Source organism: Anastrepha obliqua, chromosome 1, assembly GCF_027943255.1.
Source record: "Anastrepha obliqua isolate idAnaObli1 chromosome 1, idAnaObli1_1.0, whole genome shotgun sequence".
Lineage (NCBI taxonomy): Eukaryota > Metazoa > Arthropoda > Insecta > Diptera > Tephritidae > Anastrepha > Anastrepha obliqua.
In genome coordinates, this window is record NC_072892.1 from 135,384,009 (window position 1) to 135,523,791 (window position 139,783).

At 36.6% G+C, this 139,783-nt stretch overlaps 8 protein-coding genes across 14 annotated transcripts in view; 5 read left to right on the forward strand and 3 right to left on the reverse strand.

Moving 5' to 3' along the window:
* Nucleotides 1-691: 691 nt before the first annotated feature.
* Nucleotides 692-6,536, forward strand: LOC129236234 (probable phosphoserine aminotransferase). Its single transcript, XM_054870495.1, has 3 exons — nt 692-918; nt 5,306-5,982; nt 6,047-6,536. The coding sequence occupies exons 1-3, from the start codon at nt 874-876 to the stop codon at nt 6,423-6,425; spliced, it is 1,101 nt and encodes a 366-aa protein (XP_054726470.1). The 5' UTR covers nt 692-873; the 3' UTR covers nt 6,426-6,536.
* A 6,045-nt stretch (nt 6,537-12,581) lies between these two features.
* On the forward strand, nt 12,582-29,127 carry LOC129236233 (pyruvate kinase). 5 transcript variants are annotated; one of them, XR_008581641.1, is made up of 5 exons: nt 12,582-12,755; nt 18,541-18,601; nt 26,671-28,066; nt 28,131-28,394; nt 28,843-29,127. XR_008581641.1 is itself a non-coding variant. In XM_054870494.1 (4 exons), exons 1-4 carry the CDS (start codon nt 22,087-22,089, stop codon nt 28,853-28,855), a joined length of 1,608 nt encoding a protein of 535 aa, XP_054726469.1. In that variant the 5' UTR covers nt 21,806-22,086; the 3' UTR covers nt 28,856-29,127. The 5 variants fall into 5 exon arrangements, 1 of the variants encoding a protein (XP_054726469.1); XR_008581640.1 differs by lacking the exons at nt 12,582-12,755; nt 18,541-18,601 and adding exons at nt 21,660-21,754; nt 21,964-22,128; XR_008581642.1 differs by lacking the exon at nt 18,541-18,601.
* A 15,946-nt stretch (nt 29,128-45,073) lies between these two features.
* LOC129251661 (uncharacterized) lies at nt 45,074-78,951 on the reverse strand. The gene is made up of 5 exons (XM_054890849.1): nt 78,868-78,951; nt 50,227-50,532; nt 45,731-45,929; nt 45,277-45,676; nt 45,074-45,215 (listed from the first exon to the last, which is right to left on the reverse strand). The coding sequence occupies exons 1-4, from the start codon at nt 78,903-78,905 to the stop codon at nt 45,302-45,304; spliced, it is 918 nt and encodes a 305-aa protein (XP_054746824.1). The 5' UTR covers nt 78,906-78,951; the 3' UTR covers nt 45,074-45,215; nt 45,277-45,301.
* A 14,479-nt stretch (nt 78,952-93,430) lies between these two features.
* On the forward strand, nt 93,431-94,969 carry LOC129236236 (HSPB1-associated protein 1). Its single transcript, XM_054870496.1, has 4 exons — nt 93,431-93,508; nt 93,588-94,091; nt 94,145-94,508; nt 94,572-94,969. Exons 2-4 carry the CDS (start codon nt 93,607-93,609, stop codon nt 94,944-94,946), a joined length of 1,224 nt encoding a protein of 407 aa, XP_054726471.1. The 5' UTR covers nt 93,431-93,508; nt 93,588-93,606; the 3' UTR covers nt 94,947-94,969.
* Nucleotides 94,970-95,147: 178 nt separating this feature from the next.
* Nucleotides 95,148-99,456, reverse strand: LOC129236237 (programmed cell death 6-interacting protein). Its single transcript, XM_054870497.1, has 7 exons — nt 99,114-99,456; nt 98,739-98,857; nt 98,386-98,667; nt 97,373-98,322; nt 95,716-96,355; nt 95,465-95,659; nt 95,148-95,390 (listed from the first exon to the last, which is right to left on the reverse strand). The coding sequence occupies exons 1-7, from the start codon at nt 99,323-99,325 to the stop codon at nt 95,272-95,274; spliced, it is 2,517 nt and encodes an 838-aa protein (XP_054726472.1). The 5' UTR covers nt 99,326-99,456; the 3' UTR covers nt 95,148-95,271.
* Nucleotides 99,457-102,166: 2,710 nt separating this feature from the next.
* Nucleotides 102,167-103,871, forward strand: LOC129251274 (protein suppressor of variegation 3-7-like). 2 transcript variants are annotated; one of them, XM_054890642.1, is made up of 3 exons: nt 102,167-102,355; nt 102,423-102,854; nt 102,928-103,871. In XM_054890642.1, the coding sequence occupies exons 1-3, from the start codon at nt 102,321-102,323 to the stop codon at nt 103,523-103,525; spliced, it is 1,065 nt and encodes a 354-aa protein (XP_054746617.1). In that variant the 5' UTR covers nt 102,167-102,320; the 3' UTR covers nt 103,526-103,871. The 2 variants fall into 2 exon arrangements, with proteins under 2 accessions (XP_054746617.1, XP_054746619.1); XM_054890644.1 differs by having other exon boundaries at nt 102,428-102,854.
* A 12,481-nt stretch (nt 103,872-116,352) lies between these two features.
* LOC129236240 (tubby-related protein 4) overlaps nt 116,353-139,783 on the forward strand; it is a 56,128-nt gene continuing 32,697 nt past the window's right edge. For both annotated transcript variants that reach the window (XM_054870499.1, XM_054870500.1), the window contains exons 1-2: nt 116,353-116,524; nt 139,155-139,319. In XM_054870499.1, coding sequence (XP_054726474.1) covers nt 116,426-116,524; nt 139,155-139,319 — 264 coding nt within the window. In that variant the 5' untranslated portion in view covers nt 116,353-116,425. The remainder of the gene's footprint in view (nt 116,525-139,154; nt 139,320-139,783) is intronic.
* On the reverse strand, nt 125,671-132,689 carry LOC129236241 (uncharacterized). The gene is made up of 4 exons (XM_054870501.1): nt 132,284-132,689; nt 127,887-128,265; nt 127,682-127,809; nt 125,671-126,270 (listed from the first exon to the last, which is right to left on the reverse strand). Exons 1-4 carry the CDS (start codon nt 132,515-132,517, stop codon nt 125,857-125,859), a joined length of 1,155 nt encoding a protein of 384 aa, XP_054726476.1. The 5' UTR covers nt 132,518-132,689; the 3' UTR covers nt 125,671-125,856.

Consider the following 139,783-nt stretch of genomic DNA (forward strand, 5'->3'; position numbering starts at 1 on the left):
TTAAGCAAACAAACACACCTATTAATAACACTGGTAGACAAGATTTTTGGTTATGGTCAGAATGTCAAAATTTGGTATATCTATTTTACGATACTAATTCTGCAAAAATAATATTTTGATTTTTTAGAAAACAAAATTTTTTTTTAGAAATATTAAGGAAAATTACGGATTGTTTTATAAATTATAATGCGGAGCATCGAAGTATTTTTAATTCAAAAAGACCGATGAATAATATATAGCATGAAAATATAAAACAATAAAAAGTTCTAGTCAAAAGAAAAATAAAAAAATTTCGACTTGCGGAATTATAACTAATACTGGAAATCAAATACAACAAACTGAAACATATATACATCATATTTTCAAATTTTCTTTAAAAACTATTAAAGAAATCGCTACTGCATAACACTAACAATTCACCCTTAATTTTTTTACATCCACAATCCAACATAAATACGAGTACATACATACATCGTAAGCATTTTTATCACTTTTGATCAGCAAAATTAGTGCGAGTTCATTGTCTGTCTCTCAGCCATAGAAAGCAACTCGAGCTGACAACGGGTTGTCATGTAAAGTTCCACATTCATCGTCCCAAAACAATATGCATACACATCCACATGTATGTATATACGCACTATACTTCTCTACTCTATCAACGTGAGCTTGCAAGTCTGTAAAGTCTGGTTTTAGTTATCGCTTCGCGATTAAGCATTCGTAACTGTCGTCGACGAGTGTTTGCATTCCAAATATTTCAGTCTCAAGCCAAAGTCGCTTCAACGTGGATTGTTTTATTAAATTTCTGTCTAGTTTAGTCGACGCGTAAATAAATAAATATACGTACATACACATTTCGTAGATCAATAAGTCAAAATGGTCATTAATTTTGCCGCTGGTCCAGCTAAATTACCGGAAGAGGTTAGTTTGAGCCGCTTTTGCTAAAAATATTGTTTTTCCTAATTAAATAGGTTTAAAAATAAAATAAAAGATCAATACACTATCTTATCAGCCACTGTTGGCAATATGAAATTTACCGCGAGATGTGAAAGGTTAGTATTGCCTTGTTTAGGCGAATTGTGGCTCTGCATAAGGAAATGAAAAATTGATGAAATGAAATTTATAAAAAAAGCTTCCTAGTATAAAGAATATTGGAAAAAAAATTCCAGGATAATAATACTGTGACCTTGTGGTAGTAGAAAGTTATAAGTAGTAAATATATGTACACAAAATTTTATTAAGATGGGTTCCCAAACTGAGCCTATAAGTGATTAATTAAATTTATTGATCAAAATATCTCATTTAATTAATTAAAAATTTGTAAAAAAATTAATTACTTTTATTTATTTAATTTTATTAATCAAATAAATTTTTAAATTTATTAGTTAAATAAATTTTTAATTTCATGCATTAAATTTATTTTTATAAATTAAAATTAATAAGTGTTTAATAGTTTAAAATATTGCATAAGAATTCAGTAAATTATTGCCAAACAAGAAGAAAGTACTGAGTCCAACTCTCAATGGGCCTCTCGAGTTCCACCTTGTAGAAGCAAGCTGTTTTCTGAACCTACTGACGACGACCTATAACATCACTGTGCTTTGCAGGGTTTTGTGAATTGCAACAACAACAGTAGCAAAGTGCTTAGTCAACTTCAGTTGTTTTGTCAATGGTTCATAAAATTAAAAAGCAATTTGGTATTTTTCTTCACTGTTTTATCGAATCGTTTCAAAATAGAAGCAAATATCAAAACACGAACGAGACTGACTGAAAAAATTAATCGCCTAAGAACAAATGGGAGTGTTAAACCTTCACAAATTTAAATATATGCTGAGGAGTATTGGTGATATAAAGAAGTATGTATGCATATAGTTTATTTTTCGTATGGTACCGCATTTTCTTTCCTAAACACAATGTCACCTCACACAACAGCCATTCGTTGTAAGCGGCAAAACCAATGTATTCGTATATATTTGCAACCAACTAACGTGCAGCGAGTGCAATAAAAAATAAAGATATGTAAATCAAAAATACACTTCCCTTTCACTTTGTATATTCATAAAGGAAACTAATTTATTTTGTAACAATATGAATGGCCATTTGGGTACTTCTACTCAAAAAATTTCTATGTGACAATATTTACATCTGAAGGTGCGTCAAAAACCTGCTGTATAATCAAAAAAATAGGCGGCCGCCGTAGCCGAATAGCCATTCAGAATTCGTAGTAGTTATGCTCGAATATCCGTGAAACACCAAAATGAAGGAAAACTTTTTTTCTAATAGCGGTCGTCCCTCGGCAGGCAAGGGCAAACCTCCGAGTGCATTTCTGCCATGAAAAAACTCCTCATAAAAAAATATCTGCCGCTCGGAGTCGGCTTGAAACTGTAGGTCGCTCCATTTGTAGAACAACATCAAGACACACACCACAAATAGGAGGAGGAGCTCGGTCAAACACCCAAAAAGGGTGTACGCGCCAATTATATATCTATACTAATATTATAAAGAGGAAAACTTTGTTTGTTTGTTTGGTTGTAATGAATAGGCTCAAAAACTACTGGACCGATTGTAAAAATTTTTTCACCTTTCGAAAGCTACATTATCCACGAGTAACATATTTTATTTTGGAAAAAAATAGGGTTCTGTAAGATATTTGGATTTTTCGGAAACAAACTGAAAAAAATCTTACATTGTAATATAAAATAAAGTCAACTTTTAGTGTGTGTTCGCTAACCGGCCGTGTCTTTGCACCGAATTAAACCAAACTTACACACATTGTTAAGAAGGTATTGAAGATGGTTTCCGTATAGTTTGGATACCTATTGGTGGATAGGGCTCGAGATATAGGTCAAAACGTGGACCCAGGTAACCTTCGGATGTGTTTGTACAATATGGGTATCAAATGAAAGCTGTTGATAAGTGCTTTAATACGGGGTAATTTTCATACCTATTGATGACTAGGGTCTCGAAATATATGCCAAAACGTGGACCCGCCGTGTCTTTGCACCGAATTAAACCAAACCTATGCACATTGTTAAGTAAGTATTGAAAATGGGTTTCGTAAAGTTTGGTTGTAATTCGGAGCACTGGCAACGGGTACAGCGTTCTTTTGAACCAGCCATAATGTCGCTTACTTTTTTAACGCTTGGGGCGGAACTGAACTGTCAAATTGACAGTGTGAGTTACAATGTGTCAATATTTCTTTCTGATTTGGATGCCATAAGGAAAAAACGTAAGTGCAACATGTAAAAATTGTTTGTGCATTTTTTTTGGAGTGGATTTTGGAACAGTGAATAATTTCTTACGAAATTTGAGAATTTAATGTGAAATCCGAATGAAATTATGTGTTCGTGCTCCAATGCTTAATAAAACATATAAATTGAAACGAAAAATTCATGGATGATCAGGAAAAAAGACGATTGTTTCTTAGTTATTCATATGCGTTGATTTGAAATTTAAAAGCAATCTTCTTTTTTCCTGATTTTCAATTTATATTTTATATTTACTCAAAAACAAATAGAAAAACAAAAAATATTATTTATGCCAAAGCGCTTGAATAAAGAAATAAATAATATGAAAACCATATATTTTCTGTTCTAAACCATATCTATTCTATTTTAGTGTGCCCAGCGAAGGGGGCCGGGTTTGCTAGTATGTATATATAATTTGTCCCAACAGCTCGAATTTGTTTACCAATTTCTGTATTGCGGTCCAACAAGGTGCTTCACGATGACCCAAAAATGTACGAGTTTTACGAACCGTCTCTGCCAAATTTTCACCATTTTTTATAGTGAATTTTAATAATTTCAATGCGTTTGCGTTGTTTAAGCGTGTATCGTTCCATTTTTATTAATGGCGTAGTTTCTAGTTGTCAAATATCAAAAAAATGACAGCTTCAAAAGTGGCATCTCCGAAATAGCGGGCTATTCAAAATAACACCTGTTATTGAAAAACCCTGTATTAGCTAACTTATTTGCCAGAATTAATTTAATTACTTAATTATACTGCTTAAAGAGTATTAGAAGTGTTTGGATTCCCCCAAATGTGTGGTTCATTCGCATTTCTACTGAATGATTTTCAATGATTCAATAAACCCTAAAGATTTCTCCATTTTCAATCCTTTCGAAAATCGACTTTTATATTTGCAATCAAGCAATAACATTTTTGAAGAATGAATCATGCATAAATATCCTCTGATTGAACATTCTACAGCTCTGTTCTCTATTTATTGATTTTGTCAATTTTTTTTTAACCTCTGTTCACCCTCTACCAACACAGCCCAACGTAACTGCAGTGGTTGCGCAGAATCTCGCCGTTATTTTTAGCAACCCTCCGGGTGGTCCAAGTTCAATTTATCGTCTCTGAAGATAACATTTTACCACTCTTCTCCCCCAAAATGCTATCTGCTATAGTTTATAGGATGCAAACGAGCTCCATTCTATTTACTTAGGTTATCTCTAGAAAAAACATGGCAAAGGTGCCTTGTGCGCTTCAAAAATGATAGATTACAAGATTGTGACAACGCGAAAGTATTTTTGGCTCTGCACTAACAATTTGACAAACAAAAGTGATAACGATGGAGTACGATAAACTCGATCGTTAATGCATTGCTTAAGCAATCGCTGTGTGGATTTGTTCATTACTTCCAACAATAAAATGAAAACAAATGCACAATTCTTAAGCCAGCAAATCAACTGAGTCTATCAAATTTACTGTTAGCGGGATAGCGGTTCTTGGAAAAAATGATAGAGTAGAAGATTACGCCAATCAGAGAGAATTTTTGTGAGAAATTTATTCATACCATCACACGGGTGCAGTTGCATGGGAGAAATGTGAAAAGACGCACAAGAATGAATGAAGAAGAAGAAATTACACAAATAACACAATCACCAATCAAATTCACTAAGAGCGGATGTGTGGAATGCAGAGATGTACCAACATCAGACCGTTATCGCGTTCTCAGCGAATTTGAAGAAGTGAGCTGCTTGGGTGACGTAAACGAGATTTGTTTACGAAAAAACTGAGGTTGTGTTGTTGTCGTCTGATTGGACGAGTGTGTGAATACGCATGAAATGAATGGGCAGAATTCTGCTGCCGAGTACCCGGTGACATGGCAGCCGAAGTTTCTCACACAATTTTGTTTGAGCTGGCCAATCCTGGTAATCTATCATACTTAGATTCTTTTAAACTCACTGAAAACGGAATAGCGTCACCTTCTGGATTCTCTCCATCGTGCTGTGCGCTTAATTGTTTTTGTATTAAACTCTTTGCTTTCGGTTCTAAAACTCTGTTCTCTCTCTTTCTCTTTCAGGTGTTGAAAGAAGCGCAAGCTAATTTAATAAACTGCAATGGAACTGGTATCTCGGTAATGGAAATGTCTCATCGTTCAGCAAATTATGCTGCGATTCATGAAAAAGCTTTAAATGATCTGCGAGAACTACTTAACATTCCATCAAATTATAAAATTCTTTTTATGCAAGGCGGCGGCACAGGACAATTCGCGGCCGTGTGTTACAATCTCATGGGACGCACAAGCGTAGCTGATTATGTTGTGACTGGGTCTTGGTCCGCCAAAGCTGCAAAGGAAGCTGAACAATATGGCAAGGTCAATTTGGTAGTACCGAAGGTGAAGAAATACACCACTGTGCCCACACAGGATACTTGGAAACTTGACCCGAATGCCTCATATCTTTACTACTGCGACAATGAGACGGTTGATGGAGTGGAGTTCGACTTTGTGCCAGTGCTAACAAATGATGTGCCAATAGTTTGCGATATGTCATCGAATTTTCTTTCACGTCCTGTTGATGTGACAAAATTTGGTGTCATCTTTGCCGGTGCACAAAAGAATATTGGACCAGCTGGTGTAACAGTAGTTATTATCAGAGAAGATCTCATTGGGCACCACATGAAGGAAACACCGTCCATTTTACACTTTGCACAAATGGCTAAAAATGATTCACTTCTCAATACACCACCAACTTTTTGGTAAGATCCGACTTTATTTTTGATCTATAAAAAGTATGTGTTATATATATATATATTTTTTCAGTATTTACATGATGGGATTGGTATTCAAGTGGATTAAGCGTAATGGTGGAGTTGCGGGTATGGCCAAAATGGCCGCTATAAAGTCAAAGACCATCTACGATGCAATCGAGAACTCAAATGGCTTCTATAGTTGTCCAGTAGAGAAACGCGTGCGCTCACGTATGAATGTACCATTCCGCATTGGAGGTGTCGAGGGTGTGGATGTGTTGGAAAAAGCATTTCTATCACAGGCGGAAAGTCAAGGGATGATTCAATTGAAGGGCCACCGTTCAGTAGGTGGTATAAGGGCATCACTGTATAATGCTATTACTGTGGCCGAAGCCGAGCAGTTGTCTGATGTTATGACAGACTTCTACCTAAGTAATAAGAATACAAATTAAGAAAAGACTGAACTGAAGAACGAATAAATTTTATAAAGAAAAATGTATAAATAGCAATAATATTGAATATGGGCTGGATTAGTAAACCATTTTATGAACACTTTTTGTTAAGTTACTTTATTTTGTTTTGCAAAATCGGAAATAATTCGAAAGGAAATCATTCGTATAGTCAAATTCAAAGATGGCGAACTAATGTGACGAAGTGAATTAAAAGCAGTCGTTAATTTGAAATTTAGTATTGAAATTGGCCAAAATAAAAGTAATGAATCTAATATAAGGAAAACAAGTAAATAATATTTAAATTCGCTCAATTTTAGTAAAATTTAATTTGTGCCAACTTTTAATTTTTGGAATCAAACAAACTCATGGACAATGAGCTTAACTTTTAGCATCAGGCGGGTGGACAGAAATTTTCTCCTAACATGTAAAAAAGTGGGTGTGGTGTTATTCAATTTTAATAATATTTATGTTAATCTGAATGAGGTGAGGAGCAAGGTACCAAGTTTTGATAAGATTTATTAAGTTGTTGTCGAGATATATGTGCCACGTTTTTCTGCCTAATGGAGCACATTCACAAAAAATGTGTTTTGAATTTTCAGTGTCTATTTCACAGAATCGACAGATGATGGTCTCATAGAGACCAATTTTGTTTAAGTGATATCTCAGGCTACAGTGGCTTGCACAGTAACCAGTTGAAAATCTTAAGTCTGCTCTGCTGAGAAAAAAAAAACTTCTCAGAAATTCCTCTGTCCGGTGATAGGAATTATTTTGCTTGTCGTTGACCGATAGAATTTCGCCAGTGTTCAACGAATTTCTTCTATAGGGTGATCAATTAAGAGGAATTTTTTTCATTTGCGTTTTTTTTACAGATCGCGCGCGAGTTGTGGCAAACTGTCATCGTGGATTTGTTGAACAGCGTTTGGCATTTCATCATGGAAAGACTCACACCGCAACAACGTCTACAAATTGTTCAACTGTATTATGAAAATCAGCGTTCTGTTGCCATACAGCTCGTGAAACAATGACTTTATTGAGAAGTCATTTCGGAGAGCAGCTGATTTCACGTTTAGGACCTGTGAGTTGGCCACCAAGATCTTGTGATATCACACCTTTGGACTTTTTTCTTTGGGGATTCGTGAAGTCCAAGGTCTATGCTGATAAACCAGCTACGATTGAAGCTCTGGAAGCCAACATTACGACATACCAGTCGAAATGCTCGAACGAGTGATTGAAAATTGGGCCTTCAGAATGGACCACCTTAAGCGTAGTTGCGGCCAACATTTGAATGAAGTCATATTCAAAAAGTAAATGTCAAAGAATGTCCTTTCAAATGATAAATAAAGGTTTTGAACATAATTTACATTTTTGTTTTTTTTTAACTATTGAAAAAAGCACCTCATGATTGATCACCCTATACTACCACTTTCTGATAAATTCTTTAATGTGGCCTTCTGTAACCTCACAGAAAGGCTCAATACCAATTAGAGGCATATTTGCCCCTCTTTTCAATCATTTCATTTCCCATGTGTCCAGAAACCCTAGCCAATAATACTCATTAAAGTAAATAGAACGGATTTCACAGTCGTGTTTGTGTACTTTCAAGCGCTCGATGAGTTGAGTAGATCACTTATCCAAGAGCAGACCACAGGTTGTCGCTGTAAACTACCTAACAGGTTCCCTGCCTAACTCGCTCATCCATCCCGCAGTTTCATACAACGCCACTGTGACCAAGTACCAGATGAGCCTAATATCAAACGATTTTCATGCTATCGAAAGTGAACCTGGGCATTCCCCGCCCAGTTTCGACTGCACTGTCATCGAACCCGTTGCTTTTTTGATGGCGGCTAAGTTTGCTTGGAACACACCCGTAGTATTGTAGCTTTAAATTGAGTCTGATAGGGAGTTCTTCACACAATACACCTTCGCCAACCCTTCCATTGTGGCACGTGCAGCGGCAGTTTTACATACGATACCGACAGGTATCTTCTTCTTCTTAATTGGCGCAATAACCGTACCACTTTTAGCAGCATTAAATTCAGACCTTTGAACTCCCTCCAAATTCTTCACCGACGTCAACATCTCCATCGAGTTCCCTCAGACAAAGGGAATTGGTTTTATAATACTATTATACCGCCCTTGCATCCACACTAACAACTACGTTAATACGCTATATAATTTCGTTGAAGCATAACAATGAATTTGGGTTGATGTTGACTGCGACTAATTTTAAACTTAAAGACCCGTGGTCATAGACCAACAATTCAACACATTTCAATTAAAGCCATATTCTAACATAAAATGAGTTTTAAAATTTTGTATAATGGTATATGCAGAGGACGTAAAATTGACGTTCTCTGGTATATGTGGCATATATTAAAATTAGTTTCTAGCTTAAATGTGAGAAAACAGAGCCCCTAATATGAAAACGAAAAATGTACTCGACGATATAAAGAAGTACGAATACTCGTACTTTAATTAGTTCACCCTGTGTCAGCTAAATATCAGGTCAGTCCATAAGTTCGTACGTATTTTACCCATAATTGCACTTTTGTACGATTTTTGCATACAAAAAATTATTCGCGGAATATAACGGAAATATTTATATTTTCTTTGATGTATGTATTGTGCTTTCAACAAGTGCTTTTAATCGCGGATAAAAGGCATATTTTTTTGTTTATAAAAGTGGTAAAAATGCAACAACTGCTGCTGCAGAAATAAACATTGTTCACGGAGAGGATACCGTGAGTGTAAGGACTGCGCAAAAGTGGTTTTCAAAATTCTAAAGTGGTAACTGCGACATGGAGGATGACCCGCGCGCTGATCGTCCTGAAGTCTTTAACTCCGACGCCTTACTCGAACTCGTGGAAGCTGAGCCAAATTTGACAGCCGATATTATAGCTCAGAGGTTAAATTCATCGCATGGAACAGTTCACAGGCACCTGGTTCAGTTGGGAAAGATTTCAAAGCTGGGAAAATGGGTTCCGCATAGAATTTCCGTCGCCAATCTTCAGCAGAGAGTGAATGTGTGTTCTCAGCTGCTGCAACAGCTTGAAAATGAAAATTTTTTGAACCGTATCGTTACTGGTGATGAAAAGTAGGTCCTTTATAATAATCCTGTTCACAAACGCCAAAGACGAAACACCAGAACCGACCACTAGAGATGGCCTTCACCCCAAGAAGAGTCTCCTGTCTATTTGGTGGGATATGGCCGGTATCGTTTATTATGAACTTCTGGAACCAAACCAGACGATAACTGCTGATTATTATTCCCATCTGCTATCAAACCTGAATGAGGCACTTAGCAAAAATCGACCGTCTTTAGTGAATAGACGCAAAGTTTTGTTTCACCACGACAACGCAAGACCTCATACCGCAAAGCAAACATTAGGCAAGTTGAACGAGCTCGGATGGGAGCTAATGCCGCATCCACCACACTCTCCGAATATTGCACCTTGTGATTATCACCTTTTCCGTAGTCTTCAATCCCATATGAGTAATAAGAACTACTCCTCAAAAAAAGCTATATTATAAAAAGGGATATCGAAGCGTATTTTGGCTCCAAGGACAAAAAATTTTTTGAGCAGGGAATTAAAAATTTGCCTTAACGTTGGGAAGACATTGTAAATACGGAAGAAAAATATATTATTGATTAATAAATACTTTAAACATATTTTCTATTAATTTTAAAACCACCTTTAAAAAACGCACGAACTTATGGACTGACCTGATATTTGCGGAGGTATGTAGGTGTATGATAATATATATGCGCGCTCCTTGTCTCATTGTTTTGGTCGGACTATATCATACAAAACTGCAAAATTTCATAATATTTTCTGATTAGAAGTCATAATATTTCACATATATTTTTGAATTTAAAAAATTTGTGTTAATTTCTTAAAATTTTTCACAAGAAAAAAAATATTTCGAGCTCGGCATCGCCTGGCCGGACAGGTATTCCTTGACGTTCTAAGATGCTATCCCTGCGGTCGATGTACTCATCGATAAATATAGTAATACCGATAATATAGATTTGTTGTGCCAATTTAAAAACAGCCGCATAACTCGCGACAAAACGATGGCTCCTCAACACTTTAACCAGTTTTGACCATTTTTCTTCTTTTTTTAATGTACAATAATTTTTTGTAGAAAAGTATAGCTCACTTTGCTTAAATATCTAACTTATTTCTGCATACGTGCATATAAACAGAATACAAAAATGTTTTTTTTATAAAAAACTAAATTTAAAACTATTAATGATTTCATTTGAGCACAAAATTGAACTTGACTACTAAATATGGCAAAACTTTCCTTTACTACCACGATATATTTGAATGGGGGGCGGAGAGGGAGGGGGCGTGGCACCACCCACCACACCCATTAGAAAGAGCAAGGTCATACCATTATAACTGTGAAAGTCCCAACCTCCTAGTGTCCCTATGGAACCCCCAGGAGAAGTTTAAAAATTAGGTTTTTTCCGACCGCATTTGCAGTTTGTACTGAAATACAGTTGAAGAGAAGAGTATACAGCAGTAGTCAACCCAGCAAGCATTTAAATTAGGTTTTATATTTCATAGCACTTATTAAAACGTGGTTTTATCGTAAAAGTTATGAGTGCCGATGGCGAAAATTCAGGTCAAAAATTGTCCGATTTTGCATTATTTCACTATTTATAAAAATTTTTTTTTTTGTAAAAATATTTCTTTTTGTAATATACCTATGTATATGTATATTTGAAATCAAAAAAGCGCCGCAGGCGAAAATTTGGACTAAAAATCGCGCGATTTTTATTCCAAATTTTGAGTATTTGTAAAAATATTTGTTTTTGTAATATATATGTATATTTGAAATCAAAAAAGCGCCGCAGGCGAAAATTTGGACTAAAAATCACGCGATTTTTATTCCAAATTTTCAGTATTTGTAAAAATATTTGTTTTTGTAATATATATGTATATTTGAAATCAAAAAAGCGCCGCAGGCGAAAATTTGGACTAAAAATCGCGCGATTTTTATTCCAAATTTTCAGTATTTGTAAAAATATTTGTTTTTGTAATATATATGTATATTTGAAATCAAAAAAGCGCCGCAGGCGAAAATTTGGACTAAAAATCACGCGATTTTTATTCCAAATTTTCAGTATTTGTAAAAATATTTGTTTTTGTAATATATATGTATATTTGAAATCAAAAAAGCGCCGCAGGCGAAAATTTGGACTAAAAATCGCGCGATTTTTATTCCAAATTTTCAGTATTTGAAAAAATATTTGTTTTTGTTATATATAAATATGTATATTTGAAATCAAAAAAGCGCCCCTATAAATAATAGAAATAACAATAAAAGAAGTGTTCCCTTTTGATTGACTGGGTTTTTCTTATTTCGCATTGTTCTTCTCTCTCTCATCGTTCGTTTGACAGTTCGCTCCTCAAATTTATTCTGCACGGTATTACAAACGGTTAGAAGAACATTTGTAATAATAGAATTTTAATAGAATTTGGACTATTATTTAGTAAAAATAGCTTTAAATCGAATCTTAATGTAATAAAGAATGTTTATAAGTGATTTTGTTACTTTTCTGTGTTTGTATTTAAGTGAAATAAGCGTCATAGGGCATTTTTTCAAGCTTATGCAAAAAAGACGTATTTTTAACGTTAAATATTGCTATTAATTCTTAATTTTAATTTATAAAAAGTAATACAAATCAAAAGGCTGATATAGTGACTACATTTGCGTGTTATAATTTTTAAATTCGGTCCACGCACTTAGACATTATAAGCAAATATATCGTGGTAGAAAAGGAAAGCACAGCCCTAAATATTTCTTATTCTACACACACAAAAGAAGTCTGTCACCCCGAACATTCGATCAATACTTTGAGTAACTGTACATGTGCGTATGGCTCCACCAAAATGCTGCAAATACTCCAAAATCTCTCAAAAATGTGCGTTTCTGAATGTTACACATACATACGCACAGTGCATAATACATGTGCACGCCAGTGGGATTTGTGTACATACGTACGCACATATATATACATTCGCATACAATGCATGATATCTGGTGAGCGTTTGTATGTGTAAACTGATTTTTTAGTACGTCATTTTTTAGCTGCTAACGTTTCCATGCGCCTCTGACTTCGGAAGCCTCCTGCTTCGCTTAATTTTTTCCATTCAGTGCTCAAGCAGCTTGTGATCAAAGTGGTTGATTTTGTCAGTGGGTCAGTTCCATAGTTTGCAATCACATTCCCGGTTTTAAATACGAATTTACCGGTCTCAACTGTGCACCATTTTGTTCTTCTTAACATAGCAAATTGCATTTATTACTAAATTAATTAAGGTAATTTCCATCGAGATATGAAATCATACATACTGAAGTTATTAAATATATTTTATTGGCTTACGTAATTCCAATTGAATAAGCAATTATTTCTACTTTTTATTTAATAATTTGTGATTTGAAAATATTGAAGAAGTTAAGCGTTGTTAAGTGATTGGAAAGTGGAACAATGTACTTAGCATCAGTAAGCCGGTAGTTGTAACGTCAATGCTGACATACGTGGAATTATCAAATTTATCAGACATTTCCCCTTGTACCTGAATTGTATATGTACACATACTTGTTTCGAAATATATATATATGTAAATTGTATATTATATATGTGTAAATGAGTACCTGAGTTGGTAAAGCGGCTAATAGAATGTGTGGAGAAAGAACCTGATGTTCAGTGTCGTACGTCTCTGTTAAGTAGAGAAATGTGTAGTTGTATGAACTGAGTGAGCGCACCTATGCGCAAAGGTTAAATCAAAGTCAAAGGCAGTACGCCGGAAAGCCAGAATATTTCAGCTGTGTGTGCACTGAGTTTCCAGCTGCTAATGAAAATAAAAAATATTAACTCAAAGTATTAGCAAATAATTTGTTGTGCCTTATATTTAAATTCTTAACAATTACTATAATTTATTGACTGCCTGCGCGTTTTCGCTATGCCAAATACTTAACAAAATAAAATATTGATATGTCGATATTGTAATACTAAAATTTTACATTTACATATTTACAAAGTTAACAGAAAAATTATACTTAAAACTAAAATATTAATGCAAATAAATCCACTTTTGTTTCTTTAATTTTTCCCCATAAAAATCAAAGCTATACTAATAACTTAAGTTATGACTTCTAATTTCTGCGATTTCGTTTATTTAATTTTAAATTCAGTTTTTTAAGTTTAATTTCATTTGGAAGACATAAATTTTAATTTTTTATTTAATTTAAATATCTCAATTTAAATAAAATTAAACATCTAAATTTATGTATCTTCCATCTGGAGATGATACATCAGAGGTGATTTGAGTAGTGACTAAATACAAGATTTTAAATCTTCAAAAAATCTAATATAAAAAAAACATTACTATTAATTACGGCAGGCGACCGCCGTAGCCGAATGGGTTGGAGCGTGACTACCATTCGGAATTCACAGAGAGAACCTTGGTTCGAATCTCGGTGCAAACACCAAAATTAAGAAAACCATTTTTCCAATAGCGGTCGCCCCTCGGCAGGCAATGTCAAACCTCCAAGTGTATTTCTGCCACGAAAAAGCTCCTCATAAAAAATATCTGCTGCTCGGAGTCGGCTTGAAACTGTAGGTCTCTCCATTTGTGGAACAAAATCAAAACGCACACCACAAATAAGAGGAGGAGCTCGGCCAAATTCATGAAGATAATTTAATTTACCATTATAAACTATTTTTCTTAACTTACATTAAAGCTTCCTCAGCCAAGTAAAAAAAAATACTATTTCCAAGTTTATTGCGTTTTGACCAGAAAAAACTTTTGACCTTAAAAACTTTTGGATGCGGTTTAATTTCCCAAACTTCCCAAACACAAATTGTTTTCAATATTTTGTAATCTTATGTATTTGTTTTCGAAAAACCCAAACATCAGATGTATTTGCGATGTAGATATGCATGTATGTACGTAAATATTTGCAAATGAACATATGGCTCGTACATATATTTTGAATTTATACATATGTACGTATGTTTGTGCTTTTCGAGACTGATGAAATCGGTGCTGCCAGCTATCGTAATATTGAAATCGTGCACGCCATTGAAACGAAATAGATTAGATTAGATTTGTAGGAGGTTGAAAAAGAACAATCACTCAGTCACACCCATTGTACTACACCCGGATAGATTACAGTAAAAATAGTAGAGAGGCGGGATACATACAGTATGGATGGTAAGACAGAAAAATTGGTTTGAGGTCACTCTTCCGCAAATTTTTTTTTTTTTTGATTCTTTGATGAAACTTAAGAGATCCGGAAAAGCAAGTGTATGACATTCTCCATACTCAGTGCATCACAACAAAACAGTCTAAGTCTTATTCTAGAAAAGACAATATGAAGAAACCCCAAATAGAAGCAATAGTTAAGGGATCCCGGTGGTGTAGAGCTCGAAAATTAAGGATTTTTTTTTACACTAAAAAAATGAAAAACGATATTTAAATTTTTTAAGCTTTTTATTCAACTTCTTTACATACAAAAATGAAAAAACAAAATTTTTTTTGATTAATTTTAATGATTTCAAAAATGGCACTGACCTCCCGAAAAATTGGACGTGGACGGTGTTGTCTATTTTGCCTTTTCTATTTATCTGAAACACAAAAATCAACAAAATGATTAATCAGTATGACTGTAGCTATGTCCCGTACTAGAATAAAAAAAAAACTTTGATAAAATGGCGCGGTTTTGAATTTGACACTCTACAAATCCTGTTTTTTTTAGTTTTTTAATAAAAAAATACAAAATAATTGAAATAAAAATATGATTCTAGCACGTTCGCTAGCCATTGATGTTGTGAACAGCATATTAAAATTATAGACGAGGAGCGCGCGAACCGCTCTACCTTATTTAATGGGGATGTAGAAGCTACAATTTTGGGAATTTCCGCAGGAAAGTTTTACAGTATATTCTTAAGATAGTTTACTCCCGAAATATCGAAACAACAAAAAATGGATTTTTTTGAAATTTCTAGACCACCGGGTCCCCTTAATTTAATTGCGCAATTTGCGATGTCTACTGAGTTTGCAAAAACATATAGCAGCATGACGCAAGCGACAACTATGCTGGCAACTATTTCATGTAGTTTTAACTCTTACGTTTCTCCTTACATTTGTAATAATAATTATCGATAACACAGAAAGCACAGAGTTGTAAAGCAAAAATATTATATGTATTATAATCTCGGATTTCGGGAGAAAAATCTCGCTTTTTAATTACAAATTGGGAATTAAGCTCGATAACCTATTTAAATGTCAACATACAATATTATAAGAAGAAGAGTAAAATAATCCGGTAATTCACCATTTATCTATTTAGAATTTTTTTCTAAAATTTATTTAACTAAAAAATCGATTGTTTTGGCTACTCATAAGTTTTGATTGATATTGAAAAGCATAACATAAATTACTGCATAAACTTATTAAGAATTGCAAAATATGTTGCCCGGATAAAATTAATTCAAAAGTCATGTGATTAATACAGATTTCAATATTTTCGACCTTCAGCGTAGATTCTGGAAATATTTAATATATAAAATAACAGTGTGACTTCGTTTTCAATTCAAAACTCAGTGATCATCCAGGACACAACTTCTGACCACTTCCATTTGAAATTTAAAGTTTACTTTTTATCTACTGAATTTTTGTTATCATGAATTAAATAAATAAATAAGTAAAGGGATTTGATAATGATTATCATTCTAAGTAAAATTAGTAATTTGATTTTCCTCTATTAACCCACTAATTTCCATTAAAAATCTAGCTTTGAGCAGCACAAACATACAAACGTATGTTTGTATTCACATAGGAGGCATATAAAAAGTCAACTTCTGGCAGCGCTGTGCCGAAAAGCTTTCAATAAGTTTATTTCTATAAGCTATGCCCACATTTCTCTCGTTGCGGCATGAGCATGCGTCATTCCCGTGTTCAAAACTTTCCACATAATTAAAAAAAAAAAAATTGCTTGATTCACCCATATCGACAACCCTCTCTGAAGAGCGCAATTTCCAAGGTCGTGCGTACATATGCGTAGTAGTATTAGTTATGTATTTAAATTTCATGTGTTCCCAATAAATATGTAGATGTATGTGTATACATAGAGTACACAATTATATGTATACGAGTATGTACATATGTAGGCCGATAGGAAGTACATAAAATTAAAAGAATCTGCATCGGCTAGCCGGTTATTCTTTATCAGCTAAATTGCTTATAATTAAAAATTAATGGGGCATTGACACACAGTGAACAGCTGATTCTGCATTAAAAAAGATAACATAAAAATACTTACTAAATATACAAATAATTTTAGTTTATTTTAATTGGATTTATTTATTTTTTTTTATGAAGCTAGTACGAAATGACCGCTGATGAGCTAATAGTTTTAAAACTTCCTAATACTTTAGAGATTATTTAGCAAAGAGGAAAAGTATTCCATATTCTTATGTATGTATTTGCCATTTTGTGATTGCTTTCTACAAGTTTAAACTAATAAAAGTTATAATTCTCCCGGTCTAATAAAAAAATTCTACTAAAAAGTAAAACAAACTATGAATAAAATAAAAAGAAATGAAATAAACGAGATGATTGAATAATTTCAAACCGAAATGTAAAGGGTTTTCCAATAAGAGGTGTTATTCAATGTTAAGATCAATGGTTTCGTTGCTTGTGTGGCATGTAGCGCCGTCTTGTTGAAAATAAACGTTGTCCAGATCAATATCATCCAATTCCGGCCATAAATTCAATTCCGCAATCCAATTCAAAATAACACCTGTTATTGGAAAACCCTTTATTATAAGTCGTACAATACAGTTTGTGAGAATCGAATTGGTCAAATGGTTTCGAGATTATGGCGTTCACGCTTCGATTAAACAGACTGTAAATATAATTTATAATTAACATTTATTAAAAATTTTATTAAAAATTAATTAAAAATTTAAAATTAATTAAAAATTTATAACTAAAAAAAAAATTAATTAAAAATAACTAAAAATTGTAAATTAAAATTAGTTAAAAATGTATAATTAAAAAAATAATAATTAAAATTAATTAAAACTTTTAAATTAAATTTAACTAAAAATTTTAAATCGAATTTCATTAAAAATTTTAAATTAAAATTAATTAAAAATTTTAAATTAAAATTAATTAAAAATTTTAAATTAAAATTAATTAAAAATTTTAAATTAATTAATTTTTAAATTTTAATTAATTTTAATATTGATTTTGATTGAGAAGTGGCGCTGGCCATCACTTGCGATTGCATATATCGATGTGCCCATGCAGTTATAATGTACCTCACTCGAGCACTCCCCAGAGCACTCATACACACATACACAGTTACTCACTTTGTTCTATGTGAATGCAGAGTTGAGTTGAATGCAGACGCGATTCAAAATAAACTTACTCAATAACTTTCTAAGAACCGTGCACATTGAGTAGTTTTTTCTTGATCTACGCGATAGTCTGTTCTATTGAAAATCCACGTGCTTTATAGCACAATAATTTTGCAGTAGTTTTCGTTATCTTTTGCACTTCAAAGAGTATTTATATGAGGTGAGTTTCAATTTTCAAGATAGCGATAAAGGTAGACAGGCGATTTATTTTCTACTCAACTTTGTTTACTTTCGTACAAATTATCAGAAGCTCCTAACAATTCACGCTTGTGAACTATTTTCCTGGCCCACGCCCCACGTTTCCTCCTCTCAGGCGGATTGAATAGCTTGCAAAATCGCCTCATATAAATGCTGCTTTACTAAAACAAATATTAATTTGGCAATAAAGTACGTTTCGCTGAAATTTAAAGAAATTAATTAATAATGAAATGGAATTTGTAACTGGTCAAACTTCCTACCATGAGCAAAAAGAGTTGTAGTTGATAGGTAGCAAATAACGATTGTTAAAAATAAGAATTGTTACGCTTGTTACACCTTTAGTTCCATTAATTTTTATTTATTTTTATTTCTATAAATATGTATGATTTAATTTATTTATATATAGATACATAATAAATGTGCTACTAAAAATACTAATCACTGCTTTTCTAACTTGCACACTTTCTTAACTTTCAGTTCTTGGACATTTGCACTCCACGCTTAACCAGAATTCCTCATTTGCTGTGTTCAAAAATAGGCAAGAACAAATTAATTAAAATATTTTTTATATAAAAATAAAACAATAATAGGGTACTTGAGAAAATGTATTCGCGAGTATAAAATATTTTGGGGTATTATCTATGAGAAGAGCTATGCGCGTAAAATGCTCAGCACTAATTAATTGTGAGGTAGTCACTTGGGAGCCACCGCAATCAAGCAACTATATATACACCAACATTTTTAAACTATTAAGTTAAACTTTTATTTGTAAATTCTTATTTATTTGTAAATCAAAATTGTCTCTTTATCAGTAGTTAAAAAAAAAAACTCTATCTTGGTAAAGCTCAGTGAGATCTAATAAAGCATAAAGCCGCGCTAAAAGTACGTTCACATATGTAGTGGCTAGCAATAAATCCACAAAAATTAATCTATCCACATATGGCAGATTAGCTGCAAAATTAACAATCAACGATCAAAACTGAAATATTTTTTTGAGAGAAATTGATGTAGTGGAATATTTTATTGTTTTTGGCTTGTTTATTTATTATTAACGATATGAAGAAAAGGCAAATAGAAGCAATAGTTAATTGCGCATTTTGCTGCCAGTAATAGACAGTTGGAGGAAATCGTAAACGACGTCTAGTCTACTGAGGTTGCGAAAAAAGTATGGTAGCAAGACGCAAGCGAAATTCGCTATTACATTTTATAATAATCAATAACAGGTCAAATCATCTATGGATCTATACAATTTTTTCTATAATATGAATGCTGAAATAATAATATCTAAGAAAAAGAAAAGCAGCCGCCGTAACCGAATGGGTTGGTGCGTTCACAGAGAGAACCTTGGTTCGAATCTCGGTGAAAACACCAAATTAAGAAAACCATTTTTCTAATAGCGGTCACCCCTCGGCAGGAGGAGGAATAGGAGGAGGAGCTCGGCCAAACACCAAAAAAAGGGTGTACGCGCCAATTACATACATATATATATAATATAAGAAAAATTTTATTAGAATTAAATTTACAAACCTCTTTGTCGGCATCCATTTTACTGAGTTTTTTTTTTCTTGTACGTGTCTCCTTTCATTTGTAATAATAATTATCGAAGGCACAGTTAAGCTCGAAAAAAAGGTAATCTAATTATATGTGAGACTTTTATAACGAACTGTACGGGTAATCAAGTTACGATACAGCCATCAAAGTTTTAAAAAGAAGAGCTCGTTTTGAAATTAGCTGGAAAGAAGCAAAGCAAAGTATATCTTATTTTATCTACTCACTCGATTTAGTTCAATACGTGAAGAATTTTAGAATTTTATTTTTAGAACCAGTTCCCACAGGCAACTAAATACATTTGTGTCTAAAAATTTATGTTGTTTTTAAAATCAACATACTAAAAAAGAAACAGCTGTCATCTCCAAATCTAACCTCAAAATCAAGTATTGCCGTCCTTGATCTCTACATGCACAAATTAATGTTTGCTTTTTAATTGATTAAGCTTTGATATTCATTAACATAACATAAAAAGACATTTTTTTAAGCTTTAATTTAGCATAACATTACCTAATTTAGCAGTAATGCAAAATTAACGTTTAGTATCATAAATGAAGCAGTAGACTAACATCAGCTGATTTTCGCTCGATTTCATTACGGGTATATGTAAGCTTAAAGCCTGCGCTCTAGCCGGCATTTACTCCAGTCAGTGAGAACACTTTTGCTATAAATGAGCATACACTTGCATACATATGTACATACATATCATGCTCCTGTGTACGCAAAAATAACAAATTCCCTAAAGACAAAATCTCCGCAACTGACAAAAAATGTCTGGTTCAACACCAGTGCCTTTATTGATTTGCAAACCACTTGGCTACCCATTTCCCCAAGTGGTGATATATGGCTTGAAATTGCGACAGTGTCAAGGGCGGAAAGCAAAAAGTAAGTGATACTCCACTAACGAAATTGGCTGGGTGGTTTTGTTATGGATTTTTATGCATTTTCTTCGTTTTTTGTTTGTTCCATTTAGTTATAAGTTACAGGGTGTTAACAATGTCAAAGTTTATGTTTAACAAAGTCAAATGTCAACAAAGAAAAAATTCGGTACTTCTGCAGTTTTTCTTTGATAAGGGCGAAAAAGTAGTACGGGCGTACCTGGCAGAAATTGTGAATGGTGTTTATGGTGCAGCTACTGTAACAGCTAATTTCGTTCAATTTTAGTTTCGTCGATCGCGTTCAGGCATTTTTGGATGTTAAATAAAATATGGATAGTGTCGATAAAATCACAGAGATAATCGAAGTTGACTGGCATGTTCGTAGTCGTAGCATCGTCCAAGAGCTAAAGATCGACCATAAAAAAGTTTTAAACCATTTGCGCAAAAATTTTACGCAAAAATAATGGATTTCTTTTTCCCAAAATAACGAATAGTAAAAAAAACTAGGTGCTCATAAGTAGTGTCACCACCAACACTACCTACAGCAATGTGTAAAATTCACTAGTTGCTGTTATGTGGAAAAGCGAAATAATCCGTGCGTACATAGTTCGGTACTGCCGGGTTCCTCTGCAGGGAATAAATAACTTTAGTGCATACGAAGTATCTAAAATACATTTCATATGTATGTACATGTGTATATATACATGTTAGTTTTGTAGGCATAAAATATCCACATAAGAACTTATCATCACAACAAAATATACATACAAATCGAAAAAAGCTCTTCAAGGAAGAGCTTCAAATTTAAGTTTCATCAGCCCTGAACCATTTAGGAAATTTCTAAATTGCATGCATTGTTATGTGTACACTATGTTTGTGTGTGCACATACACATTCATCTATGTACAATCTTTCTTAAATACTCACCTCACCACCACTTTACTAAGGGCGCAAAAAGTTTTCTCTATACAAAAGCGTCATCTGCTCTCTCTTAGCCGCGTTGTTATGCCGACAATGCCAACACAACAACAACAACATTGATATTAACAAGGCAATTTAGTCGAATATTGTTGTAATTTGTAGTGGTTGTTTGTGTATGCCTGAAACCCACTTTCCCAACGATTCATTACTCCCAACCCCAGTGCTTTGGTATCTCAATGAACTTTTCGTTGCCGCTGCTCATCACGCTCTTGTAATCATGGCTATATCGTAGTAGAGCGAAGCGAGTTAAACAGTTCACTTGTAAAACGAATTCGGTGTTCTACGGTAGCTACGATCTACACACTTCTTGTCATTCGTTATAATTGATTTTAATTCTTTTAATTTTCAAAAAATAAATATCGTACATTTATCTTTAAGTTTTATTTCTTAACTGTCATATCTATAAAGCGGAAAATAAAATAAACTGCAAGATTTCGGTTAAACATAAATTTAATAAATGTATTTTTTATACTTTTGCTACATATCTGCTAAAGGACGGAAATAAAAAGTATTGTCGCAACTATATACAAAGGCAAACGGTGACATCTGCTCCATTTCCGGTCAATCAAAAAGAACTTCAATACTCTAAGTTATTAACAAAAAGTTTGATAGTCAAAATGGTTCATACAACGATTTACGATGAAGCCCCAAAGCTAAAGGTATTTCCTATAAAAAGCAAAATTTAGAATTTTAAAGGAATGCATCAAATGCAAAAACAATAGAAACAAGAAAATCGACACGATTACACAACCATAATTCGTAACGTGAGTGGCGGTGGTGGTGATGAGAAAAAGATTCGTTCATTTTATATGCATACATACATATATACAAAAAAATATATGTATACTAACGTAGCGAGAATTGCAGTTCCGTTGACCTTGACTTGAGGTCATGTAATTTTGTGTCATAAGAATTATCACCTATTAAATGTCGTATGTTTACGAGAAAAAACAGCACAAATTTGCAAGTTATACATAGACATACACATATATATATATACAAACATATGTAATATGCAATATAGTGAAGTACGAAAATCCCCAAACAAATTTCTAGCAAAACAGCAGATGCTCGAATAAAATATATGTACGTAAATATAAAAAAAAAAACTATTTATAGATTACACAACTCGGTGCATTTGAGGCTGTATTTCAGTGAAAAAATGTAAAATGTGTTAAAGCCGGTGGGAAAGTCTCAAAATAGGTTAATATGTTAGAAATGTACATATGTATGTATGTATGTTTTACTCATTAGTTGCTTCGTTATCATCAATAGAAATTGTATAGTACAGTAAACCGGCTGGGGGGGATCGTATAGGAAATTTGCTTTGCTGTAGTATTACTAATTAATATAAAAATACTTGACATTTGCTAATCACTTTGTTCTGGATGACATTTTACTAATTGAGAGTATGTAACGCTAACTTGAACGACTTTCCTATGAGCTACATACAGTCACATACATATATTCTCATATCTATTATGTACTTATACTATAAAAATTCTCTCTGTCACTTCATTTGATCTTTAAAAACAGTCTTTCCTTCATAAAACTTCCCAAGGGGTACTAAAAAATGCCCATTCTTAAAATGCATACATACATGTTTTAAGGTATATTATTTATTGTTTCTTTATAAAAAAAACTCACTCTACGTAAATATTCATGAGTTTGCGCAAAAGAGCAAAAAGCCGGTAGAAGGGAGAAAAGCTTTGTTACATATATATATGTACATATGTATAAGTATATATCTATGCAAATGTCATGCAAGGAAAACTACTGCTTCAGAATTGATCTGCTGCCGAAGTATTAGGCGTCGTTACTAGTCGCCATTTCTGTTTTTGGCATAAATACTTTGACATACCAACAACTAAATTTTACAGGAATAGTCCTCCCACTAGTGTATCTCAATATTACGCGCAGTTCTAATTAATTACAAATTCATTAAATTGAGAGCGCGATTTACTCTCAGCTCCCATCTTTTTAACAGTTAATAACTACATTTTTGAAGTATTATCGGGAAGATTGCAAGTTTCTACTCATTTTTACGCTAGTAAAAGAGGCAAAGAGAGAATACGGGGATTATTACTCCTGTGATCGTGTCATTGAATAAATGAGCATGCAAATTGAATTTTTTTCATTTCCACGAAAATTCATAAATATTCACGAGAGCATTACCATACTGAATGTGTCTCTATAGTCACGGTTTTCAACTGACATCTATCAGAACTTGCAGCTTGTGCATTCATTAATTAGCATATGGATTTACATATTGCTTCATTTATGGGGGTGGTAGGGTTTAGCGCTAAAAAAAAACACTTTTTTTTTGAAATTAAGATACTTTAATAAAATCAGTTGCATGTTATTGTACATCTTTTCAATAAGTTTTTAAAAAATATTAATAATAAAATATTGACAAATAAGCCCATCAGAGTTTTTTTGGAGATATGTTTTTCGAGAGGTGCTCTGCGGTGCCAATCGGCATTCGTCGTAGAATCATCTGAAACTAAAAAAGTCGAATTTTTCAGTTAAAGTATGACGTAATGCTCAATTTGCTCAAATTTCGATTTTGTGACCCTACCCCCCCCCCCTTAACTGTTTTTTTTCACTTCTACAACTTTCGCTAAATACGAGGGTCGCTTGAAAAGTCCGTGCAAAAATAAAAAACTTGTTAATTGTTTGGAGTAAAACTTTTTCATTTTTCGACACACAGTCTCCTTTTATACTTATACACTTCGCCCAATGCTTTTCTAGTTTGCTGATCCATTCGAAGAATAGGATTTGTCCAAGTCTAAAAAATAGCCGTTCGTTTCTGCAATCACGTCCTCGTTTGAATAAAATCTTTTTCCTGCCAGAAATTTCTACCAATTGGGGGCGAATAGTAGTCCGAGGTATTCGAAGGAGTCAAGTCTGTAAAATATAGAGGATGTGAAACGACTTCGAACCCTATTGCCATTACCACAACTACTGAGGCTAAGTTGCTGCTATGGAAAAGGAAAATCACTCCACATCTTCGATTCAAACGAATGTCAAACACAAAGAAGTACACCGTTCTGGTTAAAATTTGGTGTGTGTTCTTCTAAGAGATGCTACAAACTAATCAGAAACTCTTGATACGTGCCAGTAGTAGCATCTTTTTGACTTTGCACGGACTTTTCGAACGACCCCCGTATAGTACACTATGCTGCAATATGAAAGTGCGCACTGACAAAATTTTTAAGTGGTTTTGATAGCTCGATTTTTAAAAGAAGAAAGGATGGCAAATTTGTGGTAAGCATAGGTAGGTTAGGTAGGTTGGGTGGCTGTCGCAATGACAAACATCAGTTAAAAATGCCGAATCAAGAGTGCGAAGCCTCTTTATAGCTAAGCTTTCACACTCACATAAAAGGTGTCTGACTGTTTCCTCTTCTTCTGTGTTAAGGCAGCTTCTACAGAAATCGTAGTACAGGAGTACTAACCTTCTAGCGTGGCGCCAATTAAACAATGACCAGTTAATACCCTTATCATGTTTCTTATAGCTTCTCTGTTAAATATTAACAAGCTTTTTCATCGACCGCTATTCCCTTTCGCCCATGTCTGTCTGCTTAGTTCGCATGCTGTGAGGTTTTGCCAACTTATGTTTACCTTGTTGATGGTTTCCCTATCTATAAGTAGCTTACAAGTGGCTATAGGCATGTACACATTCCAGCAATCTCATCTGCCTTGCAGCTCCCTGCTATATTCCTGTGGCCTGGCACCCAAATAAGGTGTACTTTGTAGTAAAGGGTGTTTTTTTAGAGGTTAGGTTTTCAAGATGAAATAAAACGTATATAATTTAATGTTATGGCCAAGAATTTAGCTTTATTATAAAGATAAGGGTTTGCCATTATGTTTTAAAAATGATTTCGGGCAAGTGGCCGCCGCGACTGGCTCGAATAAATTCCAGCCGAGAGGCCCAATTTTCGACCACTTTTTGCAGCAATTGGGGCCGTATGTCAGCAATAACGCGCCGAATATTCTCTTCCAAGACGTCAATCGTCTCGGGCTTATCTGCGTAGACAAGCGACTTCACGCCACAGGTCCACGGCGCGAGATAATGCGCTCACCAAAAGTTTCCTTCAATAAATCGGACCATTATTTTCGTAATAAATTTGCACGATTTGCAAACGTTGTTCAGGTGTAAGTCTATTCATTATGAAATGGCAAACCAAACTGAGCATAAATCAAGTGACAGCTGTCAAAAAGACCATCTACGAAAAAAGTAGTGCCAACTTGAAAACCTAACCTCTAAAAAAACACCCTTTACTTAGATACTACCCCTTATTATCATGAAGTAAATCATCTCAGGATTCTTTGGCAACAACCCCAGGATTTTTTTGCTAGACGTTTGCATATCCTGAGGGCCTTTGTTGATTGGGTGAGGTTGCGTCCGTATGCCTCTTTCAGTTAAGCTTGGCATCCAGGGCAAGCCCAGATACTTAACTTTGCTGATGAATCCAATAGCAACCCCGCCCACGCTAATCTCCCTCATTCCTGATTTCTTTATTTTAGTTTAACTATACTTTCCAGCTAAACTAAGTTTAAATGTCCAACTTCACAGTTAAATAATTAGGTGATGAAAACCGGTCTTTAGAAGGCATATTGGAGCAATGAACGCGTTTCGAGCGAGTATCAAGCTACTCCTACGTTCGATACCCGAGTACCTGGAGCTCTTCTCGGTACACATATCACTATAGGTATGGGATCGGTAACTAAAAAAAATACTCAAATTTAGTAAAATTGGTGATATCGAAAGATCAAAATTGATTATTACGAACTTTTAACTTAGGAGTGGCACAGCCCTTTCAGGTAAATATGTGTATCTCTAAACCCACATCACTAAACTCTACCAATCTTAATACAAGGGTTGGGCTTATTGTGAGCAAAAAAATTACCAATAGGACTAACTCGCACTAATCACAACGGACCTGTAAGGTCTAAGTGAGTTGGTCGTGCAGACCGACTACCACCGTAACCTAACCTAACTCGCACTAAAAAACTTGCCTCAGATTACTGCGAGGATTCGTGAAGGCTATACCATTTGATATGTTATACGCCTACGATAATTGAAAGTAAACTACACCGCAATCAAGTACCTACATACACACATATGCACATCTATATAACCACATTCTACAATAAGAGCATTTACTAAATTTCGTCTTTCCATTATTTCCCCAATACAGATGAACGAAGTTCCCCAAAAAATGGCTGCCGAAGCTGAAACTCACTTGGATCATATGTGCCGCTTGCAGTTCGACTCTCCCGTGCCACATGTTCGCCTTTCCGGCATTGTATGCACCATTGGACCTGTCTCGCGCAGTGTTGAGATGCTGGAGAAAATGATGGCAACCGGCATGAATGTGGCACGCATGAACTTCTCTCACGGTTCGCATGAGTACCATGCCGAAACTGTCGCCAATGTTCGCATTGCTGCTAAAAACTATTCAGCAAAGATTGGTTATGAATATCCAATTGCCGTTGCCTTGGATACCAAGGGACCCGAGATCCGTACTGGCCTTATTGAGGGCAGCGGCTCTGGTGAGGTTGAATTGAAAAAGAATGAACTCATTACGCTGTCCACCGATCCAGCTTTCCTCGAGAAGGGCAACAAGGACACCATCTTTGTGGACTATGCAAATATTGTCAAGGTAGTGAAACCAGGCAATCGCGTCTTCGTTGATGATGGTCTTATCTCGTTAATTGTAAAAGAAGTGAAAGCCGATGCCTTGGTGTGTCAAATTGAGAATGGTGGCGCCTTGGGCTCACGCAAGGGTGTTAACTTGCCCGGTGTACCCGTCGACTTGCCAGCTGTATCGGAGAAAGACAAATCTGATTTGAAATTCGGTGTAGAGCAGAAGGTCGATATGATTTTCGCTTCGTTTATTCGTAATGCGGCAGCACTCACGGAAATCCGTGGTGTTTTGGGTGAAGAGGGCAAGAACATCAAGATTATCTCAAAGATTGAAAACCAACAGGGTATGCATAACCTGGACGAAATTATCGAAGCATCAGATGGTATTATGGTGGCACGTGGTGATTTGGGTATTGAAATTCCACCAGAAAAGGTATTCTTGGCACAGAAGGCTATGATTGCACGCTGCAACAAAGCTGGCAAACCAGTGATTTGCGCCACACAAATGTTGGAATCGATGGTGAAGAAGCCGCGCCCAACACGTGCTGAAATCTCCGATGTGGCTAATGCCATTCTCGATGGCGCTGACTGTGTGATGTTGTCCGGTGAGACCGCCAAGGGTGAATATCCTCTGGAATGTGTGCTTACAATGGCAAAGACATGCAAAGAGGCTGAAGCCGCATTGTGGCATAGATTTTTGTTTGCCGATTTAGTACGTGCCACGCCCACTTCCACCCTGGATTCGGCACATGCCGTGGCCATTGCAGCCGTTGAAGCTGCCTCGAAATCATTGGCGGCCGCTATTGTGGTTATTACAACTTCTGGAAAGTCTGCTCATATGATTAGCAAGTATCGTCCACGTTGCCCAATCCTTGCAGTCACACGTTTCCCACAAACTGCTAGACAGGCGCATTTATACCGCGGCATCATACCACTCGTCTATACTGGTGAGTTACTGTTACTTTTGTGCACTTTTCCATAACTGAATTATATTTCCTTTTTGTTCACCAGAACCGGCACTATCTGACTGGTTGAAGGACGTCGATGTTCGTGTACAATTTGGCGTGCAAGTGGGCAAGAAGAATGGTTTCCTTAAATCTGGTGATCCAGTGGTCATTGTCACTGGCTGGAAGCAGGGATCTGGATTCACAAACACCATGCGTATTGTGTGCGTAGATCAAGAAGAATCTGAAGAGTGTGGATGTCCTGAATAAGTGGAGTGATTATGGCAAGAATGTTTGATGTTGAATGACTGAGTGCAATGTGAAGTTTTGAGTTGCGTGATTTTTGAAAGGAAATTTGAATGCAATTTTATATGTTGCACATTACTAGGGTTATCAGAGAAAGTTTATAGGGAAAGCTCCATAAATAGAATCGGCGCAAGGAAACATTAAAATGTGGGGCGAATCTAGAAATTTATATACATAAATAACAATTTTGTTTCTCCTTGTTCACCCCCCGCGGGAGCATAGTGCCTCGACAAGACTTAGTCTTGCGTTGGTTTCGTTAATCTATTTTGCTTTCAGGCAGGGTAGGTGATTAGCCTGCCGCTACCAAAATAACAACTATTTACACACAAAATTATATATAAAAAGTACTGAAAAATAAATTTTTGCATCGCTGGTAACCCTGGTAAAAGTATTGTGATTTCAAATGCACATTTTATTATTTTTTTTTTTACTATTGACACATTTTAACATTCATATTTTCTTTTTATCTTTAGCCACATTGAATAAAAACCGCCGTTGCTATGCTACGTCGGAGTCAGAAGAAAATTAGAAGCGCTCAAGGACAAGCGCACAACTTCATCATGTTGCAGCGAAATTCAAACACACATGCATATGTATATTAAATACAAATCTACCTATCCATCGGATATCCACATAATAATTCACTCAAACTGCGAATGTTATTAATTAAATGTTGGTATTAATACTCTGCACTAGTGAAGAGGACTATTAAATGTTATGAAATACAAATACAAATACACATATACAAGACAAACAAACATAGCAAATTTATATGCTTAGGAAGCTAGAAATTTTCATGATTTTGTTTTAATATTTCACCAAAGGAAACCTTATTAATTTAGGACTATTGCGTTTTCTACAATGCAAAATTTTTTTTTCAGAATTCCCGAATTCCCATCGAATTTAAGTACTCAAATGATTATTATTAGGTCTGTTCATGTAAAAATTATCCAGTAACTTAATTTCCTAGAATTCTTTCTCAAAGCGAAAAATATCAAAAAAAGTACATGAACGAAAAATCAGTAACAGTTTGCAAGTTTTACGAAGAGCTGATTAAATTGTTGGCAGGAAAAATCACAAAACTTAAAATTTTTTTCACTTGAGCTACCTTGTATTATTCATTATTTATTCATAGAGGTCGGTCTCCATCTGGTATCGCTAGGGACCAAAAGGTCTATGCGTGGCTTATTGCCAACCAGGCTAACCTAACCTACCTTGTATTAAATTAAAACAAAATAAAGCAAAGAAAATGCAAAATAACGAGCTTCGGAATCACATGATTTCATTGTGTCCACAATAATTTGTTCCATTGCATCATCGCTGTCAGATGAAGAACATTCCATTAGCAATTACTGTTCGCATATTTTAATTCGTGTTTATTTTTACTTTGCGATCAGCTGTTTTTCTTACTGGCAAATTCTTCCAAGTAAAAATGTATCCAGTAAAAACTTGCAACTTCCCCTCAAAATGAAATGTCATTTTGCTCTCTCACTTTCCCCTTCTTTGTAGATTTTTTGCGTACATGAACACCAAAACGTGGTAATTTGTAACAATTTCTACAAACTATTTGCTTCAGCAACAGACCTATTATTATTTGCTATCACGGCAGCTGGAGGCGCAAAGTGGCGATACAAATAAATTTCATAGGGGTACATTTGCAGCTTTTGGCTTTATCTGCGGCCAAGTGAGCGAGTTGTTGTTGTTGTTGTTATAGCAGCAACATTCGCAATACAATTGTACGGGGAATGCTGCTGAGTGAGCGACTCGTCAGATGTAATAAATTCGTCATACAGGCTTTGTCTCCATGTTCCTTTCGGTCGTCGTCTTCGCCGAAAGCTTTGCGAATTCCAGTCTAGAGGCATTATGCTGATATCAGTCGCAGATTTACGGATTGTATGGCCCATCCATTTCAACTTTCGTTGGCGTATTTCAATCTCAACCGGACTTTGTTCGCTTCAAGTAAGGAGCTCGTCATTAGAAATCCAGTTATCTGGCCTCCATACACCTCGCATATGGAGCTCTTAAACAGCGGTTCATAAAAGTTTGGAGCTTTTTTGTTGTTGTAGCCGCTACGAACCACGTTTCGCTGCCATACAGCAGTATAGACTTCACATTCGAAATGAAAATCTTTAGCTTTGTTCTGGTGGTTAGCTGCTTAGAGTACCATTTGCTTTTAAGCATAGCGAGGGAGGATTTGGCTTTCGTTATTCTGCACTCAATGTCAGTATTAGCGCCGCTGCCAGAGGTGATTTGGCTACCTAAGTAGACACATTTCTTTACACTTTCGATGGGTTGTCCGTTCACTGAGAAAGCGTCCGGTCGAGTGCCATTAATGGCCATTGACTTCGTTTTTTCACTGTTAATGCGGAACCCAATGTGATCTGCGTAGGTAGCCACATCGTCTGGTTTGCGTTGCATGTGTCGCCGTTGTTGTGATAGTAAAGCAATATCAGCATAATCGAGATCATCTAGATGTTCCATTCTAATTGCGTTCCAGAGGTTGCCTCTGCCAAGCTTAGCACATCATCGTTTAAGATTAGAAACAAGACTGGCGACAGAATGCAGACTTGCCTCACTCCTGCAACTGGTTCAATTGGGTCGCATAACGCACCATCACGCAACACTCTACTTTGAAAACCATGATATGAGACTTTATTAGGTTGACCAATTTATCCGGAACTCCTGTACGGTCGAAAGCTATTGAATTATCCAAAATCACAAGGATGATAGATTAGGTTTGGCCATCAACCGAAAAACGAACGGTTTACCGGTTAACGGTCTAATATTCGCCACACCTCTATAATTTCAAATTAAATCTCTACCAAACTTGTGTGATAAGTTGTTGTTGTAACAGCTTTATTCAAGGCGAATCCACAAAAAATGGCTTCGGTTGCTTATAGCAGCTGACAATTTTTTTTCTTGCGCTTCAATGGTTTCAATATAAAAGTGCTCTACTTTTTGAAGTGAAAACTTCTTTAGAATCGTTGGGAGTGATTTGAGACTCGATGAAACGAAAAAGCGACACTACGAAGCGTTATATGTTGATATACCTATATGTGTGTGACTGCGTACTGCTGAGTCACGCTAGTATAGTGAGTATTGTAGTATGTATAGTACACTGCCTATTACTTGCTTTGGTGTTTAGTTCAAGCGTCATACGTATGTATGTTTGTATGTATGCTAGTACATATGTGTGCGCGCCTGCGTATTACGGAGCCACGGTGAGCGAGAAGGCATTATGTATACCTATACTACACTACCTAATACTTGCTTAGACCAAGCTTCCTACGAATGTTTGTGTGTATGCTAGTACGTCTGTGTAATATACGCGTTACGACGCTCATAATAGCAACCGCGTGTGCTGTATTGCGTCCGTATTTTTATATTCGTAAATATTTTCATTTTTAAATATTTACCGCAATTGCAGGCGGTGTTGCAATATACCACAATCAAAATGACGGTGCTCGTATTGTAACTCCACAGATAGATCTGAATGCACAGCAACTAGAATCACTGTCTGTTCAGCTCTCTAAAGTGCGAGAAATATGTGCATGCGAAACTAGATTGAGCAATGGAAAATCAGTTTTAATTGTGGCAATTTATATTTCACCGAATCAATCAATAAATAGCATCACGGAATTCATTCACGAAAATTTAATAAAGTATACACCAGAAGTATCGCGGATACTTAGAAAAGATTACGATAAAGTTCCAATGATTTTAAGTGGCGATTTTAACGTAAATTTTGCATTGGACACAGCGGTTCCTTTAATTGACTTTCTCAATACAACATTCAATTTAAAAATGTGTAACAATCGCACTGAATCGACAACACGATGAAAAACAACAATTGACGCGGTATTTCAAAGATATCGAAACCAAAGCATTTGTATCATATTTTAGCTATCATAAGCCATTCGTATCATTTGTTGAAATTGAAAACATTGAGGATGAATAATAATAAAATGAAGAAAATAAAATATGAACTTTATAGCAATATTATAATGAACCTATAATTATCCCGCTCCTAATGCTGCTTTCGTCTCATTCTCTCTCAGTTTGTTTTACGGAAGGTTTCACTTCTATCGCATCTAACCGTTAGGCTTTTATTTTTTTGTTATTACCTTTGTTTGTATACATTCTTATTGGACATTCAAACCACCAAATGGCAAAAGCGAAATCCGTGGGCATAAAAGTTATTGTTGCTCTACCGAATTCTCCTATAAATTCGCATTAGTTTTATCTCAATTGGTGCTACAAACCGCGAAAAATATTGCACTTTGACATTTGACCAGTTTCGACTATTTTTCTTATAAAAATATAGCTCATTGTCAAAGCCTATATGCCAAATCCATTAAAATCCAAATTTCAACTTTATACAAAAATTATAAAATTTGCACAGACTTTTATCAAAATTTCCAACTTTTTATTCAGAATTAATTAAATTGCAAGTTTGAAGTTGCTAGAAAATCCCGTTGATATTTTATAATTTTTTTGGCGGTGTTGTGCTATTTCATCTACGCAATACTGTCAGAGAAAAAAATTATCAAAAATCAACGAGATATTTGCTGCACTTCAAAGTTGCTATTTATTATTGGGTAGGGGAATAAGTTTCCGCACTCCTAAAAGAGGTGTCGCTGCTGATACTATTTTTGTTTTCGCTCTAGTAATGTACTGGTGATTTGAAGCTGTATAGGTGGTGGTGCGGTATATGAGGCCTCGATCGCAGTAGTTGACATTCGTTTGAAGCGTAAAGATCCTTTTTTATCTGACGTCAAAAATGTTTACGAAAATGAAAAAACAACATTTGCAGGAAGTCACGCTTCATTATTAACTTTTGAAGAAAAGTGCAGCTGAAATGTGTCGTATATTGATCAATATTTACGGCAATCACGCTCCATCAAATACAACTTGTAAAGAGTAGCTTCGACGCTTCCAACTACAAAAATTATTGGATGAAGACGCATGCTGCGCCCTTGATGATATGTCTAAAGAGTTCGATGTTGGCAGATCAACTGTGGGTAAACGTTCGCACGCGATGGGAATGGTCCAGATAGCAGGTAACTGGGTGCCACATCAAGAAGGAGAGGGATATGGAGAGAGGTTTGGTGAGGTGTGACATGCTTCTTCAAGGGCAGAAAAGAAAAGATTTTCTGCATCGCATCGTCACTCGCGATGAAAAATGAATTTATATATAATATTATGATAAGGGGGAAACAAATATTCATGCTCCAAAGGTTATATTGTGCATCTGGTGGGATCAGAAGGGTTTCATCTATTATGAACTCCTTAAACCATCTGAAACCATCACTGGTGGGCGTTACCGACTGTAGCTAATGCGTTTGAATCGAGCTCTCACAGAAAAGCGGTCGGAATGGGACTGTAGACATGACAAACTGATTTTGCTGCATGACAACGCCAGGCCACACCTTGCTACATCGGTCCAGAAATATTTAGAAGGACTGAATTGGGAAATCTTACCCTACCCGCCGTATTCCCCAGACATTGCACCTTCATATTACCATCTGTTCCGATCAATGCAGTCAGCTCTTATTGAAGAGCGGTTCACTTCTTATGGGAGCAATATGTTAAAATTTATTAAAAAGTAAATAAATAAATAATTTACGCCTACTTTGCTGTTAGGCCGAGCTCCTCCTCCTATTTGTGGTGTGCGTGTTGATGTTGTTTCACAAATGGAGGGACCTACCATTTTAAGCCGATCACGAATGGCAAATGATTTTTTTATGAGCTTCTTTATGGCAGAAATAGACTCGTAGGTTTGCCATTGCATGCCGAGGGTCGACCGCTATTAGAAAGAACTTTCTACCGAGGACCGATTTCAACTACCTTCCTGCCCGTACGCTGTGTACGCTAGATAAACTATGTGATAGCTGCTTAACTGGCCAGCTGAGTGTTCTTTTCGCAATTTAGGTTAAGCACTCGAGCCGCACATGTGTACTTTTCAAGCTTTAAACGTTTTTTTTTTTTTTTTTCAAAATGGTGTTTTCAAAGTCGGTGACCAACATAACTCGAAAACGGCTAAACCGATTAGTCCCAAATTTTAACACGAGCTTCTTAAATATATTTTTTAGTAATAAGAAAAAATCAAAGAAAAATATTTTTTTTATAAACAATTGAAGCCGAAATTTTAGTAAAAAATCGCTGTTTTTTTGAGAAACCGCCATTTTGTCAAAAATTTTGTTTTTGCTTATTCCTTCGATTAATTACGATATTTAATATTACTTTAACGAAATCTGTGGGAGGTATATGGGTCACCGCAAAACGTCTTTTTTGAGAGGAGCTTCCGGAGATCAGTTGCAGCTTCTTTCCAAATAAAAGATATGTGTATAAATTTTTCTGGAAAATTCGCTTTATTTCGGCCTTCTAACTGTATATAACCCCTTAAACTCAGTTTGGTGGCCATAAGCTGAAGCTGCGAATTTGTGCGAGAATGCTGCTGCATGGTTGCCCAATTGTACAGAGTTGTGTATTTTAAATTAAATTTAGCTATATTTGGAAATCTATTAAAATATCAATTATAGTTAAACAAAACAATTTGAAGCTTTTCACATTTGTATTCATCGTATTCGAAAACAAACCAATGCACACCAGGTCAAATGACCGTCTTTGCTGTGCAAAAGCGATAAAAATGAAAGTGCCGTTTTAGTTTTGTTGCTGTTGTTTTGTAATTAGAAATACTTCAGAACAAAGTTGCTTGGTGAACTTTGAGTCTGCGTTTCTCGAATTGTTTTGAAAATAATTCATTAGTGTACATTCGAAAATAAAGAGATACAAAGGCCGCCCATGCGAAAAAAAGTTCTATGCATGAGGACCCGTTTGTAAAACTGATCGCAGCAATACAATACACTTATTAACCGTAATTTTTGGCTTTTAATTACTTTATTATTTTTTGTGATACGCTTAATACATTATTTTTAAGTTTCGATGAGTTCTATGTTTTTATTTTCAAAAATATTTCTCAATTTTAAATTACAGCAAAAAATACTGCAGCTTTACAGGGTGGGCCAAATAAGACCTACTAATGTTAAACACAAATAACTTTTGCAATAATCATTTCTTTTGATTAATTGTTTTTTTACATTGAATATATTTTATGGAAATTATGTATGAAATATTACTTCTGACAAATGTCCACCATTTTTCTCGATACAAGGATTGGCTCTTTTTAACGCGTTTTCCATTACACCACATAATGTTTCTGGTTGAAGGCTCAGTATTTCGTCTCGAATATTTTGCTTCAGCTGTCTAATAGTCTCTGGTTTATTAAGATACACTTTGTCTTTCAAATATCCCCATAAAAAGAAGTCGGGCGCAGTCAAATCTGGCGAACGAGGTGGCCAAGGGAACTATGAATTTTTGGGAATCAGACGCTCGCCAAAAATTTCACGCAGCAGGTCCATAGTTTGCCTAGCAGTATGCGCAGTTGCTCCATCTTGTTGAAACCACAAATTAGGATACTGCTCCGCCATTGGCCGCAAAAAGGGTTCAATCAATGTTCTGTAAGAAGCTCCTGAAACCGATTCCGGCGTTTTATCCTCATTTTCGAAGAAATATGGACCAATAACTCTAGTGGCCATAACACCGCACCAAACAGTACATTTAAATGGGTGCAACTGATGTTGGTGTGTTGCCCTTGGATTTTTGGAGCCCCACCATCTACAGTTTTGTTTGTTGACATAACCATTTAAATGGAAACGCGCTTCATCCGACATATGCCGATATTTACGCTGCGTTAAAACAATTGATCGTTGACAAGAATAGAAAAACTCGATAATTTTAACTCGTTGTGTTGTACTGTAGGGTTCCATAATAAATTTCCAACAATTCAATTATAACCTACAAAAAGAGAAAAATAAATATGTCAAAAAATAAAAAAATTATTTGTGCTTAACATTAGTAGGTCTTATTTGGCTCACCCTGTACAATCAACCTACCAATCCACTAGACATCTCTGCATACAAACTTCGTTTTTATTTCAGGTGTAGGTCACCAACTTTTCGCTAAATTACAGATCTTTAACATTAAATTACTTAAAAACTATAAGCCTCCGGAGGGTGCGGTTTTCAGTTTTAAGATGGGTATACACCCCTCTATCGCATCACTAACCCACCCCCCCTTTTAACCTTTTTTTTCACGGCAGTATACATTATACTAAATTTTAGCCAAGTTATCTTCCACATTGACTTTCTGGAAGCCCTATAAAATTTTAACCTCTTTCAAATTAGAAAAAATAGGTGGAATGTTATTTAATGAGCTATTGACATTTTATTTCAAATTGCGATTTTTTGCGTTTTAAGAGTAATTCCACTTTTTTTAGGCATCCTCGGTATTATATAAAAAAAAAGATATGTTTGAAATATGGCGAAAAAACGTTCCCAAAAAAAAAAACAATTGATGCCGTTTTTAATCATGTTCTTGGAAAAATTAGGCACATTAATATTTCTGATGAAATGAAGAAGGATTTAATGAAAAAAATACGTTTTTTACAGTAAAATTAACACAAAAGTGGAAAAAATGCCACAGAAAGATAAAAGCATTTAAGTGGTTGGTGGTAAATAGCATTCCCAAAAAAGCAACTAGTAGCATTGTTGGTCGTCCGCGTATGCCATTCAGCGAAAATACAGAATCTTCTTGTACGTGCAGCAGTAAGATCGGCTTGTAAGCAAGGAGATATCGATTTGGCTGCAATCGTGAAAGAAAGTGTGGAAAGCCCAACAAGCTCTCCAAGATGTGTATTCAAGCTACCAAATCGCCAATTCAACTTTCTGCAGATAAGGCTTTAGCTTTCCTTCTGAAAATAAGTTAAGAAACTGCGACATTTATCCAGACTATTCTAAAATTACAGCCGCCGTAGCCGAATGGGTTGGTGCGTGATTACCATTCGGAATTCACAGAGAGATCGTTGGTTCGAATCTCGATGAAAACACCAAAATTAAGGAAAACTATTTTTCTAATAGCGCTCACCCCTCAGCAGACAATGGCAAACCTCCGAGTGTATTTCTGCCATGAAAAAGCTCCTCATAAAAATATCCGCCGTTCGGAGTCGGCTTGAAACTGTAGGTCCCTCCATTTGTGGAACAACATCAAGGCGCACACCACAAATACGAGGAGGAGCTCGGCCAAACACCCAAAAAGGGTGTACGCGCCAATTATATATATACATATATATATATATAATAAGCACACAGCTCCTGATGGAAGAGATGTGAATATTGTATGCAACGAAAATTTATAACAGCTAACTGGAATATAACTTATAGTTTTTAACATTTAATTGTGCATTCTGTTCATTCGTTCAAAACATTTCACCGCATCAGATATCTCGGAGTTATGGCCCCAATTGTCCTCGCTTTCGGTGGATCGAGGATTTCTCAAATTTTATTGAATGCATTCGAGTTACTACTCGTACAATATTAAAATAGCTTTTATTTATTTTTACTTTACTTACTTTTCGTCCTCAATTCCAGGTGCGCAAATTGCAATTCTGTAGGAGAGTTCGAGCTCCAATAATTGCAGCAGTGTTATTTTTATGAGATATCATCAAGTTTTAAGCGAAAATTCAACCCAACAACATTGAATACTGCGAGTTTCAAATATGTTCATTATTATTATCAGTTTATTTTATTTATATAATTATTGATACTTAAGTATATGTATATTAGGGTGGGTCCATTTGTATGGAAATATTTTTCTTCACATCGTTCTTAGCAGATTCGGATTTAACATAGGATTCTAAGAAAAAAGCTGCACAAGAGTATAGCTCTAAAGTCAATTTCGAGCCACAAATTTTTTAAAGAAGATATCTTTAGTTATGGGGGTCGTTTGAAAAGTCAGTGTAAGTCGGAGAGATGGCACTACTGGCGCGTATTGAGATTATGTTTAGCTAGTAGCATCTCTTGGAGGAACACATACCAAGTTTCAGCAAATCGGTATATTTCTTTGTGTTTGGCATTCATTTGAATCGAGCAAGTCGAGTGATGTTCCTTTTCCATCACGAGAACGCGACAGATCACACCTTGGCAATTGTGGTCGCAAAATTTATCGAAATAGGACTCTCACTCGTTTTAGATCATTCTATTCTCCAGACTTGAGTTCCTCGAATATCTCAGACTACTATTTGTTCCCCAGTTTGAAGAACTGGCTAGGGGGGAAAATATTTTATTCCAACGATGAGGTGATTGTAGAAACGAATGGCTATTTTTGAGAGTTGGACAAATCCTATGAGTCTAAAAGGAGACTGTCTGTATGGAAAAGGTTTACTCCAAACAATTAAGTAATTTTATATTTGCATGACCCTTGTAATATGAAAATTCAGAGGGAGTTATGGCAATGACGACAGAAAGTACTAAAACTACCGCAGAAAGTAAAAAGGATCTAAAACCAAATAATTTTAAATGTGATGGTAATTGTAAAAATGAATTGAAAAAATTTTAGAAAGAAATTTTTGATTATAAAATTTAATTGTTTTTGGTTTTAATGCAAGTTTTAATTTGATTTGCATATAAAAAAATTACATACCGTAATTTTTCCTACTATAAACATATAATTGGCAGAAACCATCTCGGTTAGGTGTTTGACCAAGCTCCTCCCTAATTTTAGGTGGGCGTCTTGTTGTTCTTTTCGAAATGGAAGAACCTACAGTTTTTATGGGGTTATTTAAATAAAGAATAGATATCAAAAATATACATATTTTGCGAAGCGAAAATTCTCCAAGTATAAGTTTTTATTAAAAAAATTACATTCGTAATATTAATCTTCATATTAACTTCGTACTAATTAAATATCGTTTTTTTTTTAACCTCTTTCCAAAAGCCGGTGACTGTATCGGCTAAACCAAATTATAACGAGCTCTGCTCAGATGCTACACTACAAGCGGTATGCCATGAAGTAGCACAAACAGGTCTAAAAATTACCATAGCAAAGACGAAAGTAATGCGGATTAACACCACCGAAACGCAAGCCCTTCAAATTGCCGACACGTCGCTTGAAGATGTATATGAATTTTGCTAACTTGGGAGCATAATTTCAAAAAACGGCGGATAAACAACTGACATACGCAACCGAATATCTAAGGGGCGCGTTGCATTTGGCATGCTACAGAAGGTATGGAGATCAACCAACATCTCCAGGCACACAAAACTGAGAATATTTGATGCCAACGTGAAGTCGGTAGTTCTGTATGGATGTGAAACATGGAAATTAACCACAAACATATTACAATCATTGCTATCCTTCCTAAACCGTTGCCTACGAAAAATAATGCGGATATTCAGGCCTGATATTAGATATAAGCAACGATGATCTTTGGGCGGCTACCCGGGCTACCAGGCAAACACCAGTTCACAGAGAAATTATGCATCGCAAGTGGAAATGGATCGGACACACATTGTGCAAACCACGGGATGGCATCGCAAGGACAGCGTTAGACTGGAATCCACAAGGAAGCCGTTGGTGCGGGAGACCAGCCAACACATGGAGGCAGGCCGTTCCTGGAGTCAAATTAAACATGTAGCTTTAAACAAACGAAATTATAACTTGTTTATTGAGACCCTATGTTTCATCTAGGAACTATGGGGGAAAAAAATATATATATATTAGGGCGGGTCGATTTAAAAATCGCTCATTGCTCTGTGAAAATCGTATTCTAGGGATCAAAATAAGAAACTTTGCCGAAGGAACCATACCTCTAAAACGAATTCTGATGTCCTCCAATTTAAAAATATCACCATTTTTGGGCTTTACATGAAAAAATCAGCTAAATGGCTATGTTTTTTCTTTATTTTTATTTATTCATAATAATATTTATTATTTATTTATAATAATATCTATTTTTGCTCTTAAGAAATTTATTTAGTCAGAACATATGTAAATGAAAAAATTAATTTAAGTGAGTTATAGAAAAGAAACTAAAAAGTTCGACCCAAATTGGGGGTTTTAGAGGCATGGTTCCTTCGGCAAAATTTCTTATTTTGATCCCTAGAATATGATTTTCACAGAGCAATGGGCGATTTTTTTGCCTCCCCACAAATCGACCCGGCCTATTATATTATATATATATCTTGCTTGGAATAATTTCAATGCTCTTAGTTGAGTGTGTTTAACAGATGCATATATGTATTCACAATATTTGAATTAATATAAATAAAATTAATAATATTTCAAAAAATTTTATTAATAATTTTGTACAGTCTGATATATTTCAAATAATCAGAAATGTCCAGTGCAACAAAACATTTCTTACATTCCCATACCGTTTCACTGCATTTTTTCTTTTTCGCGCATACCTGACATCTTCGTTGCTACTTTTGTTTACTTTGTTTGGCAGGATGTTCCCACTTTCTTGCCCATCTAAAGAAGTCCTTCCGCGTTTTGGGTATTCAGGAATATGAACATTTTGTAAAATCTCTTCTGCAATGTCCAGCCAAGATTTTGAAAATTAATATTTCTTAGAATTTCGAATTTGTTTTGCTTTTTGAAATAAACAACACGTTTTTTTACCGTTAATTCAGCAGGTGTACATTTCACGTCATTGCCAGTCTCTAGAGTAGATTACAAGTCGATGTGCATTGCACGCCATTCCAGCGCAAGTGGTTAAAATTTGGAGCGCTTGAAATGAGCTTTAGAACTATTCCCTATTGTATTTTTTTCTTGGAATTTTATGCAAAATCCAAATCTGCTAGGAACGATGTCGAAAACAAAATTTACCCGCCCTAATGTACGTGGATATTAGTACGAATTTACATGTACCAATGCGTTGAAGTGAAATTGTGTAGGCTTAATTACATATCTGTGTAAACTTAATCGATTAAGATCTTCAGTAACATACCATACGTGTATGTGTGTAAGTGTATACCATTTATAATAAAGTTTACAAAAATAATTTCTCAAGCTTATACCTACAAGATTTAAATGCTATATCAAATTTGGATATTATTTCGTGGTATTAATGTAGTAGTTTGCCTTTTAACACGTTGACTGCCGCGCCGGCACCCATTGCCCGGCGCATGGCTTTTCAATGGCGCCGCGCCGGGCAATGGGTGCCGGCGCATTGTTTTTGGTGTGGTGGTGATGCACACTTGCGGCGCTGTGTGATAACCAGCAAATTTCGCTCGGCAGTCAACGTGTTAATAATAATTCTTCTAAGCCATATGCTTAATTGGCATGCAATTTGCTTCGCTTGTCTGAAAAGTGATGGAATTATTGATACCTCTTATGCTATACACTATAATAGTATATTTTTCCCTTTACCTAGGATATATTTGCATGTTTCTTTATTGTTTATTGTTATTATTACATTTATGATTTTTGAATACATTTTTTAGTACTTTTTCATAATTGCAATTCAAATCTTTCTCGGCAAGTAATGTATAACTGAATGAGTGATATAAACTGAGACTTATATAGACATAGGCATAGACGCATAGACAGATGGAGAGCTGGAGCGTTTGTATCCAATCGGTCGACATGACCCCGCCGACGTAGCCGCTGGATCTTTATTCGCAGCGCTATGTCTATGTCGTCGTAAATCTCATACAGCTCATCGCTCCATTGCCTGCGATACTCACCGTTGTTAACGTGCAAAGGTATAAAAATCTTTCGCAGAATCTTTGCCTCAAACACTCCAAGGAACGTAGTCAGGGAATAGAGGTGGTCAGAATTTTCAAAAAATTGTATTCTTTTTTGCATTTTCTTAAAGTATAATATCTTAAAAATATTGTTTGAAAATTTGAAGTGAATCCGACAAATACTTTTCGAGTTATTCCACAATTAACAAAGGGCGCTCGGACGCTCCGCAATCGATAGCAAAACTTATGCGTTTTTCTCAAAACTATGTTTTTTAAACTGGTAATCACTGAAACTTGCAAATCGCTTGGCAGATTTCAATATAAGCAAATTTATACTGCTTTTAAAAAACAAAAAAAAACTCCTGTCTGATCGAAGGATTTTGTTTTTAATTTCGATTTTTTTTAACAATTAATTGTCCGTTTTTATTATCGAAAATCTGCAAAATATTTCCTGAGGTCACCATATTGTTAATTTTGAAAAAAAAGCTTCGATCAGGCACAAGATTATCTATTAATAAAACTAATTTCTCTTGCCCGATTGATTTTAAATGGATTTCCAAGGACTTGTGATGGTCACCGCAAGGGACTTTTGGAGAAAAGGTATCCACACAAACAGCGATAACTTTTATAATTGTTAATTTTTGTTTTCGAAATTTTGCTAAAGTCAAGTCGAAATATGATTTATTAACGCTATGTTTTTATCTTTGTAAAACAAAGCAACTGACTAGCAAAAAAAAGTATTGAAAATCATAATTTTTTTCGGGCCTCTGACTACTCCTAACCCCTTATCGGATATTGTCATCGTACAAGCTTCTGCACCCTATGTTAGGACGGGCATGATGAGAGCCTTGTGGAGTGTTTTGTTCGTCGAGAGAGGGCAACCGCCTGTTACATTACAATTTTAATCTGAATTAAGGGGGGCAGCTCCTCCAGCACTTTTAAATTTTCCTTTGTTTTGCTTTAAAAATTAATTTACAATCTAAAAAATATATTTTCAATGTTTTAAGCTTAATAGAGAGTCTAAAAAGTTTCTATAGAGTCACTGAAGTGATAAGCGATCGAACGAAAGATGAGTAAGAACGAAAACTTTAATCGCGTTTTTCTCGAAATATTTTTTTTCCGCGCTGTTGAATATAGCTCAAAAAGTAATGAAGATATCAACTAAAAATGTTACAGGGATATTCTCTAACATGTACCTCAAATTTTGTATTAATTATCACCTAAAACTATTTATTGGCTCAATTTGTAATTGTAATTTTTTTCTTCTTCACTTCAAATCTTCTTTTTTTGTTGTTTTTTTTTTCTTGTTAAAAATAGATAAGTGCAAAGCGGAATAACTTATTTTAATAAAAAATTTTGGTCTGGTTGATTTCAGTTGATTACAAGAGCCTGTACGTTCCACGGCGCAAATTAAGGGAGCCATGTTTGAGCAGCAGTAACGCCGCCATTTTTTATTACAAAAAAATGTTTGTATATTCATTTAAGCATGCATATTAATATGTAATTTATTTTAAGATAATAAATACTTTCTTTTTTTCGCCAAAAATGATTGAAACACTCATTGTCTGGAGGAGCTGCCCCCACTTAACTGCGCTGGTAATCCAGAATAACGCCGCCGTCCGTCTAGGCTATTAGGGCAAAAACTAAATTCAAGAGCAAAATTCTTAGTAAAGGATACGGTACTTAAATGCGTTAATTACCCAACTTTTCTAAATTAATTTTGATATTTATTATACAAAGCAGTCTTTTATGCATCCCTTAGACCTATTCTTCTACAATTTTACTTCTAATTAACAACCCAAATTTGGTTCGCCCCAGCCGCTTAAAACAAGGCGAACCTGTTACTCTAATTAAAGATATGCCATTTCTTTGCGTCTTGCCCTCACGGCTCGGCATTCACATTTTAAAGTCTTTTCACCTAGTTTTTTATCTTAAGGGGGAACACCACTGTGATTTTTCAAAGAAATTGATTTTTTTTTTGCATTTTCTTAAAGTAGATATATTCAAAAATATTTAAAAAACAATTTAACTTAAAATCTTGAAAATTGGCGATGTTATACTCAATATAATAAGTGCAGGTAATGAGTTACAACGGCGAATGAAAACTTTAAACGCGTTTTTCCCAAAACAACTTTTCTCGAAGACTTATGAACGAATTTTAATTTCTTTTTTTTTGAACTTTGGTACATGTATTGGCTACAGTCGTATATATGTAGTCGTTTTTTAAAATTCCAAAAATTAATATTTTTTCAAGCATTTCGAAAACAAAAAAGGGTAAAAACACAAACTCATTTTTCAAACCTGCACCATTTTCTCAAAAAAAAAAAACAAAAAACGCCACGTACGACGATAGCCATTGATGTACAGATTAAGTATTTTTTTGGTTTTTTGCTTTCAGATGATTTTTCGCCGCTGCATCGTGGCCACCAGGGTGCATCAGTTTTTTATGACGTCATTGCATTAATATTAATAACAATTTTTTTAATTTTTATTTTTAATATTTTTTATTAAAAATTTGTGTCAGTATAGTTGAATATATGATAAATAAATTATAATTTGTCCGATCCTCAAATATCCATCCCTACTTATAAAAAAAAATTCATGAAAATTACTTAATTTTCACGCCTTCGCAGTTGTGTTCCCCCTTAACATCGTCCCTTTTAATTTCAAATTTCTTATGTTAAAAAACATATTTCATTTTGTTGTGGAAATATCTTTTATTCCTTTTGGGTTATAAAAAAAAAAAAAACTTGCTCATGAAGCAACGAAAATCTGTATCCTATTAGATTAAATAATATTTTAAAGCAGTTTGATTTAAAACATATATAATAACTGAGTATTTGGAAGACCTATTGTTCGTTTGTTAAACCCACCTTTCAAGAAAGGCAATATTTCCATTGTACATCTCATTTAATAGTTCAAGAAAATTAAGCAATAGAAAATTTGTGTGGCAACACTAATTCAGACTTTTGCACATTGTTTGCAAAATAGTTTTTAATTTTACTTCTACTTCCCTACGCATCTATTTATTGATCCGTGGTGTACTATAATTATTTTAATTATACAAAAATATATATTTTTATTTCTCGGTTGAAAACACAGCTTCAAACTCGCTTGATATTAATGTCATGCCAGTCTGTATTGATACGTATGTATGTGTACTATGTACTTATATTACGTTGATCCTAATTTTAAGTGGATATTCTTATTTTAGTTATTATGAAGTTGACCAGGACTTTTTTGAAGTGTTTTGTTCTTCTCTGCAAATATTCAGAGAAAAATTATTCATTAAAAATTAAATGGAAAAATGAAACTAGTTACTTCATTTATGTCATTTCGAACGTTTTTATGGCACAATATTCTTATAATAGATGTCTTTTTTCTGATTCTCCTTTATGACATAGAAGCCCTTCGGCTTTCCATTTCCTGAAAAATATCGATTAAAACTATTTTTATTGACTGCAGCAGTGGGCGCATAGTACGAAGGTGATTTATGTTTGAGCGACTTTTTATAGTTGGACTTATAGGATTTTTCAATGCTGTCATTTTCCCATGATTTTTGAAAATTTGGAATTTTTTTGAAATTTATAACATATTTTCTTCCGTTAGCATCAAAATGTGGCAGTGGCCGTTTGTTTCCGAGATATTTCTGCAATATTGGCAGATTCCAATGGTAGATACGGCCCGGCTTGCCATTGGAGCTAAATGGGAAAGTTGAAACCTAAGAAAGATAAAATTTATACGCTTGAATATTACAAAATATTTTAATGCTTACATTTGTTTTTTGAAGGTGCGTTTTCATATCCGTAATGCTATTAGCTTCAGCTCTTGGATTGGTGTAATAGACGAAGTTCGGTGGTAGTTTTATAATGAACATATGAGAATCATCGGGAGATGTGTGACGTCTTGATTCAACCGCGAGACGTTTTCTGTGATGACTGTTGGGTGCCTTCACTTTAATGAATCCAAGTTTTCTGTTTGAATAGGAACGAAAAAAAACACAAGTATATGATATTATATCAGACACAATGTGGGTCAAATACTAAAAATCGATGACTATGGTTTCGAAGTAGTGAAGGAATTTAATTAAATTAGGGTAATCATTAGTCCCGACTACAAAATTTCTGCAGAAATCGGCGACAGAATCCTTATGTCCAACCGCTGCTATTTTTCGCTGTGTCAATACCTAAAGAGTCGTCTCCTAGACAGAAAAATAAAGATTTAACTGTATCTTCTTCTTCTTAATTGGCGCTATAACCGCTTACTCGATTTTGGCCGAGTTTAAGGGGGGAGCCTGGTTTATAAGGTCAAAAATCATTTTTTTTTTTTTTCATTTTAAGCGATTCCTAATGTATTTCAGAATATTCACAAAAAGTTACAGAGCCTAATTCTCAATATTTCCGTAGATACAAAGCCAAAGGTAGGCGAGCGTTGGATAGTTACGCTGTGACCGGACAGCTATAATACAAACTTTATTTTCTTTTCTCGACTTTTCATTTTTATGATTTCTTTGAATTGGCGTACATGAATGAAAAAAAAAACTAATGAACCTTTTGAAATGAATCATAGCTTGTTCCCTTCAATATTAAATTCTCTTCTATTTGAACTAACAAAATAGATTAAAAAAAATTTTTCAAGATTTTTATACCAAGTTGAAGTGAATTTTTTTTTATAGAAAGGCATTTTTTTTCTTTAAAACCTCCAAAGAGTTGAAATTTTGGAATTTCTCTCAGTTTTCTTAGTTCATCTAGAATAAAAAATCATGATAATTAGAAATCCATTTGAATTGTTTGCTTTAGATAATAATTACGAGCTGTATCTTGTACGCCAGTTGGAAACTCCAGCGTTGCAGCGCCCACTAATTTCTATGTTAAACATTTTTTTCAACTTATTTTAACCAGTACAAAAATTTTTTATACTTTTTAAATGTTCATTAAAAAAAGAAAAAACTTTGCAGGGCTAAATTAATTTTTTCCTTAAAAAAAAAATCGCAAAGAGATGCAATTTTTAGACCTCATAAACCAGGCTCTCCCCTTAACAAAGCGCGCCAGTTGTTCGCTTTAACTGTATCGCTCAATTATAATTTCCACCTTGCTATATGGTAGTAAAACGTGGACACTCAAAGATGCAGATAAACAAAAGCTACTGATTTTCGAGAGGAGAGTTTGCGAAAAATTTTTGGCGCGATATGCGAGAAAGGCGAATGGCGGAAACGCTACAATCATGAACTCGAAAAACTATATGCGCACCCATCTGTGATAACCACAATCATGATCAACAGATTGAGATGGGCAGGTCACATATTGCGGGCTATCACGGATTACCCACCTCAACAAATACTCTTCGGTAAATGCCACAGACAGAGAAGAGGGGGTCGCCCACCGCTCAGATGGATAGACGGCGTAGAAGAAGACGCAGACTTTCGGGGATTTCGGGCATGGAGGACACAGGCACGAAGCCGAAATAATTGGCGGCATATGCTACAGCAGGCGAACATTACTTGTAGAGCGTTACAACAAAAGAAAGTGGAAATTAAAATAAAGGGCGAACTACGTTGAAAAGCCCGCATGCTGTTGAAGCTAGAAGCATGCGACGATGCTGAGAATGGAACAGCTTTCATCATTTCATTTTCTTCTGACATCTTAGTGCACACGGCGAAAGAAAAAAAACAACAAATCAGCTGTCCTACTGATATCGCCTATAAAAGCTCCGCAATCAAAGTAAGATGTTTTAGATACAAATAAATGTCTGCGGATCGAACCCACCTATGGGCAATACTGTAATCGATTAGGGGTGGAATGACATAAGTCCAAAGTAGAGCTACCATCACTATAACGCCATAGATTTGCTGATCGAACCAACATATGGGCAATCGTTAATCGCTTAAGGATGGCATGCCATAATTCCGTAGTCATAACCATAACCATAGAGACCAATTGAAACGTGGGAAATCTGCTAACCCATTGGAGTCTTATCACCCGATAGAGAAGACTCTTTAGGTGCTCTTACTCTCACTATGCACGAAACACTTGACCCCAACCACACATCAGCATGGATTCCGCCGAGTGCACAATACCACCACAGCTCACCGCCATTAACCGCAGGCTTAACCAAAACCGCCCCTGCAAGAGGACTGTCCTAGTAGCGTTGGACTTGAAGACGGCTTTCGCCACTGTCAGCTAATCCACGCTGCTGGATGATATTATACAGTCGACTCTCCCGCCGGGACTGAAGATGTGGTCGGCATTCGTCAGTCATTTTTCGAAACCAAAACTCAAAACAGAGGAGTATAAAGCAAGGTGTTCCGCAGCGTGGGGCCCTTTCAACCTCGCTTTTCAACTTCTCCCAACCACCAGAGGGAGTTTTCCTGGTCTCCTATACTGACGATTGTTCGATAATGGCGTAGGACAATGAAATCGTTGGCTTATGTTCCAAAGTGAAGGATTCTCTCAACAGACTCTCCCACTTTTTCACTGCGAGGAATCGCCAACCCTCCCCCACTAAATCCGCGGCGATACTCTTTGCCAGCTGGCTGAAGGAGGACAAACTAGAGTTAAAGATAAAAGTCGATGACTCACCAATACCGACAGTAACAACCTCAACATTTTGGGTGTCACCTTTGATAGTTTGTTCTCCTTTACTTCGGATATTGTAGCAAGTCAAACTCCTACCTATCCAGAATCGACCCCGACATAGCCAATATATGTCCAGCATGGAAAGGCACATCGCCCGAGACTAGCCATGTCTGCACATGCCCTATCAAACCTATTCACCTAACACGTCTCTTTCTCTGGACCTAAGCTGTCGAAAGAGCTCGCTTTCTAGGATAGACACACAAGAAAACGAGCCAATATCATGGAAGCTGGCTACAAATATGGTGGACCCAGACGTGTGTGAATAGAATTGGTCCTTTACGAATGCCGTTCTTGGCCCTCCCGATGTAATACAGAAAGTAGTCCCGGGAAGGATGCCTACCCAGAAGGCAGGAGGTATTATTTTAGAGGCCACACCACTTGGCGCAATAGACGACGGTCGCTGTAAGTGCAAAGGTATTTTGAACCCTACCTCACCCACCAAAAACAAAAAATCATATTTGACACTTGCAAACTAGACAGCTGCAGACAGTACAAACAGGCAAGCAACGGAGCGCTGGAGGTCCAAATAAAGATTTCCATCGCTTAAAATCATTTTTTATTTATTAAAACATTATTCAAAAACAATATGATGATTAATTTTGCCCAACCTTGTATATCTTTACTTTAATTTTTGCTGACTGATAGCCGCCGTAAGCGTAAGCCATTCGAAAGTGCACATGTTCGAAACCTCAGGCACGAAACACCAATTGATAGAAAACATTTTTTCTAATAGCGGTCGCCCCTCGGCGGACAATGGCAAACCTTCGAGTGTTATTCCGCCATGAAAAAGCGGAGAAGGAGCTCGGCCAAACACCAAATAAAGGGTGTAAGCATATTTTTATATGTAAAGCGTTTTTCAGTAAGAGCGCTTCAACTTTTTTTTTGAATAAAACACAAACGGTTTGACTTTTTTAACTAATTTTTTTTTTATTATCGAGTTTGAGCATATACATTTAAGTATGAAATTCGTTTTTTTTTTTTTGCATGAGACCCTATGCTCCCGAGAGCAGTAAACAAGGAATAAAGGAGTATTATATTAAAAGAGTTATTAAATATTTTGTTAGTTTGTCTGCCCGCCATTTGGTCGCATTATTCACCGGAGGGATTAAATATACGATACAATTTATTACGCGCTAGGTAAAGATGGCGTTGAGACATTTTGATACGTCGTGTTTATCGAGTTTTTATTCCAGTCCGAAAGGAGTTCCAAATATGGTGTGAAAGTAACACGTTGTATAGAATATAGAAGGTGGTGGCTGCGAAAATCGCTACTTTGTTTTTGGGAGATTTTAATAATTGAGTGACATCAGTACAGAAAATAAACACAGCTTTGTTTGCAAATGTACGCACGTGCAGATGTATGTGGGCACGATTTATTCAAAATTCTTAGCTTCTCCACTCACTTTCTTTATACTACCTCTTCTTTTGGTTTGTGTATTTTCTGTACTCTCGTCCCGACATTTGGTAAGTCGCTATTTTATAATATATTCAATCATTCTCGGCAAAGAAATAACTTGTTTCCCAAAATTAAATTGTTAATATCGGGTCACCTTAATAATGTGCATACATACATATATAATTTTATAATACTGTTATACCTAAATATAGCAGATTTCTATAAACATTTCAGACTTACTTGAGCAACTTCTTATTTAATGTGTGTGAGTTTTTAGGCAGCGCTTTATAGGGGTCCACATTTTCGGATGTTATTGCATCGGTCTGGAAATTGCGTTCTATTGGCTGATGCTCATAACGACGTGATAGTCCTTTCTTCTGCACCTTCTTATGATCATCTTGTTGCATTGCGCTTCTATCTCTTGCCATCCAATTTTCGATGTCATACGTTGATGGCCGAGATATATTTCTAATTATACCTTTCTTGCCATCTTCTCCTCCAGTAGAGCATTGTGCGAAATTATTGAAAAAGGCCAGGCAGCACAAGCTAAAATAAATTTATAAAAAATTATTTCGCAAGTGTATAGAATTTGTAAATTTAGAACCAAGATACTAAAATTTAATCTCCCAAAATTAAACGGCATTAGTCTTATGCCAACTCAAAAGACAAAATATTATACTTAGGTGTCACTTTAGATCCCAAACTCAGCTGGAGTCTCAACGTAGAGTACAGGGTAAAGAACGTGAATATCGCACTTCACACGTGTAAGAGAATGTTGGGTAAAAAATGGGGTATCCAACCAAAACTATCCAATTGGTCCTACACAGCCATTGTAAGGCCAATACTAACATATGCGGCACTAGTTTGGTGGCCGGCAACAGAAAAGAAATACAACAAAACTCAGCTGAACGAGATACAAAGAACAAGGTGTATCTTAACTACAGGAGCGCTTAGCACCAGTCCTATTAAAGCGCTCAATGTACTAACACATCTTATACCATTAGACTTACTCAAAAAAACAATCGCTACTTGCTACGCGGTGAGACTCAGAGATATAGGAAGCTGAACAACAATATCGTGCGGTCAACGCAAGATTCTCCTACAGGGACCCTAACTGCTCAATAACAAATCAGACTACCCAGTCCCCGACCTTAACTTCAAGAAAGACTTTGCGGTACGTTTTCCACCGGGAGCCGAATGGAGGAAAGGAAAAGTGATTGGTACAGTCGAAATTGAAATCTACACTGACGGTTCTAAGATGAACTGTGGTGTGGGAGCTGGCTTCCATTCAGAGCCGCTCAACCTATCTCAGTCGATACGACTTCCTGACTATGCCAGCGTGTTTCAGGCAGATCTACTAGCAATCAGAGAAGCATGTAAACTACTAAAACGCTACAAGAAAGTTAGAGCAAGAGTAGCTATCTTTTCAGACAGTCAAGCAGCTATTAAGGCTTTAGATTCCAATTTCACCTCATCCGAACTAGTCTTACAGTGTAGAGAGGAACTAGAATTGCTTAGTCATTGGCAGTCGCTACCGCACTGAATACAATAAAAGCATCCATTGCTTCACACTATCTTGCTTTAGCCGAAAGAGGGTGGAAGCTATTAACTACATGTATTACAACAAAAACACATGGGCATCGTACAAAATCCACAGAACGAATTACCTATTAGGATGCTCTCGACCAAACATTTCACTCATCACTGCAACCCTTACAGGTCATTGGAAGGTAGGGGATTATGCAGCCAGACTCAACCTTCCTTTCAATCCCATCGGCAGAAGCTGTCAAGCCGAAGGGGTGAAGGAAAGTATTTTCTACTACTTATGTGAATGTGCATGGCTAGCTAGGGTAAGACTTCGCTCTTTCGGTAAGCCTTTCTCACAGCAAATTAATGCGATCTCAGACATCGAGATAAATAATTTGCTGCTAACAAAACACAAGACATCATTCCACGAGATCAGTGGTAGTAAAACGGTGCTGGTCGCTAATTAAGATTATTTCAGTAGAAATACTCCACCATTTCAACAACAACAACAACAACAACAACATATAATTTGTAAAAGTAATAATTTTTCCTACCTATATTCAATTGGGGAAACTAAATTAGGTAGTATGTGACATAAATATTTTATCTTTTATCTCCTTTTCGCATATTATTGTTTATGATATCTATCAAATTTTAAAATTCCGCATATTTTTCTTGGCGCTCATAGAGGCTCTCACTGTCGTGGCGTGGACGGAAATGAGCGAGAGATTGAAGAATCTCGCTTTTATGCGGATTACTGCGAGACGTGCGTCCACCGGAGTGAACGAAAGTAGTTGGCGAAGAAGTCTATCTCGCACAATAAATCCAACGCCGAATTTGCGCTCCTTTACAAGGCAGCTGGCCTTGCGACGTCGAGGTTCAATGCTTTTCTTGCCTTGCCCTGTTTATCGCATCTCTTGAAAGGCAGTGCTGTCAGCCTTCGCTCTTACGAGGGCATCAACCAGCCGGGCAGAGTCATTCCGGGGCCGATCATTCCGGGTGCATTCCCTCAAATCATAATCTCTAGTTCGTTCGCAGTGGCCGTCATCAGAGTAAGCAGCTCTCATCCGAGGGCGGGTCGCAAACCCAGCATGCTACCAGATATCCTGGGTTGCTTCGCTTTCCCACATTAGCTTGCTCTGAAACGGATATTTGTAGGCTACCCAAAGAATGCTCGGGCGAAGCACGGAAGTTATGAGATGTGTGGTGTAGTATGTTCACTTATCGAATGCTCACTGTACTCAGTTGAATGCATAAATATTATTACAAACACATTGTAGCACTTGACTACAATATTCATATAAACAATGTGCAAGCACTTGTGGTAATACGATCCCTGGGCCATTGCCCTGATGCTCACTGTACTCAGTTGAATGCATAAATATTATTACAAACACATTGTAGCACTTGACTACAATATTCACATAAACAATGTGCAAGCACTTGTGGTAACACGATCCCTTGGACATTGCCCTGCATGGACATTACCGCATCGGCATATTTGATATGCGCCGACGGTTCAACAACCAAGTGAACATATTACCTCCTCCCCGCCGTTACGAGCCGCGTCAGCCCTTAGACGTTCTTATGTAAACAATACATAAAGAATTATACATAAGCTGACCGTGCCTCTGCCGGCGTCCCTGACAGCGCAACCACGTTGTCTTTAGCTGTAAGAACCAGATTGTAATAACTAAAAATTCAATCAATAAATGACACTCGTAGTGACGAGTCAAGCAAACGGAACATTTCTGATTATTTAACAATACATGGCGACCGTGACAAAGTCCTGGAGTCAAGCAGCAGGAGGAAAGAAAGCTATGCCAACAACATATACAAAGTATTGAAGCAGCTGGACGCTGGACAACTTTACATCGCAAAAAGGCAAAGAACAGGAACAGCGTTGGAAACTACATTTTTCTTGTCTGAGTGAGTAGAGGTTCAATGAATGCAGCAATTAAAAAGAAAAAAGCCGGAAGAAGCGGCATACGAGTACGCCTCCAAAAGAGGAAGGCGGAAATTCTCAAACTATTGTTTGCCACCAACCCACCATTACGTTGGGAGGCAACAATAGCACTACAAGCCGAGCTAGATCAGATTGATCAAGCCCAGAAGGCAAACCATAAGCATTCAACCTCTACCACCACACAAAGACAAATAAAAATAATTGATAAAACTATTACCAAATTAAACCAGCCAGGAGCAATAAAAGCCCAGCTCAGTAAACCAGCCAAGAAGTGCCCAACCGACTGCGAGGGACCATTGGACAGTGCGTTCTGCCAATACACGTGCAAGCACTGCACGGCAGCGGATCCGAACACCAAGACGAACAACAACTAGAAACATCAAACGCGAGAGGCACCCCGCCGCTTGCGTCAACGAGGGAGCGCCAGCGTGCCAGATCCGGCGAAGACCAGCTGGTGCAGATGGACGATCAACAGCAGCAGAATTTAGATATATTTATATAATACACAAAAAAAAATATTGTAATTAATTTAAGACAAATGTTGTAAGCGGAAGCGATAACTGCATTGCCCGCTAGAGTATGGCCAGTGAAGCCATACAAACCACTAGGTAGGAGATCGCTGTTGATCGAATCAGGAAAAATTAATTAAATTAAAATTGACTCCTAGATGAACATTAACGTTAGAAATAACAAAACTAAAATATATGAGCAGAAACAGTATAAGTAAATTTGATGATATATATATAATAACACCCAGAATGGGGTTAATTGATACCAAAACAGTGGACTCCACTGCAAATGTAATAAATAAAATAGAATCGTCAAATACTGATATGAAAATGACAAACATATTGTTACTGATAATCGTTATTATTATGTGTGCATATATTATTTACAAAGCCTACATCCTACATAATAAATGTATAAAAAAGAGAGCCTTAAGCCAAGCTAACGATCTTGATAAGATCTGAAAATAATATACAAACACACACGATTCTCATGGTAATGTGTTTATATATACAAAAAAAAAAAAAAACTTTTATATATATACATATACATAATGAATCCCAGGCATGGAATGGGAGCAACTAACCCTAAATATCCGTGAACTAAAAGAAAAATTTGATAAATCTTACAAATGTGTAAGCCAGAATAGGTCAATACAAAAGGATACTTTAAATAAACATGCGAAAATTCTTGTAGAAACATTTAATGATGCAAGAATATTAGTGCATGATAATAGACGCATAATAAATAAAACTAACTGGTCAAAAATATCAAAATTGTTGATCAAATTACGTTTAAATTTATATAACGTCAAAGAAAAGTATCAGCTAGATATTTTCATTCCAACAGTGTTAAATTCACCATTAACACTACATGGAGAAGAAGATCAGAAATCAGTTGAAACAGATTTAGATTCAGATCCTGAATCAAACGAAGAAACTGACATAAAAGAAAACGACCTAAAAGATCTTACTATTCCTGCACAAATCACTTTATCTGAAGAAGATAATGAGATAGAACAGGAAGAAGGATTGAATTCTAGCACAAGCTCAGCAGACACAGAAGAATACATCATGACAGACGTAAACGCCCAAAGGGCATACATAAAGGACATATCGAATGCCATTCCAGAATTCAATGGACAGAAAATACATCTTCAAAGATTTGTAACAGCTTTGAAGTTAATAAATCTGACAAAAGGCACATTCGAAGAAATAGCTGTTGAGGTCATTAAGTCAAAAATTGTTGGCTCAACTCTATACAAAGTCCAAAATGAAACGACAATTAATGCAATAATCAAAAAATTGCAAGATACTATAGTCGGTGAAACATCCGACGTAGTAAAAGCCAAATTGTCTAAAACAATGCAAAAAGGGAAAACTGCCGAAAAATTCACGACAGAAATTGACAATTTACGAAAGCTTTTGGAAGCTTCGTATATTGACGAAGGCCTATCAGCCGAACATGCTGACAAATTCAGCACTAAAGAAGCCATTAACACAATGGTTAAAAATTGCGAACACGGAAAGTTAAAAACAATCCTCGAGGCAGGTAATTTCAAAACAATGGATGAAGCCGTCACAAAGTATATACAATGTAGTACCGAAATGACAGGCAATCCCAATTCAATATTGCTAGCCCAAAGGGGCCGTGGTAATTATAACAACAGGAATAATTATCGCGGTAGAGGCAATGGTAGAGGCAATGGTCGAGGTTATTATAATAATAATAATTATAATAACAACAACCGCAATAATGGCCAGAATAATAATTACCAATATAATAATTACAGAGGTAATAATAGAGGAAACAACAGAGTCAACCATAGAGGAAATAACCACCAAAATGGAGGTTATAACCAAAACAGTTACAATAATGTAAGGGTGACCCAAAACGCTTCGGGAAACTCCCAACAGCCTTTAGATACTCAGCAGTAAATAATAAAATTCATACCATCAATCTCAGCCAAAACATATACGTAACCTTCACAAATATAAACACAGGGAAAGAACTAGTATTCTTGATAGACACAGGTGCAGATATATCTATATTAAAAGAAAATTCAGATGTTTTTCAATACATTCAAACTGATCATATAATAAATATACAGGGAATAAGTCAAGAAGTAACCAAATCTAAAGGACTTACTTCCATTGAAATCCAAACCACAAATTACATAATCCCCCACGATTTTCACATTGCAAATTTACAATTCGCTATTCCATGTGATGGAATACTAGGAATAGATTTCATTAAAAAATACAACTGTCAATTAGATTTCAAGCCGTCTGAAGACTGGCTTATAATCAGACCAACTAACTTAAAATACCCAATTTATGTTCCGATAACATACAGTTCTGGCAACAATTCAATAGTTCTGCCAGCAAGATCACAAGTGATCCGAAAAATTACAATAAACTCAGTAGAAGACAGTGTATTTATTCCAAACCAAGAAATTCTGCATGGTATCTACATAGCAAATACCATAGCAACAACCCAAAATGCATTCATAAGAATGCTTAATACAACAAATGAAGATCAGTTAATCAACATAAATAAATTAGAATATGAACCACTTTCAAGCTACGAAGTAGTTAAAACAATTCCAGAGAATAGAGAGAAATCTGTACTAAAACAGCTATCAAAGAATTTCCCACCACAATTTCATAATCAACTAACAACAATCTGTAAACAATACAGCGATGTATTCGGACTAGAAACCGAACCAATAACCACAAATAATTTTTATAAACAAAAACTGAGATTGAAGGATGATGAAGAAATATACATTAAAAATTATAGAAATCCTCACAGTCACAAAGACGAAATTCAGAAACAAGTCCAAAAACTAATTGACGACAAAATAGTCGAACCATCTGTATCTGCTTATAATAGCCCTTTGTTATTAGTACCCAAAAAGTCACTTCCAAATTCGGAAACAAAAAAATGGCGATTAGTAATTGACTATCGTCAAATTAATAAAAAACTGTTGTCTGATAAATTTCCGCTCCCTAGAATTGATGATATTTTGGATCAACTAGGTAGAGCAAAGTACTTCTCATGCCTGGACTTAATGTCAGGTTTTCATCAAATTGAACTTGAAGAAAAATCAAGAGATATTACTTCTTTTTCAACAAACAATGGTTCATATCGCTTCACGCGATTACCATTCGGTTTAAAAATAGCGCCAAATTCGTTTCAGAGAATGATGACTATAGCTTTCTCTGGACTTGAACCTTCACAAGCATTCCTTTATATGGATGACTTAATAGTCATTGGTTGTTCTGAAAAACAGATGCTCAAAAACTTAACCGATGTTTTTGAAAAATGTAGACAACACAATCTAAAGTTACATCATGCATGAAGTCACTTTCCTAGGACATAAATGCACAGACAAAGGAATCTTGCCCGACGACAAAAAATACGACGTCATCCAAAATTATCCAGTCCCACACGATGCGGACAGCGCTAGAAGATTTGTTGCATTTTGTAACTATTACAGAAGATTCATAAAAAATTTTGCTGATTATTCCCGTCACATAACGAAGTTATGTAAAAAGAATGTAAAATTCGAATGGACAGCTAATTGCCAAAACGCCTTCGAATATCTAAAATCAGCACTAATGAATCCAACACTCCTACAATACCCAGATTTCAGCAAAGAATTCTGTATTATCACAGATGCTAGTAAGCAAGCATGTGGAGCAGTTCTAACTCAGAACAAAAACGGACTCCAACTCCCAGTTGCATACGCATCAAGAGCATTCACAAAAGGTGAAAGCAACAAAAGCACAACAGAACAGGAATTAGCACCTATTCATTGGGCAATAATATATTTCAGACCATATATTTATGGTCGACACTTCACTGTCAAAACAGATCACAGAGCACTTACTTACCTATTCTCAATGGTAAATCCAAGTTCGAAACTTACTCGTATGAGACTTGAATTAGAGGAATATAATTTCACAGTAGAATATCTAAAGGGCAAAGATAATTTTGTAGCCGATGCGCTATCAAGAATTACAATAAAGGACTTAAAAAACATACAAATAAGTAATAAAATTCTGAAAGTCACTACCAGAAATCAAAGTAAACAGTTAAATTCCTGCGCAGGAAAAGAAAAAGAAAAAGAGGATTTGCGAAAGCAAACTCTAAATGCTTCACAGCCCAACGTATACGAAGTCATTGCAAATGACGAGGTACGAAAAGTAGTGACCTTGCGAATAACAGACTCTCTATGCTTACTAAAACATGGAAATAAAGTTATAGCAAGAATTGATGTTAGCAATATGTACACCAATGAAATTCTTGACTTAGGTCAGTTCTTTCAAAGGCTTGAAACGGAAGCCGGTATACTTAATATTAGCCAACTCAAAGTGGCACCGAGCGAAAAGATCTTTGAACTAATTTCAATAGATACTTTTAAAAAAATGGGCAATGAAATATTGAAATCTTTAAGAGTAGCGCTACTCCAGCCGGTGACCCTAATACAAAAAGATAAAGAAAAAGAAGCAATACTGTTTACATTCCATGATGATCCAATACAAGGAGGTCATACAGGAATAGCTAGAACAATAGCTAAAATAAAAAGACACTACTATTGGAAAAATATGACTCGTCATATCAAAGAGTATATACGTAGATGACCCAAATGCCAAATGTCAAAGACGACATTACACACAAAGACCCCAATGACTCTAACTGAAACTCCAATATATGCTTTCGACAGAGTGATAGTAGATACAATTGGTCCATTACCACGCACGGAAAATGGAAATGAATACGCAGTCACTTTAATATGTGATCTGACAAAGTACTTAGTAGCAATTCCAGTTGCAAACAAAAGTGCAACAACTGTCGCAAAAGCTATATTCGAATCTTTTATTCTGAAGTACGGTCCAATGAAGACGTTCATTACGGACATGGGAACAGAATATAAAAATTCAATTATATCTGACTTGTGCAAATACTTAAAGATAGACAACATAACGTCTACTGCACACCACCATCAGACCGTTGGAACAGTAGAAAGAAGCCACAGAACATTCAATGAATATATCCGTTCTTACATATCTGTTGACAAAACAGATTGGGACGTATGGCTACAATATTTCGTATACTGTTTCAATACGACACCCTCTATGGCACATAATTATTGTCCATATGAGCTAGTTTTCGGCAAACAGAGTAACTTGCCAAAATATTTTACAAATATAGATAAAATAGAACCTATTTATAATATAGATGATTACTCTAAAGAAGTTAAGTTTAGATTAGAATCAGCCTATAAAAGGGCTAGATTACTATTAGAAAAACATAAAAATAGAAATAAAGAATATTACGATAGGAATATTATAGATAGTAACATAAAAATAGATGACCTAGTTTTATTAAAAAATGAAACAGGTCATAAGCTAGATAAAACATATTTAGGCCCTTATACTGTAGTAAAAATAGAAGATAACGATAATATAATAATTAAAGACAGTAAAAATAAGAAACAAAAAGTACATAAAGATAGGTTAAAGATTTTCATTTCTTGATATATTAAATACATGTTACTTCACAATCAGTTGACTACTATTTTAAAGTAAAGTATGGCCATACCTATAATAAGTAATTAATATAATTAATACCATACCTATAATAAGTAATTAATATAATTAATACCATACCTATAATAAGTAATTAATGCTATATATATATATATATATCATCAAATCTATTAATTAATTAGTATTAAAAGTCATAAAATGAAAAAAAAAATAAATATATATAAATTTTACACATAAGTAAGTAATAACACTAAGAAAATAACTTCATGTAATTACGTTATTTTTCTAAAGGAGGGAGATGTAGTATGTTCACTTATCGAATGCTCACTGTACTCAGTTGAATGCATAAATATTATTACAAACACATTGTAGCACTTGACTACAATATTCATATAAACAATGTGCAAGCACTTGTGGTAATACGATCCCTGGGCCATTGCCCTGATGCTCACTGTACTCAGTTGAATGCATAAATATTATTACAAACACATTGTAGCACTTGACTACAATATTCACATAAACAATGTGCAAGCACTTGTGGTAACACGATCCCTTGGACATTGCCCTGCATGGACATTACCGCATCGGCATATTTGATATGCGCCGACGGTTCAACAACCAAGTGAACATATTACCTCCTCCCCGCCGTTACGAGCCGCGTCAGCCCTTAGACGTTCTTATGTAAACAATACATAAAGAATTATACATAAGCTGACCGTGCCTCTGCCGGCGTCCCTGACAGCGCAACCACGTTGTCTTTAGCTGTAAGAACCAGATTGTAATAACTAAAAATTCAATCAATAAATGACACTCGTAGTGACGAGTCAAGCAAACGGAACATTTCTGATTATTTAACAATACAGTGGACCAATTGCAGGGGAATCGTCCTGGCCAGTCCCACGTTATTTGCGATCAAGCACTTTCTCACTCGAGTGGACTTCTACATGTTAAACCATCCGCTGGCGCGATTAGTGTGCCCATTTTTGCCAATCTATCTGAACTTCACGCGCCATGTAGTGGAAAAACCTTTATTTCTTACGTACCCAATTCACATCCCGCATACAAATTAAATCGAGCCATAAACACAATTCTTACAAATTTCTCCACTCCTCCGCTAATCCGTGGTTATATCGCATTTTAAATTTCACGCTCTATTTATTCTTTTTCTTAATTTTCGCATTTTATTAATTATTCGTCTCACGCGTGCGTGATTTTCTGCTTTTTAATTTCTCATGTTAGTTTAAAGAAAGAATAAAAAAACAAATTCCGCGGTTTTACTGAACAATCCCGGTTGAGCCCCCAATTGCAGTGGCGCCTAATTTAAATAATGGAGAAATACTTATGTTTGCATGTATGTGTAGGCTGTTGAGCTTTTGAAGTACAGTAGAAGCCCGATAAGTACAATTGGAAAATTTCAGCAATGATTGCACTTAGCGAAAAATTGCACTTTTGCGAATTTCTCCTGTGGATCGAGGAATACCTAAGGAAAAATATTTTAACTCTATTCAATGCAATTAATGAGCTCAAAAGGTCGATATTCAAGAAAAATGAACACATATTTTATTTATTGAAATTAATACAAAGAGATCAATGCGGAAGGACATATGAGTGTGTGCTCCAAAATTCAATTATTTTTTTTTGAAAAACTTTGTTATTTTCGATTGCGTTTTGTGGTAACACTTTTCAAGTGCTTTTGATCGGATATCATGCAAACAAGCGATCTGATTGAATGACAGTACGTCGTTCTGTTCACCCCATTTCAAAATTGTATTGACACAGCCAAAAATCGATTCATGCTGGACTTTTTCGGTTGTTTCTTCTTGAGTAGTATCTTCGGGTTCATTGGCTTCACTATCACCTTCATCTATTCCTAATTCCAAAACCCAATTGCGGATTTCATCTGTGTCTACTTCACCCACATAGTTTTCGACCATCTCATTTAACTGTTGTAATCCTCCAACAAGAAGGGGGTCGTCAATTTTGATATCCAATCGCATATTGTCTGGATTAGATTCAATAATCGCGTCAACTGTTGGGCTTGTACCCAATACGCTTTTCCAGCATTTAGCGATCGTTTCAGGGAGCAATTTCCCCCATGCTTGGCTCAACATGATCACGGCGGTTTTCAAATCAATTTTCTTCAATAGTTCATGTAATGAAGAATCTTTTTCACTAATTATGGTTTCCATTAGCAATGTTTTGTATTGAATTTTTGTAAAGTTAGTAACACCTTGATCCATTGGCTGTAAAATCGCTGTGCAATTGGCCGGAAAATATTTTGGTATTTTTGATTTAGAAAACGTGTGCCAAATTTGAAGAGAATCGGTTGAATAGTTTCGGAGTTGTGATTGGCACCGACTTTTAAGAAGTCGTTTCGGGGAAAACGCGTTTGAAAAAATGACTCTGAAAAATTATCGATGCTCCGCATTCGAGGTAGAGTGCCTACAAAGGCTATAACTTTGAGAGTTCTGCTCCGATCCACTTAAAATTTTGACACAACATTCTTGAAATGATTTACTATAAGATGAGTGAAGAAAAAAAATTTCGATTTTGTGATCCTACCCACCCCCCCCCCCCCCCCCCCCCTTAAAAAGTAACGAAGCGACTTGAGCAAAATCCACGACGAAGTTCCAATCAAATGGCGAAAGAACTGAAAATATGTATCTGACCTTAACATCCGTCGCATGCTGGAAAATTACCTCAAAGTCAAGCCTTACAAGATCCAAGAGGCGAATGATCTCACACCAAAGCAGCAACAAGTCAGACTTGAGAGAGCGAAGGAATTGCTTCTCTTGACCGAAAGTGGTAAATTTCCGTACATTGTGTTTTCTGATGAGAAAATGTTTAAAATTGAGCAATTCGTAAATTTCCGTAAAAGCGATAGAGTTTATTTGACCGACCATTCATACGAGAATTTGAGTCATCGATTAGCCACCAGGAGGCAGCGCCCGCCACAGGTAATGGTTTGGGCCGCTGTAACTGCAAATGAGCGCTCTCCAATCGTTATCAGCGATCCTGGCGTCAAGGGAAATTGCGAAATATTATCGGGAAAGTATTTTGGAGGTTGCTTTGAAGCTGTAGGCAGACAAACATTTCAGACTATTGACGTTTCAACCGAACTCGGCACCGTCTCACAAAGCTCGAGTGAACCAAGAATGGCTAAAAAACAACGTTCCGAACTTCATAACGTCCACACAATGGCTCTCAAATTCAAAAGACGCGAATCCGATGTATTTATGTATTATTCTCTTTGAGCCCTTTTGGAAGTGAAGGTCCGAACTAAAAGATTCACCAGTCTTGAGGCGCTGAAAAAAGACATTGTCCGCGAGTGGGCCAAAATACCTGGAAGTCACATTCGGGTAGCTTGTGATTCGTTTCTGGAGCGTCTCAAGGCCATAGTTAAGGCAAAGGGTGGTCATATCAAGCAAAAGTAAATTGATTCTAAATTTTGTATTATTTTCACAAATATTTTACTTTGAATTGAATAAAAGTAATTTTTCAAACTAAATTTATGGCCTTTTTAATTGGTTACACTTCGAGTGCCGGGCCCTATATGATGGGCGTACGACGTCATTTGCAGAAATAATAAATCTTCCGATTAGGTGATTAATTTTGTGCCAACTTGCTAACACAAGAATTAGTTGCTAATTTTTACGATTAACAGATTTCGGATAAAATAAAAAAAGAGCTATGTGTAATGTGCACGAAGGCTAGGAATAGCTATACTGATATGTTTGAAGAAACTATGTAGAAGAGCTGTGCCCGAGAGAGAGAAGACTTACTCTAAACACCCGGCGATCATTGACGTTTAAAAAAAAAAACAATAAATAGAAATTTACTATAGGGTTTTCCAAACAGAGGTGTTATTTTGATATTCAAAGAAAAATGCTATTTTTTAATATAAATGATCGGATGTTTATTTCATTATAAAGAGAAAGGTATGCCGTTAATAGCGGAAAATAACATCAGGCAAATGACCACCACCACCACGCTTACAGGACGATATTCTTTTCATGAAATTTTCCATAACCGAATTGCAAATCTTCTTCCCTATGTCCTCGATAGCCTCACGAATTCTATCTTTGAGGTCTTGAATCGACCCTGGGCTGTTGGCGTAGACCTTCTCTTTCACGTGGCCTCAAAGAAAAAAGTGGCTTTGTAGCCCTTTGATATTTCGCTTTCATGCGACACTTCGTTTTTTTCCTATTATTATGACAGCGTTTACAGCTGCCATTTGGTATCGTAGAAGCTTTCAAAGTAAAGCAAATCAAAGCGGAAAAAGCGAGCAAAGCGAGCAGCCCTCACCTATGCAGACATCTTGAGCCCGAGCCACCTCTCAGGCACATCAGGAGGCACTTCCTCAATTACGCGGACGAGATCCAAGACAAAACAGACAGACAGCTACTAGAACAGACAGTGTACAGACAGACCATAAACGACATTCATCGGGAGACCATTACCACCTTCCTAAGCTCCCGACCCCAGAATGCCGTTATCGGAGTCCAACCACCACCTATCGCAGACGAAGAGCTCCAACTTCCCCGAGAGTCCCACGTAACCTTGGCAGATTCAACTCCTACTTATCCAGAATCGACCCCGACATACTAAACATATGTCCGGCATGTGAAGGCACCCCGCTCGGCACTAACCATTTCTTCACATGCCCATCACACTCACTCATCTAACACACCTCTCCATCTAGACTCAACCTGTCGAAACAGCTAGTTTCCTGGGCCTACCATTAGATGAGCCAGGCGAAGACGACCGGTAATTACACTACACTGACAGGGCAAAGTTACTGCTACAACAACAACAACAACAGCAAAGCGACCAGTACTTTTAGTGTTTGATCCATGCGTCTGTTTTTTGTTTTTAATATCCACAACTCGTATAAGTACAGAACGTTTCGGCATCCAATTTCTGTGGAAAAATAAAACAAGCTTTTACAACATATTATATATCAGGTGTTGTTTTAGCTACATGAAAAATATCGATATCGATAACTATGGTTTGACAGCTGAGAATAGCAAATTTTGTTGACATTTCTGTTCAGTAAGGTTTGGCAACTCATTATGAATCGTTTAGGCCCAGAACAACGCTTCCAAATTGTGGAAATTTACTTAAAAAAATAAATCTGTGCGTGAAGTTCATAGAGCAAAGTGTTGAACGCCGAAATGTCTATTTATCGTCGTTCTCAACATGTTGGCCTTTGTCCTTCGACTACGTGAAAAACTTGACGTAACGATCTAGGCTTGCGTACCCATAAAATACAGCTTGCCTTGAAATTATTTATCAGATTATAAGAAAAAAATCATTCATGTTTTGATTAACCATTTCATGCTCTCAAGCTCCTCAAAAACACCAAAAAATAACTCAAACAATGATGCTCATTTAAGGAAAAAAGCGAAAACGCTGACATATAAAAAAGGTAAAGGCCTTAATTTCGAAAGTTAAGTATTTGATTAAATTCTTCTGCGTTTTACCATTTATTACAAGAAAAAATTTATAGCCATATGCACTTACGCGCATTCAGATATGTATAATACATAAATACATATAATATATAAATAGATACATACACACATCCATGAATACAATAATTGAAAATATGCATTATTACTGGCCATAACGATTTTGCTCTTTCTCCTTTTTGTGACTGAATACCCCGAGGTGAATTTATCGGCACAACTAATTCTTCAACACGATAATAACTGAAAAAATTAAATTCAAATTATGTATGCAAATTACACCAGTTAATCAATAATCGACTGTAAATGGCGTGATTCCAGCTGGGTGCCTTTGTGCACACCGCCACACACATTTATATTCACATACATACATACATATTTACGAATGAATACAATTGAAAACATATTCCTACTTAACAAATTATCATTGAACTGATGGCACAGACCCAACATCAAGAATATGTAGATGCAATAATAATGAAATACCTTTCGACGTGCTCAGCATACTCATGCAGGTACTTATGTATACAGGTGTATAAGTATGTGTGAGAAATTTTATGGTGTAGCTCCAGAATTGCATGCGAAAAAAGAGTGGGAACCGCAAATGAATTGAGCAGTAGAAAGGAAAGGATAGTGGAACAAAAGAAAAACAAGTTCGCTAGTTCGCTAGATGTACTGAATAGTAAAGAAGCAATTGGACATATAGTACATACATATGTATGTACTTACATAAGCATGCTGCAAGAAATTTATGTACGGTATTCAAATAATTACAGAAATATATACATATATAAATCTGTAAGCACATTGGAGTGGTACGACAGTTGTTTGAAAAGTCCGTGCAAAACTAAAAACTACTGAACTTTTTGGGGTAAACCTTTTTTTTATTTTTCGAGACAATCTTCTTTTAGGCTTATACACTTCGTCAAGTGCTGTTTGGTTGATCCCTTTCGAATAATAGGATTTGAACAAGTCTGAAAAATAGCCATTCGTTTCCGCAATCACCTCCGCGTTTGAATAAATCAAATAGTAGTCCCAGGAATCCGAGGAACTCAAGTCTAGAAAATAAGGGAGATGGGCAAGAAGTTGGAATCCTATTTGCATTGATTTTGCGACCACAACTGCTGCGACTACTCGACTTCCCCGATTCAAACGAATGCTGAACACAACGAAATATATCCATCTGACTGTAACTTGGCGAACACACACCACGAAGAAGCACCTCTTGGATAAACATCATCTTGACACGCTCTTTAGTGCCATATATCTGACTTTTCAAACGACCCTCGTTAAGAGTTTTCGATAAAAAATATAGATCTCCCTTAGTTGGAGTAGAAAATTCGCGTTGCTTTCTTAATGAATTTAAAAATATTCTGAATGCTCGTTAAATCCAACTCCGAAATCAAAATCTGATCTCGTATGTTATTCCAGCCAGAGCGGAAATAAGACTAGATGCTCTCTACTTTATCCTCATCCCTCCAGAAGCGTTAAAAGTCATTTGAGCGGAAGTTCATATGCTTGCCGTGTGTTCTAGTTAGACAATGCCCCATAATGATATCTACATTTGAATCATTGGAAAAGGTCAACCGAGATGAGATGAACGATTTAAATATTATTTTATTAATCATTGGCTAAATTGGCTAGTTCAATGAAATCTGATTTTTAGCGATGATTGTATGCGTTCGGGATAGAGTTTATACCTATATAAAGGGTGATTTTTTAAGAGGTATAGGAAAGTTTTTCAAAAAAACACACGTCAAATTCAGAAAAATACATGAAATTTTTATTTAAATCGGTAATACAGTCCATATAATTTAATGTTTGAAGATTATTTCATGCAAATGTTGACCACGACTGCGCTTCAAATGGTCCATCCGCTTAGTCCAATTTTGGCGTATGTTTCGACCGTCTTGTTGAAACCACATGTCATGCAAGTCAATCTCTTGCATTTTGGGCAAAAAAAGTTGGATATCATTTCACGGTAGCGCTCACCATTCACATTTACATTACGATTCGCAGCATCTTTGAAGAAGTACGGTCCAATGATGCCTCCAGCCCATAAACCGCACCAAACTGTGACCTTTTCTGGACACATTGGTAGCTCTTGCAATTCTTCTGGCTGATATTCACTCCAAAATGGACAATTCTGCTTATTTACGTACCCATTGATCCAAAAATGAGCTTCGTCGCTGAACACAATTTTTCGATAAAAAAAGTGGATCTAAACTTTCTTAACAGAACACGCATTTTTATAATATAATAAAATTCAATGATTTGTAAGCGTTGTTCGTTTATAAGACGATTCATGGTTAAATTATAGACCAAACTGAAGATGTTTGACAGTGAAACAAAACACGAAACGTTCTTCAGCTGTTTAAACCAACTGTTTAAAAAGATAATAGCTAAAAAATCACCCTTCATATATATATATAATTGGCGCGTACCCTCCTTTGGATATTTGGCCGAGCTCCTCCTCCTATTTGTGGTGTGCGTCTTGATGTTGTTCCACAAAAGAGGGATCTACAGTTTTAAGTCGACTCCGAAGGGCAGATATTTTTATGAGGAGCTTTTTCATGGCAGAAATTAACTCGGAGGTTTGCAATTGCCTGCCGAGTGGCAACCGCTATTGGAAAAATGTTTTTCTTTAATTTTGGTGTTTCACCGAGATTTGAACCTACGTTCACTCTGTGAATTCCGAGTAGTAGTCACCCACCAACCCATTCGGCTACGGCGGCCGCCGTCGGGATAGAGTTTACTGATTCTAAATTTGTTCCCTTTCTTGCCGACTCGTTTCGACCCATGGTTTCGGATCCACGCTCTGAGTTTACTAAGAGATTGTTTGGAAATGTTATCTTTAGATCCTACTCGTGATGTATTGATTGTTTTAGAAAATTGCTGGGATCCGTAGAACGTTCGGCAGTGACACACAAATTGCTCTACACTACTCCCAGTAAATCGTCTGGGAGGGGAGACTAATTTAGAATCTCGTGTTTCTTTTCGAAGAGGACTAGATTCATATTGCACAGATTGACATTCACTCGTAACTTCTTTGCCTTGCTATGAGTTTAGACTTCTTTCTGAAATGATTAGGACTAGGCCGGAATATCAAGAACAAAAAAATAAAATTCCGAAGTTATTACAAGTTGCTTATGAAATGTGTATCGGGGAAGATTCTGCGAAAGATTTTTGAACCTTTGCACGTTGGTGATGGCGAGTGTCGTAGGCGAACTATATGAGCTTCACGACGTCCGAGACATAGCGCAGCGAATAAAGATCGAGCCACTTCGTTGGCTAGATTATGTCGTCCGAATGGATACAAACTTGTAGCAAAAGCAAAGTAAAAAATATCCGATTATACGAGTACACCTTCGGTTCTTTTTACATATATAATTTCGTTGAATAGCGTATGTTTGGGCTTAGTCCTTAGGTGTACCTCTGTGCAACAGACACTGCACACGGTGCAAAATACGACAGAAAGACCAATCTTTCAATAAAGTAACAAAGGATAGACAAAAATGTGTTATCAAAGGTGTAAAGATCCAAATTGATTACTCAGACCTACGAGTGTCTTAGTGAAACTTGAATGTCCCTTGTTTAATATAGGATTTTTCAAGTTCGAGTTTAGTTATTAAAACCAAAAAAAAAAATATATATTTTTAATTATGGAACTAAATATAATCTATTTATTGAGCAGTTGAAGATTTGCAATTTATAAATGATAAGTGCCACTTTTTGGTAAAATTTGTCGTAGAAATCTTGTAAAAATTTAGGCCCAGCCTCGGCAATTGTACGCCAAATATTACCAATTGTTCCTTAGCGTCGATCATATTAACATCCTAAGAGTGATTGTAGAATAATCGGTCGAGTGGCGCACTCCTTTCTATCTCTGTTTCATCGATTTTGAAAAGTCGTTTGAAAAGACATGGCGTAATAAAATTATTAGCCTCATAAAAGAATTGTACTCGGGTGCTAGCTGCCGTGTGAAGGACGAAAATGCTTTAAATGTCAACGTGAAATCCAATCGTTGTCAGACAGGGCTGGTACTATAGGTAGATGCGGTTCCACTTGGACCTCGACCAAGTAATGCAACGAGGTTGTGTAGCCCGGTTCATTTGATTAGAACAAAATTTCCTAAATTTATTATTATTTGTTCTTATTTGGTTAGTGCCTCTATTCAAGTGAACCAATAAATCAAACAAAATATTACAACAGCTGAAGTATTACTGCTGCGAAATAAAAAGAAGAAATACAATTTTGATGCATTTTATTTTCGAGTAAAGTGCAGTCTTCACTTAACTGATCAGAAACCCTTGCAATACTAGATCAATTACGGTTGCTTTAATAACCACTTTCTTCCTTAAAAAGTTTGGCCTCTAATCAAGTGGACCGGACTGTATATCCTGAGGTCTGAACGGTCATCTTGACGACCTGGACTATGCGGACGATATTTGTTTGATGGCACTCAAATATTCGTATATATCAGCGAAGATACATTCATTTAGTGAATTTGCAACAATAGAAATGCCTGAAAATCACATGCAAAACGTATCCATATTGCCGGCACTCTTTTAAATGAAGTAGACGAGTTCTGTTACCTTGACAACATGATTACAAAAAAAACAAAATGGGCCAGCAACAGACATACACAATTACATAGCAAAAGGACGAGCTACCTTTGGCATGCTGGATAAAGTTTGAAGATCGCACACATTCAAATATGCAAAGTTAAAGATTTTCGACGTCAACCTGAAGCCAGTAGCTCTATATGGGTTTGAAACGTTGAACCTGACTGTATGCGTTCTGCGAGTGTTGCAGCCCTTCCTCCATCGTTGGCTTGGCAAGATCGAGGAAATATTCTGGCTCAACGTCATAAGCAATGATGACTTTTGCGCTACAACTAAACAAACCAGCCAACACTTGGAGATGTTAGATTGAAGCAGAAGTGCAGAGAGCAGGTCATTCCTGGAGACGAATTAAATTTCTAGCTTTAAATAAACCAAATTATAATCTATTTGTTGAGGTCCTACGTTCCACCTACAGGAATATATATATATTGTTTTCCCCCGATTTCCAGCTGTATTTTCGAAGAAATTTGGCTACTACCTACTACAAACTACAAGGCGCTCTGATGGTTTTACGTATTTTACGACTGAATTTTTTTCGAGAAACTTTTTTATGCTGGTTTCTGCTGGATGGTTATGCTCGTAAGTCGGAAAATATAAACAATTGTGTGAGATGTAGTATTCACAAATCTGTCGTTTTTTTTAGTAAATTTTAATTATTTTTATACAGTTCGCTAGCTTAATCAAACCCATTTTAATGAATTGTAGAGTTTCTACTTAACATTTGTCAAAAGAGGCACTTACTGTTGGTAAGCTTTCAAAATAAAACATTGCTATACCAGTAGGCAGGTGAAATGGTCCCCCCAAAGAAGAACTAAAGCGCCGTTTTGATACCATTATGAGATCTCTAACAGGCAGAGCTTTTCCATGGTACGGAGAAGATTGATGGGATTTCGGTTAGCGCACTGCCCCAGACTGTCGAAGAAAGCAGCACACAGTTGCACAGAAAGTGCCAACAATCTCCTTCTCTGAGAGGTCTTCACAGCTTCTACAATGGGGGTTAAATGGTAAACCTAGGTTTGCCGCAGGTATGCCAATCGTCCAATGATGGGGACGAGTTCACGCAATACGAGTTTGGAAATTGAATGGCGTGGAGTCCTCAAAACTTTCTACGTTTTGCATCTATTTTTTTTAGAAATGGAGAAATGGAGCTCCATCTCCTCTGCGCTTTCCTAAGAAATAAGTTGTGCAACTGCCCTTTAACAACAGTCAGGGGGACACCGATGACCGAGTGGGAAGCCTCAGAAACCAATTGGATCCCTTCCAGGCAATCTCATCAGCAATTTTATTTCCCTCTGTGTTCCTATGTCCTGCAACCCAGATTAGAGAAATGTTACCTGCACCCCCAAGAGATTTGATATTTCTCCTTACAGGACTTGATTAGTTTGGATCTGAACCATGGCATAAACAGAAACATGACTATCGGAAAAAATGTTAATATCTCGTGATATTATCTGATCTCTATGTCTGATATTATAAACCTTCCGAAGAGCATTGCTAATAAAGGAAATTCGAACTTGAAACACCCGGTAGAATTATTACAGTGAGTGAATTATCCATGTGTATTGTACTGTCTGATTCATTCCATATTAGTGCACAAATTATCTTGACCCCAAGGGGTAAATTTGGGGGCAGGGTGCTAAAATTTTGAAGCACGAACTTTCCCTCCTACCAAGGCGGGCCATCCTAATGCACACGAATAATATTCTTATATACAAAGAAGACTTCCACTCAATACAAAACTTAAGTAAGTAGATATGTATATTTATACATAATTGTTTTTTTTTCTGTTTGTGAACACATACACACATACATTTGTATGTATGGATGTATGTAGGAACGAGAACATCACTGCAACAGTGGGTAATAAATTGTGTGCTGGTAAAAAACAAACAAAATTTTTGCATTGTTAAGTCAACAGCGCGAGTATGAGTAAGGTATTTGTTATGTGCATACATACAAACATACATAGAATATGAAAGAGAACATCAACATAACTTTTATTTTTTGACAAGCCACCACATTTTGCAATTTATGTTGCGATTTTGGTCTGAACTAAAGTTCAAGCGTAAGAATATATGTATGCATGTGTGCGTGTGTGTAAGAAAATATGCAATATGTATATTTATATAAATATAAGTACAAGCATACATAGCGAGAGAAACACACCTACGAACATATGCATGCACTTCCAAGCTTATAAATTCATTTGTGTGTGTATGTGCAAGTGGCCACATTGATGGGTTGGAGCACTTCATCGAATATTAATAAGTGCTTTGTAATAAAAAAAAAACAAAAATGCAAATTGAAAAAATCAAAAGGATAACGATTTATCTACATTAATGGCTATGCAGTTTGTGGCTTCCATAAAATCATCGTATTTTTCTCGTTCTGGGTGTTCATTGAACGCCCAGGGTCTGAAAACAACTTTACGAACTTACATATGAATGAGTAATAACTACATTATGCGTGTCGAGAAATCGCGATTCTAGATTAGAAGGTAAAGGCATGTCTTTGGCACATACATGCACATACATATGCATATATATTTGTATGTGTGAGCGGGTATTCAAGAATGGCATCAACTACACGAAATATTCGTTTTAGAGGCGCTTAAAAATTTTATAATATTATAAAAAATATTCTTTTTTTGCCATTTGGTTTGTTCGAGCGCAAAAAGTTTAGTAGTTAATGGACTACTACTAATACTTATTTTGTTCGAAAAGTGCACCTCTGTGTATTTGCACATTTTTTTAATTCTCCAATAAAATATTTATTACCATTTTTACATTAAATACCCTATATTAAATTTCCTCTACTCTAATGAACCAATTAACATCGTGTGTTACCATAATTTATTGCCAAATAAATTATCTGTATTTTAATGCCATAAAAAATATGCACGCATGAACTGTTCCGCCAAAGCTGAAAAATATAGAAAATTATGTTGGATGAGGTTGGATTGGTACAGACAAACTGCTTTCTAAAAATAATTTACTCGGTGACCGAAAAGGCTATCGAAATATTTTTCCAGTACCATTTCTACACGTTTTTAAGCCATTGCATACTTTTGCTGAAGCCAATTTCTCCAAGGAGGGGCTGCCCAGAAATCTCTAGCACATTTAGAAGTTCGATTAATGCACGCAGAAAGTGCTGAATGGATTTTACTTCTTTCTCAGCTGTAGGTATATGCAGCTTTTATGAAAATCGTTATGTAGGCTCGTGACTGAGCGCTTATGAGACTGATGAAGGCCTATCGATTTTCACGGCAATAGACCGACGGTGGTCGCCTGGAACCAGTCATTCGCAGTGGACGAAGCTTCAGACCTGCCAAAACACTGCAATAAGGACCGCGGCAGGATGTCTCATGATCTCCCCGATAAAACGCCTACACGACAAGGCCCACATGCTGCCTGTGAAGGAGCATAAAAAACTGCTCAACAAGCAGTTCCTGTTACCGTAGGTCTCACCCATGCAGACACCTGCTTGAGCCTGAGCCACCTCCTAGGCACGTCAGGAGGCATTTCCACAATTACGCGGACGATATCCAAGACAAAACAGACAGACAGCTACTGAATCGGACAGTGTACAGACAGACCACAAACGACATTCATGGGGAGTCCATTACCACCTTCTTAAGCTCCCGATCCCCGAATACTGTTATCGGAGTCCAACCACCACCAATCCCAGACGAAGAGCTCCAACTTCCCCGAGAGTCCCGACATACTAAACATATGTCCGGCATGTGAAGGCACCCCGCACAACACTAACCACCTTTTCACATGCCCCATCAAACCCACTCATCTAACACCCCTCTACCTCTGGAGCCAACCTGTCGAAACAACTTGTTTCCTGGGCTTACCGTTAGATGAGGTAGACGAAGACGACCGGTGATTACACTACACTGACAGGGCAAATTTACTGCTACAACAACAACAACAAGGACTGTTGATTGTTGTCTACCTGTAGTTTGTCTTATAACCTTTCCTGTAAATTCTCGCCTGCTTCCTCGTTTTCAGAGAGAGATTCAGACGCTTTGACGAAGGGGTTTTTGAGCGATTACCGTTCAGTAGCCATTTAAGGATGAAGCAACAAGTGATAGAAAATGTTTTTTCTACTACTTATACCCCGTCCTTCGATAGGTAATAGCTAAAGTGCGAGTGAATTTCTGCCATCAAAAATATTCTCATATAACAACAAAAAAATATTCTCATGTTCTCAACAGTTTCTCCGAACTGCTACGTAAAACTGTAAATCTCTCCAGTAGTGTAATAGCATCAAAACACAGAGCACAAAATACGGTCACTCATATGGAGTGGCTTATATTACTGATAAACCAATTTGCCGATTCGACGTCATTATCAATAACTCTCCGAGAATAGACCGAAAATTAACCTGCTTTTTTCGATGTTGTTGATGTTTAGAGCTTAGCAGGTAAGTGAATATGCAAAATTGACATATTTTGAGTAAGAAAGAGCTTCAGAAGACTCCGGGCTCCAATATATAAAGTTGGTTCTAATAGCGAGTGCTACAAGTAAAGAATTCATGACTTCTTGATTCACTGCGTCTATACGAATTGTTTAAGTACAAAGCAGCTCTTGCAAAATGGTGAATTTTACCATATAGCCTACAAATGGTGTAAGCGCCAATTATTTTTATTATTACTTTCTTTTATTGCAAATTAAGGGGCCGATACCTGTAAACGGCCATATTTTCCCTGATTTTCATTAAAATTGTTTAAATTGAAGAAGTCAATATATTTTTTTCAAATTTGGCATACAGTTTATTTATACATTAAAATAATATACTTTTTTTTTTTAATTTAATCATTTAAGATAGCGGATGTACACTCTATTCTACCAGGAAGGTCGCAGCGGGGCTTCTCAATCGGCGGGCATTGTAGCATCGGCGTCAGTGATCTGAATACATAAAACCAACGTTTTTTTTTTGTTTATTAATGTCATAATTTTTATATGAATTAAAAAAAAATGAAAAAAAAATTCGCGGAATAAAATGCTCAAAAAAAAAATGAATTTTGGGGCGAATTTCCCTACTACTTTTGCTTCGAAAAAAAGATTTTTTCGAAAAATTTTCGAAAACTTGTAAATTCACATAGAAAGTAATATCATAAAAAAGATGTGTGCAAAATTTTAGGGAGATGGATATAGTTTTGAGAAAAACGCGTCTAAAGTTTGAATACAACGTAACTAAACTTCTCCCAGCGCTCGAACGCAAAGAATAGAGTCGTCACAGTTGACGATCTATAATATAAGAAATACGTAAATTTAAGTTCTAAAATTTTTTTTACATATTCTTAAAGGATTATATTAACATTTTATGAAAAAAAATTCTTTTCGAAATTTTGCAGGTATCTGTTCCCTTATTTTAATACTGCTTGAGTTGGGATTTTCCCAGTAAAAGTACGTTGAATGGCCACATAAGTGTTTCAAGAAAAAAACAAACAAATAAATAGATGTCCCATCGTGGCGTACAAAGCTGAAATCCCAATGCCTTCTATAGCATTATTTATATACATCGAAAAACAAAGTGTTTGACAAACTTAAATATGTAATTAAATATGTGGGAAGATTTTTAATTTTTGCAAATAGCGCCGTTCGTCAATGACATTTAACGCTTGTGAACTAAACAGCTGCATTACACAAATAGACATAAACGTCAAAATAAAGATTTTCATTACTCAAAATGAGTTTTTATTAAAAAAAAAAGTTATTCAAAACCAAAATTGTATAAATTATTATATATTTATACAATGATTTATCAGGCTTTTACTCGATTTGATTTTTTTTTTTTTGGAAAGGGGTAAAAAACACTAAATACAAGATAAAAAATCCTGCTATATTAACGCCCGCACGCAATAGTCGTGAAGTATTGACTTATATTATTGAAAAAATTAGTCCACAAATACTGTAGGTGGGGCAAAACACGTGACAAGTACGAAAAATTTCAACGCTTCGATTTTAATGAAATTTGGTAAGTAAGATAAATTGCGCAAGTCTTTTTCCTAAGAACTATTACTCAAAAAAATGTCGGCATAAGAGAAGACAAATTGAAAGGCAATAAAAAAAGTAAAAAAAAATTGGAAAAAGTTATTGGGGAAAACAATTTTCAAAAATATTTTTTAAAATTTCAAAATTGTTAATTTTTTTCAAAACACGAGTATTATACTAACAACTCAAGAAAATTTTTGGGGAACACATTGTTAAAAAATATTTTTTAAAATTTCAAAATGTTAATTTTCTTTTTTGGAATTAATATCATACGAAAGATTAGAATTTTTCCATTAAAAGGACACAAAACTTGTTATTGCGATAGAAACTTTCTTGATTGAGTTTTGATCTTGAACTTATTTTTTCGAAACGGTGAGGTGCAATCGCTCAACATGCAGTTGTTAAAAAAAACAGGTTGTGAGTTCTAAATTTGTTTTTTTGGAATTTGTACCAAATACTTACATGAGGCCCAATTTTACCATCTTCAAGCTTTGATCCATCTTCATACCAGCCCTTCAAACTGCGCTTGGTTTTAATTGATTAGAATTTCAGTTTAATAAATTGTTTTGAAAGTTTTATGAATCGCTAACGATTTGGGCTGCATCGTAAATATACATGCATTGCATGACTGACTCTTACATTTTGGCTTCCGTTACTTGCAACATCTTCCAAAAGATGCGCCTAGATATTGTCTTAAAATAAAACAAGTAAAAATTTAGATTCTTTCACTTTTTATTCAATTATTGTGGCATCATTTAAATGTCCGTCATGAGCACGTCAACAGGTAAATTCCGCAAAACTCTCGATTCATGTATGCCTAATTGTTGAGCACGTCGAGATATGGATGTTGAAGATGGCTCAGCAACACTTAGCGCTATAGTAGCAATATTCTTAACAGAATGTATAAAAACGGTGGCATAAAAACCAGAAAAAGTACCTTTAGGAACTATTCATTACTGACATTTAGGCGTCATTTTTGAAAGATTCTTTACTTACTGCACTGGCTGCAGAAATTTGGCGTAGTACGGCCACTGCTGGTACTAAAATACTTTTGATTCAAATATACTCATCTACCCGCATGTTACGCTTGTTTTCTATAACCCAGGGACCACGTACTTCGATAGAAAAGCGTGAGTTAGTTTTGGAGCCATTCATAAAAGGAATGGCGCAACGTAAAAGCTGAAATTGTACATTTACGTTCGTCAACAGTTCAGTGCGTTATTGAACGCTTCATGCATGAAAATCGTGTGGTAAATATGGGACGACAGGCTCCAAATAAAACTTTCACATCGAAAAAGTGTCAAAAAGCTAACTGAAATGCCCCAAAAGGATTTAAGTAAGACTGGCCATCCAGAAACTGTTCGAAAAATACTGAGTGAAGCAAATTTTTAATTCCAGAATAGCTCGTAATAAGCCTTTCGTAATGCAAAAGGCAAAGAATGGAAGTATGAGATTTCAGTTTGCGCGTAACCATCTAAATAAAACTCCAGCATTTTAGAGGACCATACTTTTTGCAAAGGATGTAAAAATAAACTTATTTGGATCAGATTTATATAGCACGAAGCCACAACGGAGTTCAAGCCCCAAAATTTGTAAGCTACTACAGTTTCCGGCGCTCGAAGTGTAAACAACTTCACACCGCTCGCGGAGCTGATGCACGAGCAGCGATCGTTCGTGAGCTCGAGCACCTTAAAGTAAATAGAGTTTTTGTTTTATTAGCATCGCGAAACGTCATGGAGGGGGTCATCAAAAGACTGCAACGTCACGTGAAATGGTTTAAAAAGTGAAAAGGCGACTTGAGCGAAATCCCCGACGAAGGGTCAATCAAATGGCGAAAGAACTGAAAATATCCGATTGTAGCATTCGTCGCATACTGAAAAATTACCTCAAAGTCAAGCCTTACAAAATCCCAAAAGCGCATGTTCTCACACCAAAGCAGCAACAAGTCAGACTTGAGAGAGCGAAGGAGTTGCTTCGCTTGACCGAAAGTGGTCAATTTCCAAACATCGTGTTTTCTGACCAGAAAATTTTTCAAATTGAGCAATTCGTAAACTCCCAAAACGATAGGGTTTATTTGACCGACCGTTCATATGAGCATTTGAGTCATCGATTGGCTACCAGGAGTGAGCACACGCCACAGGTAATAGTTTGGGCCGCTGTAACCACAGATGGGCGCACTCCAATCGTTTTCATCGAGCCTGGCGTCAAAGTAAATGCAAAATATTATCGGGAAAGAATTCTGGAAGTTGCTGTGAAGCCGTGGGCAGACTAACATTTCAGTGGCAGATTATGGACGTTTCAACAGGACTCAGCACCGTCTCACAAAGCTAAAAAACAATTTTCCTAAGTTCATAACGTCCACACAATGGCTCTCAATTTCACCACACGCGAATCCAATGGATTATTCTCTTTGGGACATTTTTGAGAGCAAGGTCCGAACTAAAAGATTCACCAGTCTCGAGGCGCTGAACAAAGTCATTGTCCGCGAGAGCGCCAAAATACCTGCAAGTCACATTCGGACAGTTTGCGACTGGTTTCTGGAGCATCTCAAGGCTATAGTCAAGGCAAAAGATGGTCATATCCAGCAAAAGTAAATTGATTCTAAATTTTATACTATTTTCACACATTTTTTACTTTGAATTGAATAAAAGTAATTTTCCAAACTAAATGTAGATATGGTCTTTTTAATTGATCACACGATTGCACAAACTAAATAAAATGTGTGCATACTCTGTTTTTGCATTTTCGCAAAATATTATGAAACCTTACAAAACATTGTATCTGTATCATATAAGGTGTGAGTAACTGTTGCATGTAGATACTTCCACACGATTTTTTTGCTATCGTCAATCGTGCAGTGTAACTATTATATAAAACTGCCGTTAGGAGCAAATCCTTTGTTGTTCGGTACCTATCAGATCCGCTTAAGGCCAAGTGCGAGTTATTTTTATGGTAAAATTGTAAAAGCTGCAATTTAAGGAAAACATAGAAACCACATACATATGGTATGTAGGTATTAAACAAATTACATGGCTATAAATATTTCAAAAGCTTGTTTAAATTATAATAACGAAACGTTTTTTAATAACCGCTGATGCAAAGCTATTTATTTGAATAAACGTGTTTTTATGTATCCCACGAAGTATTTATTTACTCCCATGTCCCCGTAGATCAAGTAAGTTGCGGTAATTCAAAACCACTTTAGAACTTTTTTATTATCCATACCTTGCAATCAATAGGTTAACTTGCAACATTTCCATCATCTCAGGTGAATGAACTCTTTTACAAATAACATACAAAAGCACATGAATTGTGTTCTGCACTAGTCTTAGCACACACGAAGAAGTTATCAGACAGCAAATTTGTCTATTGTGCTCGAATGAATTGAATTGTTATTTGTGCCCGCACAAGTTCACGCACACACGCACGCAGCCAAATACGTAAGTATACGAATGCACTTGAAATTGAATGCAATTTTTTTTTTTTTTGTATTTATCAAATTACGAGTGATAATTAAACATAATAGTTTATTTTGTTGCTGTTTTGTTTTCAAATGCATGCGATTTGAACCATCTTCGTATACCGCGCGAAGAATTGTCACTTCACAGAATATTTGAACGAATTCGCCTCCAGCAACTGGGAACGCCACCAACCAGCAGGAATGCTTATTGTTCACATTTTCAATGAGTTGCAAGCATCTAAGCCACAAGCATTGTGTCCGAATTTGAATTATGGCAGTCGATTATTTTCCAAACAACACAAAAGCACACAAAAAAGGCTAACCAAGCGGTGAAATGGTAACAAAATAAACGGGATCGGCTACACCGGCTATGGGTTATTGTATAAAAGAACGTCAATCGTTTTTTGTGTTTTTCGAATGCAACTACTATGCATGTACTTATATGTGTGTGTGTATGTGTGTTGCTTCTACATGTGACACCACACGAAGCACTACTGACGGACCAAATTGCAGGAATATGCCAAAATACTATGGACCGGCCGAATGTGCAACTGCGCAAACGCTATAAAAAACCACTCGCACACGATAAAATCTCGGCGAAGACTGAATTGATGGCGGCGAGTCGTCACTGGATTTTTGTAGCCGTCCATGGCAAACATTTATATGCCCCGTCATTCTTGGCCATCTTGTTATCATGTGGCTTAAAGGTTGAGGAATACTATGTGTAAGAAATAGTGGATAAAGAAGAATAAGTTGGCAACTGTTGTGTTGTGTTGTGCTGTGTGGTGCAGCGCATTCAAGCTTAAACCTTTACAAAGCTACTAACGGCTGAATGATACATATTGATGTGTGCAGCAAGTTTTTATGTGCCAAGTAGGAAAAGTTGAGGAGTTGAAGAGGAAGAAAAGTTATAGTTGTTCTACGATTACAGGAGGAAGAAGAGGATAATGGAGAAGAAAGTTTGTACCTCTACGATTACGTCGTGTACTTGCACGCCAATTTTTACCAGGTACACGTTGAAATAACGAATGGCATTTCACAGGGCTCTGTTCACGGGTCATTGCTGTGGAATTTGATGGACGACGGTGTTGGTAATGGTAATGGTTGTAAGGCCTTTATACACTGCGACCAGATTGATCTATTGCGCGCCTCTAAGTGCTTAACTTTAATTCTTTAGTATACCGAGGAATCGAACCTGCTCCTTAGGAGGGAGTAATTGTACGTCTTCCTCCTCTAGTCGGTACGAGCCCAGGATTCTGTGTCTCCAGTGGCCGAATGGCTCACACTTGTTGATTAAGTGTTCCATAGACTCTTCTTCATCACAGCAGAACCTGCATAATCTTGTACTAGATAACCCTATTGTGTTACAGTGTTTATTACAAGCAAAGGTTAGTGCTCCACAAAGTAATCTGAGGCCCTTTTTATCTAGGGTTAGGGCAGATTTTACTCTGTTGGCACTGAAGTTCAAAAAATTTTTAGAGTGATTAAGGCCACTTGTGCCGTTCCAGTATTCCCTGAATTTAGTTTGGACCCATTTTTTGGTATTCTGTTTTTTATTTTTTTTGTTAAAGCCGAAAAATGGGGTTGGTCAAATAAAAAGCCCTTCTGCCCCTTTTTTGGTATAAAAGTCTGCCTTCTCGTTTCCTTCGTGTCCTCATGTGAGACCTGATTATGAGTGACCAGTTTGTTGAGTGCATTGTTACACTCTATTAGAACCTTTGACTTAAATGTGAAGCTACTCAAGGCTTTGGGAATCGATTGGTTGTCCGAAAGGCTGGATGATGGTATTATCCGTGTCAGTATTGCAGAGGGAACCAAGGTAATTGGCTTTGTCGACGGTTGCGGTTGTGGTAACGGCTAAAAATTTAGGCGATATCTGCGACAAACCGATCGTGACGGGTGCTCACTCCTGGTGGCCAATCGATTCGAATCGACTCAAATTCTCATATGAACGGTTGATCAAATCAACTTTATCGTTTTGGGAGTTTACGAATTGCTCAATTTGAAAAATTTTTCTCGTCAGAAAACACGATGTTCGGATATTGACCGCAAAGCAACTCCTTCGCTCTCTCAAGTCTGACTTGTTGCTGCTTTGGTGTGAGAACATGCGCCTTTGGGATTTTATAAGGCTTGATTTTGAAGTAATTTTTTCAGTATGCGACGAATGCTACGATCAGATATTTTCAATTCTTTTGCCATTTGATTGACACTTCGTCGGGGATTTCCCTCAAGTCGCTTTTTCACTTTTTGAACTATTTCACACGACGTTTTAGTCTTTTGATGACCACCTCCATCACGTTTCGCGATGCTACCAATATCGTTGTAATGAGTAATGACTTTATTTACTTTAAGGTGCTCGAGCTCATGAACAATCGGTGGTTCTGATTTTCCAGCCAAATATTACGCAATCACACTATAACGTTTGAAATCCATTACTGATTTTCTTTTTTCGCGTTTACTCTCGGCCAAATGCTTGCGCGCACTTTTGTCATTTAGCCAACCAACAGATAGCTGATGCCCGTGCATTAGCTGCGCAAGCGTTCTAAAGTTGGTTGCACTTCAAGTGCCGGACCATGTATTAGCAATGAAAGCTGCCCAAATAGTGACAACAGAGAGACCTACTCGTGCGCCGTTACGAGAGAATTACATCGATGAGTGGCAAACAAGGTGGGATAACTCTGCGTTGCACTCCCAACCAGGGAGAAAGAGATAGGATAGTATAGAGCTAGTCTTGAGAAATGGGTAGTCTTGTGAGAATTTTCCAGATTTTTTAGCAAACCCAAAAATATCCTCCAGGTTGAGAGAACGAATTTTACTTATTCTCACGACATCGGACCCCGAGATTTGTAGTCTTGCTTAAGATAGGACACTCACAGGGAAAATGCTCAGTGCTATCCGGTTCCTCTAAGCAAGACACGCCAATCGGGCCCTCAATGATTCCAGTGGTGACCCTATGCTGACCCCATGAGTTGTGTCCTATAACAATACCAACCATCAACCGAACGTCTTTTCTAACAAGTTGTAGAAGAAAGATCGACGCGTTTCTGCTTGGGCTTGTCATAAAACACTTTGCACTTCTTCAGTGTTCTAGACAGACCTAAACTGTAAATTGCTGACCTAATCGCTGATCTAATTCATGATTCCTGCAGAACTGATTCCGATTATTGGCTCCGGTCCCTGTGGGGTAACCGCTAATCTATAGTTGGGCAATTCATCGGCAATTTCAATTTAATGCAGAGCTTAAGTCGGCTGGTGTAGCTTATAATTTCATTCGTGGTGTTCTCATTTTACCACCTTTTCGTTTTAATAAAATCTTTTTCCCGCCAGCCATTTCTTCAAAGTGGAGAGCAAATAGTAGTCCGAGGGATCCGAGAGAGCCAAGTCTGCAGAATAGAGGGGATGTGAAAGAAGTGAGAGTCCTATTTTCATTAATTTTGCCACCACAACTACTGAGGCGTGAGCTGGTGGGTTGTCGTGATGGAAAAAGAAAATCACTCGACTTCCTCGATTCAAACAAATGTCAAACATTAAGAGATATGCCGATCTGGCTGAAACTTGGAATGAGCTCTTCCAAAAAATGCTACTAACTAAACATAAACTCAATACGCGCCTGTAGAGTCATCTCTCTGACCTTGAAAGGACTTTTTCTAACGACCCTCGTAGTCATAATTTCAAACTCACTAAGCAAAACGCAATCAGTTAGGAACTTTCCGGCGGGGTATGCATACAAATTTATACACGCCTGTAAACCATTCCAGAATGAAAATGATACACAAATGTGCAAGTACATAATATACATACAGACATACACGTATATGCAGGTAGATTTGTAGTATATAAAAAACATATCTCTCGTCGTTTGGTTAAAAGCTATAAAAAGAGTTAATAAAGTTCTTGGTAGGAATGGTTTAGGAAGAGATGATGGTTTTGATTTTCCTAGAACTTGTTGTCGGCATTATAGTAATTAGTTGCATGCATGCATGTTTGTAAGTATATACCGACCATCGCGACCAAGTATGTATGTATATATACTAAATAGACTATTTAGTATTAAAATCGTACAATCGTTAGATCAGAGAAGTCCGCCAAGCGCGACATAAATTCTGAGCAAGTCTATTTCGATAATCTGAATAAAGTTGGCCATACAAATTCAATGCAGAATATTGCTAAAGAATATAATTCTTTATATTTTTGGTAAAACGAGTTATATTCAATACTATTTGCACACCACGTGGAAATCGATATAGTCTAAAAATATGTTTACGTTAACGCCTAAGAGTCTATGGCTCCGATTGAGTTTAATTACCTTTTCGTGGCGGCCAATCTTTCGATTGATCTCAACTTTTTAAACTAAAGTTCAGATCCGTTTCTTGAGATGATTGGCTACCAAGAGGCTACCTAGTAATCATGGAAGGTCATGATTTCGATAGAAAGCAAAATTGTGTAATATACCCAACCGTTCGGCACATTGCCTAACATTAGCTTTAAAGGTGTTCAGATATTGAAATTCAGCCATGCACGATATCAACTCCATGCTTCAGATTAGCCTTTGTATTCTTGAGCTCAAATTTAGAATAGGATTTTCTCATAACAATTTCCATCCGACCCATTTAAATTACATTTGTTTTTATCAGTTTTTACCTTTCATTTTTGTCGCGACAACTAGCAAGTACAGCACTCAGACACAATTCAGTCCATTGTACAGCACTCGGATTCCCTTTTAGATTCTCGAATAAATCTGAGTCGATCTTGTGGTGCCAAAAAGCCAAGGTGGTCACTTCTTAACACATCAGGGCCAAAGACCTCAAGCCTGATACGAGCGAGGGCGGGGCAGACGCACAGAAAGTGGTCCGCCGTCTTATCCTCCTCTTCACAAGCTGGGCAGAGTGCACCATTTGAGATTCTACATTTTCCATGTGCCTCGCCCACAGAAACTGGCCCGTCATCAGTTCATCCTGCCTGGGTTGTAGTAACCCATTTGCCAACCGTGGTTTTGATGGCTACAGAAGGGAGTGACAGAACGTGCTCTGGGCCTTAAGAAATATAATAAGTACAAGTAGTTTTTTTTGACGTGATAACGTCTTATAATTCGATTTAACAGGCTGCACGCACGAAAAAATGTGTCGTTACCTTGCTCATTAGTGTTACCTTGCTCATTGCCGTTACCTTGAATGAACGGAACGAACAACAAAGCAAACAAAGCAAACGAACGGCAACGTTCGACATCTTGCTCTCTCCTACTTAAGTGAGCGTTTATATGTATGTATATGCGCATATGTACATATATAAATTCACTTATTTGTATTTGCATATGCCTTCTTATTGATTATTATTAATTTGATTTACTTGAAGAATTTAAAATAAAACCAAGTTTGTTAATAATACCTGTTGTTTTAATGTTATTATTATTTTTTGACGTGATAACGTCTTATAATTCTATGTAGCCGGCTGCACGCATCAAAAAATGCGTCGTTATCTTGCTCATGCGTCGTTACCTTGCTTGAACAGCATGTTATGTTATGTTATGTTATGTTATGTTATGTTATGTTATGTTATGTTATGTTATGTTATGTTATGTTATGTTATGTTATGTTATGTTATGTTATGTTATGTTATGTTATGTTATGTTATGTTATGTTATGTTATGTTATGTTATGTTATGTTATGTTATGTTATGTTATGTTATGTTATGTTATGTTATGTTATGTTATGTTATGTTATGTTATGTTATGTTATGTTATGTTATGTTATGTTATGTTATGTTATGTTATGTTATGTTATGTTGTGTTATGTTATGTTATGTTATGTTATGTTATGTTATGTTATGTTATGTTATGTTATGTTATGTTATGTTATGTTATGTTATGTTATGTTATGTTATGTTATGTTATGTTATGTTATGTTATGTTATGTTATGTTGTGTTATGTTATGTTATGTTATGTTAATGTTAACTCATTCTCTATATCCATACAAAATATCTATCAAACAAATAAAATTAAAATTTTCTTTTGAAAAATGCAACCATTCAATCAGTATTTTCTTATGACGTTCTCACGTTAAACTATCGTCAGTAAACCGACTTTACAGACATCCTCTTTTTTTAACCATAGTACCGTACTGAAATCTACATCGTAAGTAATACTTGTAAGTATATTCAGTGGCAAGTTTTATGTGAACGCTCTCGTTTTTTTCAGACTAATACTTCAGTACTTCTTCCAATCAATTCGCTCGTGGAAGTTATGTTTTTTTAGCATATTTCGAACTGTCTCACCACAAACCATTTTATTAGTATTTTCCTTTAACATTCTATTAAGTTTTTCGGCTGATTCAAAGGAATTTATTTTATCTTCGTTTAAAATAATCCGTTCTTCGCAATCATTAAGTTTTTTCCTTTGTCCCTTGCGGCTTTTATTTTCAATCGAAAAATCACTTTTGTGTCGTCGTATGTGCTGTCGTTATACTGTAGAATAGTTTTGTTCAGTTCTGTCCACTGCGTTGGGCGAGCACCTCCTCCAATTTGGAGTATGCGTATTGATATTTTTCCACAAATTGAGGGACCTACATACAGTTTTATGCCGCCTCAGAACGGATTGAGATGGCTTTTTATGAGTAGTGTTTTCGGGACTGAAATATTTTCTGAGGTTTACCATTGCTTTCGGAGGGGAAACCCGCTGTGGGGAAAACCCTTTTCTATCATTTGGTGTTTCATGCCGATAATGGCTTTCGAACTCGAGCTCTATCTAATGGTAGTCATGCACAACATTTGGCTACGTAACCATACAAATTAGCATGCTAAAACTCAAATTTGAAAAATATTAACTAAATGAAGAAATCGATTTGTAAAACCAGTACAAATTAATACAAAAATTATCAAATGGTGGAATTGTTGAGGAAATTGTCTAGAAAACAGTGAACTGTCGTATGACGGTGTAGGGGAAGTTGGGGTATAGTGGCTTTGGGGCACATTTGATTGTGGCCCTTTTCAAATCAAATTGGCGCAAGTAATGAAGTTAGTGAATTGGGAACAGTAAAATACACTTGATTTCATTAAGTTTCATGAAGTTTGGTCGTTAATGCGTTTTACGGAAGTTTCTGCAATTTTGTGACAGTGATATGTATGTAAGTAACATGTGAAGTGAATTCAATAAATATAATATTTTAAGGTGATACATTAATTTAAATAACACTACTTTTTTATTATTTTGAAAAGTATTTGAAATTTAAGGACAATAAAATATTTTAAGTAAGAAAATTCTTCTTCTTCTTAATTGGCGCGATAACCGCTTACGCGATTTTGGCCGAGATTAACAAAGCGCGCCAGTCGTTTCTTTCTCGTGCTAACCGGCGCCAATTGGACACACCAAGTGAAGCCAAGTCCTTCTCCACCTGATCTTTCCAACGCAGAGGAGGCCTTCCTCTTCCTCTGCTACCACCAGCTGGTACCGCATCGAATACTTTCAAAGCCGGAGCGTTTGTATCCATTCGGACGACATGACCCAGCCAACGAAGCCACTGGATCTTTATTCGCTGCGCTATGTCTATGTCGTCGTAAAGCTCATACAGCTCATCGTTCCATCGTCTACGATATTCGCCTTTGCCATCGTGCAAAGGTCTAAAAATCTTACGCAGAATCTTTCTCTCAAACACTCCAAGCGTCGCTTCATCGGATGTTGCCATCGTCCAAGCTTCTGCGCCATACGTTAGTAAGGGCATGATGAGAGTCTTGTAGAGTGTTAGTTTTGTTCGTCGAGAGAGGACTTTACTGCTCAATTGCCTACTTAGTCCAAAGTAGCACTTGTTGGCAAGAGAGATTCTACGTTGGATTTCAAGGCTGGCATTGTTATCGGTGTTAATGCTGGTTCCTAAATAAACGAAGTCTTTTACAACCTCGAAATTATAACTGTCTACAGTGACGTGGGTGCCGATACGCGAGTGCGCCGACTGTTTGTTTGAAGACAGGAGGTACTTCGTTTTGTCCTCGTTCACCACCAAACCCATTCGCTTTGCCTCTTTATCCAGTTTGGAGAAGGCAGAACTAACAGCGCGGTTGTTAAGGCCGAGCAATTGTACGCTCTTATAAAAAATTGTGCCTGAGCGATTAAGTTCTGCGGCTCGTACGATGCTCTCCAACATCAGATTAAAGAAGTCACACGACAGCGAGTCACCCTGTCTGAAACCTCGTTTCGTATCAAACGGCTCGGAGAGGTCCTTCCCAATTCTGGCGGCGCTGCTGGTGTTGAGCAACGTCATCTTACATAGCCGTATTAGTTTTGTGGGGATACCAAATTCAGACATAGCGGCATACAGGTAACTCCTTTCCGAACTGTCGAATGCAGCTTTGAAGTCGACGAAAATATGGTGTGTGTCGATTCTCTTTTCATGGGTCTTTTCCAAGATCTGGCGTATTGTGAATATTTGGTCGATGGTAAACTTTCCAGGTCTGAAGCCACACTGATAAGGTCCAATCAGTTGGTTGACGGTGGGCTTCAGCCTTTCACACAATACGCTCGCTAGAACCTTATAGGCGATATTTAGAAGACTAATCCCGCGGTAATTGGCACAAATTGCAGGATCGCCCTTCTTATGGATTGGGCAGAGCACACTTAAATTCCAATCGGCAGGCATGCTTTCATCCGACCATATTTTGCATAGGAGCTGATGCATGCACCTTACCAGCTCCTCGCCGCCATGTTTGAATAGCTCAGCCGGCAGTCCGTCGGCGCCCGCGGCTTTGTAGTTCTTTAGCCGTGATATTGCTATTCTCACCTCGTCATGGTCGGATAACGGAACGACAATTCCGTCGTCAACGATTGGGGTATCGGAATCTTCACATTCTCTATGACATGCGCAGCTGTCACCGTTTAACAGGTTCGAGAAGTGTTCCCTCCATAATTTAAGATTGCTCTGTACGTCAGTCACCAGATCGCCGTCTTTGTTCTTACAGGACAACGCCCCGGTCTTAAAACCTTCTGTAAGCCGCCGAACTTTCTGGTAAAATTTTCGGGCGTTGTTTCTATTGGCCAGCATCTCAAGCTCCTCACACTCACGTATTTCGGCCTCTCGTTTCTTCTGTCGGATAATACGTCTCTCTTCCTTTTTCAGCTCTCTGTAGCGATCCCACATGGCTCGCGTTGCGCCCGATCGCAGCGTGGCTTCTTCTGGCTGTCTGTTGTGATTGCAGCTTTTCGATGTCGAACATTCTTTGCGTAGGTAGATGTACGTTTTTTGCTGCACAGAGGCGGGTGCGCAGTTTGGCTGCAGCAAAGTAATGATCCGAGTCGATGTTGGGTCCTCGGATCGTACGTACATCTAATACACTAGATGCGTGTCTTCCATCTATCACAACATGATCGATCTGTTTTCGCGTTTTTCGATTAGGAGACAGCCAGGTAGCTTGGTGTATCTTTTTATGCTGGAATCTGGTGCTGCAGACTACCATGTTTCGGGCCCCGGCGAAGTCGATCAGCCTCTGTCCGTTACCGGATGTTTCGTTGTGCAGGCTGAATTTTCCGACTGTGGGACCAAAAATTCCCTCCTTGCCCACCCTGGCGTTGAAGTTGCCAAGCACGATTTTTATGTCGTGGCGGGGGCAGCGCCCATAGGAACGTTCCAAGCGCTCATAGAAGGAATCTTTGGTCGCATCGTCCTTCTCTTCCGTCGGGGCGTGGGCGCAAATTAGCGAGATGTTGAAAAACCGCGCTTTGATGCGGATTATTGCGAGACGCTCGTCCACCGGAGTGAACGACAGTACTTGGCGACGAAGTCTCTCTCCCACAACAAATCCGACACCGAATTTGCGCTCCTTTACATGGCAGCTGTAGTAGACGTCGCAAGGTCCTATGGTTTTCTTACCTTGCCCTGTCCATCGCATCTCTTGGATGGCAGTGATGTCAGCCTTTACTCTCACGAGGACATCAACCAGCCGGGCAGAGGCACCTTCCCCATTAAGGGACCGGACATTCCAGGTGCATGCCCTCAAATCATATTCCTTATTTCGTTTACAGGGGTCGTCATCAGTGTTGGAAGTTCTCATCCGAGGCTTTGTGTATGTTTTCATTGGGGGAGGTTTTTAAGTGGCGGGTCCCAAACCCAGCGCACAACCAGCTATCCTGGAATGCTTCGCCTTCTCACGTTAGCTCACTCCCGAACGGGTGTTCGGAAGCTACCCAGAGGATACGTAGGCTAATCCCGGCCGTTGTGAGCTGCTTGAACCATATGTAGAAGAATCGTCCTGGCCACTCCCAAGTGAATGGCGATCAGTAACTTTCCCCACTAGCGTGGACTTCTACACATGGAACCATCCGCCAAGTAAGAAAATTAAATTAGGAAAATAAAAGAATATGAGGTTCATTTGATATTTTCAATGGGGCAAATTTGACAAAGAGCAGTTCAGTATCAAGAAACATCTAAATATTGCTAAGCGGATATTTCATAACCTCTCGAGTGCTGCCGTAACTGAAAGGATCGGTGCGTAACTACCATTCGGAAGTGCGTAGCCTCAAAACCTGTTGTGCGTACGAAACACCAATTGAAAGGAAAAGTTTTTCTAATGGTAGTCGCTCTTCGGCAGACAATGGCAGACATGAAAAATCATATGCCATTCGTTTTATGGAAGACATAAAGACCCACGCCACGTAAATCAGAAAATTAGAGATTAGTGGGAAAAGGCATAAAATGGACATGGGACGATATTCGGCTGGAACTAAGACGTGCAACCATTTGTACAACAAAGGTTTTCCTTTGCCGAGCGAGTCCACTATTTCCCACTGCTGTCGGATATATCATCCGAAAGCTCAAATCAAGCGTATATGGTTTAAATGAGCCTTCATTTACATGGGTCGCCACGATTTCCAAGGGGGTATTGGTCAAACCAAGTGCTAATTTTTTGAAAATTAAGCTTTTAGAAGCAGCATTTGCTAAATTGAATAAACATTAAATACCGACGGTATTAAATCATGACAACACTTGCCTTTGTGAAATTTGTATAATATTTCCACAAATCAAATAAAAGTCCAACCAAAGCAGATAAACTACTTAAAAACTTTTTATGTCAAAAGATAAATAGAGTTTTGCGGCATTTTGTTAAGGGGTTATATACAGTTAGAAGGCCGAAAAAAGCGAATTTTCCAGAATTTTTTCTGAAAAAAGTTTTAATTTTATTGGTCTAAAAATTTGTACACATATATTTCCAGAAAGACCTTTTGCGGTGACTACTATACCTCTGAACTGGATTCTCTGAAATTAAAAAACCAAACAAATTTGGTTAAAGTAATGTGAAATCTAGTAATTATTCGAAGGAATAAGCAAAATAAATTTTTTTGACAAAATGACGCTTTTTAAAAAAAAACCGATTTTTTACCAAAATTTCGGCCTTAAATTGTTTATAAAAAATATTTGTTGGTGAGAAAAAATGTCGCTTTCTCGAAAAAAAAAACCGATTTTTGACCAAAATTTCGGCCTTAAATTGTTTATAAAAAATATTTGTCGGTGAGAAAAAATCTTCGATTAATTACTAAAAAATATATTTAAAAAGCTCGTGTTAGCTCTTAAATACATACATATATGTACATTAAGAAAAAAATAAATAAATAAAATCGATTTTTTGAAAATTCTAACTGTATACCTATAACCTCTTAAGTCATATTTTGAATTTGATAAACGTGTTTACTACCGATTTATCGTAAATTTAAATCATCTGTCTATTGCGTGCACAATTGTACCGATGTGTTGTTTTCATCCGCTTTCTTATGTGGAGTAATGCATTTATTGAAATGAGGGATAAACGGATACGAATTTTGCTGGTGAAAATATTAATTGTGCTGTAATGCGCCCAAACTGTTGCATTTGAATATGGCAATGACAAGAGGTTAATTGCCAATTTTTCAAACGGATTCAGACCAACTGCGATAGGGAATTTAAATCTACAGGTCCTTGCAAATTCAATCCTGGCAAAGCTTTGAATATTTCATGTTTTTAACTATCAATGAAAAATGGGTGCACATTGTATTCGAGGTAAGAAAAAAGTACTAAAACGGGCATTAGGCACTCAACCATTTTTTTCTGTCGTTTTAATTTTCGAAAAGCACAGGTCCGCAATTATAGCAAACATTTTCTCATCTTTGCTATGTCTGCTTTTTCCCGCTGAACGCAGAATTGTTACCAGTCGTTTCGCAAATGTGCAGGATTCGTCAGAACGACTCTATTTGAAAATTATAATTTTTTTTTTTATAAAAATAAAAGTAGCGGGTCGGGATTAGCATAATTGACGGGATTAGTGTAATGGCGCATGAGCAATTTTAGGCAAAGTATTATGATTTATTTAACAGCACTTGGTGAAAATGTTAAGCTAAATACACACCAGGCAACCGTTGAAGCAACGGTTGCAGCAACGTGTTGCCTTTGTTTAAGAAACACGTTGCGACCGTTGCTTCAATCTCAGTATTGTGTATAACTGTGGTGCAGGAAAGGTACAAGCGGAAGATACGTAAAATTAAATTTTTTAAATGATCGACGAAATGCGTAAAATTACTTCTCTTATTATGATTGACGAACTTTTGTACGAAAATGAGGAAGAAGAGATGCAACAAAAGAAGAGAAAAAAAATCTGGTCCAAAAATTGGCTTTTAAAAAAATCGAATTTTTGAACGAGAGGCTGCTGAAAGAACTGAAGGAAAATGAGCCAGCGGACTATAAAAATTACATGAGGATGGACGAAGCCCTGTTTAGAAAATTGTTGGACTTCGTAAAGGCCAAAATAACGAAACAAGATACCATAATGAGAGAGGCAATATCAGCAGAAATTAGACTGGCAATAACTTTGCGGTATCTTGCAACAGGAAACGCTTTTGCGGACTTGAAATTTTTATCAATTTTATTGTATTTATTTTTTAATTGTTCGTATGCTTTTTTTCTAAAATTTTTATTTTTATATTTTTCACTTTTTATATCCCACAGCTCTCTCAAATTTTTATATTACTTAATAAAATTAACATAATTTTCACTATTTTCAATTGCCATTTTTTCATTTTTCACTTTATTTTACTCCGCACGAACCTTCTTCTTTGCTTGTGTTCAACGAACTGAACGAGTAAAAGCAGTAAACAATGATATACACGAAGCAACGGTTGCTGCAACCTATCCCAAAAATCAAATTTATTTGATATTTCAGGCAACGGTTGCAGCAACACGAAAATCATTTGGCAACACAGCTACACACGAGGCAACGGTTGCTTCAACATGGCCGAGTTGCTGCAACGGTTGCCTGGTGTGTATTTAGCTTTAGGGAGTGGTTTTTGAACAACTCTAAGTACCCACAAAATTCCGGAAATAATAGTTTTAAAATTTACAATGAAACAATTATTTCCTTCAAAATGTCTTCAGTAACTTCCCCATGGTTTGTCACATTTTAATATATTTTCTTCTAAATTTCACTACAATCACACACATATTTTTACTTGTTCCTATACTTGTATTCAAAATATTTCAATAAAAATGAAATACAAATGCATTTATCAATATCATCGCTTCCCAATTTTAAACGAGAGTTAAGAATTCATTGGAAGTGACAGCAGTATTGTGTTGCCGGATGCGTGCAAATGAAAATAAAAATACGAACAAAAATGAAGTATTTCAGTTAAATGTTGATGATGGGAATGGGGGTTATCTCCATACTACACGCATACATATGACATTTTAATTTATGAGGGTTGATTGTTGGAAGCGCGGTAAGGAGTTCGACGCAAAAATACTGTGAATAACCTAACCGGAGTCGAACTGGTGAGGATTATTTTTTTGAAGCGTGATCGAAGGCTGCCCACGCGAAAAGAAGTTTTACGGAAAATTCAACAAATTTACCATACAAACAACCTTCTAGTCAGTGTCTCTGTAAAAATATACCTGCGCACCGCCTTCGTTATTTTTGGAGGTGTGTGGCAACACTAACCTTTCGATAAATTACGCTATTTTAACAATAAATTTATGAAAATATGTAAGCCTCTGGAGCGTGCAGGTTTCAGTTTTAAAATGGGGCTACAAGCCTATTTTTAAAGCATGCGGCATTGTACTGAATATTAGTATTCCATAGCAAAAAACAAAAAAAGACTACCCATTTTAAGGCGTACTTTTTCAGATATGAATTTATAATTAAAATAACACAGTTTTCCAAAGCTCTTCGTCCTCGGTAACGTCTTCACTTCATATTTTAAGATAATATTGCCTTTTGACTTTAATAAAATCTTTTGTTTCATTTGTTTTTATCCGATTGGATACACCCGCGTCCGGACATTTTCCTACAAACGAAATAGCTCGGTGTGGCAATACTACACTTAGGAATGAAGTTGAGAAAAACATTTGTTTACATTTTGCACAATATTCGAAGTAAGGAACCAAACTGTTTGATCATTTATGTATGTAAATTAAATAAAAATAACTTTTGTGTATTACGTGGATAATTTTAATTTTTAGTGATTTTTTTTATATTACCAGCTGCCTTCTGGTACTCGTTATGGCCCAAACCTCGCGAAATTCAGAGACGGAAGCTCTTACATTACGCAAATTGATTTTGAATGCCCGGAAACCGTTTGTACTACGTAATTTTAAAATGAACTGGAAATATTTTGAGCAATCGCTAGAAGAATGGTGTTTAAATTATGACAAAGCAACGAATTCCCTAACAGAATTCGAGGTAATGCCTTGCAATCAAGGCAATCAATCGCCACATTGGGAACGCAGCCGAAAATCTAAACGAATGACATTATCACAATTTTTAGAAAAACAAAAATTAGCAACGGCAGATAAATGTTGGATTGGACTTAACTATCAAAGATTAAACAATTTGCCAGCAACACTTAAAGAAGGAATTGATTTTTCAAGGTTGGGTTTTAGCGAAGTTACCGACGAATGTAATTACTGGCTGTGCTCTAGGCAAACGAATACGCCATGTCACTACGACACCTACGGATGTAACATTGTAGTACAAGTTTACGGCAGGTATTAGCATATTATATATATTATAATATATATATATAGTATATAAATTCCAGGAAGTCATGGCTGCTTTTCCCACCAAAAACTCCGCTGACTTGCACAAGAATACCTTATGAAGAGTCTAGCATTTACTGTGAAGAAAATATTTTTGCACCAAACATTGAAGAGGTGCAACAACTGTCAAAAATTGGCAGTTCCGCCTATAGATGCATTTTAAATGCAAAGGATGTATTGATCGTGCCCAGACATTGGTGGCATTATGTTGAGGCTATGGACGTCTCATTAAGCATTAACTACTGGATACCGTTAGAGAATGATAGAGAAGAACAATTACAGGAATGCATTGTTAAGATTTTAATTGAGCGCTTTGTGAAAAGTAGCAACCAGGAAGAGCGAAATTACATTCTTAATCCTAATCAGGTAAATTAGTGCCTAAAGCGTAAGCGCATGTAAAAAAATACTAAACAAATCTATACTTTTCAGGAGGGCGAAATAAAAGATGATTCAGAAATATTTGACATTTTAAAATATTTGTATGAGAACTCTAAAGATAGTGGTCCAAAAGTAAAGGCCCGCCGACTTAATATCTCATCTTGTCCTTATCAGTACTTGGATGAACTGGAGTGCCAAAACCTAATAAAAGAGTTGCCCGAAGGAATGGTAGAATATCTCGCACCTATGGCAAAGTTCGACTACGAGGCCTTACTAAATAAAAATGCACAGCGTTTTAAATTAATAAAAACAAACTCAGAACTCCACCAATTAAATGACATCAAAAAGGCCTTAATAAACAGTTTTTGTGCTCCTACAGTAATAGAACAAATCAAAAAAGAATTTTTCAAACGCTATCAATCGTGAAGAACTAGCATTCGTCACTATTAAAAAATGTTTTTGGTTTAACATGATTTTTTATTGATAATTTTCGATAGTTTCGTTTCTGTATATTGTATGTATGTATGCATAGGTATATGTAAGTTCACGAGTATATATATGTTTTGTTGCAATACATTTGATTAATAATACTAAATAATCAACTCTGACTGAAAAAAATTACCAATATGAGAATTCAAGTGCAAACATTTACTATTATAAAACCAATTCCCATGCTACACAATTGGATATCATAAAACAAAGACGAATAATTAACAACGCACTGTAATTGTGGATGAGTTGTAAAAAATGTCTACCAGCCTGGTGGCTTTTGGTTTGGATATCCTCCTTGCTGATGAGCAAAGCTACCTGGGTAAGTTCCATAGTGACCCGGCTGAGGTCCCTGCGGAAAACCACTGTACTGAAATGGTGCTAAGTAGAGATAAAATATAAAGCCATATAAATAAAATGTCACCAAATTTGTAATTTCAAATGTTAGCGCATACTTCCTGGGTAAGGCAGCGTTGCATATGGATTAAATCCTTGTGGCATTGGTGGTGGAACGTATGTGGGATAAGGGACACCCGGTGTAGCACCATATGGCATTGGCATGCCTTGCATTTGATGCGGGTAAGGCACATTACCGGCCGATGGTGTAGGTGCATCCGGAACTGAGGACACCGAACTGGATGGACTAACATCTAAAAAACGATTTCATTAGAATTTTCAAATCAAAAGAAATGTGTATTTCAAATACCACTTCCTGATGTAGATGCGTAGTGCGACGGTAGTGTTGGCGTTGGTCCAATTGTTGGGCGGCTCGACTCTGTTGTTAAATCTTTGAGAAGTTCTTCCTTTTCTGTTTTGCGCGCAAAGCAAAAATCTGTTATTTTATTTTGGAATACGACCAAAAGCTCTGTTAAATCATTGTAAAATTTGGTGCCTTCTTTCAAGTTGCCCAATAACTCAATAAAGCTGTCATAGGCCGTTGCCAATTCTTGATAAAGTTTATCTCGCGAACTGCCACAGCTACCGGTTTCGGTCACGAAGTTCTTGTGAGCTTCTTGAATGTCACTAATAAGTGTCACCTGACGTTCTACATTCTCCTTTACTTGCGATTGTAGTGGATTTAAAACTTTTCCAATTAGAGCCAAGGAAATAGCTGGTTCATCTATAGCACCATCTTTTTGTAAAGCGGACAAAAATTCGTCTTTCATATTAAAAGTAGAAGACTTTAGCTCCAACTCGATTGCATCGCGTTCCGCCTTAATGGTTTCTACCGACTCCATAAGGTTTTTCAATTTTTGAACACTTGGACAATTCGGATCGATGTTTCCGCCAGCTGATGGAACTGCCTCCTGTATTTGCTCAGGAGCCATTGAGAGCAATTCAATACCCTAAAAATTATACAAAAGTAATAAATATATGATTTCTGGCTTAATTTTGGAATGTATATATATCGTCCCCTTAGTATAATAATAGCCATGTGCTCATAGGCTATTATTTCTTTATTCAATTTTTGGATTCTCCATCGTCGATTTTATATGTGGTCAAAATTTTGTCAAATTCTAGTTCCACAAAGTGGGTCAAAACGTCAGTCAAAAAATAATAAATACTTACAGACATAACGAGATTTGAGTGAGAGCTACTTTCAACAAAAAGTTTGAAACTCATTTTCTCAAAACATCAAAAAATTGATAGGCTATTTTAATACTAAGGGGACGATATATATATACATATGTATTTTGGTCTTTATCAAAGAAAAATTGTAAAATGTACTGAATTTCAGTTGACTTTCATTGTTAGCACCCTGTAACTCACAACTGAGTGGAACAAACAAAAAACAGGGGAAGATTTTTTTTTAGTGTGAATTGTCACTTTGACAATGAACACAAACTTTAAACTCTTAGATCAATACTTTAGGAGATATCGATCACTACAGCCATATACCGAGATAATAGTATTTTCGTTCCCACGACCGTCGGTTCTACGTTACCGGAACGACCCGGATTTATATCCGGCCAAGGACTGTCATTTCAGCAGCATTCCCCATGTATGTATGGGGAATGTTTATGCTGTTAAAACTACAACATATGTAATAGGGGATTTCTTTTTCATGCCAGAAATAATCTTGGAGGATTGCCATTGCCTGCTAAGTAGCGACGGCTATTAGAAAACACTTTCTATCATTTGGTGTTTCGTGCGCGGGGTTCCGAATGGTAGTCATTCACTAACCCATTCGACTACGGCAGCCGTAGAACAAGGCCAAATAAAAATTTTAGCACAAAAACTTTTTTAGGGAATAAGCAAAATAACGTAACGCTTATTTTTGTGCATAAAGTTTGGATCTTATATTTTTATTTAGGAAAACAAATGAGTTCCTGAACTTATTTATATTCTTAAATTTCACTTACCTTTTGGTTATTCTCAAACTTTTGACGCACAATTTTGTCCGCTTCAATTGCATTTGTAATAACTTCTCGATATTTTTTTGCATTTTTACGGAACATTTCTGTGAGATTATCGGAAGGAATGCGTGTCCATTTAGTTTTAAATTGATTTCGCAATTGATTGTCAGAGTCACGCTCTTCATCCAGTAGACGTTCGGTTTCATCCAAAATTTCACGATTTCGCTGTAACAACTCTGGCAGTTCCTTCAGATAGGTATTTATACTCTCGATGCCTCCTTTATTACGAACATCGACTGCCTTTTCACGCAGTGATGGCGGTAGACCGCTGCCTGCATCAGTCGTCTCAACGGCAGCTGGTAAATTCAAGCTGGCCAACACGCCATTTAAAGTTTGGGTGGCCTCACGGAGTTTCATTATCTCAACATTCACAATTTCATTTTTACGCATATCAGATGCTGTCAAAGCACGATGTAGCTCGACTGGCACTAATTCCGAGAATATGTCCCTAAAGTTACTTGCCATAGGTGAAGACAATGGCAAAGCTTTCGCCAATTGAGCTTTTCCTGGAGAGGGCAGGGAGCTTACATCCGGTATCATTTCATTGTAAATGAACTCATTATCTTTTGTCGATTCCTCCAAATTTCGTCTGGCACGAGTAAAAAATTCATCAAGGTAATTTGAAATGCCGGATCGGGTTTGTGCCGCTTTAAATAACTCGACAGCCGAACGCAATCGCGCAATTTCCTCACCAATCTTCTTAGAAGCTCGACATACTAAACTCTGGTATAGTTGTGTAAGGGCATGAAATCCAGCCTGTTTGCCAGCAATGGTTGGTATCCATTCCTTGTCCCAAATATTTCGGACGCTTTCCTTTTGCATAGCCCGCAACACGTCAGCATAAAACTCTTCGCATTGGCAACAAAGTTTAGCCACAATTTGGTCCTTCATATTGTCTGAAAATATTAATTTCGATAGGCTAATAAAATTCTCCATAGTAGATGCTTATTAGCATTTACCTTTTATAGCTTTTAAAATGAAAACTTCTTGTGCTTGGGCCACCATCAGTGCTTGTAAGCAAATTAACGTATCCTGACTCAAGTCCGGAGTGGGTTCCGAAGGTATGGCAGCTGGTGTAGCACCTTTGAGGTACTGGAATATGCCAGCACTTTGTTGCAGTAGCTTCAGGGCAACCTTTAAACCTTCATCGCTATCCAGAGCTTGAGATGCTGCAACACTGCTTTGTAGAGAAGCAATATTGAAAAGGATGCATACCTTTTCGTACAGCAGTGATGTATGAGCTGTACATTTAAATGCAAATTATATATAAATATTTTTTTTTCCTTTACCACAGTTTATATATTGTTCTTACTTAAACTAATGCGACCGCCAAAAATGGAACCTTTGTCGAACGCATCTTTCCACTTGAACGGAATTTGGAGCTCATTTACAGCAATTTTGGTTTCCAAAGCACATATTTGATCGTAGTAGCTATATTAAGACAAAGAACATAAGCAAAATGGTTCAGCTTCCGCTTCTTTGGGAATCATTTATGGGGCTCAGGTATTTATTGCAATTCGATATAGTTTTTTTTTTCACAAAAGTATATACAAATATTATATTAAAAGTTACAAAAGAAATCATGACTCATATTTGTTATGGTTCAAACTTCACATACATACAAACATACATAGTGGTACATGTATTTTATATATATGCATACACCTAAGTTTAATTAGATACTCACGCGTAGGCTACTTCTAGTGAGGATTCATATTTTTCGAAAAACTTCCATATTGCTGTGTTGCGTTGCTTTGCGAACTCGTTTACAGCTTCCAAATATTTGGCCTTTTCCTCTGCATTAGCTCCACTGTATGTACTTTGGATAAGATTATTTAGCGGCTTAACAATTTCTTCCTCTGACGGTTTCTTTGGTGGCACAGCAAGTATTTTTGACATCGCGAATCTTTTTCTCGTAAATACTGTGAATATTTTTTGCAAAAGATTGGGAATTAAATTTTTACTGCTGTTTCCGAATTGACTAATGGATGACGACTTAAATTCTTTTCCAGTGTCTCTTCAGATTTTATTTCATATCTCACTATCCGGTTTATCAATTCTCTTTGTCACTTTGCTTCGATATTCGTTTAGTGTGACCAGAATACTAAACTTGAAAATTAAAATTCTAAAAATGTAAACCTCTCATGGAACCCAAATTGATAATAATCGTTTCTTTCCTTGGTTTCACTCAAGGCGCATTCATTAAAGGTGTTGGCACAAGACCAACAACAACGTTTTGTACATTGGAATGTCACGACAAAAGAAAGTAGAAAAGAAAAGGACGAAATATGTTGCTCAACCGAAATGAAATTGCAGCTAGAAGCTTACGACGATAGTGCGAATGAAACGACTTTTCGTTATTTCATATTATGCTGACATCCAGATGGGCACGGTGAAAGGGGAGGAAACCCAATCAGCTGGTTTACCGATACCATCTCTAATAGATAGTCTTGGTTTCACTTATTCTTCTCTTCTATCATCTATTTGGTTGTTCTGTTTCTATGCTGACGTCACGGCCTGGGATAATAATATGTAACCATATGAAGAACGTCAGCAATTTTTCCCTAAAAAGTCGTCTAAAAGTTTATAAAATATTTGTAAAGAGCGTTTGTTTTTTTTGTTCATTGTGATATTTTTGGTTTTAACAAAAGAAAATGATTTGATTTATTTGTTCAAAAACATCTATTGTTATAACATTTAAAGATTTTCTAGATTTATGAAGATTTTTAGTTCTGCTCATTGCCATTTGCCAAATTAGAAATATATTTAATTTCGTGACGTCAACAATTTAAAATTTTACAAGCACTGTTAAAGAAACACAGCTCCAAAATAAATGTGTGATTCTATTGTTGTTGTTGTAACAGGAGAAACATTCCAACAATTGTTTAGCGCAAGCTGCTGGAGTAACAGTCCTTGGCTGAGTATAAGTCCGGGTTGTTCCGGATTTGTGTAATTCTATTCGAGATAGTTGCTTTCTGTCTTCACTTAAATTATCACTTAGAGCATCTCGATTTGTGTAAACCACTTCTCTTGCAAATTTTTAGAGCTCTTTTAAGAGTAAGTTTACGAGGTATACATGGTTTACAAGTCATTTAAGCGTTTAGATGAAAACCCATAGTCCCGATTTACACGAGGAGACATCTGGAAGGGAGACACTGGAAATTCTCTTTTGATGTTTCATTGGCGTACACACGGGCAAAAATGTTTCCGCGACATTTTGACATTTAATACTTTAGCATCGTCTGGTTCGGATGTATTCAAGCACGCGCTTACATGTAAAGCAGAGAGCGTTCGACAACAAATATATGAATGAAAAATGCAAACTGGTTTAAATAATTTGTTGTTTTTTTTATTGAAATATATTTATAAATTCTTATACTTGAATAAAAAAAATTAAATTAAAAATACTTCATATGTAAATAATTAACTTAAAATTAAATTGAGTATCTAGAAATGCAGGGAAAAATTAGAAATCAACATGAACATGTCCCATAACTATTTTAAATTATACCTACTTTATAAATCTTTCAAAATCTGAAATTTTAATATGTTATTCACAACATCAATGGTTATAGAATCATATTATTATTTCAAGTAATTCGTTTTTTATGAAAAAACCCGATTTTTAGGTTCAAATTCAAAACCGCGCCATTTTGTAACTTTTTTTTCTATTCTAGTACAGTCATACGAGTACTGATTAATATTTTTTTTTGGGTTTTTGTGTTTCAGATAAATAGAAGAGCCAAAACGGACAATACCATGCAGGTACAATTTCTCGGGAGGGCCAACATCAGCGCCATTTTTTAAATAAAGAAAACCCTTTTTAATTTTTGTCTGTAAAAGAAGTTAAATAAAAAAGCCTACACAATTTAAACATCGTTTTTCATTTTTTGTATTGTAAAAAAAATTCCTGAGTTTTACAGACTACAAAAGGTGGCGCTCTCCGACAACAACTATTTAATTTGTCGCGATTTTGACAACCGATGACGTTAACGCTGCAGATAAATAAAAGTAAGAAAGGTTACTGGTTCGTAAATATGGTATGCTTTGGTAATATTGTAGTTTTGTAGTTACAAAGTAATAAAAACGAAGTTAAAAAGTAATTTTTCTTACTTATTTTGTTATCTAGAGAGCTGACGTCATTCTTGATGAATGTCCTCATATAATTGCATGTATACATAGTCACTGTACAGATCCATAAGTAAAAGCACTCTTGGCAGGTCGTCAAAAAATGCGCACAGCTGAGTTTACTTGATTCCAAAACGTACTTTGATGTAACATGATTGCATAAAAAAAGATTAAATTTCATAGAAAACCTTATCAAAAAGTCTACAAAATTACGTAAAATTGCAGATATTTCGGAATAAGAAGCTATATTACAGCTAAGAAACATATTAAAAATATTTGTTTTTGTAAATTTTTCTATCTATTTTATTTATTTTCCTTTTTTTTTTTTTTTGTTTAAGTCGATATTAAATTTTTTGTAATGTTAGCATAAAAATTCTAATTTGGCATAGCAACACCACCAATATGCTCAAAAAAAATACTAAGGAGTCACACCATCGCACATTTAACAGCCTGTCAAGCTCACACCAAGGGTGACTGACAACAAATAAGAAGAAGAAGAGCGCTTTCACTTTGTTTTTGTACAACGTTTATAGTCAGGTGCCAAAGGGAAACGAAACCAACGCGACTCGTAAACTATATGTAGACGGGCCTTACAACCGCCAAACTTTCGTGCGAAAAAAAGTTATTTAATCTGGCAACCCTAAAGCGGCTGCAGTCAAAGACGCGTACGAATATTTCCTACAATTAATCACAATAATATAAATTTCTCAACAAAAGTTGAAATAATAAACAATAACTACTTGTGCGGTAACTTATTTTGTGCGGTATGAGTTTTACTGACGATTCTTCCGATTTGGATTGGTGAGTTGGATTATAACTTTTGTGTGATTCTGAATGAAATGTGGCACTCATTATCATTTGTTGATAGGAAAGAGTCAAAAATGAAAACAAGCAAGTCCATCAAACAGGAGCACCTAATAACTCAAAATAAACCGAAATATGCACAAAAGTTCTGCCACAAGTGGTTGAGTATATTCAAACCGTGGCTCACGCGTTGTGATGATGATTCTAACAAACCATTTTGCCGAGCATGTCAATGCCGTTTAGATTGCAATCGCTGCCACCTACAACGTCACGAGCGTACTACAAAGCACGCACGGAACTTGGAAATACTCGTGAGCAAAGGAGAAAGTGCGGCGCGACAAAACCTAAGTATTCGACAGGAGCGTAGCAAGTACTATCAACAACGTAAAAAGTTCAATTCATCTCTGGCATCATCTCATGATGCCTCAGAACTTGGCGCCGATACGACAGATGACTTTATTGAAGAGTATGTTACTACTAAAGAGCCCGCCAGAAAGTAAGTTGTCGCACGGATTTAGAGTGCAACTTTATCTTTTATTCACTAAGTTTTTCTTTCATTGTTAAAATAGTGTGGATCCCGAAGACGAAACAGCATTTCAATTTGTGCAAGCTGAATCAGCACCCGGTGATCAATATACAGAAGAAACTGTTCTGAAACAAGAAACTATATCTGCTGATGGTCAGGGCGATCCACTTCCTACAAGTTCGAGTCTAAAACAAAATAATTTACGGGATGATACCAAAAAAGTTGGTGTCAAAAAAGAACGAATGAAATTACTTATGCAAATACAAAAGGATAAGAACGATCTCATGGATTCGTTTCGCGAACTGATGGGTGCATCGCAACAGCAATCAACGCCAAAAGAAAAAAATCATGTGGATTTATTCTTTGAAAGCGTTAGCTCTAGTGTTAAAGCGTTATCACCAAAATTAATTGCTGAAACCAAAATGCGTGTATCACAACTGATATGTGAATTAGAACTACGAGCGCTTACAGAAAATGAGGCAAATGCTGGCGGTAGTACTGCTGCGGTGGTAGTATCGTCCGATACTGGGGCCGTAAGCAATGCGTTTATTATAAACCAGCCGGTGACTGCGGTAGTACATGGAACCACAACACAACATCACTCAACAGAAAGTGACGCACATTTCGGAGCTCTTAGTTGAAAAAAGAAAATTACTTTAACATATGTAGATTATTTTTCTTTTATATATGCATGCCAGTTTAAAAAAATCAGCATATTCGTTTTGTTAGGTTATGAATTTCATGCAAACATATTAATAGACTTTCGCTATGAAAAATGATGGTGAGAATCGAAGCGGCGGATATTCGTTTTCAGAAGCTCAAAGAAAAAGCTTACACTCGGATACACAGGTTGTTAATTTCCGGCATGTAAAATTCTATTAAAAAAAAAGACTAAATAACTAAAATTTAATTATAATGAAATTGTAATTATCTAAATTACATTTAGAGAATCAAGTAAATAAAAATGTAAATGTATGCGAAATTTAATTTTATGTAATCTGTATCATTCCAGTAACCGGTTGTTTTGGGAAAGAAAGTCCAATTTTACGAGTAGTTGTCTTTCAATATTTATTCTTGACAAAAAAAAAAAAAAAACATCGAGGCGCTCACCATAAATAGAAGGAGGAGCTCGGCCAAACACTCATAAAAGGGTGCTATAGCAATTATACATACATATATGTTTTGTAAAATTTATATTATGAAACTACTTAATGCTGCTTTTATATTTATTTAAAAGAAAATTCGCTTATATAAACGAATACTGAAATATGGCAAGGTATGAAGTAATCTTATTCACCATCTACATACTTATAAATATTTCGAAACTAACGTGGTTAATGTAACAATTCAACACCTGCTTGTAAAAGAACTCGCGATTTAAATACAAGCGCATACACAGGCTACATTTCCGCAAATATGCAACGCGACGCATTTGATTTAATGCACAAAAAGCTCCATAAGCAAGTTTGACATTCACTCCTTCCTTAATTGGGATTAAGAAAGCTTCCCAACTGCAGTATCGGAATGATAGCCAAGAATGGTGCTACGGTTCGGCTGCAGCAAACGGTAGTATTTAAACAAAATCATGTATGTACATACATATCTCAAGTGATTTGTGCAATAATGGAATATGAAACTAAATTTGCAAAAAAAAATATAAAAAAGAAAAAAATTAATAGCATCGTATAAAACAATTTGTTACCAATAAAATTTTAAGTACGCATACAGAATTATAAGCTGCATTATTTAAATACAAGTGTGTTAACTTTCAATTTTCATCTTTTATTTCTCCGGAATGCATATTTTTTAATGGAAAAGTAATTCCAAAGCCATAAAGTCAAGTAAAAATCGATTTTTCAAAATGCCTGCAACATCGACAGCGGGAAAAATGTGAGCATGTGAAAATGCCAGCACTTGACACTTTAACAGTGATAAGAAATAGCGACATATCTTGTAAATAGGAAACTATAACAGTATTTCCTACAAATATAGACGTTTGTGTTTATATTTACTCTGCGCAGGCGTGCTCCCATCCCTCTCGGCTGTAGCATCAATGGCATTTGTATATAGTACAATACTTTTGTAGTAGGTGTGGTGGATTAAATGGTTAAAATAAAATAGTGACATTGTCAGTGTCTTGCAAAGTTTGGGCTCGTGTGGACAAGCCTAAGCGGATTCGTCATCCTTTTCGAAAAGTTTTGAGAGTGTCGCGTTATGTACAAATATAAAACGGTTAGTGTGCATAAATACCCTTACATACATACACACGTATGTACATAACCCCGTAGTTATTGAATTACCTTCGTGCAAAATGGCACTGTGCTTGTGATTTCAGACATTACATGCATGTAAAGCGGAATTTTTATGCATTAAAAATGCACAAAAACACAAGTTGAAGATAGAAAACTACTTTGGAATTCAATGTAGACCAAATTTCCACAAAGGTAAGTAAATTTTCTGCTATTAAATCGCTCTGAAAAGTATGCTGCCTGCCTGCTTATGCGTTATCGCATTCATAAATCTTTGCTTAGGCACTTGCACACATACAGACGTATGTATATACATATGAGCATACATATAGGGAATTGTACATTTCGTTTCGCCAAAGGTTTTTTATGAATTTTAAATGCTGCATATTTGAAAATAACAAACGTACTGCAATTTATAAAGCTACCAGTACAACTTGAACTAATCCTTTGCAAATATGTGCTAATAATTTATTACGTGAATATGTACTTAGTATGTATTTGGGATTCAATGTCACATATTTTTCTTTGTTTTGCTGTTAGTTTGCAAAAAACTTCATGTTGTGTACTTATATAAGATTAATTTCGTTGACATAACTTTAGGATTTAGGTTTGACTGGAGCTGTTAAAGTGATGTAATTTCCCGGTTAGTTAATAGCTTATGAAATATTTTCGGACAAATAAGTGAAAGTAAAACAAACAAAAATAGTGTGACTGAAAGTTTTTGAAACAAATTTATTTACATAGTTTATATGAATGAATGTACATATAAATATTTATATGCATAGCAATTTGAAAATTTTCGATTATACGCAACCACACATACCCTGTACTCATAAAAAAACCCGTTGTAAATTAAATATTTCATGGCTGAAATCAAACTCATACAAACCCCTCAAAACCCACTCATACAAAAGAGATGCCGAGTGCGATTCCAGGTTTTAACACGGATTTCGAGACATTGTTAATGAAATGGGTTGCAGTTAAGGGGGGGGCGGGGGTAAGGGATAAACGCTAAAAAAGACACTTTTTTCATGAATTTATTGTAGCGAAACGGTTCAAGTCAGTTTATTAAAAGTTGTTCATTATTATAAAGTAACATTTCAAGAATATTTGATAAAATTTTCATTAAAAATATTGCAAAATGAGCGAATGAGAGCACATTTACGTAGACGTCTTTTCAAAAATAAATTTTGCAGTAGTCAGCATATCTCAGCGTAGAATCATCTGAAATCAAAAAAATGGAATAATTTAGTTAAAGTATGAGTTAAACTTCCCCCCAACGTGTATTTTGACGATTTATTTTCATTTTCAGCCATTTGGTAGTCGTTTGAAGTAAAAAGTGATTTTTGACGAAAAAATGCCGCCATTTTGTAGGTGTAAAACCACATTAATTTAAAAAAAAAATGGCGAAAAAAAACGTTGGGGGGAGGTTTTTTATATGTAAAATATGTGTGAAAAATTTCAAAAGGATCGGTTGAGTAGTTTTCAAATGCCAATGACTACGCACGTTAAAAAAAAAGGTTCGAGAAAACCGCGTTTAAAGTTTTAAGTTATGACTGCTGCGTCTCGGCAGATGTTTGAGGCGGCTCGGCTTTATGCTCTATAACTTAAAAAGTTTTGCTCGGATTGACTTAAAATTTTAACACGGTATTTTTGAAATGTTTTACTACAATAACATGCAAAAAAAAAATCGATTTTTATCCCTTACCCCCCCCCCCTTAAGAGGTCTGTTTATGAGGTAAATTATTTGTAACAATTATCACAAACTATCTAGTTTTGATGTTTATGCATCCAAAAAACTGCAAACTAGGGGAGAGGGAGAGAGCAAAATGACATTTCATTTTGAGAGGAAGTTCCAAATTTTTACTGAATAAATTTTTACTTGTAAGAATTGCAAATGAGAAAAACAGCTGATCGCAAAGTTAAAATAAACGCGTATTAAAATTTACGAAATAATTTAAAGTTCTAAATTAAAAAAAGGGATTAAAATTGAGAATAAAAGTAAAAATATTTGACATAAAATTTAATAAAGAAATAAATAAAAAATAAATACAAATTTTATTTAAATTCGACCAAATATATAGGGATATGCACTTCTGAAACACAGCCTCCAGTCAGCGTTGCTGCAGACTCCGAAATACAAATCGAAAGCATTTGTGTTTTATGCTTGTACTCCTTGGTTATTCACTAATTTGGCATTAATTTGCATAGACGGAAGCAAGGAGTACATATATTACGAAAGTTGGGATTGCCACAATAATACAGGGTCCGACACTCGAAGTGTAACCAACTTCAGATCGCTCACGCTGCCTGTTAATTGGCTAATTGACAGCATTTTGCCGAGACCAAACGTGAAAAAAGAAAATCAGTAATGGATTTCAAATGTAATAGTGTGATTGCATTATAATTGGCTGGAAAAGCACAAACCAACGATTGTTCGTGAGCTTGAGCACCTTAAAGTAAATAAAGTTTTTATATATCGCACCATTACATCGATACAATGATACTGGGAACATCGCGAAACGTCATGGAGGTGGTCATCAAAAGAAAAGTGAAAAAGCGACTTGAGCAAAATCCCCGACGAGGTGCCAATCAAATGGGGAAAGAACTGATAATATGTATCTGACCGCAGCATCCGCCGCATACCTACTGAAAAATTACCTCAAAGTCAAGCCTTACAAAATCCCAAAGGCGCAAGTTCTCACACCAAAGCAGCAACAAGTCCGACTTGAGAGAGCGTAGGAGTTGCTTCGCTTGGTCGAAAGCGGTCAATTTCCGAACATTGTGTTTTCTAATGAAAAAATTTTTCAAACTGAGCACCTCGTAAACTCCCAAAACGATAGGGTTTATTTTACCGACCGTTCATACGCGAATTTGAGTCGTCGATTGGCCACCAGGAGGTAGCACCCGTCACAGGTAGTAGTTTGGGCTGCTGTAACCGCAGATGGGCGCTCTCCAATCGTTTTCATCGAGCCTGGTGTCAAAATAAATGCGAAATAATATCAGAAAATTATTCTGGAGGTTGCTTTGTAGCCATGGGCAGATAAACATTTCAGTGGCAGACCATGGACGTTTCAACAGGACTCGCCACCGTCTCACAAAGCTAAAAAACAATTTTCCTAACTTCATAACGGCAACACAACGGCTCTCAAATTCACTAGACGCGAATCCGATGGATTATTCTCTTTGGGCCATTTTGGAGAGCAAGGTCCGAATTAAAAGATTTACCAGTCTCAAGACGTTGAAAAAATCTATTGTCCGCGAGTGGGCCAAAATACCTGCAAGTCACATTTGGGCAGCTTGCGATTCGTTTCTGGACCGTCTCAAGGCCATAGACAAGGCAAAAGGTGGTTATATCGAGCAAAAGTAAATTGATTCTTAATTTTTTTTATTATTTTCTATTTTCACACATTTTTTTACTTTGAATTGAATAAAAGTCATTTTCCAAACTAAATTTATGGCCTTTTTAATTGGTTAGTGCCGGACCCTGTACAATTTCTAATGGAATGCTCTTCATCTGACAGCGATGATGAAATGGAACATATTATTGTGGACAAAATAAAATCATGTGAAGTTAAGCTCGCTATTTTTTTTATTCGCTTTATTTCTTTTTTAAATTAAATTTATTTTAATTTTTCCCACCAACAATTATATCAGCTGTAACTTGTAAATTTTTACTTAATTTGCGTTTTTTTTTTTTTTTGATATTCTTCTCTTTAGAGCGCATTTTCGGAAATTAAGTTACTGGATAATTTTTACATGAACAGACCTATTCTTTAAAGTATATAAAGTGCGGAAATTGCCCGAAAATATGACGTTAGTACTACAGTTTGTCAAGGAAGTTTTTGACATCTATTAATCTAGCGAAATTCAAACATATTGCATAAGAAAATATGTATTTTTTCATGGTTTTCTTGCAATCTTTGGTTTTATTCCGCTGAAAGTAAATGAATTACTATTTCGCTTGGGCTCAATTGGACACTTTCATGGAACTCCGAAACAGGAGTATCTATGTATGCATTATATTCCCATTAACTTGAAGGTCAAATATTCGAAATTTCAAAAAAAAAAAAAATATTGCATCCTAGGTGAGGTTGGTATACCCTCTTCGCATCGGGTACAGTTAATTAAGGACGCATTCGGCAAATAACATAATTACAGACACTGAAAATCTTTTTGGAACATGCAAACAAACATCGTGTGCTTCGATAGAACGACATATTCCACATGTGAACCAAATCGGAACGTAAATACGATTTTTTGGGACATCTTTACCACAGTGCCGGGCAGAAATATCAAATATTTCTAATAAAGTGTTAAGAAAAGAGTTAACTCGCACACTTGCTAAAATGTGCTCCCCATCAACTATAACGCACGTACAGTCTGTGTCAAAAAAAAGGAACCGCGATTATTCATGAAGTACAAAAGATATATATTTTAAATTTTTTACATGAAAGTATGTACAAAACTACGAGTCGTAATTACTCAATAAGCCGTGTAGTCTCCATCGTTGTCGAGTATAAATAACCTGGCATCTTCTTCATGTTTTGAACCAGCTTTTCTGCGTAGCTCGTCGACAAACAGGACTAGATTTTGCGAACTTGACGCCCGAGTTGCTTTAAATCATGGACTGGCCTTCCGGCAAGATGCGTTTTCATAGTTCCTCACACATTTTCAATGGGGTTGGCGTCTAGGGACTGGGGCTTAGGACTGAGGACTGCCAAAAAAGTTGGGCGATAACTTCATCCTGCTTTTTTGTCATCACTCGCCTCAAGCCGCGCTCAGAAACGTCATCAACGCTTTTGTACACTTTAGACCGCTGATTCCACATCACAACAAATTTTGTTGATTTTTTAATTACTTTGGCAGCCGCGGCGTAAGATAATTTCGGCCCTTTCGAATGCGTGCATAATATAATAATACCGCCTCGAAACTCTTCGCGCACTTCTCACTAATTTTTGTTTGGCCGCGTTTAAGGGGAAAGTTTCGAACGACATTAACCTGACTTAGCACTAGCGTCGTAACCTTAAAGTGGGACTACTAAGCAGCAAAAAACAGAGCGAAATGAATATTGAAGTTACAAGAAAAAAACCGTTTTTTTTCTGACACAGGCTGTATGCCAGCGTTTGATCCAGTTTTCGAAACATTTTTGGAATTCTATTCTCGGTAGATACGTCTTCGATTTTTCCATTACTTCCTTTCGGCTGTTAAAACGCATTCTCCGTAGTAGTTTTTTGACTGGATCAAACTGAAAAAAATGCATGGATAATGATGGCACTGTGCGGCGTTGCGTTATCATGGTACAAAATCCAGGAGTTGTTTTCCCACAAACCTTTTCTTTTTTGACAAATTGCTTCACGTAAATGTCTCATAACGCCCAAATAATAGTCCTTATTAACGATCTGACCCGGTTTTTCCGGGACTTTTTACTTAATAAATACCGAATAAATTGTTAGAGATCTGATTCAAATTAATAGAATATTGTATGGCTACTCTTTGGTTTTTCGAAACCTTTTTAAAAACTTTTACTTACCATTTTCTTTCATACGGCATATTAGTATGGTGGCCAGCTTTAGAAAAATTGTACATCAAAAGAACCATGGCACACGTACAAAGAATGGCCAGTCTTTGCATCTGCGGGGCCCTCAGAACCACACCCACAGATGCACTAAATATTATGCTTAACATTTTACCAATAGAGCAGTACGGTAAGCAAACAGCTGCCAAAGCAACTCTCAGACTAAGAGAAATCGGCCTACTCAGAACGTACCAAAGAGGGCACTCCTCAATTTTAGAACAATTCCCCTGCATTCCCAGCACAACGGATTTCTGTAGGACCAAGGACATCAATTTCGATAAATCCTTTGTCACAGTATTTCCTTCCAAAGAGGAATGGGATAACGGGCTCATTGTCAAGATAAATGACTTAAACATCTACACAGATAGCTCAAAACTGGACAACCAAGTAGGTGGAGGGGTCTACTCCGACAAACTCGGAGTATGCCAATCATTTCGCTTGCCTGATAATTGCAGTGTATTTCAGGCGGAAATCACTGCCATAAAAGAGGGACTTAAAGAAATAAAAACGAGAGTATTATCCGCAAATGAAGTCTTCATTTACTTGGACAGTCAAGCAGCAATAAAAGCGCTGGAATCAAAAACACACTCGTCAAAAACAGTTCTAGAATGTTTTAAACTACTAGATGACGTATCTAAGTGCTACAAGGTGCACCTTATCTGGGTACGAGGCCACAGGAACATTGCAGGAAATTGTAAGGCGAATGAACTTGCAAGAACCGGTACAACGCTCGATCTCGAACCGGATAAGGCGCTGATACCCATGCCCATAGCCACTTGTAAATTACTTATAGACAGGGAAACCATCAAAAAGGTAAATACAATCTGGCAAAACCTCACAACATGCGAACTAAGCAGACAGACATGGCCGAACTGGAACAGCGGTCGATCGAAGATCTTGCTACGATTCAACAGAGAATCTATAAGAAAAATGATAGGTGTTTTAACTGGTCATTGTTTAATAGGCAGCCACGCGAGAAGGTTAGGACTCCCTTACTTCGATTTCTGTAGAAGCTGTCTAAATACAGAAGAAGAGGAAACAGTCAGACACCTTTTATGTGAGTGTGAAAGCCTAACTATGAGAAGGCTGCGCACTCTCGATACAGCATTTCTAACCGATGTAGCGGACATAGCCCATCTAAAACTAACGAAGCTCTGCTCGTTTATTAAAGCAACCGGATGGTTTGAAAAGGAACACGTAGAGTAAGGATAAGCTCCAGTGGTATCACAATGGACCTGCCGAAGGTCTAAGTGTGTCTTACGACAACCACCCTACCTACCTACCTACCATTTTATTTATATATATGTAGTGTAGAAAAAAGTAAACTTTGAAATCAAGGTAAAAGTCGATAACATACTAATTCCGACTGTTAAAAATTCCAAATTTTTGGGTGTAACCTTCAACAGTTTGCTCTCCTTTTCTGCGCATACAACCGCAATAGCCACTTAAGTCGAAAATCGCAACAAGGTCCTCAAATCGCTTGCCGGTAGCACTTGGGGCAAAGACAAAGAATTGTTACTATCGACATTTAAGGCGATTGGCCGGCCGATTCTAAACTATGCTGCACCTGACTACTCGCCTGGAACTAGTAACACACAGTGGATAAAACTTCAGACTTGCCAAAACACTGCTATTCGGACAGCGACGGGTTGCCTCCTGATGTCCCCTCTTCAACACCTTCACAGATGCTCCCAGTAAAGAAGCACAACAAACAGTTTCCGCTTGGGTGCTACCGCAGGTTTCACGCCTGCAAGCACATGCTTGTGCCAGAGCCGCCTCCCAGGCACGTCAGGAGACACCTCCTCAATTACGCGGACGAGATCCAGGACAAAACAAACAGACATCTACTAGACCAGACAGTGTTTAGACAGACAATAAACGACAATCACCCGGAGACCATCACCACCTTCTTAAACTCCCGACTACCGAATACCGTAATCGGAGTCCAACCACTACCTACAGCAGATGAAGAGCTCCAGCTTCCCCGTGAGACCCGCGTAACACTGGCACAATTACGTTCTGGATATTGTAGCAGGTTAAACACCCACTTATCCAGAATTGACCCAGACATACCAAACATATGTCCGGCATGTGATGGCACCCAGCACGACACTAACCACCTTTTCACATCAAACCCACTCATCTAACACCCCTCTCCCTCTGGACCCAACCTGTCGAAACAGCATGTTTCCTGGGCTTACCTTTAGATGAGTTAGACGAAGACGATCTGATATACACTGCACTGACAGGGCTTGAATTGTTGCTACAACGAAAAGAACAACCGGTAAGTCCATTTGCTTAAAATTTATTTGTGCTGTTATTTCTAACCGCTACTTCCAAGCGCGGACACATTCATACAGCTTCCTCGCAGCGACAACTGAATAGGCAATTCTGCGCCTCATCAATCATAAACTAAAATAAATATAATAAATTCTAAATATGTATATATATATATATAATTGGCGCGTACACCCTTTTTGGGTGTTTGGCCGAGCTCCTCCTGCTATTTGTCTTGATGTTGTTCCACATATGGAGGGACCTACATTTTCAAGCCGACTCCGAACGGCAGATATTTTTATGAGGAGCTTTATTCTAAATTCCACCCTTAAGTAATGAGTACTTGTATAAGTCGCATGTGAACAACATTTTAGCCCTTCAAGATGTTATTGGGAATAACCAATTATGTGTCTTAGGGGATTTTAACTTATGCAATATAAATTGGGTATATTTAGACAATGACGTATATCTAACGCCTTCAAACGTCAATAGTCCTACTGAATCTTTTTTTATTGATAATTTACTGGGCATGGGTCTAACTCAGATTAATGGGTTAACTAATAGTATGAGTCGTTTATTAGATTTGATTTTTATAAGTGACAACATTAGTTCTGTTCTATCGCAGTCTTTTTCTTCTATATCGCCGACCAGCGTTCGCCATATTCCTTTAAAGCTAGACTTGGAATTTTTAGAATTTTTTGAATCCAGGCCCGATAGTGCTCATCCCTCCTTTAACTTTGCCAATTGTGATTTCCAAACTCTCGATAATGCCTTACGTGAAATTGATTGGGAAGTATCTTTAGGCAATATTGAAGTTGCTGAGTGCTTTAAGATATTTAAAACTTTAGTCCTTGATATATGCTCTCAACATGTTCCAATTTTTAAGCGTGTAAATTATAAGATTCCTTGGTGCACGAAAGAACTTAAACATCATAAAAACTTGAGAAATAAGTTTTTTAAGAAGTTCAAGTTAACTAACGAAACCTGCTATTATGATTTTTTTATCCTCCACAGGAATAAATTTCGTACTTTAAATAAGTCTTTGTATAAGGAATTCATTCACAAATCTGAGCTTAATATAAAAAGTAATCCGAAGAATTTTTGGCGATATATTAAATCGATCAAAAAGGCCTCTTCTATTCCTAATTCTGTTTTTTATAGGGACGTAACTGCCTGCGCTGTCAGCGATGCAGCGAATTTATTTGCTGCTTTCTTTTCATCTAACTTCGTGTCTGATGAAGATATTCAGGAAGAACATTTGGCAGCCATTCGCCATAATTTCGTGGGGAAAGTGTCTTCTTCAGTTGACTTTGGTTCGCTTGTTCTATCAGATGATGATGTCATTGAGGGATTGTTAAAGATTAAAAACTCGGCCCATTCGGATGTAGACGGGCTTTCTGTAACTTTGTTTAAAAATTGTCGCTCTTTGGTTCAACCTCTTAAACTAATTTTTAACAAATCCTTGGCCGAAGGAATATTTATCGATGATTGGAAGCTGACTTCAGTCACAGCGGTAATAAAAGTGATATTGTAAATTACAAACCAATTTCCAAATTATCTGCTGTATCTAAACTCTTTGAATGCGTTGTTAAAGACAAGTTATATTTTAGTGTTAAACGTCTAATTAGTCCACGTCAGCATGGTTTTGTAGCTGCAAGATCTACCTCAACTAACTTATCCGTTTTTTCTGATGATTGCCACGCCGGCTTCCAGAATGGTTTCCAAACTGATGCGATATACACGGATTTTTCTAAAGCCTTTGATAAAATCTCCCATACGATTTGAGTAACTAAATTGGCTTGTCTCGGTTTTCATTCTACTTTCCTTGATTGCATTCGGTCCTATTTAATAAAGAGATGCTGCACTGTAGTTATCGGTGGTGTTTCTTCGAAACACTACACTGCCACCTCTGGTGTACCTCAGGGTAGTATTTTAGGACCTTTGTTATTTGTTTTGTTTATTAATGATATTTATTCGTGTTTTTCCTTTGCTAATTTTCTTCTCTATGCTGATGATCTTAAAGTGTGCGCTGAAATAAGAAATTCTAGTGATTCAGCCGCCCTACAGTCCGAGTTGAATAATTTATTTTCCTGGTACCTTATAAATCGTCTATTTCTTAATATTGAAAAATGTCATAAAATCACATTATCTAATGTTCAAAACCCCCTCATCACCTCTTATCATATCAATTATACATATCTTGCCTCGTCTGATGGGATAAAAGATTTAGGGGTTTTCTTTGATTCAAAGCTTAATTTTATCACGCACCTAAATTGTGCCGTTTCCAATTCTCTTGCTATGCTCGCTTTTGTTAGACGTCACTCATCGCACTTCACTGATCCATATACTCTTAAGATTTTATACTCTGCGTTTGTGCGGTCCAAGTTAGATTATGCCTCTTTTATTTGGAGGCCTTATCATGCAGTTCATATAAATCGAGTGGAGAGGGTTCAAAAAATTTTTGTGCGTTTCGCGCTACATTCACTCAATTTCTCAGACCCCAAACCATCATACGTCTCACGCTGTCGTTTGATTAGTCTCTGTCCATTAAGTGACAGAGGTACGTTTCAGGCAGTTTCTTTTATTTTTGATCTTGTTAATGGACTAATTGACTGCCCGTTTCTTCTTGAAAGAATACATTTTAATGTTCCTTGCAGGAACTTTCGCCGTGTCAAAATTTTTCATATTGGCGTTAGGAGGAGATTATATATTGTAGTTCCAAAGCACCTCTTGTTAGAACGCTGTCTGACATTAACTATCTCGCCTCCCTTTTGGATCTAGACTTTTCCAGAGCGAAACATGTATTTAATACCCAATTAAAAAATTTCTTCCTTTGTAAGAATTCTAAATATTATAATTACCTAATATATTTTGTTAATTTAGTTTAATAAGCTTTAATTTTGTCAACTACTTCTATATAAATACTCTTAGTTCTATGTAGTCAGTAAGAAACATTGTATTTCTCGACTTACTAAAATGAATTATTCTTCTCTGTAAGTTATAAGAAATTTTATCTTTTTCTTTTACTCATTACAATTGAAGCCAGTTAATTATAAGTTTAACTTTACTTTAATTAATTAATTTAGCATTAATCTGTTTTCATAGTCTGTAAGAAATACTGTATTTTTAGACTATTAATTGAATTAAATAAATTAAATGAATTAAATTCTAAATACCTTATACAAAAAATTCATTGGCGCCCTTTTTATTTGCCTTTATTTTTGATTGAAAGCCTTTACTGTTGTGAATTGAACCGGCTTCGAATTGAAGAAAATTATCCATTAGAATAATAAAATTCTGTAATTTAAGAATGAAAAATTCTGTATTACTTACTCTCATTTTGTTTAATTTCAGTTTAAAATCCGGAGTTCTGGCCACTAATGAAATTAAATATCCGACATATCGAGCTTAAAGTTTAACATTCATACTGATTTGGCATGATGCATCTGCACTTCGAGCGCAATGTGAATACAAAATGCGATTGCACAATCTTGTCGCTCTCATGGATGGGTAAAGTTCCTGATGATATTCCAGAGGTAAGAGAAAGCTTCAAGCTGCTTTTGGCAAATTGTATAAAATCCCTTAGGTTTAAATTATGTACTCGCTTATTACTTATCTGTGCATATGATGCTTACGGTGCTTCTGGAGCCACCTGTAGAGCTTGCGAAAAAGTCAGAAGTCAAACGACCACAACAATATGCCAGTTGTGGAACGATAGTTGTTACACTTTTAGTGAAATATTCCTGACGAACCAGTGCAGTATTAGCTGGTGTGTTGAGGGTTTTTGAATTCCAACAAGATTTAACTTTTTTCTTTTGACTGCTCTAAATGCTATGTTTATAGTATCGGCGAGATCTTTGACTGTCCATCGACGATTTTCTGCAGCAAAATGTTCATTACGTAAACAAAATGTAAAGCAACATCTTTGACCGGAGAAATCTGGCTCTATAAAAAATCGTTTTTTTTAACACAAAGCACGTCCGCAACTTTGAACGAATGCTAATATTGGCACAGATGTCAATGATGTTATTACAAAAACAAAAACTAACAACATTGCCGGCAACAATTACACAGCGCTGCAACAGGCTGAGGAATAAAATGGAACCTATTGCTACCGAAGGAGTGGAGTATGAATTAGAGGGGAAACCCCTTTTCAAAACATTATGCTTTCGAAATAAAGACATTTGAACTCTCAAAATAACTAAAAAAAAATTGTTCGGCTGATCACTGATGAGCAACAAACTTCACTTGAAAGGTCATATTTCCTTTTTGAAATTTATCAAAATGCGAATTGAAAGCATTCTTTTTTTGATTTTTGAAAAACTACAAGCCTTAGGTGTTAACGAACAAACTTCGACTTCTGTTGGGTTTCGCTTTCATCAAAAATAACAAAAAAATATGAACTTTAGCCGAACATAATATAGCTTAATTTTTATTCCTTCTGAAAAAATTCAAAGCAGCCTTTGAGATTTACATGATAGCAACATGATTTGTAGTGATAATAAAAAAAGAAAAAGAATTATGAAAATGTTATTGAAATATTTTTGAATATTTGTATCGAAGTCTATATTTTCTGTTGAGAAAAATTGTATTAAAAAATCTATCAGCTCCTCCGAGAGTGACTAGCGAGCAAAAGTAAGCTGAGCATCAGCTCGCTATCATAAGAGAGTAGCGCTAGAAAGGCCGATGCCGATAAGATATTGTTTTTATATGTATTACAACATAAAATTATTCAACTATGGATATTAAATAACTACTTCCCGTATACATACAAAAATATTTTTTTTTTTAATAAATGAAATTTATGTACCTTGTTTTTCTTTTTTATTAATAAAAATACTGATTTTGTTTAAAAGTCCCTGCTTGTTTATTACTTGGAGCGCTGAAAATATTCGGTTTAGCTTCGGCCTCAAAAATTGTTGTTCGGTCGTTCTCTACTTAAAGGCAATTGCAGCTAGCTTCTAATTGCGTATACGGAGGAGAAAACTTCAAAGCCTGCTAGATCAATTTGAACCTTAAGTCTATTTTAAAGAGCAAACACTATTGTTAATTTTTTAAGAAGTGGGAACCTCAGCACGAAATTAAAAAAATTGTATATACAACGTAAAGTCCAAAATAAATAAGACTGGCGTCATACAAATGCTTTTGAAGGCGCCATCTTTTTAATAAGTTAGTGCGTTGGAAGTTACATCACTAGTTGACTTCCAGTGAAAGCTTGGTGACGTTCGATTCAGTGGAAGCGAAGTTATTGTGTCTAAAAGTATGTTTGTGTCATCGGTACAAAAATGAGTTTCGAACAAAGAGCTAATATCAAATTTTGTTTTAAAATCGGTAAAATGTTTACCGAAACATTTGAATGAAACAAGTTTATGGTGATGATTGTCTATCCGGTGGCAGAGTTCATGAGTGGTTGACACGTTTCAGAGATGGTTGTGAGGACATAAATGTCAATGAACCTACGGGCCGCCCTAAATCAGTAATCACCGAAAACTCCATCGAATTGTTCGTAAATTTATTAAAAATGAACCGAAATCATCGTTGAAATTCATTCGAAAGACCCCATAAAAAGGCGAGAAAAGACGAGAACTTCCTTTACAACATTGTTGCTGGTGATGAAACGTTGGTGTTGCCAACATGAACCTGAAACTAAGCGTCAAAGGGCCGAATGGAAGGCCCCAGACGAGCCAACACCCAAAAAATCGCGTTTGGAGAAGTCAAAAATCAAGTCGATGCTCATTTGCAATTTTCTAGCTTGGCGTTTTGAAGCGTTTGTTGCATCGCATTCGTCGAATTCGCCCTGAATACCGCGAAAGAGGAAGCTGGCGCTTATTGCATGATATTGCACCATCTCATCGATCCACTCTTGTGACTGATTTGATGACTAAAAATGGCATTTTTACCATCAGTCACTCACCGTATTCGCCTAATATGGATCGCCGTGACTTTTACCTATTCGGAAAATTGCATTTGGCCATTAAAGGAAAATTTTAACATCCTGAAGGACATTCCGGATTCCGGTCAATGACCTGAAACACTCTTTCGAAAAGCTTTAAGATCGCGCAAAATAGTGTATTGTGGCCAGAGAGGACTATTTTAAATAAATAAACTCGACGTTATCAGAACAAAGTTCCTGTCGTTTCTATTTTTTTCCCAGTGTTGTTTATTTTGGACTTCACCTTGTAAATCATAACTAAATTGTTAATATTTCCTCGTTCTGAAAAAAATCTTCCGTTCGAGGCAGATATACAAGTATAAGTATATACCTAAATATTCATCAGAAAAAAAACATCAGTCAAATTTTTCAAAGCCTTTCCCATTAGTTCTCAACGGATGTAAAAATAAATAATTGGCGCGTACACTTCTGTTAGGTGTTTGGCCGAGCTCCTCCTCCTATTTGTGGTGTGCGTCTTGGTGTTGTTCCACATATGGAGAGACCTACAGTTTCAAGCCGACTCCGAACGGCAGATATTTTTATGAGGAGCTTTTTCATGGCAGAAATACACTCGGAGGTTTGCCATTGCCTGCCGAGGGGCGACCGCTATTAGAAAAATGTTTTTATTAATTTTGCTTTCACCGAGATTCGAACCAACGACCTCTCGGTGAATTCCGAATGGTGATCACGCACCAACCCATTCGGCTACGGCGGCCGCCTCTCAACGGATGTAGATATACGTAAATCATATATGTAAATTGAAGATACGTACAATTCGGGGTATATCTGCATATTAAATACCGGACTGACACTCTAAAATATAATATTTTATTGTGATTTCATACTTGCTTATTATTACCTTCAACATACACCCGTTTCATTATACCAACGCCCCTCTTAATGAATGCTATTCGGAAGCCGAACGGGTTGTTGCTTGCCTACCATTCGGTAGTGTACGGGTCGAAACCTGAGCGTATTTCTTTTGCTCACTCAGAAGTGGATTACTCCAAAAACGAACCACGACGTAAAGCCTTCAACAGCTACTTCAGGCGTTGAAAAACGTTGACCTCGCATTTAATTTTTGATTTTCGGGAGCAAAACAGAAATCATTAGATGTTGAACTAGGGCTGTATGGTGGATGACCCCTTAATTCGATGTTTTGTGTGCTCAAAAATTTCTTTGTGTGAGCCGATATGTGAGAGTTCGCATTGCCAATTAAACCCCTATGAATTACTTTTTACGGGGTTATGTTAAGACATTGATTTATAGCGACAAACCAGTAATTCTTGAAGCATTGGAGGTCAATATTTAAGCCACCATGTACGCCATATAGCCAAATTTATTGTAAAAAATAGTAAAAAAATTGGTCTGATCGAATGGAACACGTAACTCGTAGTCGTTACGGACATATGCCGTTATCATATTCGAAAAATAAATGCTATGAAATTATCAGCCAGTTTATACAATAATACAAAAACATAAGATAAAAAAACAATATTTCTGTTTTGTATTATCATTTTAAGTTCACAAGCTCTTAAAAAAACACCCGATAAATATGTGGTTATATTAACATGCTTATTGAAGCAAGAGATGTAGCATTGTAGCATCACGATAAACAGTACGTGTCTTCTTCTTTTTCTTGATTGGCGAAATAATCTCCTAATCAGTATTGGTATTCAGTTTACAAAGCACGCCAGTCGTGTATTTCGCGAGCTAAACGGCGCCAATTGGAAACACCAAGTGAAGCCTCCACCTGAACTTTCCAACGTAGAAGAAGCATTTCTCTTCCTCTGCAACCACCAGCTGGTCCAACATCGAATACTTTCAGAGCCGGAGCAGCCAGCGTAATCGCTGGATCTTTATTCGCTGCGCTATGTCTATGTCGTCGTAAAACTCTTACAGCTCATTGTTCTGTCGCCTAATGTTGTTCCACAAACGGACTCCGAACGACAGATATTTTTTATGAGGAGCTTCTTCATGGCAGAAATACACTCGGGGGCTTGCCATTGCCTGCCAAAGGGCGACCGCTATTAGAAAAAACTTTTTCTTCATTTTGGTGAAGTCACGTACCAACCCATTCGTCTACAGCGGTGTTAATGCTGGTCCCTAAATAAACTGCGTCAGTATTGGTATTTATGGGTAATATCAACATAACCAAGAAGGTCCACGGGGGCACTCCACAAGGGGGAGTATTATCTCCACTTCTTTGGCTATGTGTGATAAGCAAAATCTTAACAAAACTTGACGGAGGTGGGGTAAAAGTGGTGGCGTACGCTGATGATGTGGTGTTAATGGTGTCGGGACTGTGTCCAAATACGATCAGTGGGATCATCCAAAGGGCGTTAGGCGAGCTTAACTCTTGGGCCACAGGATGTGGGCTAAGTTTAAACCCACGTAAAACAGAACTTATGCTTTTTACCACCAGATACAAGGTACCAACTTTCACCCTACCAAATATCAACGGACAAACTCTGTCACTATCAACCAGTGCAAAGTACTTAGGAGTAATTCTGGACTCCAAACTTAGCTGGAAGTTAAACGTCGAAGAACGGGTAAGGAAAGCAGAAATTGCTTTATATGCCTGCAAACGTATGCTTGGAAAAAGATGGGGTCTTCAACCTAAGCATACATTATGGCTGTATAAGACAGTTATACGACCCATTCTATCGTATGGTTCGGTAGTTTGGTGGAAAGCTCTAGGGAGAGAGTACAATACCAAATTACTCGGCAGAATACAAAGATCAGCCTGTGCAATAACGGTCGGTGCAATCAGATCATGTCCTAGAGAGGCTCTCAATGCTCTGACACACGTTATTCCAATAGACCTACATATAAAGAAGACGGCAACCATGAGTGCATTTAGGTTAAATGAAGCGGGTCGCTGGAAAGAAAAAACTTATGGTCGCGCTAGTCTATTATTGCGGCAAACTCAGTTAACCTCGGTGAGGACTGACTACATCGTCCCGATGGTAACGTTCAATAGGAATTTTGCCACACTCTTTCCATCTAAAAAAGAATGGAATAAGGGATTCTCTCTAAACAACTTCGATACCACAGTCTATACAGATGGCAGTAAAATGGATTGTGGTGTTGGAGCTGGTATATATTCTCATAGACTTGGAATTGAAAAATCTGTGCGTCTCCCTAATACCAGCAGCGTCTCCCAAGCGGAAGTACTAGCAATTGGGGAAGGTTACTAATCGCAGATTTCTCTTTCAAAGGCAATATCGCTATTCTTTCGGATAGCCAAGCTGCAATCCAGGCGCTGAACGCGACTATAACAACCTCTAAAGTAGTGGAGCAAAGTAGGAGTAGCCTCACCAACTTGAGTGAAAACCATAGAGTAACCTTAATTTGGGTGCCGGGACACCGGAACATAGAAGGCAACGAAAAAGCTGATGAACTGGCAAGAGGGGGATCTGCCATGAATAGCGCTCTTGCAGTACCAGTATTCACTCCACTAGGTGCGGTCAAGAATGCAATTTCTCTAAAATACCTTCGAATTGCAGATTGTAGATGGAGAGACCAGACGAAATGCAAAATCAGCAGAACGTTATGGCCCACCTACAACCTCAAGCAATCGTCGACATTAATAAACATGAAACGACGGGACACCTGTAGACTTACGGCAGTTATAACTGGCTTCTGGTCTATCGGAGAACAAGCCGCCAAAATGGGCATCCCTCATAACACATACTGTCATAGTTGTAAACAACCGGGGGAAAAAGAAACAATCTTCCATTTCCTCTGTGAATGCCCTGCCCTATGGAAGGACAGAATGTTAACCCTGGGCAAACCGCTGTTCGAGAGTCTCGAGCAACTGTCTGGCTTAGACGTCAACAACCTAATAAGGTTCCTAAACCGCACAGACTGGATATAGTCCTGCTGTAAATAACTGGTAATCCGGGTAGTAGAACTCTCTCTGAAGCTGAGAGTGGCATGAACAATGACGGTGGCAACGGTGGAACCTCTAGGTACAGCTGGTATATTGCTAGTCGGATAGTGACAAGGGAATCGATAAGGTTTTCCATATCTTCCTTTGAGAACTTTAAGTCCCCTGGACCTGACGGACCTGACAGGCTGATTGAGGCCCTGAAAAGGATCTTCACAGCCTGTCTTGCATTTGGTTATATACCATCCCAATGGCGACGCGTAAGAGTAGTATTTATTCCAAAACCAGGAAAAGATGACTATTCCCTAGCAAAAAGTTTTAGACCAATCAGTTTGACATCGTTCATGTTGAAAAGTCTGGAACGAGTGGTGGAGAAACATATTCGAGTGGGGGTATTGCCGAGAAGTCCACTTAGTAGAAATCAACACGCTTACCAGAGTGGAAAATCATGTGAATCAGCCTTACACGATCTTGTTAGCAAGATTGAAGCTGGGCTGGAAGCTGACGAATACACAATGGGCGTGTTCGTGGACATTGAGGGGGCTTTTGATAATGCCACTTTCGGCTCGATATGTTCTTCTGCCGAACGACACGGAGTTAATCAAGCCATTATAAAATGGATATACTCCATGCTCTCTGAGAGGCTGTTAACCGCTGGTGGGAGCGACGACGAGCAAATCACAATCAGGGCCAAGCAAGGATGTCCCCAAGGGGGTGTTCTTTCTCCGCTGCTGTGGTGCTTCGTCGTAGACTCCCTATTAGCGGAGATGCAGGAACTCGGCTTTCACGTCCAAGCATATGCGGACGACGTCTGTGCGCTAACATCGGATAAATCCTTAAGGAGGCTTTGCACGAAAGTGCAGAGAGTCCTTGACAAAATCGATGATTGGTGCATGAGACAAGGTCTTTCCGTTAATCCGAACAAAACAACAATAGTCTTGTTTACGAGAAAACGGAAATTGGATGGACTCAGTCTTCCAACACTGAAAGGTGTGACACTTGGTCTTTCCAACGAAGTTAAATATCTAGGAGTAATCTTGGATAAGAAGCTGACCTGGGAGACACACGTTTCACTGAAGGTGAATCGTGCATTGAAGATTTTTCAGCAATGCCGTAGAGCCTTTGGCAAAACTTGGGGTCTGAAACCTGCTGTGGTCCTATGGATATACACGGCACCAATCATCACTTACGCTTCTGTAGTCTGGTGGCGACGGAACATGGTTAAGTCCACAATCCGGGAACTATACAGGCTGCAAAGAAGTGTATGTTTATGCATCACCGGTGCCATGAGTACAACCTCTGGTGATGCCCTAAATGCTATGCATAATTTGCTCCCCCTGGATCTTAAGATACAACAGGAAGCAATAAAAGCAATGTGCAGACTCCATAAATATGGTTTCTGGCACGAAGATGGAACTACGGGACACAGAGAAATCTTTAAGTTGCTGACGGAGCAGTATCCACTGTTTTTGGCACCTAAAGATGACCTGATACCCACAGTTTCATTCGGAAGGAAATTTGATGTCAGATTTCCATTGCGTGAGCAATGGAGCAATCCAGAATGCATGCAGGTAGGTTTGACGGATATTTTCTTTACCGATGGGTCCAAGACTGAAATAGGGTCTGGAGCCGGATGGTACTTAAACGATAGTTATAAGTATCACTATGCTATGGGGGGAATGGCAACTGTTTTTCAAACAGAAGTTTTTGCCATCCTAAAAGTAGCCGAATGGATAATCGAGAGGAGATGGAGCGGGAAACAGACTGGAGTCTTCAGTGACAGTCTGGCTGCATTGAAGGCCCTGGAGAACGCGAAGCAAACCTCGAAGATTGTTCAAGAATGTAAGAAGAAGCTTAATTCTGTCGCAAGACAAAACAGGCTTGTACTTATATGGGTTCCAGGACACTCCGGTGTTCAAGGAAACGAAATTGCCGACGAATTGGCCAACCGTGGATCAGCGGTGCCCCCACAGGGGCCAGAGCCAATAATCGGAATCAGTCCCGCAGGAATCAAGAATTGGATCAACGACTATGTAGGCAATCTACATAAAGAGCGATGGTCCGGTCTAGAACGCTGCAGAACTGCAAAGTGTTTTGTGACAAGTCCGAACAGAAAACTGTCAAACTTTCCACTAAAACTTAGAAGGAAAGACATTCGGTTGATGGTCGGCATCATTACAGGACACAACCCATGGGGTCAGCATATGACCACCATTGGAATCATCGAGGACCCGGTATGCCTGTCCTGCTTGGAGGAGGCGGATAGCACTGAGCACTTTCTCTGTGAGTGTCCTGCCTTTGCTAGAGCGCGACTACGGCTATTGGGTTCCGATGTCATGGGAATGAGTGATATTCGTTCTCTAAAACTGGAGGATATTTACAGATTCGCCAAAGAATCTGGAAAATTCTTACAGGGCTAACTATCTCTATCTCTGTCTCTATTCTTTCCTATCTCTTTCTCTGATACTTTTCTCCCTCCCTCCTTGACTATCTACCCCCTTTCCAGAGCTTTAAATACAATGGGCTTTTTAGCCTGAGTGTTTTAGGAGCCACCAAATCTCCTGGAGCTCCTTGGCTCGACCTCTTCAAATTCAAATTCAATAACTGGTAAACAATTTGGTAACGAGGATGTGGCAACAAAATGTTGCGGAAGCGCTAGTTAGATTCTGGATGAATCACCACCCTAACCAACCAACCAACCAATTGGTATTTAATAGACACCTCGTATTTAGATAACATGAACACATGTTAGTGGTTCATACCTGTTAGAGGCATCAAGTTTTTGTTTTAGGAATTTGAGGGTAGGTTTCACTTTCACAACTGTCACTCGTTCATAAATAATTTTTCTCAAAGTCAAATCAAATGAGCAATCATTTTATTTTTAAATACTATCTTTTTTGTTGTACTGCATTTTTTATAAAGCGTGGACGCAAATTAATTCATTTTAGTAACAGAAGTAAATACAATGGACCGTAAGATCATTTCATTACGATAATAATAGACATAGGTAATAAATAATTTATAAATCATGCATTCAAACAAATTTAAAAGAATGTTAAGAAATATATTATGATGATGTTGAATACTGCAAACCCATTTGAGTGATGCCTAGTTGACGCATCCGTTGTGGTACTATTGGTCGACGGTTCATTTCTTTCACCCGTTTCAAAATTTATCTCCCCTGAATTTTCATAACTATTCTGAGTTTTGGCAATCATTAACATTTTCAAACGTTCTAAAGCACTCGATGATGCTGTCATCTCGGTATTATAGCTGCTGATTAAAAATGGTGTGTAGTCGTCTGGAAGATCATCCGGCCGATAACCATAGATTAGCATCTGCACAAATAGGTTAGTAGTATTGCTGTCCGTAATTACAGCTTTGAGACTATTCGGGGAGAAGTGGGAATATTCCGCTACAGGTGGATTGTAATCTTCTGATGCCGTGTCGACAGTGTGCTGCAAATAATTATGCTAATTATAGAAATGTGTTTTTCGCATTTACAGGGTGGCTGATGAAAGCCGCTACCAAAAAAAAATTGAAAACCTTTTTTTCTTTTTAAGTTATCTGTTCCATTTTGGTTTTAATTTGCAGATTGATCTTTAAAATTTATTAAAATGGATAACTGGGACACGCAAACAAGAATTTGGATAGTCCGCCGCTATCACGCACTGGAGTCCGTAGTTTTGGTACAGAGAGAGTACAGGCGGATTTTTGGCGGCGATCCCCCGAGCAGATGGACCATAATGAGACTGGTGAATAATTTTGCTGAGCAAGGAACAGTCGTAAGAAGGCCTTATCATCGAAACCCACCAGTTCGGACGGAGGAAACGATCGCTGCTGTAGCTGCAGCTATACAAAGCAATCCAAGGGTTTCAACAAGAAGCTTATCTGCTCAACTTGGTGTCAGCCGACAGTCTTTGCGAACAATAATGCACAAAGATTTAGACTTATTTCCCTACAAAATTCAAATGGTTAACAAACTGAATGCAGCAGACTTGCCAATTCGCTTGGAATTTTGCCAGAAGATCCTGCAAATGGTGGAAGAAGACCAAAACATGTTAAACTGCCTTTTCATGTCTGATGAGGCCCATTTCGATTTAAACGGCAATGTGAACAAACAAAATTGTCGAATATGGGGTACTTCTAACCCACAGATACTCCACGAGACGGAATTGCATCCTCTTCGCGTGACAGTGTGATGTGCGGTTTCTTCACGCTGTATTGTCGGGCCTTATTTTTTTGAAGAAAATGGTCACACCGTTACGGTTACTGGAGACCGTTATTTCAAAATGCTGAAAGAATTTTTCTATCCAGAACTACGCCGAAAGAGAATTCCTTTCAACTCTGTGTGGTTTCAACAAGATGGGGAAACGTCTCACATAGCCCAGACTGTTATGACAGAGTTGCGACGAAAATTTCCCAATAAACTGATTTCAAGAAACTCCGAATTTCGTTGGCCCCCCAGGTCGCCTGACCTTAATGCACCTGACTTTTTTTTGTGGGGTTTACGTAAACAAGAAGTTTATAAAACAAAGCCAACAAATTTGGATGAACTAAAACAATCCATTCGGGCAACAATTGCGGCTATTCCTGTCGCAACTCTCAAAGCAGCAATGAACAACTTTTTACTAAGATGCCGCACTTGTGTCAACGAGCATTGGGGGCATTTAAATTCAATTATTTTTAAAACTAGTTAAGCTACATTTAATAAAATTTAATGACCTTCAACTTGAAAAAAAAAAATGAATTCCATACACTAAAAAAAAAGTTCTTTGAGTTTCTTAATGTAGCAAAATTCATCAGCCACCCAGTACATGCATACAAATGTAAGTGCATCTGCACTTGTTTAATACAAGGGAAACTTACATCGAATATTATAAATCTCACATAGGTTATGAAATTACTGTCAATGTAGTAAAATATAACGGTATGATTTGACGGTTCCTCTGTAGAAGTTTGCGAATTCTGATAAGTTTGATACAATAAATAATCATCTACAATATGAAGAAAGTCATGGTTATATAAAAGGAGTTCTTACTCGAAAGAGCTTAGTCTAATAAAGTTAACTTACCTTTCTGATGCATTCCCTGTTCGATTACTTTATCAGCATCACCAAAGTCTTCAAAATATTCCTCATCGTCATCCAACGCAGCTGTGGTTTCATCACTTCCATTTTTCACTTCCGCATCTTCGAATTCATTACCTTCAATTTCGTACTCGAATTCACTGCTAGAGTCCGGCTCAAGTATGCCTTGAAATTGCTGATCTCTATTGAGAAAAATCGATGGATTCATATTGAGTGATGGCTCTTTGAATCCATAGATTGATATCTGCACTTCAAATAGCTCGAAGTCATCATTTGTATTTGTGATGTTGTCATCATCGATCGCAATAATATTCCCTTTCACCAAGTCATTCTGATAACTGAAGTTCACCTCTGCTAGAACGTTCTACATTTCAAAATTAACATAAAATATAAAGGAGATTAGAGAAATGTAATTCATAGTTTTTGTTTCGCAATTATTTTAAAACTAGTTTGCACTTATAGCGTGAAGATGTGCAATGCTTGGTGAGAAAATATTTCAGGTTAAAACTACTGTTAAAACGTTGGCTCTACAAAATACCAACACTGTATGGACAGACTCTCTCTCGTGGGAGTCAGGAGGACCTTATCAAGACTACAACGCACTGTGGTCATCTGTGGCACCTAAGCTTTATCGACTCCTTCAGGCCCGGCATTAGGTGCTCTGGTTGGTCTTCCACCACTTGATGCTTTCAGCAAAGGAGAGACCTTGAAGTCTATCTGCAGGCTGAAAGACAATGGGAACTGGTACGGCCTTGACTTCCATTCACCGATTCTCTCCATGCCCATTGACTCCATGCCATCAAGAGTCGTACTTGAAAAGAGATACAGTGTGGTGCTGCCAGAGATTCAATTGTAGTCAAACTCTGAAAAAGAGCTGCGCTCATGACCGTAGACAGCCCCGAACCACATCAGGGGTAGTCGAGTCCTGTAAATCCTGGCCGAACTAAGTTGGTAGACGTAATAGCCTGATGCTACCATGAGTCCCGGAACTCATGGGTATCGTGGGTAACGAAACCTCTTACTCCATAGTTAGGATGGGCTCTGAGGCCAACTTCTTTGGAACACTGTATGAAACCACAAACATTATAACCTCTGTGTATACTCTAATTCTGCCCTTTAATTTTCCACAACTGCTTCCCATTCCTTTTTCCACTGTTTTCTTCAACTGTTACGTATTTGTTATGTAAATATCTAACATCCTCTAGTCCAAATATAACCTCACGATTAAACTAAAAATAATTCAAGTTGGGTTATATTCTTAATATTTCATTCGCCGTAGAATTGTCTGAAATTCAAAGCAATTTCAGAGCTGGATAAATGCAATTGCATTAGAATTACACTCCTGTAGTAATTGTAATGCGATAGTGTGTTGCAAATAATTATTCCTGTAGTAATTGTAATTGGTAATCAATTCCTTCAGTCCAGCAATTCCTTAGAAGTAATTTCAAAAGTTTTTTTTCCCAATTCCATTACAAGAAGGGAAAGGAAAGCAATGGTTTTTAGAAACTACCCAAAAAGCAGTCATTCCTAACGCAAGACTTTATATTAGTTTGGGGAAAAATAAATCCATTATTTTTTCGTAAGATTTTTGCACAAATGGTTTTTATAGTAGATTTTTACGTGTTTTACAGTAGATTTTTAGGTCCTGGGCGTGTGGAGTAGGCGTTAAGTGGAGAGAATGCACAAGACCGTGACCGAAAAAAATTCTCACAAATCAGGGAGCTTTTTCACTTACTTGAACTTGCATTATACTTAACTAAATTTTAATGAGCTATAAAATTGTATACTTGAAATTTTCTCAGAAATTTTGAATAAAAAGTTTTAAATTTTGATGGAAATTTGTCGAATTCTTAAAAATTTTGCAAATTTGTTCTATATGGGTTTTTTCGTAGTATGGACTGTGTTTTTATAAAACAATAATTGAAATTAAAAGTAAATAAATAAATGGTCAAAACTAGTCAATATGTGCTGTACACTTTATTTTAGAGTTGACTGTATGCCTATATCTATCTAGGTTCCTTTATGCTTTTACACACAACCGTTATGTGAGAAAAATTATATCACCCTTGTACTCAAGTCCGCGGGTATAAAAATAAACGATATCTGTTTGTGTGCCCTCGAGCAGAACCAATAGGCGGCGCTTAGTCGAGTATTTCAAAATTCGATTTACCGTACAATTCGATTCATATTCAGAATATACAGAATACTTATAATATAATATATATGTATGTCTATAGCGTTTTCTCCACATTCGGGACATTTCTACAAACCGGGCAATTTCTCTTTCTTTCCTCTAGAAATCGGACAAATTGAGTAATGCATATTTTAGTTCTGTTTTGCATGTTTTTGCTAAATAGCGGTATTTGATCAGTAAATTCTCAGTTTATGCTCATATTCATTCGTAGTAAAATTTTATTATTGTGCTAGTTGCCACAACAGGCGGACGTGAAATTAGAATTGACGTATAATTATAGCAAAATATGGGTAATAAAGTGGTATACACATGCATTTAAAAAAAGAAATGAGTTTTGCGTTTTGTGTCATATTTTATTTCTAATTTACAATTTTGTTTTTTTTTTTGTCCTTGTTCACTCCTCTCGGAAACATAGGGCCTCGATAAGACTTGTCTTGCGTTGGTTTCGTTAATCTATTTGATTTCTGGCAGGGTAGGTGATTAGCTGCCGCTACTGCAATATTTTATAAAAGCTAAATTTCTTCAATAAAATAAAATTCCTAAAATTATGTTCTTAATGTTCAGATTTGTCATTCATCACCTATAATCCGGATATTCCGAGTTGGTACTGTGCATTAGTTATGCGAGAATAAATGTTTGGCACTACAGGTGGCGCTGAAGTCTGGTTACTTTTAAAAATTGTATTTGTGGTTCGACTTGACTAACATTTTTATATTAAATATATATTGAAAAGATCAATAAAATGCTATGCAGCTAGTCATTACATTAGTTTCGCGGAAAAGAAATCCATTATTTTCTTGGTAGATGGCTATAGTGATCGATATCTCGTAAGTCAAGGTGACATTTCACACTAAAACAATTCATTGCTGCTTTTTTGTTTGTTCCATTCAGTTAAAGAAAATATCAGTAATGTCGATAAAATCACACAAATAATCGAGGTTGACCGGCATGTTAGTAGTCGGGAGACAAAGATCGACCATAAAACAGTTTTAACCGGTTTGCGCAAAATTTTACACAAAAATTATCGACTTTCCCAAAACTACTACTACTACATAGCCATGTGTTCAGAATGATGAGAGAAGGCGATTTAGTCAAGTTTGGCCGCTCGTCGCTATATTCCCAATGAAGCTTTGTTTACTATAAATCTTTGCCCAAGATAGGTTGGTACTGAAAAAGCGCAGTAATTTTCAAAAAGCCTTAAATAAGATATAGCTGTTATAAATGAAGAAAAATTACCCAAGCTTAGTAAAAATAATGAATTAATAAAAATAAATACGACGGCGATGTGTAAATGCGTGTATCTCGATAGCGACCTAATAGAACTCGCCCAAACTTAGTATTACTCGCATTGTTCCTCACCACATTTAAATCCGACGTAAATATTATTGAGGTCGGAAAGAAAAGAAAAGAAGAAAAGAAAAAGTGATCAACAGATTTGCGAACTAAGGTTAATATTTGGTAGTTCATATTTAAGTGATTTTCAATTGCTTGTTTTGTCGATAATGATTTTGACATTGAGCGTTTTGCATTTAAACAAAAACTCTTTTGCCGATGCGATTGTGTACCTATCAACCTAACTCTGAATGCAATTATTAAAAAACATGCAAGCGTAATTTACAAGGCTAACAAACTTGATTTGTTTTCTTCATCCTCACACAAATGACATTAAATGAATAACAATTTCCTCAAATTGCAGATGCATACATATAAAAATGAAAATATTCAATTTGGCGCGACAAATATTGCGACGGGCACATGAAGTTCAACGCCATTGCTTGTGAATCCAAATTTTGGGAACGTTTTATAGCTTTTGTAAATATGTAGAACGTGCCTATTCTGCAAACAACCTCAATTCTCATATTCTCATATATAATATACACCTATAAATGTGTGTTTGTATGCACATACGTATGTATGTGTGTACGTAGGCCGGTCAATACCACTAATAGTATTCTTCCCCAGTACCGTCTTTAATTGCCAAGATTTTGCAATTAGACAGAAAATAAAATACACAATATACATTTATAGTTTTTATAAACACACTCATATTCGTATAGTTTCAAAAATAAGATTCTATATATTACAATTTTGCACAAACATTCATTCATGCAGACACACCAAAAACAAAAGTGTGTGTAGTTGTATATTTAGAAGTGATGTGTAGTGACCAAAATATTTGCGTCCTTACTTGTTCCGAGGTAATTTCGATGTAAGTTATTGGCTCTGGAATAGCATAGTTGAAGCCAACTACTGGACCCTTGTCCACTCCGACCACGCGTGCTTGAAGAACATCTTTTACTATTAACTCGTCATGAATAATGCGTCTACCGATGCCGAAAAAAGATTTACACTCAACCAAATTCAGAAAAGAAGCGGCAAATATCAACACAAATTGCCATATTGCCAATTTTGTTAGACGCATCTCGATTTTGTGAACGCTATGACACAGTTTTTAAATTTCTAAATAAATATGTCGTATATTCTGCAATACTTTAGGTACTTTCGTTAGTACGTTGTACATTTGAAATATTGAAAACAAAAACAAAAACAAGCCACCGACTAACGTCACGACCGATCTCTTCTTGTTGCTTCGGCGTCCTCTTAATAACTGCAATATTTTCTTTCTTTAGAACCGAAATGTTTTCGAAATTTCGAAAATAAATTCAAAATTTCACTGGAGAGAACCAAACTACAAATACACACATATTTATGTGCACTTAAATATATGCGAAGAAATTGTGAGATTTGTGAGTAAGTGCAACCAAATATAAGAGTAGAGTCAATAAAATTTTATGCGAATAAAAAATAGAATTCCCTATTTATGAGAGAGAAGTATTTGTTATTTTTATGTTAAGCTAAAATGCCGATCCGGCAATTAAAAAACATAAGTAGTGTTAAAAACGTTTACATTCAATGTAGTATTTTTCTCTATAGCATAATAGAATAGCTCTATCGATCGTTTAAGTATACATAAGCACTCTTCTAACGCACTGCCTGGGCGCACACCTGTTATCCACTGCTCTCTAGGAGGTTCTCTGTCTTTTCTTCAAGTGCATAACAAGTTTATAAATAACGTGAGAGTCTTTTCCTTCATAAGAGGGTGCAAAAACAAAAAAGCAAATGCCAATGAGTGAAACGAATGCATTACAAAACAAAAAAAGTATAGGCATTGCTCATACGACATGGTGAACGGGGGGGACTTTCTTAAGTATTAAATACAAGCATATACATATGTTTTATGCATGTTTTTGTACATTGCACATACGAGGTGTGTTCAAAAAGTATTGCGAAATTTGTGGTTTTTTTCAAAAATCATTTATTTATTCATTAATATCTATTTTGTCACCTTTAAAGTAATCCCCATGAGATATTATGCACTTGTGCCAACGTTTTTCCAATCTTCGAAGCACTTCAAAAAAATCATTTTTTTATCTTGTTCAGCTCCTCCTTCGATGCCGACTTTATCTCGTCAATCGTAGCGTAGCGTCGTACTTTCATGTGCCTCTTCAGATTCGGAAACAATAAAAAGCCACAGGGGGCCAGATCTGGGGAATACGGTGGCTGTGGCATTATTAGTGTGTTGTTTTTGGCCAAAGAGCCAATGTTTGTTCTTCCACAAATCCGGGTGGATTGCTTCGCGCAAATTGCGCATAACTTGCCGGTAATATTCCATATTGACCGTTTTACCCTGTGGCAAGAACTCATGATGCACAACGCCCCTGCAATCGAAGAAAACGGTAAGCAAAACTTTTACATTCGACCGAACTTGGCGCGCTTTTTTCGGTCTTAGTTCATGCGGCAGATTCCATTGAGATGATTGAGCTGTGGTTTCCACGTCATAACCATAAACCCGCGATTCGTCACCAGTTATGACCCTCTGGAGCAAGTTTGGGTCGTGGCGGACAGAGTCCAACATCTCATTAGCAATGTTCATGCGATGTTGCTTTTGGTCGAAGTTGAGCAGTTTTGGTACGAATTTTGTGGCGACCCGTCCCATGCCCAAATTATTCAAAAAAATCGAATGGCACGAGCGAATCGATATGTCTAGGTCCTCAGCAACTTCTCTAACGGCGATTCGACGATTGGCCAATACCATTTTCTTCACTTCATCAATTTTTTCGTCTATTGTTGAAGTGCTCGGGCGTCCGACACGCTTTTCGTCATTCACATCTTCTCGGCCTTCTGAGAACATTTTGTACCACCGATAAACGTTGCTTTGGTCCAAAGTAGCTTTTCCGTACGACACAGTCAACATTCGGAATGCATTCGTGCACTTAATTTCGTTTTTCACACAAAATTTGGTACAGGTTCTTTGATCCATCTTTTTGAATAGGTAAAAATCGAAGACGAGCCGAAACACGTTCAAGTAAAGCAGCTGTCAACAATTAACTAAACATTCAAAATGACCGAACTCGTCGGCATGAGTGAGAGACATGAGTATCAACATATTGCCACAAAAAAATCGAAATTCGAATATACGTAACCTGCGAAAATTCAAAATTCGCGATACTTTTTGAACACACCTCGTATGCATGTGTAGGCTTTGAGCATTTGACCTATGGATAGGCGTTTCTTAAAAGACATAACACATCCAAAGTTTAGAATTCGAAATTTAATTAGCAAAATAAATTTAATACAATTCCAAAGAAATACGAGGGGTGCCTTTTATATGTCGGGATTAGAGAACAAAACCAATTTTAATCATCGAAAATCACTTTATTGTTTTTCAAAATATTCTCCATGGAGATCTTTACCCCCTTTGCGTGCGTTTGAACCAATTGTCGAAGCACTTTTTCCACTCTGAATGAGGTACCACCAAAACATGGATTCTGAATGCCGCAACCGCTTCTTCAGGTGTCGAAAAACGTTGACCTCTCAGTTTGGTTTTTATGTACGGGAATAAAAAGAAGTCATTCAGTGCCAAGTCAGGACTATATGGCGGATGACCCATTAATTCGATGTTTTGGGTGCTCAAAAATGCAGTTGTTTGAGCCGATGTGTGAGAGCTCGCATTGTCCTGGTGAAGAGTGATCCGTCTTTGGCGATTGGTTTTCCTAATTTCTTGGAAGACAACTGGCAAACAAATGGTTGTGTACCACTCAGAATTTACTGTTCTGCGTTGTTCTAGTGGTACGGTTGCGACATGTCCAGTTTTTCCGAAAAAACAGGCGACCATTTGCTTGGAAGTGATTCGTGCGCGAACAACTTTTGTTGGATTTGGCTCATCTTGAAACACCCATACAGTCGACTGTTGTTTACTTTCGGGCTCATACGCGTAAATCCTGTCACGATGTCATAGACGTGTTTCGAAGCCCCGCGATCGTATTTTTTGAGCTTTTCCTTCGACCAATCGACACGAGCCTTTTTTTGAGCGATTGACAAATTGTGTGGGATCCAACGCGAACAAATTTTTTTGACAGTCAAATGTTTATGCAATACTGAATGTATGTTGGTCCCACTAATGCCTAAGATTGTCTCAATCTCACGATAGGTCACATGACGATCTTGCAATATCAGTTCGCGCACAGCATCAATGGTTTTCGGAACAACAACTGATTATGGACGACCTTCACGAAATTCGTCTTGGAGTGACCTACGACCGCGATTGAATTCACCATACCATCGATAAACACTGGTCCTTGATGGAGCTTCATCGCCAAAAAATGAATTAAGTTCATCCATGCAATGTTGCTGAGTTAATCCACGTCGAAAGTTGTAAAAAATAATCGCACGAACATGTTCACGATTTAATTCCATTATTGGACCGAGATGAATCTTTTAAGTTACTGTAAATAACACAAATAGCGCTGGTATTTCAAAACGTTCTGAGTACGTAAAAGCCAAAAAATGTCAAACTTTGCGATACAGCTGTCAGTTGCCAGATTGCAACACCAGGGTTGCCAAATCCTGAAATATAAAAGGCACCCCTCGTATCGATCGAAAACTATTTTTTCATGCTTTCGATATGAACACAATTTTTAAATGTAATTTTTGCTTCAATTAGCTTAGCATATAAAATAGCTCTTTTCACTTACAACGAATCGGCTTATATAAGTACTTTAACACAACATGCAGGGTGATCCAAATAGATTTTTTTGATATAACTAAAAATTCTACAAGCAAACCATTCCAGTGGTTGCATTGGCTTCTATCTTTATCATTCGGATTTGCACATTGCCCGTACAACATCGTTCTTACTGAGTACAGCTCAAACAAATTTTCATGACGTCAAATCGAAGGAGCAAAAATAACAGTTAGCTCGAATTGAAAGCGTTGCCGAAATTCTAAAGTTTAATGAAAACGTTATTAGATGATAAATATTTATTCCGTTGTCAATAAGATTTATTTCCCAACATTTATTTTTTACGTTTCCAGTCTATACCTACTCGTACATATACTTATACATACATATCTTCAAATACAGTATATGAAGACAGTTTTCGCACCGTATATTCGAAATAAATTAGACAAGCCAGGCGAACTCCATGATATTGTTTCTCAATGGTTGAACTGAGACCATATTAAATAAGGCCGAGTGGGAGGCTAAAATATGCAGAATTAAGTTAAATGTAATTGATAAATATCTGTGTTATTTGATATTGATATTGAGGAGCTTTTTCATGGCAGAAAAGAAATAAACACGGCCATTGCCTGCCGAGGGGCGCCCGCTATTAGAAAAAACGTTTTTTAAATTTTGGTGTTTCACCGAGATTCGAACCTACGTTATCTCTGAATTCCGAATGGTAGTCACACACCAACCCATTCGGCTACAGCGTACGCCGGCATTCAATAATTTTAATAAAATAATATCATTTAAATGTCCACCATGAACACATTTATAAGTAAATTCCGCCAAACAGTCTATCCATGGATGTCTAATTGTTGAGAACGTGCATTTTTTTTTGCAAGAATGCAAAATTACCCAGTTTAGCTATCCGCTATAGTGAAAAACAAAATTGTGAGAGTAACTTCGGCTGCCACTTCACCAGAGATACGGCAGCAGAATTCTGCCCGCTCATTTCGCACGTATTCACACACGCATACAATCAGTCGTTGTTCAGCAAGACTGATAGAAAGAAGATTGCGCCCATCAGAGCGTACGTGACGTCACGTTTGCTGAGTTGTGCAGTATTGCTAACCATTTGTTCTTCGCAATAAATTTAGTGCTTTTTTATACCGAAAATGCGAAAATTTTGAAGTTTCGTGTTTGTTCCTTTTTTTTAATTTAAAGCTACCAAAACTTTAGGTTAAAAAAAACTGTATTATTATACAAAAGAAGTTTAAAAAGGCCACTCTGAGAAGATTTTAGTGCTAATGAAAATTTTTTTACTCTTATAAAATTTGATAATTTGAAAGTACAAATTTAATTTTTGGCTCCATTTAAGGTTATGCAAAAATATTAAATGCCCCTCTCTCAACTCTTCTTAAGATTGAAAACCTTTTTACACATTTTAAAAAGCCTTTGAATTTATTGAATGCGAATTAAAACCATAGAGGTGTAATCGTTTCTTCCGGTCATCAATCCTTAGTGAGACATAGGACATTAAGAGTTGTATTCATTTTAAAAATAAGCAACAAAATATCAGAAAATACTAAAGAAACCATACTGACATTTTTACAAAAAGAGTACCTTATCTAGCAAATATAGCAAAAAAGTCGTTCCCTTAACAAAAGAGTCTCGCTTAACAAAAAAAAACTCATAAATTAAATTGTGCATAAGCATAACACATTTATTAAAAAAAACGCACATTTTAAAGACAATTTGTCACGCATACAAAGTTCTTTAAGTGATTCAATAAAAATTTGTTGGGTTATTTTCTTTGAATGGGCATTTTAGTGCGTTTTTATATCCAAAGCTAGGCAACACTGCAGTAGCGAGAGAGAGATTTGACTGCCGAAAGCAGAAGAACACCAACAACACCGGCAATCGCGGGCAATGCCACCAGATGTTAAAAAAAGTAAAGCTAAATAAAACTGAGTGAATTATTTAAATAATTATTAAAAAATGTATATTTTACAAAATTATAAACATAACATTTTAATTAGAACAGCTAGAAAAATGTCATGAAGAAAGAACTAAAACTCCGAGACAAAAAATAATAAAAATAACAAAAAAAAAAAAGATAAATCAAGTTACGAAAATGGTAATCTGGCCATACTGGAGCTAAAATCACGTAACTAGTTCTCAAATTCGCTGAGCGCAAAGTAACGGGACCACGATAGGCGCCACCTCATTATTCTTTCCATCATGGTTGTTCAGACGGCACGGAAGTAACTTGAACGTAGACTGCGTTAATTTTTTTCTTATATCTCCAACACATTCTCAGTTTTTCGTAAAAAATACCGCTGTCATGTCCCCGCTTACGTCAGCCAATCAGCTGATTCCTTCAAAATCGCTGAGAGTCGGCTAACGGTCTGATCACACGAACTGACCGCACCTCTTAAAATCTGGGGTCCGTTAGTCTTTTTTCTATGCTCGACAGGACCAGTTTCTTGAAATTGAAAAAAAAACTTTGGATTGCCGAAGTCATTCGGAAAATTACGAATTTTGAGATATGTTTTTCTTAAAGATCGACCATTCTCATAAAAAGTTTCAATAATTTAACGCTTTGTTCTATCGTGTAAAATTGTACTTCTGCCTACTTGACAAATATCAAAGATAACATACAAAAGGGCACCGTCAGGAATTATTCACTACTGGCATTTTGGCGTCACCTTTGAAAGACCGTTTGTAACAATTATCCAGCAGTAGAAAAAAAGACCTTGGGATATATGTAATTCTTATTGGTGAAGCAAAAAATACTTCTCACCTAATAACTGTTATGCAGCAATGTTTTTGCGTTAAAACTTATAACTGTTATGACCCTAGATAGCACAATTATCGAAACTGATAATAGATTTGAGAGGGAAAAGCTGTCACCTAACTATTCCATTATTAATTTGTACTAAACGTAAATAATCGGAATACGAAAAATTCTATATACTATATTTGCCAAATATTACATAACTTACCCCATTCGGACTATTTATTAATATTTGCTTGTTGTATTCTTAATCAGGAGGAAGGCTGGAAATTAAACCGAACAAATTATTACCAAGAGGGATGGCTGGCTACAGGGAATATACGTGGCATTGTTGGTGTAACGTTTACAACTTCGCACTGCCGCAGAAATATGGATTTTCCATCGCGTTCCAACTACAACCTGCGTGGACATCGTTCTGAAGTAAGTTCATTTAGCAATACTAGTATCGCCCAATGGTCGATATACAGTCTGTGTCAGAAGAAAAGAAACGGTTTTTTTCTTGTAACTTCAAGATCAAAATCAAAAAAGTTTGTTGTGATGTGGAATAAGCCGTATAAGGTGCACAAAAATGTTGATGACTTTTCCGAGCGCGAGTGCTTGAAGCGAGTGACGACAAAAAAGCAGGTAAAACGATCGTCCAACTTTTTAAGCGGAACCCTTCTTTGTGACTACACCAAGTACGATCAGTTCTTGCTAAAAAGGCAATAGATGTGAGTATCAACACCATCGAACGTCGACTGAAGGAGGTGAACATATCTTACCGTCCCACGTCATCAAAACCACTGCTCTCAGAAAAACACATTGAGAAACAACAAAACAAGAAAATGGCATCACACTTATGGACTGACCTTCCCAGTCTCCAGACGTCTACCCCATTGTAAATG

What these genes read in the sequence shown, in the direction of transcription:
- LOC129236234 (XM_054870495.1), top strand. Translation starts at nt 874, where the DNA reads ATGGTCATTAATTTTGCCGCTGGTCCAGCTAAATTACCGGAAGAG. An exon ending in CAGCTAAATTACCGGAAGAG is followed by an intron (nt 919 to 5,305) that starts GTTAGTTTGAGC and finishes TTTCTCTTTCAG; the next exon opens with GTGTTGAAAGAAGCGCAAGC. An exon ending in AATACACCACCAACTTTTTG is followed by an intron (nt 5,983 to 6,046) that starts GTAAGATCCGAC and finishes ATATTTTTTCAG; the next exon opens with TATTTACATGATGGGATTGG.
- LOC129236233 (XM_054870494.1), top strand. Translation starts at nt 22,087, where the DNA reads ATGGTTCATACAACGATTTACGATGAAGCCCCAAAGCTAAAG. An exon ending in ATGAAGCCCCAAAGCTAAAG is followed by an intron (nt 22,129 to 26,670) that starts GTATTTCCTATA and finishes TCCCCAATACAG; the next exon opens with ATGAACGAAGTTCCCCAAAA. An exon ending in CATACCACTCGTCTATACTG is followed by an intron (nt 28,067 to 28,130) that starts GTGAGTTACTGT and finishes TTTGTTCACCAG; the next exon opens with AACCGGCACTATCTGACTGG.
- LOC129251661 (XM_054890849.1), bottom strand. Translation starts at nt 78,905, where the DNA reads ATGATGGAAATGTTGCAAGTTAACCTATTGATTGCAAG. An exon ending in GTTAACCTATTGATTGCAAG is followed by an intron (nt 50,533 to 78,867) that starts GTATGGATAATA and finishes AATTTATTTTAG; the next exon opens with CTTGTGCTGCCTGGCCTTTT. An exon ending in CGCACCTTCAAAAAACAAAT is followed by an intron (nt 45,677 to 45,730) that starts GTAAGCATTAAA and finishes TATCTTTCTTAG; the next exon opens with GTTTCAACTTTCCCATTTAG.
- LOC129236236 (XM_054870496.1), top strand. Translation starts at nt 93,607, where the DNA reads ATGGCCCAAACCTCGCGAAATTCAGAGACGGAAGCTCTTACATTACGC. An exon ending in GTAGTACAAGTTTACGGCAG is followed by an intron (nt 94,092 to 94,144) that starts GTATTAGCATAT and finishes TATAAATTCCAG; the next exon opens with GAAGTCATGGCTGCTTTTCC. An exon ending in ACATTCTTAATCCTAATCAG is followed by an intron (nt 94,509 to 94,571) that starts GTAAATTAGTGC and finishes TATACTTTTCAG; the next exon opens with GAGGGCGAAATAAAAGATGA.
- LOC129236237 (XM_054870497.1), bottom strand. Translation starts at nt 99,325, where the DNA reads ATGTCAAAAATACTTGCTGTGCCACCAAAGAAACCGTCAGAGGAAGAA. An exon ending in TGGCGGTCGCATTAGTTTAA is followed by an intron (nt 98,668 to 98,738) that starts GTAAGAACAATA and finishes TTAAATGTACAG; the next exon opens with CTCATACATCACTGCTGTAC. An exon ending in AGTTTGAGAATAACCAAAAG is followed by an intron (nt 96,356 to 97,372) that starts GTAAGTGAAATT and finishes TATAATTTTTAG; the next exon opens with GGTATTGAATTGCTCTCAAT.
- LOC129251274 (XM_054890642.1), top strand. Translation starts at nt 102,321, where the DNA reads ATGAGTTTTACTGACGATTCTTCCGATTTGGATTG. An exon ending in GATTCTTCCGATTTGGATTG is followed by an intron (nt 102,356 to 102,422) that starts GTGAGTTGGATT and finishes ATTTGTTGATAG; the next exon opens with GAAAGAGTCAAAAATGAAAA. An exon ending in ACTAAAGAGCCCGCCAGAAA is followed by an intron (nt 102,855 to 102,927) that starts GTAAGTTGTCGC and finishes TTGTTAAAATAG; the next exon opens with TGTGGATCCCGAAGACGAAA.
- LOC129236241 (XM_054870501.1), bottom strand. Translation starts at nt 132,517, where the DNA reads ATGCGTCTAACAAAATTGGCAATATGGCAATTTGTGTTGATATTTGCC. An exon ending in TCGAAATTACCTCGGAACAA is followed by an intron (nt 128,266 to 132,283) that starts GTAAGGACGCAA and finishes TTTGAAATGTAG; the next exon opens with AACGTTCTAGCAGAGGTGAA. An exon ending in ACAGGGAATGCATCAGAAAG is followed by an intron (nt 127,810 to 127,886) that starts GTAAGTTAACTT and finishes TTCATATTGTAG; the next exon opens with ATGATTATTTATTGTATCAA.